General features: G+C 44.2%; 2 protein-coding genes across 2 annotated transcripts; both read right to left on the reverse strand.

The window, feature by feature from the left end:
* Positions 1-24,670: 24,670 nt before the first annotated feature.
* On the reverse strand, positions 24,671-63,395 carry LOC124015803 (zinc finger protein 501-like). The gene is made up of 2 exons (XM_046331284.1): positions 62,801-63,395; positions 24,671-27,432 (listed from the first exon to the last, which is right to left on the reverse strand). Exons 1-2 carry the CDS (start codon positions 63,126-63,128, stop codon positions 26,558-26,560), a joined length of 1,203 nt encoding a protein of 400 aa, XP_046187240.1. The 5' UTR covers positions 63,129-63,395; the 3' UTR covers positions 24,671-26,557.
* A 64,946-nt stretch (positions 63,396-128,341) lies between these two features.
* On the reverse strand, positions 128,342-142,255 carry LOC124015773 (zinc finger protein 501-like). Its single transcript, XM_046331234.1, has 2 exons — positions 141,709-142,255; positions 128,342-131,665 (listed from the first exon to the last, which is right to left on the reverse strand). The coding sequence occupies exons 1-2, from the start codon at positions 142,022-142,024 to the stop codon at positions 130,590-130,592; spliced, it is 1,392 nt and encodes a 463-aa protein (XP_046187190.1). The 5' UTR covers positions 142,025-142,255; the 3' UTR covers positions 128,342-130,589.
* Between the last annotated feature and the right edge of the window lie 1,924 nt (positions 142,256-144,179).

Below are 144,179 nucleotides of genomic sequence, written 5' to 3' on the forward strand. Positions count from 1 at the left end.
TGATATTTAACCCTTTATGCTGAGTCTCCTCCTTACTGGTATTTAACCCTTTATGCTGAATCTCCTCCTTACTGCTATTTAACCCTTCATGCTGAGTCTCCTCCTCACACCTCTGTTGCTAGGCAGAATTTTAGTCACATCAGTTCTTCCTCACTTCATCTGACCTCAGCCTAAATTCCTCCCTACTTCCCACCTCACGGCTGTCCTGTTGACTTGTTCCAGACTGTGGCCCTTCTCCTCATCACCTCATGGCTGTCCTGTTGACTTGTTCCAGACTGTGGCCCTTCTCCTCCCCACCTCACGGCTGTCCCGTTGACTTGTACCGGACTGTGGCCCTTCTCCTTCCCACCTCACGGCTGTCCTGTTGACTTGTTCCAGACTGTAGCCCTTCTCCTCCCCACCTCACGGCAATCCTGTTGACTTGTTCTCCTTCCATAGGATCCCTGACGTCCAACAATAACACATTCTGACAGAATGTGAACGTTCTACATTCCCCTCTCTCAAACAGTGACATGAAAAATGATATTTAATATTTTCAAGTTCAGAAGTCAGAACCCATCACCTGATATGTAAAAGAGAGAAGAATGCACAATGGTCAATGCTATCCGGGTTCCTTGGGACATCCCTACCCTAAACCCTTTTAAATGTCAACCTCAATGGGTTAGGGACGTCCCAAGGATTTCTCTACATGAAAATACATGATCTAAGTGATTGATAGTTAGTATTCAGCAGTCACAAAGCCTTATTTCCTTTAATGAACTACTAAGATAGTGATTTTGTCAGCCAGCAGACAGCAGCTCTACACTTTATTGACTGACTGATCCATTCATCCTTCCATCCCTCCTCAGTGTTCCTCTCCTCTGAAGACCCAGTGAGGGTGGAGCTCAGTCAGAGAGCTGTTGAGGGACTGGTTAGGAAGAACACTTCTACAGCCAGAGAGGTGAGAGGTCACACATGGTTTAGATGGTAAATACGTATGTCCCCTTCGAAGTTCATCGCGTCAGCAAAAGGTAATATATTCCATCTATGTTTATTTACATTAGTGCAAATTTTCCACTGATATTGGTGTAATTTCTCACCCCTTTTGGCTGTATGAACGTTAATTTCCTCTCAGGCACACACATTTGTTCTTTGTTATTATGAAGGTAATTTGTGTAAAATGTACTTTTCAACACTCATTCACCCCATCTCATTACATTGCTTATGCATATTCAGAATTCACATTTAGGTGCCAGGTGTAAGAGGCCATAGATGCTCCATATCCATTACTTTGAATGTTTTCTATAATATGACTGAATGTGTTTATTTCTGTGTTGAAGGGGCAGTCAAGAAATGGAACGGCAAGGCCACAGAACATGACATAATCAGAGCTGTGGGAGACCAACTTAAGCCCCTGGTAGAGCCGGGGGTGGTGTTTACCGCTCAACCACGCCTTCAGCAGGCTGGAAAAGTGGGATCGATCTGGTTGATCCATTTGTTTGTTTCTGTTTTCAGTAGTTGAATCCTTTGACATGGGATTGATACTGATTGTCATACTAAGAAGGACCAAGAGTCTTTCGATTGGTCAGTCATTGGGTTCATATATATATATATATATTTATCTCACTAACTTTAAGCATCAGCTGTCAGAGCAGCTTACAGATCATTGCACCTGTACACAGCCCATCTGTAAATCGGAACACCCAACTACCTCATCCCCGTATTGTTTTTTATTTTTGCTCCTTTGCACCCCAGTATCTCTACTTGCACATTCATCACTCCAGTGTTTAATTGCTGAATTGTAATTATTTTGCCACTAAGGCCTATTTATTGCCTAAACTCCATTTGCAAACACTATATATTGATTTTCTGTTGTGTTACTGACTGTACTTTTGTTTATCTCATGTGTAACTCGGTGTTGTTTTTGTCGCACTGCTTTGCTTTATCTTGGCCAGGTCACAGTTGTAAATTAGAAGTTGTTCTCAACTGACCTACCTGGTTAAATGAAGGTGAAATAAAAATATTTTGTTGTTGGAATCAAATCAAGCTTTATTTATATAGCACATTTCAGGCATGAATGCAACACAATGAAAATAAAAACATATTTAGTACACAACAGAAGAATAAAGAGCACCCTAAGGAAATTCCATTGATTAAAATATTAATCGTATGCAATATCTGTCATGTTTTGTCTTATATTGTCTTGTCATTTTGCTTTTCCTTCTGTTCGTTTTCCCCCTGCTGGTCTTTTTAGGTTCGTTCCCCTTTTTCTCTCTCCCTCTTCTCTCTATCGTTCCGTTCCTGCTCCCAGCTGTTCCTATTCCCCTAATCAATCATTTAGTCTTCCCACACCTGTTCCCTATCTTTTCCCCTGATTAGAGTCCCTATTTCTCCCCTTGTTTTCCGTTTCTGTCCTGTCGGATCCTTGTCTATTGTTCACCGTGCTGTGTCTTTGTATCGCCCTGTCGTGTCGTGTTTCCCTCAGATGCTGCGTGGTGAGCAGGTGTCTGAGTCTGCTACGGTCAAGTGCCTTCCCGAGGCAACCTGCAGTTTATTATCGAGTCTCCAGTCAGTTCTCGTGATTACGAGTGAAATTGTTTTTATGCTTTATTTACCGCTCCGATTTGTCTAGGAGTATTGCTATTTCCTTAAACTGGATTAAAGACTCTGTTTTCGCCAAGTCGCTTTTGGGTCCTCATTCACCTGCATAACAGAAGGATCCGACCAAAGAATGGACCCAGCGACTACAGACGCTCGTAACACTGCCGTCGAGATCCAAGGAGCCATGCTCGGCAGACACGAGCAGGAATTGTCTGCTGCTCGTCATGCCATGGAGAACCTGGCCGCTCAGATTTCCGACCTCTCTGGACAGTTCCAGAGTCTTCGTCTCGTGCCACCTGTTACTTCCTGGTCTGCCGAGCCTCCGGAACCTAGGGTTAATAACCCACCTTGCTACTCCGGGCAGCCCAAGGAGTGCCGCTCCTTTCTCACCCAGTGTGATATTGTGTTCTCTCTCCAACCCAACACATACTCTAGAGAGAGAGCTCGGGTTGCTTACGTCATTTCACTCCTTACTGGCCGGGCTCGAGAGTGGGGCACAGCTATCTGGGAGGCAAGGGCTGATTGTTCAAACAATTACCAGAACTTTAAAGAGGAGATGATTCGGGTTTTTGACCGTTCAGTTTTTGGTAGGGAGGCTTCTAGGGCCCTGGCTTCCCTATGCCAAGGTGATCGATCCATAACGGATTACTCTATAGAGTTTCGCACTCTTGCTGCCTCTAGTGACTGGAACGAGCCGGCGCTGCTCGCTCGTTTTCTGGAGGGACTCCACGCAGTGGTCAAAGATGAGATTCTCTCCCGGGAGGTTCCTTCCAGTGTGGACTCTTTGATTGCTCTCGCCATCCGCATAGAACGACGGGTAGATCTTCGTCACCAAGCTCGTGGAAGAGAGCTCGCGTCAACGGTGTTTCCCTGCTCCGCATCGCAACCATCTCCCTCCTCTGGCTCAGAGACTGAGCCTATGCAGCTGGGAGGTATTCGCATCTCGACTAAGGAGAGGGAACGGAGGATCACCAACCGCCTGTGCCTCTATTGCGGATTTGATGGACATTTTGTCAATTCATGTCCAGTAAAAGCCAGAGCTCATCAGTAAGCGGAGGGCTACTGGTGAGCGCTACTACTCAGGTCTCTCCATCAAGATCCTGTACTACTATGTCGGTCCATCTACGCTGGACCGGTTCGGGTGCTACATGCAGTGCCTTGATAGACTCTGGGGCTGAGGGTTGTTTCATGGACGAAGCATGGGCTCGGAAACATGACATTCCTTTCAGACAGTTAGACAAGCCTACGCCCATGTTCGCCTTAGATGGTAGTCATCTTCCCAGTATCAGATTTGAGACACTACCTTTAACCCTCACAGTATCTGGTAACCACAGTGAGACTATTTCTTTTTTGATTTTTCGTTCACCTTTTACACCTGTTGTTTTGGGTCATCCCTGGCTAGTATGTCATAATCCTTCTATTAATTGGTCTAGTAATTCTATCCTATCCTGGAACGTTTCTTGTCATGTGAAGTGTTTAATGTCTGCCATCCCTCCCATTTCTTCTGTCCCCACTTCTCAGGAGGAACCTGGCGATTTGACAGGAGTGCCGGAGGAATATCATGATCTGCGCACGGTCTTCAGTCGGTCCCGAGCCAACTCCCTTCCTCCTCACCGGTCGTATGATTGTAGTATTGATCTCCTTCCGGGGACCACTCCTCCTCGGGGTAGACTATACTCTCTGTCGGCTCCCGAACGTAAGGCTCTCGAGGATTATTTGTCTGTGTCTCTTGACGCCGGTACCATAGTGCCTTCTTCCTCTCCGGCCGGGGCGGGGTTTTTTTTTTGTTAAGAAAAAGGACGGTACTCTGCGCCCCTGCGTGGATTATCGAGGGCTGAATGACATAACGGTTAAGAATCGTTATCCGCTTCCCCTTATGTCATCAGCCTTCGAGATTCTGCAGGGAGCCAGGTGCTTTACTAAGTTGGACCTTCGTAACGCTTACCATCTCGTGCGCATCAGAGAGGGGGACGAGTGGAAAACGGCGTTTAACACTCCGTTAGGGCATTTTGAGTACCGGGTTCTGCCGTTTGGTCTCGCCAATGCGCCAGCTGTTTTTCAGGCATTAGTTAATGATGTTCTGAGAGACATGCTGAACATCTTTGTTTTTGTCTACCTTGACGATATCCTGATTTTTTCACCGTCACTCGAGATTCATGTTCAGCACGTTCGACGTGTTCTCCAGCGCCTTTTAGAGAATTGTCTCTACGTGAAGGCTGAGAAGTGCTCTTTTCATGTCTCCTCCGTTACTTTTCTCGGTTCCGTTATTTCCGCTGAAGGCATTCAGATGGATTCCGCTAAGGTCCAAGCTGTCAGTGAGTGGCCCATTCCAAGGTCACGTGTCGAGTTGCAGCGCTTTCTAGGTTTCGCTAATTTCTATCGGCGTTTCATTCGTAATTTCGGTCAAGTTGCTGCCCCTCTCACAGCTCTTACTTCTGTCAAGACGTGTTTTAAGTGGTCCGGTTCCGCCCAGGAGCTTTTGATCTTCTAAAAGAACGTTTTACGTCCGCTCCTATCCTCGTTACTCCTGACGTCACTAGACAATTCATTGTCGAGGTTGACGCTTCAGAGGTAGGCGTGGGAGCCATTCTATCCCAGCGCTTCCAGTCTGACGATAAGGTTCATCCTTGCGCTTATTTTTCTCATCGCCTGTCGCCATCTGAACGCAACTATGATGTGGGTAACATGAACTGCTCGCCATCCGCTTAGCCCTAGGCGAATGGCGACAGTGGTTGGAGGGGGCGACCGTTCCTTTTGTCGTTTGGACAGACCATAAGAACCTTGAGTACATCCGTTCTGCCAAACGACTTAATGCTCGTCAAGCTCGTTGGGCGTTATTTTTCGCTCATTTCGAGTTTGTGATTTCTTACCGTCCGGGTAGCAAGAACACCAAGCCTGATGCCTTATCCCGTCTTTTTTAGTTCTTCTGTGGCTTCTACTGATCCCGAGGGATTCTTCCTTATGGGCGTGTTGTCGGGTTGACAGTCTGGGGAATTGAAAGACAGGTTAAGCAAGCACTCACGCACACTGCGTCGCCGTGCGCTTGTCCTAGTAACCTTCTTTTCGTTCCTGTTTCCACTCGTCTGGCTGTTCTTCAGTGGGCTCACTCTGCCAAGTTAGCTGGTCATCCCGGTGTTCGAGGCACTCTTGCTTCTATTCGCCAGCGCTTTTGGTGGCCGACTCAGGAGCGTGACACGCGCCGTTTCGTGGCTGCTTGTTCGGACTGCGCGCAGACTAAGTCAGGTAACTCTCCTCCTGCCGGTCGTCTCAGACCGCTCCCCATTCCTTCTCGACCATGGTCTCACATCGCCCTAGACTTCATTACCGGTCTGCCTTTGTCTGCGGGGAAGACTGTGATTCTTACGGTTGTCGATAGGTTCTCTAAGGCGGCACATTTCATTCCTCTCGCTAAACTTCCTTCCGCTAAGGAGACGGCACAAATCATCATCGAGAATGTGTTCAGAATTCATGGCCTCCCGTTAGACGCCGTTTCAGACAGAGGTCCGCAATTCACGTCACAGTTTTGGTGGGAGGTCTGTCGTTTGATTGGTGCGTCCGTCAGTCTCTCTTCCGGGTTTCATCCCCAGTCTAACGGTCAAGCAGAGAGAGCCAATCAGACGATTGGTCGCATACTACGCAGCCTTTCTTTCAGAAACCCTGCGTCTTGGGCAGAACAGCTCCCCTGGGCAGAATACGCTCACAACTCGCTTCCTTCGTCTGCTACCGGGTTATCTCCGTTTCAGAGTAGTCTGGGTTACCAGCCTCCTCTGTTCTCATCCCAGCTTGCCGAGTCCAGTGTTCCCTCCGCTCAAGCATTTGTCCAACGTTGTGAGCGCACCTGGAGGAGGGTGAGGTCTGCACTTTGCCGTTACAGGGCACAGACTGTGAGAGCCGCAAATAAACGTAGGATTAAGAGTCCTAGGTATTGTTGCGGCCAGAGAGTGTGGCTTTCCACTCGCAACCTTCCTCTTACGACAGCTTCTCGTAAGTTGACTCCGCGGTTCATTGGTCCGTTCCGTGTCTCCCAGGTCGTCAATCCTGTCGCTGTGCGACTGCTTCTTCAGCGACATCTTCGTCGCGTCCATCCTGTCTTCCATGTCTCCTGTGTCAAGCCCTTTATTCGCACCCCCGTTCGTCTTCCCTCCCCCCCCCTCCCGTCCTTGTCGAGAGCGCACCTATTTACAAGGTACGTAGGATCATGGACATGCGTTCTCTGGGACGGGGTCACCAATACTTAGTGGATTGGGAGGGTTACGGTCCGGAGGAGAGGAGTTGGGTTCCGTCTCGGGACGTGCTGGACCGTTCACTGATTGATGATTTCCTCCGTTGCCGCCAGGATTCCACCTCGAGTGCGCCAGGAGGCGCTCGGTGAGTGGGGGGGTACTGTCATGTTTTGTCTTATATTGTCTTGTCATTTTGCTTTTCCTTCTGTTCGTTTTCCCCCTGCTGGTCTTTTTAGGTTCGTTCCCCTTTTTCTCTCTCCCTCTCTCTCTCTCTTCTCTCTATCGTTCCGTTCCTGCTCCCAGCTGTTCCTATTCCCCTAATCAATCATTTAGTCTTCCCACACCTGTTCCCTATCTTTTCCCCTGATTAGAGTCCCTATTTCTCCCCTTGTTTTCCGTTTCTGTCCTGTCGGATCCTTGTCTATTGTTCACCGTGCTGTGTCTTTGTATCGCCCTGTCGTGTCGTGTTTCCCTCAGATGCTGCGTGGTGAGCAGGTGTCTGAGTCTGCTACGGTCAAGTGCCTTCCCCCGAGGCAACCTGCAGTTTATTATCGAGTCTCCAGTCAGTTCTCGTGATTACGAGTGAAATTGTTTTTATGCTTTATTTACCGCTCCGATTTGTCTAGGAGTATTGCTATTTCCTTAAACTGGATTAAAGACTCTGTTTTCGCCAAGTCGCTTTTGGGTCCTCATTCACCTGCATAACAATATCCAACCCAAAATATAAGCTTGTTTTTTGGAGGGGTTCTGAAAGACACTATGAGGGTGTCCACTGAAAATTGACTAGTAACAACAATTGGGACCTAAAAGACACCCACTAAATCGGCCCAGGAACAGGCAAACAAAAGAAAAACTATACTAACAAACTTAAAGACAGGAAGCAAACCAAAAAGGTGGTTAAAATAATTTATTACCATCAATACCATTCATACTATTACAAAATCATAATTCTCATTCATTCTTAATTAATTCTATTTACAAAAATATCAAACAAAAACAAACCTCAGGGGAGCATCGTCCCTCCCCGTCATACCTAACCAATACCTAACCCTTTCCCTATCTCCCCTTCCCTAATCTATCCCCTTACCAAACTCACTCTAACACTCCCAGCCCTAAACCCCCTTTCCACCTCTCCCGTGCCGCATGCTTCCCCCACTTCCTCTCCTCCCTCTTCATCCTCCCCCTCAAATCACCTTCCACCCTTCTCACTATCCCTTCCACCCCCAATCTCTCCCTGTCTTGACTAAATTCTGCCTGGCTTCCCACAGTCCCTTTTTAAAGAGACTCATGAGAAGCCAGAGCAGAAACCTGTCCCTATCTGTTCCCTTTGCTCTCCCTATGCCTCTCTCTAGCCTAGCCCATGTCAAAACAAAATCCCTCCTAACCACACCTAGCATCACCCGTGCCCTAGCCCATACTTGTCCGGCACAGGCACAGTCCCAGAAGGCATGGCGCACAGTCTCCTCCCTGCCACAAGCAGATCTTGGACAGGTGGGGGATCGCACCACACTATACCGGTACAAGATGGAAAGAACCGGCAAGCACTTATGGAGGCCCAACCAATTCAGGTCCTTGAGCCCGTTGTCCAGGCCCCGCGCCTGCACTCCCTCCCAGACCACTGACGAGATGCTCGCTACAGGCGCAGGACTCCCTGCCTGCCTAACCTCTTCGTACAGGTGCCTGTGATCTAAACCTACTCGGGCAACTTCAACCTTGGGGTGCGCACGAAGCCACTTTGCCGCATGGCCAAAGTGCCACGGCAGCTGTTCCGCCCGAGGACCCGCGTTAGACCACACCATTACGCTTCTCGCCTGATACGAGAAAAACACCCGCAGGAGGTAACCGGACGGGTGTATCACTGGCTGAGCAAGCTCCGCTAACAAGAAAGAAACAAAAATTGAGTCCAGCTTGAGGGGGAAATGTGGTACCCCCCTACCTCCCTCCCCGATGGGACAGATCATGCGTGCCCTGGCGACCCACTCGCACCTGCCACTCCACATAAACTGAAACACAAGCCTCACTAGAGGCCTCCTCAGACAAGCCGGCAATGGGTAGATGTACGCCAAATACAAAAGAGACGGCAACACATCCACCTTTAGGACCAGGACTTTGCCCATAAAAGACAAATACCTAGCCTTCCACATTGCTAGCTTCCTCTGTACCACTGCGATACGCATGTTCCAGTTTAGCGTCGCTGAGCCGGAGGTCTCAAAATGAACCCCGAGAATCCTCAGGGCCCCTTCACAGAGAGATAACCCCCCAGGCACATCCGTTCTACCGCGCCATCTTCCGAAAAACTTGACGGAAGACTTTGCAAGGCTCAGAACTGCTCCCGACGCTCGGGTGAAATCCCCAAAGATGGCAAGGGACCTTATCAGGCACGAGTCCTTGCACAACAGCAAGGAAGTGTCGTCGGCGTACTGCGTCATCTTAACACGCAGCCCACCACTTCCAGGGATCAACAAGCCTTCCACCCCTGTGTCTGCCCTAATGGCAGCCCCCAGAGGCTCCATGTACAGAACGAAGAGGAGAGCCGAGAGTGGGCATCCCTGCCTGACCCCAGACGTGAGGTCAAAAACGTCACCTAAGTGACTATTTACACTAACTCGACACCCCGCTCCGACATATAAAGTACGGATCCATCCTATAAACTTCTCCCCAAATCCTAATCTACCTAACACCCTGAATAGAAAAGATATATTCACGCGATCAAAAGCTTTCGCCTGATCTAGCGCTGCTACCATTAAAGGCAGCCCTCTATCTTCAACCCAAGCGATGGAATCCCTGATCAACTGTAGGTTCCATCTTATAGAGCGGCCCTCTACCCCACACGTCTGATCCTCATGAACGACGTAGGGAAGGGCTGTGCGCAACCGGTCTGCTAAAACCTTTGCAAGAATCTTGTAATCTACGCACAGCATGGTCAATGGCCGCCAGTTGCCAAGGTCAGTTGCTTCCCCCTTCTTATAAAGAAGTGACAGCACACCAACAGCCATTGATCCCCCCGGGACCACCGTCTCAAGGATGGCCTTCAAGACTTCGAGAACCACTGGTCCAAGTATACCCCAAAACTTGAGGTATACTTGTAGCTCAGTTGGTAGAGCATGGTAGAGCATGGCACTTGTAACGCCAGGGTAGTGGGTTCGATCCCCGGGACCACCCATATGTAGAATGTATGTACACATGACTGTAAGTCACTTTGGATAAAAGCGTCTGCTAAATGCAAAAAGACAGGCTTTTGAAAAATTAACTATTTTTCATAAAATTGTACAGTTATCTTAGCTAGCTGAATTGCTAGCAGAATTGTTTACTTGTTGCTAAGCAGTTGCTCGGGACTCTTCTGGAAGAAGCTAGCTAGCTTACAAAGAATAACAACAAAAAATATCTAGTTAACAGAAGAAAGGAAGACAAAATAAGGACAAAAGAAGGACAGAAGAAAAAGGAAAAGAAAGAGGACAACATAGTGAAACAGTACTTCTATTGCAACTTGTATTTCGTCGTCCTAACGTAGTCTACACTGCTATCTTCCCAGCAGCTAGCCAGCTAGCATACGTCCACCGTCTACCGAATTGCAGCACTGTAGAAACTATTACACTCAACTGAACGACTTGATTAGTGTAGTGTTAGCTAGCTACATAGTTGTCTTTGCTGTCTTCGTATCCAAGATAATTGTGTAGTTTAGAGCGTGTAGTCTTAGAGTGATTATCTTAATTTACTGAGGTTAGCTAGCCAGCTATTTGTCGTCCTTAACGTAGGAGACACTGCTAGCTAGCCAACAGCTAGCCAACGTCTACTGAATAGAACTTCCGCACTCAACAACCCGGTCGCTTTCCGCTTCGCTCCACAGGTAGTATCACATTTTTCATTTCATTTCATTACAGCACAACGGTTTGATTTGTTTGATCGTAGCTAGCTACATAGCTAGCTACATAGCCGTCTGTGTATCAAAGATAATTGTTGTCGTTCTTTTAACGCAACGTAACGTAATCAACACTGCTAGCTAGCCAGCTAGCCCCCGAATAGCAGCACTGTAGAAACTATTACACTCAACGGAACAACTTGATTAGTGTAGTGTCAACAACGCAGCCACTGCCAGCTAGCCTACAAAGTCAACAACGCAGCCACTGCCAGCTAGCCTACTTCAGCGGTACTGTATCATTTTAATCATTTTAGTCAATAAGATTCTTGCTACGTAAGCTTAACTTTCTGAACATTTGAGACGTGTAGTCCACTTGTCATTCCAATCTCCTTGCATTAGCGTAGCCTCTTCTGTAGCCTGTCAACAATGTGTCTGTCTATCCCTGTTCTCTCCTCTCTGCACAGACCATACAAACGCTCCACACCGCGTGGCCGCTGCCACCCTAATCTGGTGGTCCCAGCGCGCACGACCCACGTGGAGTTCCAGGTCTCCGGTAGCCTCTGGAACTGCCGATCTGCAGCCAACAAGGCAGAGTTCATCTCAGCCTATGCCTCCCTCCAGTCCCTCGACTTCTTGGCACTGACAGAAACATGGATCACCACAGATAACACTGCTACTCCTACTGCTCTCTCTTCGTCCGCCCACGTGTTCTCGCACACCCCGAGAGCTTCTGGTCAGCGGGGTGGTGGCATCGGGATCCTTATCTCTCCCAAGTGGTCATTCTCTCTTTCTCCCCTTACCCATCTGTCTATCGCCTCCTTTGAATTTCATGCTGTCACAGTTACCAGCCCTTTCAAGCTTAACATCCTTATCATTTATCGCCCTCCAGGTCCCCTCGGAGAGTTCATCAATGAGCTTCATGCCTTGATAAGCTCCTTTCCTGAGGATGGCTCACCTCTCACAGTTCTGGGCGACTTTAACCTCCCCACGTCTACCTTTGACTCATTCCTCTCTGCCTCCTTCTTTCCACTCCTCTCCTCTTTTGACCTCACCCTCTCACCTTCCCCCCTACTCACAAGGCAGGCAATACGCTCGACCTCATCTTTACTAGATGCTGTTTTTCCACTAACCTCATTGCAACTCCCTCCAAGTCTCCGACCACTACCTTGTATCCTTTTCCCTCTCGCTCTCATCCAACACTTCCCACACTGCCCCTACTCGGATGGTATCGCGCCGTCCCAACCTTCGCTCTCTCTCCCCCGCTACTCTCTCCTCTTCCATCCTATCATCTCTTCCCTCTGCTCAAACCTTCTCCAACCTATCTCCTGATTCTGCCTCCTCAACCCTCCTCTCCTCCCTTTCTGCATCCTTTGACTCTCTATGTCCCCTATCTTCCAGGCCGGCTCGGTCCTCCCTCCCGCTCCGTGGCTTGACGACTCATTGCGAGCTCACAGAACAGGGCTCCGGGCAGCCGAGCGGAAATGGAGGAAAACTCGCCTCCCTGCGGACCTGGCATCCTTTCACTCCCTCCTCTCTACATTTTCCTCCTCTGTCTCTGCTGCTAAAGCCACTTTCTACCACTCTAAATTCCAAGCATCTGCCTCTAACCCTAGGAAGCTCTTTGCCACCTTCTCCTCCCTCCTGAATCCCCCCTCCTCCTCTCTCTGCAGAGGACTTCGTCAACCATTTTGAAAAGAAGGTCGACGACATCCGATCCTCGTTTGCTAAGTCAAACGACACCGCTGGTTCTGCTCACAGTGCCCTACCCTGTGCTCTGACCTCTTTCTCCCCTCTCTCTCCAGATGAAATCTCGCGTCTTGTGACGGCCGGCCGCCCAACAACCTGCCCGCTTGACCCTATCCCCTCCTCTCTTCTCCAGACCATTTCCGGAGACCTTCTCCCTTACCTCACCTCGCTCATCAACTTATCCCTGACCGCTGGCTACGTCCCTTCCGTCTTCAAGAGAGCGAGAGTTGCACCCCTTCTGAAAAAACCTACACTCAATCCCTCCGATGTCAACAACTACAGACCAGTATCCCTTCTTTCTTTTCTCTCCAAAACTCTTGAACGTGCCGTCCTTGGTCAGCTCTCCCGCTATCTCTCTCAGAATGACCTTCTTGATCCAAATCAGTCAGGTTTCAAGACTAGTCATTCAACTGAGACTGCTCTTCTCTGTATCACGGAGGCGCTCCGCACCGCTAAAGCTAACTCTCTCTCCTCTGCTCTCATCCTTCTAGACCTATCGGCTGCCTTCGATACTGTGAACCATCAGATCCTCCTCTCCACCCTCTCCGAGTTGGGCATCTCCGGCGTGGCCCACGCTTGGATTGCGTCCTACCTGACAGGTCGCTCCTACCAGGTGGCGTGGCGAGAATCTGTCTCCTCACCATGCGCTCTCACCACTGGTGTCCCCCAGGGCTCTGTTCTAGGCCCTCTCCTATTCTCGCTATACACCAAGTCACTTGGCTCTGTCATAACCTCACATGGTCTCTCCTATCATTGCTATGCAGACGACACACAATTAATCTTCTCCTTTCCCCCTTCTGATGACCAGGTGGCGAATCGCATCTCTGGCAGACATATCAGTGTGGATGACGGATCACCACCTCAAGCTGAACTTCGGCAAGACGGAGCTGCTCTTCCTCCCGGGGAATCAAATCAAATCAAATTTTATTTGTCACATACACATGGTTAGCAGATGTTAATGCGAGTGTAGCGAAATGCTTGTGCTTCTAGTTCCGACAATGCAGTGATAACCAACAAGTAATCTAACTAACAATTCCAAAAAAAACTACTGTCTTATACACAGTGTAAGGGGATAAGGAACATGTACATAAGGATATATGAATGAGTGATGGTACAGAGCAGCATACAGTAGATGGTATCGAGTACAGTATATACATATGAGATGAGTGTGTAGACAAAGTAAACAAAGTGGCATAGTTAAAGTGGCTAGTGATACATGTGTTACATAAGGATGCAGTCGATGTTGTAGAGTACAGTATATACATATGCATATGAGATGAATAATGTAGGGTAAGTAACATTATATAAGGTAGCATTGTTTAAAGTGGCTAGTGATATATATATATATATATATATATTTACATCATTTCCATCAATTCCCATTATTAAAATGGCTGGAGTTGGGTCAGTGTCAATGACAGTGTGTTGGCAGCAGCCACTCAATGTTAGTGGTGGCTATTTAACAGTCTGATGGCCTTGAGATAGAAGCTGTTTTTCAGTCTCTCGGTCCCAGCTTTGATGCACCTGTACTGACCTCGCCTTCTGGATGATAGCGGGGTGAACAGGCAGTGGTTCGGGTGGTTGATGTCCTTGATGATCTTTATGGCCTTTCTGTAACAACGGGTGGTGTAGGTGTCCTGGAGGGCAGGTAGTTTGCCCCCGGTGATGCGTTGTGCAGTCCTCACTACCCTCTGGAGAGCCTTACGGTTGAGGGCGGAGCAGTTGCAGGCGGTGATACAGCCCGCCAGGATGCTCTCGATTGTGCATCTGTAGAAGTTTGTGAGTGCTTTTGGTGACAAGCCGAATTTTTTCAGCCTCCTGAGGTTGAATAGGCGCTGCTGCGCGACGCTGTCAGTGTGAGTGGACCAATCAGATTGTCTGTGATGTGTGCAGGAACTCTCCCTCTGCTGTTTCCTGAAGTCCACAATCATCTCCTTAGTTTTGTTGACGTTGAGTGTGAGGTTATTTTCCTGACACCACACTCCAAGGGCCCTCACCTCCTCCCTGTAGGCCGTCTCGTTTGTTGGTAATCAAGCCTCAGAACGCACCCTTGTGGGGCCCCGTGTTGAGGATCAGCGGGGAGGAGATGTTGTTGCCACCCTCACCACCTGGGGCGGCCAGAAGTCCAGTGTTGCTGTGATCTCGAGCTTGATGACGAGCTGGAGGGTACTATGGTGTTGAATGCCAGCATTCTCACATAGGTATTCCTCTTGTCCAGGTGGGTTAGGGCAGTGTGCAGTGTGGTTGAGATTGCATCGCCTTGACTCTCAAAGCACTTCATGATGACGGAAGTGAGTGCTACGGGGCGGTAGTCGTTTAGCCAACAGGAACAATGGTGGCCCTCTTGAAGCATGTGGGAACAGCAGACTGGTATAGGGATTGATTGAATATGTCCGGAACACGAAATGTCTTACTCACCTCGGCTGCAGTGAAGGAGAGACCGCAGGCCGTGTCAGTGGCACTCCTGTCCGTGAAGTAGTCCGTGATTGACTGTAGACCCTGCCACATGCCTCTTGTGTCTGAGCCATTGAATTGAGATTCCACTTTGTTGTTTAATAGCCTTATAGCTGCAGTCATCCTGGTAGCAGTCGTAGTGAACAGGGTACAGGAGGGCTCAGAACGCACCCTTGTGGGGCCCCGTGTTGAGGGGGGCGGCCCGTCAGGACGGTGGACGAGCTTGGACTATGGTGTTGAATGCTTGTCGATGAGCATTCTCACATAGTATTCCTCTTGGGTGGGTTAGGGCAGTGTGCAGTGTGGTTGAGATTGCTGTGGACCTATTTGGGCTTGATATAGTCCTTGAATCTCTCAAAGCACTTCATGATGACGGAGTGAGTGCTACGGGGCGGTAGTCGTTTAGCTCCAGTTACCTTAGTGGTGGGAACTGGTATAGGGATTGATTGAATATGTCCGTAAACATTGACTGGGGATAGCCTTGCGACACCTGCCAGTGAAGGGAGAGACATGCCGTTGCTGTGTGTCTGAGCCAAAAAGTTATTTAGTCTGCCTGGGAGGGCTGAGCCATTGAATTGAGATTCCACTTTGTCTCTGTACTGACGCTTAGCTTGTTTAATAGCCTTACGGAGGAATAGCTGCACTGTTTGTATTCAGTCATGTTGCCAGACACCTTGCCCTGATTAAAAGCAGTGGTTCGCGCTTTTCAGTTTCACGCGAATGCTGCCATCAATCCACGGTTTCTGGTTAGGGAATGTTTTTATCGTTGCTATGGGAACGACATCTTCGACGCACGTTCTAATGAACTCGCACACCGAATCAGCGTATTCGTCAATATTTCCATCTGACGCAATACGAAACATGTCCCAGTCCACGTGATGGAAGCAGTCTTGGAGTGTAGAGTCAGCTTGTTCTGACCAGCGTTGGCGTGGGAGCCTCTTGTTTTAATTTCTGTCTGTAGGCAGGGATCAGCAAAATGGAGTCGTGGTCAGCTTTTCCGAAGGGGCGGGGCAGGGCCTTATATGCGTCGGGAAGTTAGAGTAACAATGATCCAAGGTTTTACCACCCCTGGTTGCGCAATCGATATGCTGATAAAATTTAGGAGTCTTGTTTTCAGATTGGCTTTGTTAAAATCCCCAGCTACAATGAATGCAGCCTCCGGATAAATGGTTTCCAGTTTGCAAAGAGTTAAATAAAGTTCGTCAGAGCCATCGATGTGTCTGCTTGGGGGGATATATACGGCTGTGATTATAATCGAAGAGAATTCTCTTGGAAGATAATGCGGTCTACATTTGATTGTGAGGAATTCTAAATCAGGTGAACAGAAGGATTTGAGTTCCTGTATGTTTTCTTCATCACACCATGTCCCGTTAGTCATGAGGCATACGCCCCCTCCACTCTTCTTACCAGAGAGATGTTCCATGATCTCGCCATCACGGTTGACAACTCCATTGTGTCCTCCTCCCAGAGCGCTAAGAACCTTGGCGTGATCCTGGACAACACCCTGTCGTTCTCAACTAACATCAAGGCGGTGGCCCGTTCCTGTAGGTTCATGCTCTACAACATCCGCAGAGTACCTGCCTCAGGAAGCGGCGCAGGTCCTAATCCAGGCACTCATCATCCCCGTCTGGATTACTGCAACTCGCTGTTGGCTGGGCTCCCTGCCTGTGCCATTAAACCCCTACAACTCATCCAGAACGCCGCAGCCCGTCTAGTGTTCAACCTTCCCAAGTTCTCTCACGTCACCCCGCTCCTCCGCTCTCTCCACTGGCTTCCAGTTGAAGCTCGCATCCGCTACAAGACCATGGTGCTTGCCTACGGAGCTGTGAGGGGAACGGCACCTCAGTACCTCCAGGCTCTGATCAGGCCCTACACCCAAATAAGGGCACTGCGTTCATCCACCTCTGGCCTGCTCGCCTCCCTACCACTGAGGAAGTACAGTTCCCGCTCAGCCCAGTCAAAACTGTTCGCTGCTCTGGCTCCCCAATGGTGGAACAAACTCCCTCACGACGCCAGGACAGCGGAGTCAATCACCACCTTCCGGAGACACCTGAAACCCCACCTCTTTAAGGAATACCTAGGATAGGATAAAGTAATCCTTCTCACCCCCTCCCCCCTTAAAATATGTAGATGCACTATTGTAAAGTGGCTGTTCCACTGGATGTCATAAGGTGAATGCACCAATTTGTAAGTCGCTCTGGATAAGAGCGTCTGCTAAATGACTTAAATGTAAATGTAAATGTAAATGGCATATATATATAGCCGGAAGCACATCCAGCCCAGGCACCTTCCCTTTTCCCATCCTCCTAAGAGCGCTCTCAACCTCTTCTAGTGAGATCTGGGCCTCCATCACGTCTCTAATGTCCTCTGGCAACCGCCGGGACAAGTGTTCTAAAAACACGTTTCCCTGCTCTCCATCTATTTCCCTTTCCTTAAATAAACTTTGGAAATGATCAGTTGTCACCCTGACCATTTCCTCTGGTTTACTTACTATACTACCATTTTCTTCCCTAACTCCATGCATTACCTTCCTACTCTGCCTGGCACTAACCGACTTAAAGAACATAGCGGAACAAGTCGCATTATGTTCTAGAAAGCCACTATGCGCACGCTCCAGGAAAGCTTGAGCCTTCTGCTCCTGCAGCTCCCTGAGCTGCGCCTTTAGGGCTGCGAATCTCTCCCAGTCGATCGACCCGCCGAGGTTGCCTGCCTCGTACTCGAGTTCAATTAACCTTTGGATACGATCCACCTCCCTCCTTTCCTCCCTTTTTTCCTTCTACAATATCCTATTATAAAAGCCCTTATCCTCCCCTTAACTAAATCCCACCACTCTAACACCCCCTCGCACATGGACCGGAGGCCGTCAAGCCTCCGAAAGAAACAAAAAAATGCATCAACGAAAGCCTGCTCCTCCAGTATATCCCGATCTAACTTCCAGTACCCCCTAGCGAAGAGGCAGACTGGCGACCCCACCTGCAGGAACACCCCGTCGTGATCCGTGAAGAAAACAGGCAACAGCCACCCAGACAACTTACCCAAAGACCTGGGTACAAAAATATAGTCGAGCCTCCGCTCAACCCCCCTGGAGTTGCGCCATGTAGGACCGTCCATTTTTGGAGTAGTGTGCAGACCACCATCTACCAGACCATGGCAAGCCATTAGCCCGGCAATGGCGCCTGCACTGCTATCCCCCCCTCTTCCTAAATCTGTATTAAAATCCCCCCTATCACTAATTTCCTATTTGTGACACACAGGGGCGTCAGACAGTCCACCATCTCCCTCCTGTCTGCCACCACCTGTGGCCCATACACCACCACTAATCTAAATTTACAATCCCTTATCATGACATCCACCCCTATAACCCTCCCCTGCATTACCACAAAAGAATCCTCCACTTTTACTTCCCTGTGCCCACACAAAATCCCTACCCCCGATGAGTGCACCCCCCCAACACCCCAAACCGATTCCCCCTTGTCCCACTCCCTCTTAAACCTATTAACATCCCCTCCATCCCTCAGGTGAATCTCCTGTAAAAAACAAAAATCAAACCCCACACCCTCCAAATAACTAAAAACCGCCCTCCTCTTAACACAATCCCTTAAACCCCTTACATTTAAACTAACAAAAGTAAAATTAGACCCCATGAAAAAATAAAAACATGTAATACGCTCAAATTCTAAACCCAGACAGAAAAAAAACAGGAGACTCACCCGATGCTCCCCTGCTCCATATCTACCGGTGAGAACACCATCCGTACTCCCGACATTCCCCCCTCTTCCTCCATCTCACCAACCCAGGATGCAGGATTAGTGTTTGGCTCCGGGGTGCCCTGCACCTTGGACCTACCCCCACAATTCTCCCCCTCCCCAGTGCTGCAGCTGGATTGGAAAAAAATTGGGGAGGCTGAATCCCCAAACAAAAAACTCCCCACCTCCTCCTGTACCCAATCCTGAGTCTTGTTAGATGTGTCCCCACCCAACAGAAGTTGAGGGCCTGGGGAAACCAGCAGCAACCCAGAGGTTTCTCCCACCCCCATCACTCTCTTGGCCTTCCCTTCTCTCTCACTGTCGGCCAATTGCACCCTCCTTTTCATTCTATTCTTTTGTTGATGGCGGTTGTGGAGAGATACCAGCTCCTCCACCATACCCCTCATCTTTTCCACCAGGGCACTTTCCCCCCAGTCCACTTGCTCTTCCACCGTCTCCTTCTCCACCACTCCTCCCTCGCTTTCTTCTCTCTCATGCTCCTCCACTCGGTTGCCTTCTTCCGCCGCTTTTCCTGGTTCTCCTACTCCCGTGCCTTCCGTTTCTTTCTCTCTTCCATCCGCCGCTTCTTGCTCCTCCTCCTTCCTTGTGGCCTTCCCCTCTGGACCTGTACTCTGGTCCTGAGGCGTGCTTCCTTCCCCTCCTCTTCTTCCCCCATCCCACGCCCCTGCTCCCCCCCCCAGCCGCAGATGCATATGACCTCTAACGGGCCGGGCACCCTCGCCACAGGTGTGCTGACGAGCCACACCCATGGCACGTCTTAGGCTTGTCACAATCCCAAAGTGACTGAGCCTATCTGGTGCAAACTAACACAGAGACAGGAACAATCACCCACGAAATACACAGTGAAACACAGGCTACCTAAATACGGTTCCCCATCAGAGACAACAAGAATCACCTGACTCTGATTGAGAACCGCCTCAGGCAGCCAAGCCTATACTAGACACACCCCTAATCAACCACAATCCCAATGCCTACAAAAACCCCAATAAGACAATACAATAACCCCATGTCACACCCTGGCCTGAACAAATAATTAAAGAAAACACAAAAAACTAAGACCAAGGCGTGACAGTGTAGGGTATTAGTATTAGCTTTTGGGTTTGGGTAATTAGTATTAGCTATAAGGTGTAGGGAATAAGTATTAGCTATAGGGTGCAGGGTATTAGTATTAGCTATAAGGTGTAAGGTATTAGTTTTAGTATTTGCTATAGTGTGTAGGGTATTATATATTACTATTCGCTATAGGATGTAGGGTATTAGTGTTAGCTATAGGGTGTAGGGTATTAGTATTAGTATTAGCTATTGGGTGTAGGGTATTAGTATAGTATTATCTATAAGGTGTATGGTATTAGTATTAGCTACAGGGTATTAGTATTAACAATAGGGTGTAGGGTATTAGTATTAGCTATAAGGTGCAGGGTATTAGTATTAGTATTAGCAATAGGGTGTAGGGTATTAGTATTAGCTATAGGGTGTAGGATATTAGTATTAGCTATAGGGTGTAGGGTATACGTATTAGTATTAGCAATATGGTGTAGGGTATTAGTATTAGCTATAGGGTGTAGGGTATTAGTATTAGCTATAGGGTGTAGGGTATTAGTATTAGTTATAGGGTGTAGGGTATTAGTGTTAGGATTAGCTATAGGGTATGGGTATTCGTTTAAGCTATAGGGTGTAGGGTATTAGCTATAGGGTGTAGGGTATTAGTATTAGCTATAGGGTGTAGGGTATAAGTTGATCCAACTTTGATGTAATGTCCTTAAAACAAGTCAAAATGAGGCTCAGTAGTGTGTGTGGCCTCCACGTGCCTGTATGACCTCCCTACAATGCCTGGGCATGCTCCTGATGAGGTGGCGGATGGTCTCCTGAGGGATCTCCTCCCAGATCTGGACTACAGCATCCGCCAACTCCTGGACAGTCTGTGGTGCAACATGGCATTGGTGGATGGAGTGAGACATGATGTCCCAGATGTGCTCAATTGGATTCAGGTCTGGGGAATGGGCGGGCCTGTCCATAGCATCAACGCCTTCCTCTTGCAGGAACTGCTGACACACTCCAGCCACATGAGGTCTAGTATTGTCTTGCATTAGGAGGAACCCAGGGCCAACCGCACCAGCATATAGTCTCACAAGTGGTCTGAGGATCTCATCTCGGTACCTAATGGCAGTCAGGCTACCTCTGGCGGGCACATGGAGGGCTGTGCGGCCCCCCAAAGAAATGCCACCCCACACCACGACTGACTCACCGCCAAACCCGTCATGCTGGAAGATGTTGCAAGCAGCAGAACGTTCTCCACAGCGTCTCCAGACTCTGTCACGTCTGTCACATGTGCTCAGTGTGAACCTGCTTTCATCTGTGAAAAGCACAGGGTGACAGGGGCGAATTTGCCAATCTTGGTGTTCTATGGCAAATGCCAAAAGTCCTGCACGGTGTTGGGCTGTAAGCACAACCCCCACCTGTGGACGTCGGGCCCTCATTTACCACCCTCATGGATTCTGTTTCTGACCGTTTGAGCAGACACATGCACATTTGTGGCCTGCTGGAGGTAATTTTGCAGGGCACTGGCAGTGCTCCTCCTTGCACAAAGGTGGAGGTAGCGGTCCTGCTGCTGGGTTGTTGCCCTCCTACGGCCTCCTCCACGTCTCCTGATGTACTGGCCTGTCTCCTGGTAGCGCCTCCATGTTCTGGACACTACGCTGACAGACACAGCAAACCTTCTTGCCACAGCTCACATTGATGTCCCATCCTGGATGAGCTGCACTACCTGAGCCACTTGTGTGGGTTGTAGACTCCGTCTCATGCTACCACTAGAGTGAAAGCACCGCCAGCATTCAAAAGTGACCAAAACATCAGCCAGGAAGCATAGGAACTGAGAAGTGGTCTGTGGTCACCACCTGCAGAACCACTCCTTTATTGGGGGTGTCTTGCTAATTGCCTATAATTTCCACCTGTTGTCTATTTCATTTGCACAACAGCATGTGCATTTTATTGTCAATCAGTGTTGCTTCCTAAGTAGAGAGTTTGATTTCACAGAAGTGTGATTGACTTGGAGTTAGATTGTGTTGTTTAAGTACATACGACAGAAGTGTGTTTAATATACATCGACTAAAAACACCAAAACAGTGTAAAGAGCCTGAATGTTGTAGCTATGTTTGCTAGAAAGCCCCCGAGGTGTCTGACTAGCTGTTGTTGTTGAAGGAGCGTCCCGCCCACTCGATTATATGTCACACTGGCAGCGTCGCCTGAACCTAAAAGACGCACACCGCCATCTGCTGACGGGAGTGGTCAATGCTGTTGAGGAACCAAACATTTATTTTTCATTTATTTCATAAAAGGTTAATATTAACCTTTCAAAGAGAAGCATGTGTTGATTGTTTTAAATTGTCACTCATTAAACACGAATCAAACTTTACACGCCACTACATATTTTTATTAAACCATACTTCTGACATGGATCATTTTGACCCCAGAGGCATATCTTTTATCATAGCCAAAATGTTGTTAATTCACTTCTTCAAATTTTTCATGTCTTTGTCAATCAACTTGTTCTTAATACATCTAAATCATGATTTAGTGTTTCTGTATCAATATGGACTTTTAACAAATTCAAATTCTTTGGAATAATTTTGACCTCATCCAAAAGCATCTTTGATAAATAGGACGTTTATTTCAAATCAAAATCACATTTTATTGAGGCGGTGACAAACAAAACCAGGCCAGTTTTTTATTTTTTATTTACCTTTATTTTACTAGGCAAGTCAGTTAAGAACACATTCTTATTTTCAATGACAGCCTAGGAACAGTGGGTTAACTGCCTGTTCAGGGGCAGAACAACAGATTTGTACCTTGTCAGTTCGGGGATTCCAACTTGCAACCTTTCGGTTACTAGTCCAACGCTCTAACCACTAGGCTACCCTGCCGCCCCGCCAGTAAATCTAATACTTTTAGTCATACATGTGGTCGTTCAGTGGTTATAAGTTTCATCTCTGGCCATGCAGGCAGGGTCTGAATCAAACCCAATGTCCAGTGGAATTGTTTGTTTCAGTTTTCAGTTGTTGAATCCTTTGACGTATTGATGATTTCAACATTTTTCATTTTCAACAAATGCACTGGGTTGGTTGAAAAGTGATACTAAATGTACACACCATGCACTATTTTGACATGGTGGTTGATATACGGAATTTATACGGTTTTTCATACTAAGATCAGTGTTGCTTTTGCACATATTTGTTCATTGGTTTAGCAAGAGTCTGTTGATTGGTCTGTCATTGGGTTCATTTCTTTTGCAATATGTTCAAATCAAATCAAGCTTTATTTATACAGCACATTTCAGACATGGCTGCAACACAATGTCTTCACAGGAATAAATGTATTAAAAAACAATGAAAATAAACAGAAATATCTACTACACAACAAACATAAGAGGATAAAAAAACAGAAGATTAACAACTGAAAGACTAATGAGCACACTAAGGAAATGTCATTGATTACAATATTAACAATTGGATGCAACACCCAACTCTAACAAGACGGACAAGCCAGCACAGGTGTAACACATTCTGACTAAAGAGGTGATACCAATCGGTTCGCCCTACGTGCTGTGGTGGAAATTCTACCCATAATAAATAATGAGAGGCTAAGTTAATAATCAATCAAGGTTTTACTTTTATTAAAAGACTTGTTATAACAAGGAGGCTTGCTTCTGGGTTATATACTATCTCAGGATAGGTGCAACTTCAGAGATGACGTACAATGGTTCCAAACACCAACCCCACACATCCTGTGCCAGACCTTGGGCCCCAAATACAATCTCCCCCTAGGTGGAGGTGACCGGCGCACAGACACTGTGGAGACAAGTGATTGGTTCCCATTACTCACGCCATCCCTTCACATGGTTTGCAATAAACACACAGTTCACATATGGAAACAATTTTTCCTTCAGATCTCCTTTGCCTTATTCTCTGCTGATATTCTGCCTAGCAAAAGGGACATGTGATCAATACTGATATTCTGCATAGCAAACAGGGACATGTGATCGATGCTGATATTCTGCATAGCAACAGGGATATGTGATCGATAAGCCTGACATCTCCCCTCTCTGGACCCAAAGTGACTGAGGCCCATTTGAGGGGGAGAGTGTAGCTGCCAACACCAGAGTCAGAATGGAGACATTCTAATAACAAGAGGTCAATAGTTCATATCAGCATATTCTGCAGGTAATACATCTTAACTAGCCATGTTACTTAGCTAATTCTGATTTCTCCACCAGAATATTTCCCCAAAAACAGGCTCCAAAACAATAGCTATGTTACTGGTGTGCAGGATATAACCTTTACTCTGTGGAGGATCAAGAGGAACCAGTCAGTTTCTACCATATTCTTGGCTGAGTGTCCGAACATCATGGGTTCATTCTACACACCCAGAACAGTTAGAATCGGATGGGGCCACAGTGTCTCCTGACCCCTCATGTCTCAGCCTCCAGTATTTATACTGCAGTAGTTTGTTTTGGGGGGCTAGGGTCAGTTTGTTATATCTGGAGTATTTATCCTGTCTTATTCGGTGTCCTGTGTGAATTTAAGCATGCTCTCTCTAATTCTCTTTCTTTCGCTCTCTCAGAGGACCTGAGCCCTAGGACCATGCCTCAGGACTACCTGGCATGATGACTCCTTGCTGTCCCCAGTCCACCTGGCCGTGCTGCGGCTCCAGTTTCAACTGTTCTGCCTGTGGCTATGGAACCCTGACCTGTTCACCGGACGTGCTACCTGTTCCAAACCTGCTGTTTTCAACTCTCTAGAGACAGCAGGAGCGGTAGAGATACTCTCAATGATCGGCTATGAAAAGCCAACTGACATTTACTCCTGAGGTGCTGACCTGTTGCACCCTCGACAACTACTGTAATTATTATATTATTATTTGACCATGCTGAACATTTCAACATCTTGGCCATGTTCTGTTATAATCTCCACCCGGCCCAGCCAGAAGAGGACCGGCCACCCTTCATAGCCTGGTTCCTCTCTAGGTTTCTTCCAAGCTTTTGGCCTTTCTAGGGAGTTTTTCCTAGCTACCGTGCTTCTACACCTGTATTGCTTGCCTTTTCGGGTTTTAGGCTGGGTTTCTGTACAACACTTTGCTATGTAAGAAGGGCTACATAAATACAATTTGATTTAGTTAGAACAGGCCTACATCAACACACTTTTCTATGTTATAGGAGTTAGGTTCTTTACCAATCTCAAGCCCAATGCCTCGGCTTAAATAATTATATTTTACTACACAAGCATTAGTAAGGTTTAACAGAAAATTCCCTCACAGTGCTAATGAGCTATACGGGCTAAAGTCCAACCTCAAAACATGAATGGAAAAACCAAAGCCTTCCACCTTAAGACAACAAATATATCCTATATTTTTGTTGGACAAGTTCTCATCACCAACAGAAAACAACTTCCATTTCATATTAATATCAACTAAAATGCTTCACCAATATAAACATGGTGTCTACTGGCTGTCAACAACTAAAAAACAAGAAAAAACATTTCTAAATAATAATATACAATCATATTAGTTCTCTCCTTTTTCTTTCTAGAATCCTAAAACTAATTTTGAAATTATAATCAACCACAATGCTTCACCTTCCACAATATGAACATGATGTCGACTGGCTGTCAACAATTAAAACAAATGTAAAAAAAAATTCCCCCACTAGCTTCTAGAACTCACTAGCTTCTAGAACCAAACAACACTCATCTTCAATCCCGAAAAATGTGCAGTCAAAATAAACTGTGATCCATGGTAACGCACTGGCTAAATGCAAAACACAAAAATTTTGAGTGTCCACCCGTGAGACAATCAGCAAGTTTTCCTTAAAACGAACATGTCTGATTTCAAGAGGAAACTCCGGCAAAATCCGTAGTAATTTTCCACCTCACTGCGGAGCCTCTCTCTCTCCTTTTCAGGGTTCACTTGATAGGCATGTTGCTGGATCGGGGCCCAGTCCCCAATGTCATGCTCTAGTACATTTGAGTTGGCACATCTGAGAATGAACGCTGATATTCTAAAAGCAGGGCAACAATGTCAATATAATTGTACCCAAAAATGGTCAGCTGGTTGCATAAATAATTATGATAGTTAAGATTACTAAATGTTACATGAACTGTAAATATGAAATATCAAAACCAAATGTACATGAATATGTATTGGCAATAATTCACTTAATACAAAAATCTGCAACAATCATATTACTTGAATTTTTTAAACATGCTCCTTATAAACAGCACAAACACCAGAAACGCTGTTGTTTTGACAAGTAGCAATAAATCACTGAAATCGATTAGGGGGTAAAGTAGGTTGTACGTGATGTTGAAAAAAACACATGGAAATGGGAGATATCTTTTACCTCACTGGTTAGAGGACAACCTGCAGAAGACAGTCAGCTACATTTTGGAGTGATGCATTTAAAATGTAGGGGCCGCTTAACAAAGGAACGCAACACTTATTTTTCATCACTCAACGATATGTTGAAATCAATTGCGTGAGAGTGGGGAGATAAGGTTGCACGTCCTGTTAAAACTAACAGCTCAAAAACCACATGGAATCTAGGAGTAATGTGTACATCCCTGGTTAGAGGACAATTTGTATAAAGCAGATCGCTACATTTTGAAGTGTTGCATTTAGATTCTAGTGGGTAAGCAACATGGTAAGTGTTACACAGCTCTTTTTGTGTCAGTCACTTTTTGTTAAATCACATAAATAGTGCTCTTTCAAATCAGAGCCTGGATTTCCCCCCTGAGCCTAATATCCATATCAGGCTGAAATCAATAGAACACGGGGCAAACGATTAGGCATCAAGATTGTGACAATTAAATCACTCCTTCTACAATGTTAAAGCATTCTACATTGTGACATTATTTCATTAATATCATGAAACAACCCCTTCATGTATGTATTTTCTGATGTTTGATCAGAGATCTTTTATCAGAGTATCTCCTGTCACATTGAGCACAGCTATGAGGTTTCTCTCCTGTGTGTGTTCTCTGGTGTACAATAAGACGGCTAGATGTAACAAAACTCTTCTCACATTGATCACAGCTATAAGGTTTCTCTCCTGTGTGTGTTCTCTGGTGTACAATAAGACTGCTAGATGAAGTAAAACTCTTCCCACATTGATCACAGCAATAAGGTTTATCTCCTGTGTGTGTTCTCTGGTGGGATAACAGGGTGCTTGATTGAGTAAAACTCTTCCCACATTGAGTACAGCTATAAGATTTCTCCCCTGTGTGTTTTCTCTGGTGTGATAACAGGTTGCTTGACTGAGTAAAACTCTTCCCACATTGAGAACAGCTGTACGGTTTCTCTCCTGTATGTGTTCTCTGGTGTATAATCAGATAGCTAGATGTAAAACTCTTCCCACATTGATCACAGTTGTAAGGTTTCTCTCCAGTGTGAATTCTCATGTGTACTTTCAGTGATTTTAATCTTAAGTAACTCTTCCCACAATCAAAACAGTGGTGAGATTTCTCTCCAGCGTGAATTCTCAGGTGTACTTTTAGTGAATTTGATCTTGAGAAACTTTTCCCGCAGTCAGAGCAGCAGTATGGTTTCTCTCCTGTGTGTACTCGTTGGTGTATTTTAAGATCTGATGAAGATTTGCAACGTTTCCCACAGTCAGAGCAGCAAATAGATTTCTTCCTAGCAGGTCTCTGCTGGTGTTTCTTGAGATGTTCTGATGTGGAGAGACTCTGCTCTGCCTCGTCAGCATCATGTTGTTGTTGAGGCTCCCCAGAGGATCCATGATAGTCCCATCTCTCTCCTGTGTGAACAACAAGTCAGACAGGTGGTTTAAGGCCCACAACAGCAGAAATCCACCATAAAAGGTGATGCCAACAGCGTAGCCATGATGTTGTACAAACAATTGACGTCTGTAATGAATGTTAAAATTATTTGACAATCAAGTCAGAAACTACAGTAAAATGTTCTCTTGTTTTCACATCAGTAGTAACATCAATTATTGTAGGCTAGAAATAAGTTATTCAAGTTTGTGAAACCCTAAGCAGTGTGCCAGAAGACGTTTGTTCTCCAATATAGGCCCCTTTCTGTGTTTGCTAAAATTGGCACACGAGGGCGATGCACAAACAATTTGGTTGCAGAAACTCCTCCCTGCTAATGAGGAAACCGCTGGTTATGGATGTAGTATATCTGCCTTGTTATACCAATACCATAGACATACAGTAAGACCCATAACTTCACCTAACAACAATAGACCTTGGACTATATATCATTTAATATTTCAGGTGAAACATGGAAACTAAAATGTCTTTGTCATGACATTTCATAACCCGATCACCAGATAATTTTGTCAATAATCCCACTAGGCTACTCTGTAATGTGTTGTCATTCTAAATGTCCTGAATAAAGGAAAATAGCTCTGAGTGTTGTACAATAGCATATCCATCAAGGAACAGTTCTCTACACTAGAGGTCGACCGAATATGATTTTTCAACGCCGATACCGATTATTGGAGGACCCCCAAAAAAGCCGATACCTATTAATTGTACTATATATATATATATATATAATAATGACAATTACAACAATACTGAATGAACACTTATTTTAACTTAAAATAATACATCAATAAAATGAATTTAGTCACAAATAAACAATGAAACATGTTCAATTTAGTTTAAATAATGCAAAAACATAGTGTTGGAGAAGAAAGTAATAGTGCAATATGCGCCATGTAAAAAAGCTAACGTTTCAGTTCCTTGCTCAGAACATATGAAAGCTGGTGGTTCCTTTTAACATGAGTCTTCAATATTCCCAGGTAAGAAGTTTTAGGTTGTAGTTATTATAGGACTATTTCCCTCTATACCATTTGGATTTCATATAGCTTTGACTATTGGATGTTCTAATAGGTACTTTGGTATTGCCAGCCTAATCTTGGGAGTTGATAGGCTTGAAGCCATAAACAACACAATGCTTGAAGAGCTGCCTGCAAACGCAGTAAAGTGCTGTTTGAATGAATGCTTATGAGCCGAATGCTGCCTACCACCGCTCAGTCAGGCTGCTCTATCATTGACTTAATTATAATATAACACACATAAACAAGAGCCTTAGGTCATTAATATGGTCAAATACGGAAACTATAATTTTGAAAACAAGACGTTTATTCTTTCAGTGAAATACGAACCGTTCCGTATTTTATCTAAAGGGTGGCATCCATAAGTCTAAATATTGCACAACCGTCAATATTATGTCATACTTACGTACAATTCTGGCAAATTAGTTCACAACGAGCCAGGCAGCCCAAACTGTTGCATATACCCTGACTCTGCATGCAATGAATGCAAGAGAAGTGACACAATTTCCCTAGTTTAATATTGCTTGGTAACATGAATTTATTTTAACTAAATATTCAGGTTTAAATTTTTTTTCTTCTGTGCATTGATTTTAAGAAAGGCATTGATGTTTATGGTTAGGTACATTCGTGCAACAATTTTTTTTTTCTTCGCAAATGCGCTTTTGTTCAATCATCCCCCGTTTGGCGTTGTTGGCTGTCTTTGTTAGGAAGAAATAGTCTTCACACAGTTCGCAACGAGCCAGCTGGCACAAACTGCTGCATATACCCTGACTCTGTTAAACAGAACGCAAGAGAAGTGACACAATTACCCTAGTTAAAATAAATTCATGTTAGCATGCAATATTAACTAAATATGCAGGATTCAAAATATATACTTGTGTATTGATTTTAAGAAAGGCATTGATGTTTATGGTTAGGTAGGTACACATTGGTCAACAACTGTGCTTTATTTGCAAATGTGCTTGTTAAATCACCCATTTGGCGAAGTAGGCTGTGATTCAATGATAAATTAACAGGCAACGCATTGACTATATGCAGAGCAGGACAAGCTAGATAAACTAGTAATATCATCAACCATGTGTAGTTAACTAGTGATTATGTTCAGATTGATTGTTTTTTATAAGATACGCTTAATGCTAGCACCTTACCATGGCTCCTTGCTGCACTAACATAACAGGTTTTCAGCCTGCCACCAGTCTCCTCATGGAGAGCAAAGTATCTCTGTGTTGAAACAGACTAACGAGACCCGACTGTATATCAAGCATACAATAACACATTATAAACATCAATTTGTTAGGGATGTTGGATCCAACATGGAGCACGGCATAACTGTCTTTACCAGAGTAATGAATGAAGAAGCACTTTGGTTGTTGTTGCATGTCGTGATGTTTGTCATGTGACTGTCATTCAGAAAATGATTTCCTGGATCAGCTGATGATAGTTGAACATGTGACTGTAACTAAACAGCTACAGTAGTAAGAATTTTGTGTAAATATTGAAGAACCGCTTTAAAGACAGTATCCATTTGGGTGTTGTGAATCAACTTAAGGTGACTCTCGGACTTAGAAAACTCTGAAATGATTTAGTATTTGTGTGCTCATGAAAACTGTTTTCCCAGCGTAACACAAGGAGACACTAAATGTTAAGTAGGTAGAGAGCATTTCAGAGATCTGAATACAAAAAAAAAAACTGTCTGACAGCAAGATCCAGTATTTAAGTTTAACATATGACAAGCTTAACGTTATGACTATAACTACTGTACCCCGAAGGAGGGGAACTCGGTACAACATACTATTAAATCCACGCCTCGCTGGAAGCCGGCCTTCCACAGGTGATGAGCGTGAGGCTCAGACTTTACTGAGGAGCATAACGTCAGATTTTAGGAAGGCCAGCAGCAGGTCGGTTGGTTATTTCCTTCTGGTTATATTGATCTCTGGCTTCCTCAAGTCATTTGTGTTAATGATTTAATCAAACGCTTGAAGTATCAGTTCAGTTCAAGATCCGCACAGACAGTTGATTTGATTCAACACATACAGTTGATTTGATTCAACACATACAGTTGATTTGATTAAACACATACAGTTGTTTTGATTAAACACATGGGGTGCGTCTATATGAAAAATCACACGTAATAACATTTCAACCAATTCATTGGTACAAAGAAAATAGTATTTTCGTTATCTGGGACAGTCCTAGAACATACAACATACATGCATTCAGAACCCTTCCCATTTTACACATTGTGTTATGTTACAGCCTTACCCTAAAATGGATTACATTTTTTTAAATGATCAATCTTCAGACAATACCTCATAATGACATCACAATGCCCCAAAAAGTGAGAAAAAAAAGTTTAAATGCTTGTATACCAGTGGTTCTATCACTGTTGGTCATGCCAGTAGGCTACAGTAGGTTGTATCCAAGTGGTTTTATCTCTCTAGGTCATGCCAGTAGGTTACAGTAGATTGAATCTCTCTAGGTCATGCCAGTAGGTTACAGTAGGTTGTATCTCTCTAGGTCATGCCAGTTGGTTACAGTAGGTTGTATCTCTCTAGGTCATGCCAGAAGTCCACAGTAGGTTGTAACTCTCTACGTCATGCCAGTAGGTTACAGTAGGTTGTATAACTCTAGGTCATGCCAGTAGGTTACATCTCTGTCGGTCATGCCAGTACGTTACAGTAGGTTGTATGCAAGTGGTTATATCTCTCTAGGTCATGCCAGTAGGTTACAGTAGGTTGTATCTCTCTAGGTCATGGCAGTATGTTTGAGTAGGTTGTATCGCTCTAGGTCATGCCAGTAGGTTACAGTAGGTTGTATCTCTCTAGGTCATGCCAGTAGGTTACAGTAGGTTGTATCCAAGTGGTTATATCTCTCTAGGTCATGCCAGTAATCCACAGTAGGTTGTAACTCTCTAGTTCATGCCAGTAGGTTACAGTAGGCTGTATCTCTGTCGGTCATGCCAGTAGGTTACAGTAGATTGTATATCTCTAGGTCATGCCAGTAGGTTACAGTAGGTTGTATCCAAGTGGTTTTATCTATCTAGGACATGCCAGTAGGCTACAGTAGGTGTATCTCTCTAGGTCATGCCAGTAGATTACAGTAGGTTGTAAGTTCTAGGTTATGCCAGTTGGTTACAGTAGGTTGTATCCAAGTGGTTGTATCTCTCTAGGTCATGCCAGTAATCCACAGTAGATTGTAACTCTCTAGGTCATGCCAGTAGGTTACAGTAGGTTGTATAACTCTAGGTCATGCCAGTAGGTTACAGTAGATTGTATCTCTCTAGGTCATGCCAGTAGGTTACAGTAGGTTGTATTCAAGTGGTTATATCTCTCTAGGTCATGCCAGTAGGCTACAGTAGGTTGTAACTCTCTAGGACATGCCAGTAGGCTACAGTAGGTGTATCTCTCTAGGTCATTCCAGTAGGTTACAGTAGGTTGTATCTCTCTAGGTCATGGCAGTAGGTTTGAGTAGGTTGTATCGCTCTAGGTAATGCCAGTAGGTTACAGTCGGTTGTATCTCTCTAGGTCATGCCAGTAGACGACAGTAGGTTGTATCCAAGTGGTTATATCTCTCTAGGTCATGCCAGTAGGCTACAGTAGGTTGTAACTCTCTAGGACATGCCAGTAGGCTACAGTAGGTGTATCTCTCTAGGTCATGCCAGTAGGTTACATCTCTCTAGGTCATGGCAGTAGGTTACAGTAGGTTGTATCGCTCTAGGTCATGCCAGTAGGTTACAGTAGGTTGTATCTCTTTAGGTAATGCCAGTAGACGACAGTAGGTTGTATCCAAGTGGTTATATATCTCTAGGTCATGCCAGTAGGCTACAGTAGGTGTATCTCTAGGTCATGCCAGTAGATTACAGTAGGTTGTAAGTTCTAGGTTATGCCAGTTGGTTACAGTAGGTTGTATCCAAGTGGTTGTATCTCTCTAGGTCATGCCAGTAATCCACAGTAGATTGTAACTCTCTAGGTCATGCCAGTAGGTTACAGTAGGTTGTATAACTCTAGGTCATGCCAGTAGGTTACAGTAGATTGTATCTCTCTAGGTCATGCCAGTAGGTTACAGTAGGTTGTATCCAAGTGGCTGTATCTCTCTAGGTCATGCCAGTAGTCCACAGTAGGTTGTATTCAAGTGGTTATATCTCTCTAGGTCATGCCAGTAGGTTACAGTAGGTTGTATCTCTCTAGGTCATGCCAGTATGTTTGAGTAGGTGTATCTCTCTAGGTCATTCCAGTAGGTTACAGTAGGTTGTATCTCTCTAGGTCATGGCAGTAGGTTTGAGTAGGTTGTATCGCTCTAGGTAATGCCAGTAGGTTACAGTAGGTTGTATCTCTCTAGGTCATGCCAGTAGACGACAGTAGGTTGTATCCAGTAGGGTTATATCTCTCTAGGTCATGCCAGTAGGTTACAGTAGGTTGTATACTCTCTAGGTCATGCCAGTAGGTTACAGTAGGTGTATCTGGTTTTATCTATCTAGGTCATGCCAGTAGGTTACATCTCTCTAGGTCATGCCAGTAGGTTACAGTAGGTTGTATCGCTCTAGGTCATGCCAGTAGGTTACAGTAGGTTGTATCTCTTTAGTTGTAATGCCAGTAGGTCATGCCAGTAATCCACAGTAGGTTGTAACTCTCTAGGTCATGCCAGTAGGCTACAGTAGGTGTATCTCTCTAGGTCATGCCAGTAGGTTACAGTAGGTTGTATCTCCCTCGGTCATGCCAGTAGGTTACAGTAGGTTGTATCCAAGTGGTTATATCTCTCTAGGTCATGCCAGTAGGCTACAGTAGGTTGTATTCAATCTCTAGGACATGCCAGTAGGCTACAGTAGGTGTATCTTTCTAGGTCATGCCAGTAGGTTACAGTAGGTTGAATCTCTCTAGGTCATGCCAGTAGGTTACAGTAGGTTGTATCTCTCTAGGTCATGCCAGTTGGTTTGAGTAGGTTGTATAACTCTAGGTCATGCCAGTAGGTTACAGTCTCTGTCGGTCATGCCAGTAGACGACAGTAGGTTGTATCCAAGTGGTTATATCTCTCTAGGTCATGCCAGTAGGTTACAGTAGGTTGTATCTCTCTAGGTCATGCCAGTAGGCTTTGAGTAGGTGTGTATCTCTCTAGGTCATGCCAGTAGGTTACAGTAGGTTGTATTGTATCTCTAGGTCATGCCAGTAGGTTACAGTAGGTTGTATCTGGTTATATCTCTAGGTCATGCCAGTAATCCACAGTAGGTTGTAACTCTCTAGGTCATGCCAGTAGGTTACAGTAGGTGTATCTCTGTAGGTCATGCCAGTAGGTTACAGTAGGTTGTATATCTCTAGGTCATGCCAGTAGGTTACAGTAGGTTGTATCCAAGTGGTTTTATCTATCTAGGTCATGCCAGTAGGCTACAGTAGGTTGTATCTCTCTAGGTCATGCCAGTAGGCTTACAGTAGGTGTATCTTTCTAGGTCATGCCAGTAGGTTACAGTAGGTTGAATCTCTCTAGGTCATGCCAGTAGGTTACAGTAGGTTGTATCTCTCTAGGTCATGCCAGTAATCCACAGTAGGTTGTATCTCTCTAGGTCATGCCAGTAGTTACAGTAGGTTGTATAACTCTAGGTCATGCCAGTAGGTTACAGTAGGTTGTATCTCTCTAGGTCATGCCAGTAGGTTACAGTAGGTTGTATCCAAGTGGTTGTATCTCTCTAGGTCATGCCAGTAGGTCCACAGTAGGTTGTATTCAAGTGGTTTTATCTCTCTAGGTCATGCCAGTAGGCTACAGTAGGTTGTAACTCTCTAGGTCATGCCAGTAGGCTACAGTAGGTTGTATCTCTCTAGGTCATGCCAGTAGGTTACAGGTTGTAGGTTGTATCTCTCTAGGTCATGCCAGTAGGTTTGAGTAGGTTGTATCTCTCTAGGTAATGCCAGTAGGTTACAGTAGGTTGTATCTCTCTAGGTCATGCCAGTAGGTTACAGTAGGTTGTATCCAAGTGGTCATATCCAGTAGGTCACAGTAGGTTGTATCAGTGGTTGTAACTCTCTAGGACATGCCAGTAGGCTACAGTAGGTGTATCTCAGGTCATGCCAGTAGGTTATATCTCTCTAGGTCATGCCAGTAGGTTACAGTAGGTTGTATCTCTCTAGGTCATGCCAGTAGGTTACAGTAGGTTGTATCTCTTTAGGTAATGCAGTAGACCAGTAGGTTGTATCAACGTGGTTATATATCTCTAGGTCATGCCAGTAGGCTACAGTAGGTGTATCTCTCTAGGTCATGCCAGTAGGTTACAGTCGGTTGTATCTCTCTAGGTCATGCCAGTAGACGATAGTAGGTTGTATCCAAGTGGTTATATCTCTCTAGGTCATGCCAGTAGGCTACAGAGTAGGTTGTAACTCTCTAGGACATGCCAGTAGGCTACAGTAGGTGTATCTTTCTAGGTCATGCCAGTAGGTTACAGTAGGTTGAATCTCTCTAGGTCATGCCAGTAGGTTACAGTAGGTTGTATCTCTCTAGGTCATGCCAGAAGTCCACAGTAGGTTGTAACTCTCTACGTCATGCCAGTAGGTTACAGTAGGTTGTATAACTCTAGGTCATGCCAGTAGGTTACATCTCTGTCGGTCATGCCAGTACGTTACAGTAGGTTGTATGCAAGTGGTTGTATCTCTCTAGGTCATGCCAGTAATCCACAGTAGGTTGTAACTCTAGTTCATGCCAGTAGGTTACAGTAGGTTGTATCCAAGTGGTTATATATCTCTAGGTCATGCCAGTAGGCTACAGTAGGTTGTATCTCTCTAGGTCATGCCAGTAGGTTACAGTAGGTTGTATCTCTCTAGGTCATGCCAGTAGGTTACAGTAGGTTGTATCCAAGTGGTTATATATCTCTAGGTCATGCCAGTAATCCACAGTAGGTTGTAACTCTCTAGTTCATGCCAGTAGGTTACAGTAGGTTGTATCTCTCTAGGTCATGCCAGTAGGTTACAGTAGGTTGTATCCAAGTGGTTATATATCTCTAGGTCATGCCAGTAATCCACAGTAGGTTGTAACTCTCTAGTTCATGCCAGTAGGTTACAGTAGGTTGTATCTCTGTCGGTCATGCCAGTAGGTTACAGTAGATTGTATATCTCTAGGTCATGCCAGTAGGTTACAGTAGGTTGTATCCAAGTGGTTTTATCTCTCTAGGTCATGCCAGTAGGCTACAGTAGGTTGTATCTCTCTAGGTCATGCCAGTAGGTTACAGTAGGTTGTATCTATCTAGGACATGCCAGTAGGCTACAGTAGGTGTATCTCTCTAGGTCATGACAGTAGGTTACATCTCTCTAGGTCATGGCAGTAGGTTACAGTAGGTTGTATCGCTCTAGGTCATGCCAGTAGGTTACAGTAGGTTGTATCTCTTTAGGTAATGCCAGTAGACGACAGTAGGTTGTATCCAAGTGGTTATATATCTCTAGGTCATGCCAGTAGGCTACAGTAGGTGTATCTCTCTAGGTCATGCCAGTAGGTTACAGTAGGTTGTATCTCCCTCGGTCATGCCAGTAGGTTACAGTAGGTTGTATCCAAGTGGTTATATCTCTCTAGGTCATGCCAGTAGGCTACAGAGTAGGTTGTAAATCTCTAGGACTTGCCAGTAGGCTACAGTAGGTGTATCTTTCTAGGTCATGCCAGTAGGTTACAGTAGGTTGAATCTCTCTAGGTCATGCCAGTAGGTTACAGTAGGTTGTATCTCTCTAGGTCATGCCAGTTGGTTACAGTAGGTTTTATCTCTCTAGGTCATGCCAGAAGTCCACAGTAGGTTGTAACTCTCTACGTCATGCCAGTAGGTTACAGTAGGTTGTATAACTCTAGGTCATGCCAGTAGGTTACATCTCTGTCGGTCATGCCAGTACGTTACAGTAGGTTGTATGCAAGTGGTTGTATCTCTCTAGGTCATGCCAGTAGGTTACAGTAGGTTGTATCTCTCTAGGTCATGGCAGTATGTTTGAGTAGGTTGTATCGCTCTAGGTCATGCCAGTAGGTTACAGTAGGTTGTATCTCTCTAGGTCATGCCAGTAGGTTACAGTAGGTTGTATCCAAGTGGTTATATATCTCTAGGTCATGCCAGTAATCCACAGTAGGTTGTAACTCTCTAGTTCATGCCAGTAGGTTACAGTAGGTTGTATCTCTGTCGGTCATGCCAGTAGGTTACAGTAGATTGTATATCTCTAGGTCATGCCAGTAGGTTACAGTAGGTTGTATCCAAGTGGTTTTATCTCTCTAGGTCATGCCAGTAGGCTACAGTAGGTTGTATCTCTCTAGGTCATGCCAGTAGGTTACAGTAGGTTGTATCTATCTAGGACATGCCAGTAGGCTACAGTAGGTGTATCTCTCTAGGTCATGCCAGTAGATTACAGTAGGTTGTAAGTTCTAGGTTATGCCAGTTGGTTACAGTAGGTTGTATCCAAGTGGTTGTATCTCTCTAGGTCATGCCAGTAGGTTACAGTAGGTTGTATCTCTCTAGGTCATGCCAGTAGGTTGTATCTCTCTAGGTCATGCCAGTAGGTTGTATATTCTAGGTCATGCCAGTAGGTTACAGTAGGTTGTATCTCTCTTGGTCATGCCAGTAGAATACAGTAGGTTGTATCTCTCTCGGTCATGCCAGTAGGGTACAGTAGGTTGTATCCAAGTGGTTTTATCACTCTAAGTCATGGCAGTAGGTTACAGTAGGTTGCCAGGCTAGGGTAGGTTGTATCTCTCTAGGTCATGCCAGTAGGTTACAGTAGGTTGTATCTCCCTCGGTCATGCCAGTAGGTTACAGTAGGTTGTATCCAAGTGGTTATATCTCTCTTGATCATGCCAGTAGGCTACAGAGTAGGTTGTAAATCTCTAGGACTTGCCAGTAGGCTACAGTAGGTTATAACTCTCTAGGACATGCCAGTAGGCTACAGTAGGTGTATCTCTCTAGGTCATGCCAGTAGGTTACAGTAGGTTGTATCTCCCTCGGTCATGCCAGTAGGTTACAGTAGGTTGTATCCAAGTGGTTATATCTCTCTAGGTCATGCCAGTAGGTTACAGTAGGTTGTATCTCTTTAGGTAATGCCAGTAGACGACAGTAGGTTGTATCTTTATATATCTCTAGGTCATGCCAGTAGGTTACAGTAGGTTGTATCTCTCTAGGTCATGCCAGTAGGTTACAGTAGGTTGTATCTCTCTAGGTCATGCCAGTTGTAGGTTGTATCCAAGTGGTTATATCTCTCTAGGTCATGCCAGTAGGCTACAGAGTAGGTTGTAACTCTCTAGGTCATGCCAGTAGGCTACAGTAGGTTGTATCTTTCTAGGTCATGCCAGTAGGTTACAGTAGGTTGTATCTCTCTAGGTCATGCCAGTAGGTTACAGTCTCTCTAGGTCATGCCAGTAGGTTACAGTAGGTTGTATCTCTCTAGGTCATGCCAGTAGGTTACAGTAGGTTGTATCTCTTTAGGTCATGCCAGTAGACTACATCTAGGTTGTATGCCAGTGGTTATATATCTCTAGGTTGCCAGTAGGCTACAGTAGGTTGTATCTCTCTAGGTCATGCCAGTAGGTTACAGTAGGTTGTATCTCTCTAGGTCATGCCAGTAGGTTACAGTAGGTTGTATCCAAGTGGTTATATCTCTCTAGGTCATGCCAGTAGGCTACAGTAGGTTGTAAATCTCTAGGTCATGCCAGTAGGTTACAGTAGGTTGTATCTTTCTAGGTCATGCCAGTAGGTTACAGTAGGTTGTATCTGGTTATATATCTCTAGGTCATGCCAGTAGGTTACAGTAGGTTGTATCTCTCTAGGTCATGCCAGTAGGTTACAGTAGGTTGTATCTCTCTAGGTCATGCCAGTAGGTTTGAGTAGGTTGTATCCAAGTGGTTATAGGTCATGCCAGTAGGTTACAGTAGGTTGTATCTCTCTAGGTCATGCCAGTAGGTTACAGTAGGTTGTATCTCTCTAGGTCATGCCAGTAGGTTACAGTAGGTTGTATCCAAGTGGTTATATCTCTCTAGGTCATGCCAGTGGCTACAGTAGGTTGTAACTCTCTAGGACATGCCAGTGGCTACAGTAGGTTGTATCTCTCTAGGTCATGGCAGTAGGTTACAGTAGGTTGTATCTCTCTAGGTCATGCCAGTAGGTTACAGTAGGTTGTATCTCTCTAGGTCATGGCAGTAGGTTACAGTAGGTTGTATCTCTCTAGGTCATGCCAGTAGGTTACAGTAGGTTGTATCGCTCTAGGTCATGCCAGTAGGTTACAGTAGGTTGTATCCAAGTGGTTATATCTCTCAGGTCATGCCAGTGGCTAAAGTAGGTTGTATCCAAGTGGTTGTATCTCTCTAGGTCATGCCAGTAGGCTACAGTAGGTTGTATCTCTCTCTAGGTCATGACAGTAGGTTACAGTAGGTGTATCTCTCTAGGTCATGCCAGTAGGTTACAGTAGGTTGTATCTCTCTAGGTCATGCCAGTAGGTTACAGTAGGTTGTATCTCTCTAGGTCATGCCAGTGGTTATATCTCTCTAGGTCATGCTCTAGGTCATGGCTAGGTTACAGTAGGTTGTAACTCTCTAGGTCATGCCAGTAGGCTACAGTAGGTTGTATCTGGTTTTATCTCTCTAGGTCATGCCAGTAGGCTACAGTAGGTGTATCTCTCTAGGTCATGCCAGTAGGTTACAGTAGGTTGTAACTTCTAGGTTATGCCAGTTGTATCCAGTGGTTGTATCTCTCTCGGTCATGCCAGTAGTCCACAGTAGGTTATAACTCTCTAGGTCATGCCAGTAGGTTACAGTAGGTTGTATAACTCTAGGTCATGCCAGTAGGTTACATCTCTGTCAGTCATGCCAGTACGTTACAGTAGATTGTATCTCTCTAGGTCATTCCAGTAGGTTACAATAGGTTGTATCTCTCTAGGTCATGGCAGTAGGTTTGAGTAGGTTGTATCGCTCTAGGTCATGGCAGTAGGTTTGAGTAGGTTGTATCGCTCTAGGTCATGCCAGTAGGTTACAGTAGGTTGAATCTCTCTAGGTCATGCCAGTAGGTTACAGTAGGTTGTATCTATCTAGGTCATGCCAGTAGGTTACAGTAGGTTGTATCTCTGTCGGTCATGCCAGTAGGTTACAGTAGATTGTATATCTCTAGGTCATGCCAGTAGGTTACAGTAGGTTGTATCTCTCTAGGTCATGCCAGTAGGTCACAGTAGGGTGTACCTCTCTAGGTCATGCCAGTAGGTTACAGTAGGTTGTATCTCTAGGTCATGCCAGTAGGTTACAGTAGGTTGTATCTCTAGGTCATGCCAGTAGACTACAGTAGGTTGTATCTCAAGTGGTTTTATCTCTCTAGGTCATGCCAGTAGGCTACAGTAGGTTGTATCTCTAGGTCATGCCAGTAGGTTGAAACTAGGTCATGCCAGTAGGTTACAGTAGGTTGTATCTCTCTAGGTCATGCCAGTAGGTTACAGTAGGTTGTATCTATCTAGGACATGCCAGTAGGCTACAGTAGGTGTATCTCTCTAGGTCATGCCAGTAGGTTACAGTAGGTTGTAATCTCTAGGTTATGCCAGTAGGTTACAGTAGGTTTTATCCAAGTGGTTGTATCTCTCTAGGTCATGCCAGTAGGTCCACAGTAGGTTGTAACTCTCTAGGTCATGCCAGTAGGTTACAGTAGGTTGTATATCTCTAGGTCATGCCAGTAGGTTACAGTAGGTTGTATCTCTCTAGGTCATGCCAGTAGGTAGGTTGTATATCTCTAGGTCATGCCAGTAGGTTACAGTAGGTTGTATCTCTAGGTCATGCCAGTAGGTTACAGTAGGTTGTATCTCTCTAGGTCATGCCAGTAGGTTACAGTAGGTTGTATCTCTCTCGGTCATGCCAGTAGGTTACAGTAGGTTGTATCCAAGTGGTTATATCTCTCTAGGTCATGCCAGTAGGTTACAGTAGGTTGTAACTCTCTAGTTCATGCCAGTAGGTTACAGTAGGTTTATCTCTAGGTCATGCCAGTAGGTTACAGTAGGTTGTAACTCTCTAGGTCATGCCAGTAGGTTACAGTAGGTTGTATCCAAGTGGTTTTATCTCTCTAGGTCATGCCAGTAGGCTACAGTAGGTTGTAACTCTCTAGGTCATGCCAGTAGGTTACAGTAGGTTGTATCTCTCTAGGTCATGCCAGTAGGTTACAGTAGGTTGTATCTATCTAGGACATGCCAGTAGGCTACAGTAGGTGTATCTCTCTAGGTCATGCCAGTAGGTTACAGTAGGTTGTAAATTATAGGTTATCTCCTTGGTCATGCCAGTAGGTTGTACCAGAGTGGTTGTATCTCTCTAGGTCATGCCAGTAGGCCACAGTAGGTTGTAACTCTCTAGGTCATGCCAGTAGGTTACATCTCTCTCAGTCATGCCAGTAGGTTACAGTAGGTTGTATCTCTCTAGGTCATGCCAGTAGGTTACAGTAGGTTGTATCTCTCTAGGTCATGCCAGTAGTTACAGTAGGTTGTATCCAAGTGGTTATATCTCTCTAGGTCATGCCAGTAGTCCACAGTAGGTTGTATCTCTCTAGGTCATGCCAGTAGGTTACAGTAGGTTGTATCTCTCTAGGTCATGCCAGTAGGCTACAGTAGGTTGTATCTCTCTAGGTCATGCCAGTAGGTTACAGTAGGTTGTATCTCTCTAGGTCATGCCAGTAGGTTACAGTAGGTTGTATCTCTCTAGGTCATGCCAGTAGGTTACAGTAGGTTGTATCTCTCTAGGTCATGCCAGTACACTACAGTAGGTTGTATCTCTCTAGGTCATGCCAGTAGGTTACAGTAGGTTGTATCTCTAGATCATACCAGTAGGTTACAGTAGGTTGTATCTCTCTAGGTCATGCCAGTAGGTTACAGTAGGTTGTATCTCTCTAGGTCATGCCAGTAGGTTACAGTAGGTTGTATCCAAGTGATTGTATTTCTCTAGGTCATGCCAGTAGTCCACAGTAGGTTGTAACTCTCTAGGTCATGCCAGTAGGTTACAGTAGGTTTTATCTCTCTAGGTCATGCCAGTAGGTTACAGTAGGTTGTAACTCTCTAGGTCATGCCAGTAGACTACAGTAGGTTGTATCCAAGTGGTTTTATCTCTCTAGGTCATGCCAGTAGGCTACAGTAGGTTGTAACTCTCTAGGTCATGCCAGTAGGTTACAGTAGGTTGTATCTCTCTAGGTCATGCCAGTAGGTTAAAGTAGGTTGTATCTATCTAGGACATGCCAGTAGGCTACAGTAGGTGTATCTCTAGGTCATGCCAGTAGGTTACAGTAGGTTGTAAATTATAGGTTATGCCAGTTGGTTACAGTAGGTTGTATCCAAGTGGTTGTATCTCTCTAGGTCATGCCAGTAGGTTACAGTAGGTTGTAACTCTCTAGGTCATGCCAGTAGGTTACATCTCTGTCAGTCATGCCAGTACCTTACAGTAGGTTGTATCTCTCTAGGTCATGCCAGTAGGTTACAGTTGTAGGTTGTATCTCTCTAGGTCATGCCAGTAGTCCAGTAGGTTGTATCCAGTAGGTTGTATCTCTCTAGGTCATGCCAGTAGGTTACAGTAGGTTGTATCTCTCTAGGTCATGCCAGTAGGTTACAGTAGGTTGTATCTGGTTTATCTAGGTCATGCCAGTAGGCTACAGTAGGTTGTATCTCTCTAGGTCATGCCAGTAGGTTACAGTAGGTTGTATCTATCTAGGACATGCCAGTAGGCTACAGTAGGTGTATCTCTCTAGGTCATGCCAGTAGGTTACAGTAGGTTGTAAATTCTAGGTTATGCCAGTTGGTTACAGTAGGTTGTATCCAAGTGGTTGTATCTCTCTAGGTCATGCCAGTAGGCCACAGTAGGTTGTAACTCTCTAGGTCATGCCAGTAGGTTACATCTCTCTAGGTCATGCCAGTAGGTTGTATCTCTCTAGGTCATGCCAGTAGGTTACAGTAGGTTGTATCTCTCTAGGTCATGCCAGTAGGTTACAGTAGGTTGTATCTCTCTAGGTCATGCCAGTAGGTTACAGTAGGTTGTATCCAAGTGGTTATATCTCTCTAGGTCATGCCAGTAGGCTACAGTAGGTTGTAAATCTCTAGGACTTGCCAGTAGGCTACAGTAGGTGTATCTCTCTAGGTCATGCCAGTAGGTTACAGTAGGTTGTATATCTCTAGGTCATGCCAGTAGGTTACAGTAGGTTGTATCTCTCTAGGTCATGCCAGTAGGTTACAGTAGGTTGTATCCAAGTGGTTATATCTCTCTAGGTCATGCCAGTAGGCTACAGTAGGTTGTAACTCTCTAGGACATGCCAGTAGGCTACAGTAGGTGTATCTCTCTAGGTCATGCCAGTAGGTTACATCTCTCTAGGTCATGGCAGTAGGTTACAGTAGGTTGTATCGCTCTAGGTCATGCCAGTAGGTTACAGTAGGTTGTATCTCTCTAGGTAATGCCAGTAGGTTACAGTAGGTTGTATCCAAGTGGTTATATCTCTCTAGGTCATGCCAGTAGGCTACAGTAGGTTGTAAATCTCTAGGACATGCCAGTAGGCTACAGTAGGTTGTATCTCTCTAGGTCATGCCAGTAGGTTACAGTAGGTTGTATATCTCTAGGTCATGCCAGTACAGGTTACAGTAGGTTGTATCTCTTAGGTCATGCCAGTAGGTTACAGTAGGTTGTATCCAAGTGGTTATATCTCTCTAGGTCATGCCAGTAGGCTACAGTAGGTTGTAACTCTCTAGGACATGCCAGTAGGCTACAGTAGGTGTATCTCTCTAGGTCATGCCAGTAGGTTACATCTCTCTAGGTCATGGCAGTAGGTTATATCCAAGTGGTTATATCTCTCTAGGTCATGCCAGTAGGTTACAGTAGGTTGTAACTCTCTAGGTCATGCCAGTAGGTTACAGTAGGTTGTATCTCTCTAGGTCATGCCAGTAGGTTACATCTCTCTAGGTCATGCCAGTAGGTTACAGTAGGTTGTATCTCTCTAGGTCATGCCAGTAGGTTACAGTAGGTTGTATCTCTCTAGGTCATGCCAGTAGGTTACAGTAGGTTGTATCTCTCTAGGTCATGCCAGTAGGCTACAGTAGGTGTATCGCTCTAGGTCATGCCAGTAGGTTACAGTAGGTTGTATCCAAGTGGTTATATCTCTCTAGGTCATGCCAGTGGCTACAGTAGGTTGTATCTCTCTAGGTCATGCCAGTAGGTTACAGTAGGTTGTATCTCTCTAGGTCATGCCAGTAGGTTACAGTAGGTTGTATCTCTCTAGGTCATGCCAGTAGGTTACAGTATTGTATCTCTCTAGGTCATGCCAGTAGGTTACAGTAGGTTGTATCTCTCTAGGTCATGCCAGTAGGTTACAGTAGGTTGTATCTCTCTAGGTCATGCCAGTAGGTTACAGTAGGTTGTATCTCTAGGTCATGCCAGTAGGTTACAGTAGGTTGTATCTCTCTAGGTCATGCCAGTAGGTTACAGTAGGTTGTATCTCTAGGTCATGCCAGTAGGTTACAGTAGGTTGTATCCAAGTCTCTAGGTCATGCCAGTAGGCTACAGTAGGTTGTATCTCTCTAGGACATGCCAGTAGGCTACAGTAGGTGTATCTCTCTAGGTCATGCCAGTAGGTTACAGTAGGTTGTATCTCTAGGTCATGCCAGTAGGTTACAGTAGGTTGTATCTCTCTAGGTCATGCCAGTAGGTTACAGTAGGTTGTATCTCTCTAGGTCATGCCAGTAGGCCACAGTAGGTTGTATATCTCTAGGTCATGCCAGTAGGTTACAGTAGGTTGTATCTCTAGGTCATGCCAGTAGGTTACAGTAGGTTGTATGCCAGTTGGTTACAGTAGGTTGTATCTCTAGGTCATGCCAGTAGGTTACAGTAGGTTGTATCTCTCTAGGTCATGTAGGTTACAGTAGGTTGTATGCAGTAGGTTGTATCTCTCTAGGTCATGCCAGTAGGTTACAGTAGGTTGTATCTCTCTAGGTCATGCCAGTAGGTTACAGTAGGTTGTATCTCTCTAGGTCATGCCAGTAGGTTACAGTAGGTTGTATCTCTCTAGGTCATGCCAGTAGGTTACAGTAGGTTGTATCCAAGTAGGTTGTATCTCTCTAGGTCATGCCAGTAGGTTACAGTAGGTTGTATCTCTCTAGGTCATGCCAGTAGGTTACAGTAGGTTGTATCTCTCTAGGTCATGCCAGTAGGTTACAGTAGGTTGTATCTCTCTAGGTCATGCCAGTAGGTTACAGTAGGTTGTATCTCTCTAGGTCATGCCAGTAGGTTACAGTAGGTTGTATCTCTCTAGGTCATGCCAGTAGGATACAGTAGGTTGTATCTCTCTAGGTCATGCCAGTAGGTTACAGTAGGTTGTATCTCTCTTGGTCATGCCAGTAGGTTACAGTAGGTTGTATCTCTCTAGGTCATGCCAGTAGGTTACAGTAGGTTGTATCTCTCTAGGTCATGCCAGTAGTCCACAGTAGGTTGTATCTCTCTAGGTCATGCCAGTAGGTTACAGTAGGTTTTATCTCTAGGTCATGCCAGTAGGTTACAGTAGGTTGTAACTCTCTAGGTCATGCCAGTAGACTACAGTAGGTTGTATCAAGTGGTTTTATCTCTAGGTCATGCCAGTAGGCTACAGTAGGTTGTATCTCTCTAGGTCATGCCAGTAGGTTGTAGGTTGTATCTCTAGGTCATGCCAGTAGGTTACAGTAGGTTGTAACTCTCTAGGTCATGCCAGTAGGTTACAGTAGGTTGTATCTCTCTAGGTCATGCCAGTAGGTTACAGTAGGTTGTATCTCTCTAGGTCATGCCAGTAGGTTACAGTAGGTTGTATCTCTCTAGGTCATGCCAGTAGGTTACAGTAGGTTGTATCTCTCTAGGTCATGCCAGTAGGTTACAGTAGGTTGTATCTCTCTAGGTCATGCCAGTAGGTTACAGTAGGTTGTATCTCTCTAGGTCATGCCAGTAGGTTACAGTAGGTTGTATCTCTCTAGGTCATGCCAGTAGGTTACAGAGGTTGTATATCTCTAGGTCATGCCAGTAGGTTACAGTAGGTTGTATCTCTCTAGGTCATGCCAGTAGGTTACAGTAGGTTGTATCTCTCTAGGTCATGCCAGTAGGTTACAGTAGGTTGTATCTCTCTAGGTCATGCCAGTAGGTTCAGTAGGTTGTATCCAAGTGGTTTTATCTCTCTAGGTCATGCCAGTAGGTTACAGTAGGTTGTATCTCTAGGTCATGCCAGTAGGTTACAGTAGGTTGTATCTCTAGGTCATGCCAGTAGGTTACAGTAGGTTGTATCTCTCTAGGTCATGCCAGTAGGTTACAGTAGGTTGTATCCAAGTGGTTTTATCTCTAGGTCATGCCAGTAGGTTACAGTAGGTTGTAACTCTCTAGGTCATGCCAGTAGGTTACAGTAGGTTGTATCTCTCTAGGTCATGCCAGTAGGTTACAGTAGGTTGTATCTATCTCTAGGTCATGCCAGTAGGCTACAGTAGGTTGTATCTCTCTAGGTCATGCCAGTAGGTTACAGTAGGTTGTATCTCTCTAGGTCATGCCAGTAGGTTACAGTAGGTTGTATCTCTCTAGGTCATGCCAGTAGTCCACAGTAGGTTGTAACTCTCTAGGTCATGCCAGTAGGTTACATATCTCTCTAGGTCATGCCAGTAGGTTACAGTAGGTTGTATCTCTCTAGGTCATGCCAGTAGGTTACAGTAGGTTGTATCTCTCTAGGTCATGCCAGTAGGTAGGTTGTATCCAAGTGGTTGTATCTCTCTAGGTCATGCCAGTAGGTCCACAGTAGGTTGTATCTCTCTAGGTCATGCCAGTAGGTTACAGTAGGTTGTATCTCTCTAGGTCATGCCAGTAGGCTACAGTAGGTTGTATCTCTCTAGGTCATGCCAGTAGGTTACAGTAGGTTGTATCTCTCTAGGTCATGCCAGTAGGTTACAGTAGGTTGTAACTCTCTAGGTCATGCCAGTAGGCTACAGTAGGTTGTATCCAAGTGGTTTTATCTCTCTAGGTCATGCCAGTAGGCTACAGTAGGTTGCAACTCTCTAGGTCATGCCAGTAAGTTGAAACTCTCTCGGTCATGCCAGTAGGTTACAGTAGGTTGTATCTCTCTAGGTCATGCCAGTAGGTTACAGTAGGTTGTATCTATCTAGGACATGCCAGTAGGCTACAGTAGGTGTATCTCTCTAGGTCATGCCAGTAGGTTACAGTAGGTTGTAACTTCTAGGTTATGCCAGTTGGTTACAGTAGGTTTTATCCAAGTGGTTGTATCTCTCTAGGTCATGCCAGTAGTCCACAGTAGGTTGTAACTCTCTAGGTCATGCCAGTAGGTTACAGTAGGTTGTATATCTCTAGGTCATGCCAGTAGGTTACAGTAGGTTGTATCTCTCTAGGTCATGCCAGTACACTACAGAGGTTGTATATCTGTAGGTCATGCCAGTAGGTTACAGTAGGTTGTATCTCTAGATCATGCCAGTAGGTTACAGTAGGTTGTATCTCTCTAGGTCATGCCAGTAGGTTACAGTAGGTTGTATCTCTCTAGGTCACGCCAGTAGGTTCAAGTAGGTTGTATCCAAGTGGTTATATCTCTCTAGGTCATGCCAGTAATCCACAGTAGGTTGTAACTCTCTAGTTCATGCCAGTAGGTTACAGTAGGTTTTATCTCTAGGTCATGGCAGTAGGTTACAGTAGGTTGTAACTCTCTAGGTCATGCCAATAGACTACAGTAGGTTGTATCCAAGTGGTTTTATCTCTCTAGGTCATGCCAGTAGGCTACAGTAGGTTGCAACTCTCTAGGTCATGCCAGTAGGTTACAGTAGGTTGTATCTCTCTAGGTCATGCCAGTAGGTTAAAGTAGGTTGTATCTATCTAGGACATGCCAGTAGGCTACAGTAGGTGTATCTCTCTAGGTCATGCCAGTAGGTTACAGTAGGTTGTAAATTATAGGTTATGCCAGTTGGTTACAGTAGGTTGTATCCAAGTGGTTGTATCTCTCTAGGTCATGCCAGTAGTCCAGAGTAGGTTGTAACTCTCTAGGTCATGCCAGTAGGTTACATCTCTGTCAGTCATGCCAGTACCTTACAGTAGATTGTATCTCTCTAGGTCATGCCAGTAGGTTACAGTAGGTTGTATCCAAGTGGCTGTATCTCTCTAGGTCATGCCAGTAGTCCACAGTAGGTTGTATCCAAGTGGTTGTATCTCTCTAGGTCATGCCAGTAGTCCACAGTAGGTTGTATCTCTCTAGGTCATGCCAGTAGGTTACAGTAGGTTGTATCTATCTAGGACATGCCAGTAGGCTACAGTAGGTGTATCTCTCTAGGTCATGCCAGTAGGTTACAGTAGGTTGTATCTATCTAGGACATGCCAGTAGGCTACAGTAGGTGTATCTCTCTAAGTCATGCCAGTAGGTTACAGTAGGTTGTAAATTCTAGGTTATGCCAGTTGGTCACAGTAGGCTGTATCCAAGTGGTTGTATCTCTCTAGGTCATGCCAGTAGTCCACAGTAGGTTGTAACTCTCTAGGTCATGCCAGTAGGTTACATCTCTGTCAGTCATGCCAGTACCTTACAGTAGATTGTATCTCTCTAGGTCATGGCAGTAGGTTACAGTAGGTTGTATCGCTCTAGGTCATGCCAGTAGGTTACAGTAGGTTGTATCTCTCTAGGTAATGCCAGTAGACGACAGTAGGTTGTATCCAAGTGGTTATATCTCTCTAGGTCATGCCAGTAGGCTACAGTAGGTTGTAAATCTCTAAGACTTGCCAGTAGGCTACAGTAGGTGTATCTTTCTAGGTCATGCCAGTAGGTTACAGTAGGTTGTATATCTCTAGGTCATGCCAGTAGGTTACAGTAGGTTGTATCTCTCTAGGTAATGCCAGTAGACGACAGTAGGTTGTATCCAAGTGGTTATATCTCTCTAGGTCATGCCAGTAGGCTACAGTAGGTTGTAACTCTCTAGGACATGCCAGTAGGCTACAGTAGGTGTATCTCTCTAGGTCATGCCAGTAGGTTACATCTCTCTAGGTCATGGCAGTAGGTTACAGTAGGTTGTATCGCTCTAGGTCATGCCGGTAGGTTACAGTAGGTTGTATCTCTCTAGGTAATGCCAGTAGACGACAGTAGGTTGTATCCAAGTGGTTATATCTCTCTAGGTCATGCCAGTAGGCTACAGTAGGTTGTAAATCTCTAGGACTTGCCAGTAGGCTACAGTAGGTGTATCTCTCTAGGTCATGCCAGTAGGTTACAGTAGGTTGTATATCTCTAGGTCATGCCAGTAGGTTACAGTAGGATGTATCTCTTTAGGTCATGCCAGTAGGTTACAGTAGGTTGTATCCAAGTGGTTATATCTCTCTAGGTCATGCCAGTAGGCTACAGTAGGTTGTAACTCTCTAGGACATGCCAGTAGGCTACAGTAGGTGTATCTCTCTAGGTCATGCCAGTAAGTTACATCTCTCTAGGTCATGGCAGTAGGTTACAGTAGGTTGTATCTCTCTAGGTAATGCCAGTAGAAGACAGTAGGTTGTATCCAAGTGGTTATATCTCTCTAGGTCATGCCAGTAGGCTACAGTAGGTGTATCTCTCTAGGTCATGCCAGTAGGTTACAGTAAGTTGTATCCACGTGGTTATATCTCTCTAGGTCATGCCAGTAGGCTACAGTAGGTTGTAAATCTCTAGGACTTGCCAGTAGGCTACAGTAGGTGTATATCTCTAGGTCATGCCAGTAGGTTACAGTAGGTTGTATAGCTCTAGGTCATGCCAGTAGGTTACAGTAGGTTGTATCTCTCTAGGTCATGCCAGTACACTATAGTAGGTTGTATCTCTCTAGGTCATGCCAGTACACTACAGTAGGTTGTATATCTCTAGGTCATGCCAGTAGGTTACATCTCTAGATCATGCCAGTAGGTTACAGTAGGTTGTATCTCTCTAGGTCATGCCAGTAGAATACAGTAGGTTGTATCTCTAACGGTCATGCCAGTAGGGTACAGTAGGTTGTATCTCTCTAGGTCATGCCAGTAGGTTACAGTAGGTTGTATCTCTCTAGGTCATGCCAGTAGGTTGTATATTCTAGGTCATGCCAGTAGGTTACAGTAGGTTGTATCTCTCTTGGTCATGCCAGTAGAATACAGTAGGTTGTATCTCTCTCGGCCATGCCAGTAGACTACAGTAGGTTGTATCCAAGTGGTTTTATCTCTCTAGGTCATGAAGGTAGGCTACAGTAGGTTGCAACTCTCTAGGTCATGCCAGTAAGTTGAAACTCTCTCGGTCATGCCAGTAGGTTACAGTAGGTTGTATCTCTCTAGGTCATGCCAGTAGTCCACAGTAGGTTGTAACTCTCTACGTCATGCCAGTAGGTTACAGTAGGTTGTAGGTTGTAGGTTACTCTCTGGGTCATGCCAGTACGTTACAGTAGGTTGTATCCAAGTGATTGTATCTCTCTAGGTCATGCCAGTAGGTTACAGTAGGTTGTATCTCTCTAGGACATGCCAGTAGGCGTATCTCTCTAGGTCATGGCAGTAGGTTACAGTAGGTTGCATCTCTCTAGGTCATGGCAGTAGGTTACAGTAGGTTGTATCTCTCTAGGTCATGCCAGTAGGTTACAGTAGGTTGTATCTCTCTAGGTCATGCCAGTAGGTTCAAGTAGGTTGTATCCAAGTGGTTATATCTCTCTAGGTCATGCCAGTAATCCACAGTAGGTTGTAACTCTCTAGTTCATGCCAGTAGGTTACAGTAGGTTGTATCTCTGTCGGTCATGCCAGTAGGTTACAGTAGATTGTATATCTCTAGGTCATGCCAGTAGGTTACAGTAGGTTGTATCCAAGTGGTTGTATCTCTCTAGGTCATGCCAGTAGTCCACAGTAGGGTGTACCTCTCTAGGTCATGCCAGTAGGTTACAGTAGGTTTTATCTCTAGGTCATGGCAGTAGGTTACAGTAGGTTGTAACTCTCTAGGTCATGCCAGTAGGTTACAGTAGGTTGTATCTCTGTCGGTCATGCCAGTAGATTACAGTAGATTGTATATCTCTAGGTCATGCCAGTAGGTTACAGTAGGTTGTATCCAAGTGGTTGTATCTCTCTAGGTCATGCCAGTAGTCCACAGTAGGGTGTACCTCTCTAGGTCATGGCAGTAGGTTACAGTAGGTTTTATCTCTAGGTCATGCCAGTAGGTTGTATCTCTCTCGGTCATGCCAGTAGGTTACAGTTGGTTGTATATCTCTAGGTCATGCCAGTAGGCTAGGGTAGGTTGTAACTCTTCTAGGTCATGCCAGTAGGTTACAGTAGGTTGTAACTCTCTTGGTCATGCCAGTAGGTTACAGTAGGTTGTATCTCTCTAGGTCATGCCAGTACACTACAGTAGGTTGTATCTCTCTAGGTCATGCCAGTAGGTTACAGTAGGTTGTAACTTTCTAGGTCATGCCAGTAGGTTACAGTAGGTTTTATCTCTAGATCATGCCAGTAGGTTACAGTAGGTTGTATATCTCTGGGTCATGCCAGTATGTGACAGTAGGTTGTATCTCTCTAGGTCATGCCAGTAGGTTGTATATTCTAGGTCATGCCAGTAGGGTACAGTAGGTTGTAACTCTCTAGGTCATGCCAGTAGACTACAGTAGGTTGTAACTCTCTAGGTCATGCCAGTAGACTACAGTAGGTTGCCAGGCTAGGGTAGGTTGTATCTCTCTAGGTCATGCCAGTAGGTTACAGTAGGTTGTATCTCTCTAGGTCATGCCAGTAGGCTACAGTAGGTTGTCACTCTCGAGGCCATGCCAGCAGGCTAGGGTAGGTTTTATCTCTCTAGGTCATGCCAGTAGGTTACAGTAGGTTGTATCTCTCTAGGCCATGCCAGTAGCCTACAGTAGGTTGCATCTCTCTCTGCCATGCCAGTAGGCTAGGGTAGGGTGTATCTCTCTAGGTGATGCCAGTAGGTTACAGTAGGTTGTATCTCTCTAGGTCATGCCAGTATGTGACAGTAGGTTGTATCTCTCTAGGTCATGCCAGTAGGTTACAGTAGGTTGTATCTCTCTAGGTTATGCCAGTTGGTTACAGTAGGTTTTATCCAAGTGGTTGTATCTCTCTAGGTCATGCCAGTAGTCCACAGTAGGTTGTAACTCTCTAGGTCATGCCAGTAGCCTACAGTAGGTTGCATCTCTCTAGGCCATGCCAGTAGGCTAGGGTAGGGTGTATCTCTCTAGGTGATGCCAGTAGGTTACAGTAGGTTGTATCTATCTAGGACATGCCAGTAGGCTACAGTAGATGTATCTCTCTAGGTCATGCCAGTAGGTTACAGTAGGTTGTAACTTCTAGGTTATGCCAGTTGGTTACAGTAGGTTTTATCCAAGTGGTTGTATCTCTCTAGGTCATGCCAGTAGGTTACAGTAGGTTGTATCTCTCTACGTCATGCCAGTAGGTTACAGTAGGTTGTATCTCTCTAGGTCATGCCAGTAGACGACAGTAGGTTGTATCCAAGTGGTTGTATCTCTCTAGGTCATGCCAGTAGTCCACAGTAGGTTGTAACTCTCTAGGTCATGCCAGTAGGTTGCATCTCTGTCAGTCATGCCAGTACCTTACAGTAGATTGTATCTCTCTAGGTCATGCCAGTAGGTTACAGTAGGTTGTATCCAAGTGGCTGTATCTCTCTAGGTCATGCCAGTAGTCCACAGTAGGTTGTATTCAAGTGGTTATATCTCTCTAGGTCATGCCAGTAGGCTACAGTAGGTTGTAACTCTCTAGGACATGCCAGTAGGCTACAGTAGGTTGTATCTCTCTAGGTCATGGCAGTAGGTTACAGTAGGTTGTAAATTCTAGGTTATGCCAGTTGGTTACAGTAGGTTGTATCCAAGTGGTTGTATCTCTCTAGGTCATGCCAGTAGTCCACAGTAGGTTGTAACTCTCTAGGTCATGCCAGTAGGTTACAGTAGGTTGTATCTCTCTAGGTCATGCCAGTAGGTTACAGTAGGTTGTATCTATCTAGGACATGCCAGTAGGCTACAGTAGGTGTATCTCTCTAAGTCATGCCAGTAGGTTACAGTAGGTTGTATCTATCTAGGACATGCCAGTAGTCCACAGTAGGTTGTAACTCTCTAGGTCATGCCAGTAGGTTACAGTAGGTTGTATCTCTCTAGGTCATGCCAGTAGGTTACAGTAGGTTGTATCTATCTAGGACATGCCAGTAGTCCACAGTAGGTTGTAACTCTAGGTCATGGCAGTAGGTTACAGTAGGTTGTATATCTCTAGGTAATGCCAGTAGACGACAGTAGGTTGTATCCAAGTGGTTATATCTCTCTAGGTCATGCCAGTAGGCTACAGTAGGTTGTAAATCTCTAAGACTTGCCAGTAGGCTACAGTAGGTGTATCTTTCTAGGTCATGCCAGTAGGTTACAGTAGGTTGTATATCTCTAGGTCATGCCAGTAGGTTACAGTAGGTTGTATCTCTCTAGGTCATGCCAGTAGACGACAGTAGGTTGTATCCAAGTGGTTATATCTCTCTAGGTCGTGCCAGTAGGCTACAGTAGGTTGTAACTCTCTAGGACATGCCAGTAGGCTACAGTAGGTGTATCTCTCTAGGTCATGGCAGTAGGTTACAGTAGGTTGTATCGCTCTAGGTCATGCCAGTAGGTTACAGTAGGTTGTATCTCTCTAGGTAATGCCAGTAGACGACAGTAGGTTGTATCCAAGTGGTTATATCTCTCTAGGTCATGCCAGTAGGTTACAGTAGGTTGTATATCTCTAGGTCATGCCAGTAGGTTACAGTAGGATGTATCTCTTTAGGTCATGCCAGTAGGTTACAGTAGGTTGTATCCAAGTGTTATATCTCTCTAGGTCATGCCAGTAGGCTACAGTAGGTTGTAAATCTCTAGGACTTGCCAGTAGGCTACAGTAGGTGTATCTCTCTAGGTCATGCCAGTAGGTTACAGTAGGTTGTATATCTCTAGGTCATGCCAGTAGGTTACAGTAGGTTGTATCTCTCTAGGTCATGCCAGTACACTACAGTAGGTTGTATCTCTCTAGGTCATGCCAGTAGGTTACAGTAGGTTGTATCTCTAGATCATGCCAGTAGGTTACAGTAGGTTGTATCTCTCTAGGTCATGCCAGTAGAATACAGTAGGTTGTATCTCTAACGGTCATGCCAGTAGGGTACAGTAGGTTGTATCTCTCTAGGTCATGCCAGTAGGTTACAGTAGGTTGTATCTCTCTAGGTCATGCCAGTAGGTTGTATATTCTAGGTCATGCCAGTAGGTTACAGTAGGTCGTATATCTCTCGGTCATGCCAGTAGGGTACAGTAGGTTGTATCCAAGTGGTTATATCTCTCTAGGTCATGCCAGTCGACTACAGTAGGTTGTATCCAAGTGGTTGTATCTCTCTAGGTCATGCCAGTAGACGACAGTAGGTTGTATCTCTCTAGGTCAGGGGTGTCAAACATACGGCCCGCGGGCCGGAACCGGCCCCCAAGGAGGTTCGATCAGGCCCGCAGGATAATTTGAAAGTGGAAAAAATGCATAAAAGACATGGAATTAATATTTTTAATTCGCTGCAATTCATGGATTATCCGCTAAGGGGCGCACTCTTTCCATCAGAGTAGAAGACAAGCCGCATCACTGAGACAGACTGAAAACAGCAGACGGTATCAATGCGCCATCTGCTGCTTGTTACGACGTTGTTAATACCTTGGTCTCTACCTCTCCGCTACACCATCATTAGCCAAAATGTCGTTATCCAAACGGAGAAAAGTAGATAAGGAGTGTAGAATTTTCAAAGAAAAATGGACCACGTCCTATTTATTTACAGAGATGCACGGAAAACCTTTGTGCTTGGTGTGTTTGCAACAAGTTTCGGTATTGAAGGAATATAATATTCGACGCCACTACGAGACTCATCACAGCGAAAAATATGACGGCTTGCAAGGACAACTGAGAAGAGATAAGATTAACGAATTGCTGGCGGGTCTGAGGAAACAGCAGTCAACTTTCATCCAGAGCCGAGAAGTCAGTGAAGCAGCGGTAAAAGCCAGCTACCTAATTGCTAGCGAAATAGCATTAGCATCGAAGCCGTATTCCGACGGTGACTTTGTTAAACGATGCATGATGAAGGCGGCTGAACTTGTATGTCCCGAGAAGCGACAAGCTTTTGCCAATATTAGCCTGACGAGGAATACTATAGCAGAGAGGATTTGGAACTATCGGCAGATTTAGACAGTCAATTGAAACAGAGAGTCAAGTCATTTATTGCATTTTCCGTGGCAATTGACGAGAGCACTGACATCACAGACGTGGCCCAACTGGCCATATTTATTCGAGGAGTTGATGAGACATTGACTGTTACTGAAGAGTTTTTTGAGTTGGTGCCAATGATGGACACCACAACAGCCGAGGACATTTTCGGCTCTGTCGTTGCTGCATTGGACAGAGTTGGAGTGGACTGGTCCCGCGCTGTCAGCCTGGCTACAGACGGCGCGCCATCCATGGTCGGAAAGAAAGCAGGTGCCGCGACAAAGTTCAAAGACAAAGTACAAGCCCTTAATGGAGGAGATCGTTTCTGGACATTTCACTGTATTTTGCACCAGGAGGCATTGTGTTGCAAGTCGCTGAAAATGGACCACGTCATGGAGGTGGTTGTTCGCACTGTAAATTTAATCCGGTCCAGAGGTCTGAACCATCGTCAGTTTGATAAACTTCTCAGCGACAGCAACATTACCCACAGCCTGCCATACCACACTGAAGTGAGATGGTTAAGCCGAGGCGCTGTGCTGAGGCATTTCTTTGATCTACGAGAGGAAATCGGACAGTTTATGGAGAAAAAAGGAAAACCGGTGTTGGAATTACAATCTCAGGAATGGCTACGGGACCTTGCATTCTTGGTTGATATTACTGAACACTTGAACAATCTGAACAAAATGTTGCAAGGCCGCAAAAAAGTTGTCACACAGTTTTCTGACAACATACATGCATTTAAGTTGAAGCTGACTTTGTGGGAGATGCAACTGGCAAATGGCAACCCTGCTCATTTCCCCTGTCTGAGAGATGTGTGTGTGACCAGACCTGATGCGGACATGAAACGGTACAAAGACAAAATTGCAGGACTACTGCGGGAGTTTGAGAAACGTTTTCAGGTATTTGGTGAACTTGAGACAGAATTTTCAGTTTTTCGCTCACCTTTCACAGTTAAAGCTTCTGATCTGCCGGTCGAAATTCAGCTAGAGATAATTGATTTGCAGTGTGATGCAGATTTGAAGGGCAAATTTGCCTCTGTAGGTCTGGACAGATTTTATCAGTATCTACTACCAGGTTACTCCAAATTAACAGCCCTGGCTGCTAAAATTTTGTGCATGTTTGGGACAACCTACCTTTGTGAACAAATTTTCTCAGTGATGAATATCAATAAAACAAAAATGCGTTCAAGGCTCACAAACAAGCACTTAAATGACATTCTGAAAGTGACAGCTAGTCAGGACATGACACCTGGTGTTGATGCACTTGTACAGGCCAAAAGATGCCAAGTTTCAGGTACAAATACAAGTCCAGACTAGACTAACACCTTTAAAATGCTGCCTTAGATACTGTTTGCATTGAAAGAATACAGCTCTGTGAAGATGAATCCTTACTGTGGTGATTTAAAAAATGTGCACTTTAATGTTAGTCAGCAGCTTCAAAACAAAAGTTGTGTGATGGAATTCTACTGTTCATACAACTCCATAAATTTTCAGTATGTATTGTATGTGTATGTATGTTTCATGTATGAAGTTTACAGATTTACAGGACAGGCGAACACTTTCTTCATTACACATTTAAAATCACTCTCCTTAGTTTGTAAGGTGTACGCAGGGATTACATTTAGATTTTATATGCGTATGTGTAAGTGGTTTAAAAATTCCTTTCTTTAAAAGTCTCATTTAATCTTAAAGTGCATTACTATATTTTTCAGTACCAATTAAAGTTTTGTGCCTTTGTACAATCAGTGGGATCAGTTGCAATGCATATTTGTGAATGATAAAAGTAAATTGCACATTTGTCTAAGGAAATATGAGGTGTTTCATGAAATGTTTTGTAAAAGGATAGTTCATTAAATTTCAATATTTTCCTAATGTTCTTGTGCTTCTTTACACCAAAACAAAGGAAAGACATGTTATTTTGGTTATTTATAGCAGAGTATGGTATAATTTTAATGGTCCGGCCCACTTGACATCTCCCTAGGCCGTATGTGGCCCACGATGCGAAATGAGTTTGACACCCCTGCTCTAGGTCATGGCAGTATGTTTGAGTAGGTTATATCTCTCTAGGTCATGCCAGTAATCCACAGTAGGTTGTAACACTCTAGTTCATGCCAGTAGGTTACAGTAGGTTGTATCTCTAGGTCATGGCAGTAGGTTACAGTAGGTTGTAACTCTCTAAGTCATGACAGTAGATTACAGTAGATTGTATATCTCTAGGTCATGCCAGTAGGTTACAGTAGGTTGTATCCAAGTGGTTGTATCTCTCTAGGTCATGCCAGTAGTCCACAGTAGGGTGTACCTCTCTAGGTCATGGCAGTAGGTTACAGTAAGTTTTATCTCTAGGTCATGCCAGTAGACTACAGTAGGTTGTATCCAAGTGGTTTTATCTCTCTAGGTCATGCCAGTAGGCTACAGTAGGTTGCAACTCTCTCGGTCATGCCCGTAGGTTACAGTAGGTTGTATCCAAGTGGTTGTATCTCTCTAGGTCATGCCAGTAGGTTACAGTTGGTTGTATATCTCTAGGTCATGCCAGTAGGTTGTATCTCTCTCGGTCATGCCAGTAGGTTACAGTTGGTTGTATATCTCTAGGTCATGCCAGTAGGCTAGGGTAGGTTGTAACTCTCTAGGTCATGCCAGTACACTACAGTAGGTTGTATCTCTCTAGGTCATGCCAGTAGGTTACAGTAGGTTGTAACTCTCTAGGTCATGCCAGTAGGTTACAGTAGGTTTTATCTCTAGATCATGCCAGTAGGTTACAGTAGGTTGTATATCTCTAGGTCATGCCAGTATGTGACAGTAGGTTGTATCTCTCTAGGTCATGCCAGTAGGTTGTATATTCTAGGTCATGCCAGTAGGGTACAGTAGGTTGTAACTCTAGGTCATGCCAGTAGACTACAGTAGGTTGTAACTCTCTAGGTCATGCCAGTAGACTACAGTAGGTTGCCAGGCTAGGGTAGGTTGTATCTCTCTAGGTCATGCCAGTAGGTTACAGTAGGTTGTCACTCTCTAGGCCATGCCAGTAGGCTAGGGTATGTTTTATCTCTCTAGGCCATGCCAGTAGGCTAGGGTAGGTTGTATCTCTCTAGGCCATGCCAGTAGGCTAGGGTAGGTTTTATCTCTCTAGGCCATGCCAGTAGGCTAGGGTAGGTTTTATCTCTCTAGGTCATGCCAGTAGGTTACAGTAGGTTGTATCTCTCTAGGTCATGCCAGTAGCCTACAGTAGCTTGCATCTCTCTAGGCCATGCCAGTAGGCTAGGGTAGGGTGTATCTCTCTAGGTGATGCCAGTAGGTTACAGTAGGTTGTATCTCTCTAGGTCATGCCAGTAGGTTACAGTTGGTTGTATATCTCTAGGTCATGCCAGTAGTTTGTATCTCTCTCAGTCATGCCAGTAGGTTACAGTTGGTTGTATATCTCTAGGTCATGCCAGTACGTTACAGTAGGTTGTATCTCTCTAGGTCATGCCAGTACGTTACAGTAGGTTGTATCTCTCTAGGTCATGCCAGTAGGTTGCATCTCTCTAGGTCATGCCAGTAGGTTGTATATTCTAGGTCATGCCAGTAGGTTACAGTAGGTTGTGTCTCTCTTGGTCATGCCAGTAGGGTACAGTAGGTTGTAACTCTCTAGGTCATGCCAGTAGACTACAGTAGGTTGTAACTCTCTAGATCATGCCAGTAGACTACGGTAGGTTGCCAGGCTAGGGTAGGTTGTATCTCTCTAGGTCATGCCAGTAGGTTACAGTAGGTTGTCACTCTCTAGGCCATGCCAGTAGGCTAGGGTATGTTTTATCTCTCTAGGTCATGCCAGTAGGTTACAGTAGGTTGTATCTCTCTAGGTCATGCCAGTAGCCTACAGTAGGTTGTATCTCTCTAGGCCATGCCAGTAGGCTAGGGTAGGGTGTATCTCTCTAGGTGATGCCAGTAGTTTACAGTAGGTTGTATCTCTCTAGGTCATGCCAGTAGGTTACAGTAGGTTGCAACTCTAGGTCTTGCCAGTAGGTTACAGTAGGTTGTATCTATCTAGCTCATGCCAGTAGACTACAGTAGGTTGTATCCAAGTGGTTTTATCTCTCTAGGTCATGCCATTAGGCTACAGTAGGTTGTAACTCTTCTAAGTCATGCCAGTAGGTTACAGTAGGTTGTAACTCTCTTGGTCATGCCAGTAGGTTACAGTAGATTTTTATCTCTAGATCATGCCAGTAGGTTACAGTAGGTTGTATCTCTCTAGGTCATGCCAGTACGTTACAGTAGGTTGTATCTCTCTAGGTCATGCCAGTAGGTTGTCTCTCTCTAGGTCATGCCAGTAGGTTGTATCTTCTATGTCATGCCAGTAGGTTGTATCTCTCTAGGTCATGCCAGTAGGTTGTATATTCTAGGTCATGCCAGTAGGTTACAGTAGGTTGTATCTCTCTAGGTCATGCCAGTAGGTTGTATCTCTCTAGGTCATGCCAGTAGGTTGTATCTCTCTAGGTCATGCCAGTAGGTTGTATATTCTAGGTCATGCCAGTAGGTTACAGTAGGTTGTATCTCTCTAGGTCATGCCAGTAGGTTGTATCTCTCTAGGTCATGCCAGTAGGTTGTATCTATCTAGCTCATGCCAGTAGGTTAAAGTAGGTTGTATCTCTAGGTCATGCCAGTAGACTACAGTAGGTTGTATCCAAGTGGTTTTATCTCTCTAGGTCATGCCATTAGGCTACAGTAGGTTGTAACTCTCTAGGTCATGCCAGTAGGTTGCAGTTGGTTGTATATCTCTAGGTCATGCCAGTAGGTTGTATCTCTCTCGGTCATGCCAGTAGGTTACAGTAGGTTTTATCTCTCTAGGTCATGCCAGTAGGTTACAGTAGGTTGTATCCAAGTGGTTGTATCTCTCTAGGTCATGCCAGTAGGTTACAGTTGGTTGTATATCTCTAGGTCATGCCAGTAGGTTACAGTAGGTTGTAACTCTCTTGGTCATGCCAGTAGGCTACAGTAGGTTGTAACTCTTCTAGGTCATGCCAGTAGGTTACAGTAGGTTGTAACTCTCTTGGTCATGCCAGTAGGCTACAGTAGGTTGTAACTCTCTAGGCCATGCCAGTAGGCTAGGGTATGTTTTATCTCTCTAGGCCATGCCAGTAGGCTAGGGTAGGTTGTATCTCTCTAGGCCATGCCAGTAGGCTAGGGTAGGTTTTATCTCTCTAGGCCATGCCAGTAGGCTAGGGTAGGTTTTATCTCTCTAGGTCATGCCAGTAGGTTACAGTAGGTTGTATCTCTCTAGGTCATGCCAGTAGCCTACAGTAGGTTGCATCTCTCTAGGCCATGCCAGTAGGCTAGGGTAGGGTGTATCACTCTAGGTGATGCCAGTAGGTTACAGTAGGTTGTATCTCTCTAGGTCATGCCAGTAGGTTACAGTAGGTTGTATCTCTCTAGGTCATGCCAGTAGGTTACAGTTGGTTGTATATCTCTAGGTCATGCCAGTAGTTTGTATCTCTCTCAGTCATGCCAGTAGGTTACAGTTGGTTGTATATCTCTAGGTCATGCCAGTACGTTACAGTAGGTTGTATCTCTCTAGGTCATGCCAGTACGTTACAGTAGGTTGTATCTCTCTAGGTCATGCCAGTAGGTTGCATCTCTCTAGGTCATGCCAGTAGGTTGTATATTCTAGGTCATGCCAGTAGGTTACAGTAGGTTGTGTCTCTCTTGGTCATGCCAGTAGGGTACAGTAGGTTGTAACTCTCTAGGTCATGCCAGTAGACTACAGTAGGTTGTAACTCTCTAGATCATGCCAGTAGACTACGGTAGGTTGCCAGGCTAGGGTAGGTTGTATCTCTCTAGGTCATGCCAGTAGGTTACAGTAGGTTGTCACTCTCTAGGCCATGCCAGTAGGCTAGGGTATGTTTTATCTCTCTAGGTCATGCCAGTAGGTTGTATCTCTCTAGGTCATGCCAGTAGGTTGTATCTTCTAGGTCATGCCAGTAGGTTACAGTAGGTTGTAACTCTTCTAGGTCATTCCAGTAGGTTACAGTAGGTTGTAACTCTCTAGGTCATGCAAGTAGGTTACAGTAGGTTGTATCTCTCTAGGTCATGCAAGTAGGCTACGGGAGATTGTAACTCTCTAGGTCATGCCAGTAGGTTACAGTAGGTTGTAACTCTTCTAGGTCATGCCAGTAGGTTACAGTAGGTTGTATCTCTCTAGGTCATGCCAGTAGGTTGTATCTCTCTAGGTCATGCCAGTAGGTTGTATCTTCTAGGTCATGCCAGTAGGTTACAGTAGGTTGTAACTCTTCTAGGTCATTCCAGTAGGTTACAGTAGGTTGTAACTCTCTAGGTCATGCAAGTAGGTTACAGTAGGTTGTATCTCTCTAGGTCATGCAAGTACGTTACAGTAGGTTGTAACTCTTCTAGGTCATGCCAGTAGGTTACAGTAGGTTGTATCTCTCTAGGTCATGCCAGTAGGTTGTATCTTCTATGTCATGCCAGTAGGTTGTATCTCTCTAGGTCATGCCAGTAGGTTGTATCTCTCTAGGTCATGCCAGTAGGTTGTATATTCTAGGTCATGCCAGTGGATTACAGTAGGTTGTATCTCTCTCGGTCATGCCAGTAGGTTACAGTAGGTTGTAACTCTATAGATCATGCCAGTAGACTACAGTAGGTTGCCAGGCTAGGGTAGGTTGTATCTCTCTAGGTCATGCCAGTAGGTTACAGTAGGTTGTATCTCTCTAGGTCATGCCAGTAGGTTACAGTAGGTTGCAACTCTCTAGGTCATGCCAGTAAGTTGTAACTCTCTCAGTCATGCCAGTAGGTTACAGTAGGTTGTATCCATCTAGCTCATGCCAGTAGGTTACAGTAGGTTGTATCTCTAGGTCATGCCAGTAGACTACAGTAGGTTGTATCCAAGTGGTTGTATCTCTCTAGGTCATGCCAGTAGGCTACAGTAGGTTGTAACTCTCTAGGTCATGCCAGTAGGTTACAGTAGGTTGTATCTCTCTAGGTCATGCCAGTAGGTTACAGTTGGTTGTATCTCTCTAGGTCATGCCAGTAGGTTACAGTTGGTTGTATCTATCTAGGTCATGCCAGTAGGTTAGAGTAGGTTGTATCTCTCTAGGTCATGTCAGTGGGTTACAGTAGGTTGTATCTCTCTTGGTCATGTCAGTGGGTTACAGTAGGTTGTATCTCTCTAGGTCATGCCAGTAGACTACAGTAGGTTGTATCCAAGTGGTTGTATCTCTCTAGGTCATGCCAGTAGGCTACAGTAGGTTGTATCTCTCTAGGTCATGCCAGTAGGCTACAGTAGGTTGTAACTCTCTAGGTCATGCCAGTAGGTTACAGTAGGTTGTATCTCTCTAGGTCATGCCAGTAGGTTACAGTTGGTTGTATCTATCTAGGTCATGCCAGTAGGTTACAGTTGGTTGTATCTCTCTAGGTCATACCAGTAGGTTACAGTTGGTTGCATCTCTCTAGGTCATGTTAGCAGACTAAGGTAGGTTTTAACTCTCTAGGTCATGCCAGTAGGTTACAGTAGGTTGTATCCAAGTGGAAACGATTATCAACCCAATGTGTAAAGTGTCGAATTTGGTCAACAACAAAATGAATGTCTTACTTGCTACGTTAAGTTTACTTGATCCAACAGAAGTTTCGTAATGATTAAGTTATGTGGACACGTAACATACTGACAACTTTGATAAAAACACAATAGAACTTGTCTCCAGATCGATATGCATATTTATGCTAGTAGCTTAGCATCTCTCTCCATTGAATACAGGCGTATAGAATATAAACAATAGATTACAATAATAAGAAGTATCCACCAATCCAAAGAAAGTATATGCGGGAGCGATACAACCCGCAATGCCACTTTGTGGATAACGACTCCCGTTGTTTGGGCAAAGAGACATCTTGTCAGTATATACATAATTTTTGGTGTAGCCAACCCAACTCTCACATGGCACTATTGGGGGGGTACGGTGTTAAGTAAATCATCACTACATGAAAATCACTACATGCCGTGCCCCCCAGTCTACGGTCAGCAGATAGACCCTTCTCAAATATATATGTTAAGTTACTTTTTGGAAACGGAACGGAGAAAACAAGGGGTAGCTTGTTCTCTACGTCGTCTGATTCTAGACATATCAGTCATCATCCAAGGGCCCTCTGTTGAAGAGGTATTGAATATCCAAAGTTAAAAACCAATTTAAGGCGGTACTTACTGGTGTTAATCATATCTCCTTTCTCCTCCTCTTCGACTTCATCTTTCAATGTGACAGTCATCTCCCCCTCATCTTTCACTCCAAAACATGCATCCTCTTTCTCCTCTTCTTTTACTGTAACATCCTCCTCTTTCACTCTGAACGCGTCTTCCTCTTCTTTCACTGAAACTTCTTTCTCTTCTTCTTTCACTGTAACAGACTCAATCTCTACTTCTTGTTTTACTGTCACATCCTCCTCTTTCATGACAATGTTCAGCCCCAGAGCTTCTTCCTCCGTCCAGCAGACCCCCTCTTCTTTAACAGGAGGAGAGTAGTTTAGTGAGCTCATGTTCGGGAATGTTAGCTAGCTAGCATTAGCAACTAGGCTAGTGCTAACTTAACCAGCCAGCTACTATAGCTGACTAATACAAAATAATGTAATATTAAATTAAATAGGTTAACAAGTAGATACGAACGAAGTGTGTCTAAAACACAGTAGCTAATATACACCGAAAGCGAATAAATATCTTGGATCTTTCGGCTATGTTGACTAGCAAGCTACAGAGGTGGTTGACGAGCTGTTTCTGAAGAACCGTCCACTAGATTATACGTCACGCCTGAAAGACGCACATCGTCGTCTGCTGACTGGAGGGGAAACGCAGTTGAGGATCATATTTTATTTTCAGACAAAGATGATTTTAAATGGATTGAATTAAATAATATTATACTGAGACATACAAAGACCTGAATGTGTTTATTGATTAGTGCAAATAAAAAAATGTTTTACTACAGAACATGTAAGGCAGTTTCATTTAAGTCATACTAAATCTAAATAAGTAGCTCGCTAATGTTGGTCTATTCTGCTCCAACATGGTGTAACAATACATCATGTAGATGTAAATAATGAACAGACTAAGTCTATACTGCTCCTACATGGTGTAACAATACATCATGTAGATGTATATAATGAACAGATTTGGTCTATACTACTCCTCCTCCTGACTAGTATCCCAGTCCCTGCCGCTGAAAAACATCCCCACAGCATGATGCTGCCACCACCATGCTTCACCGTAGGGAGGGTGCCAGATTTCGCCAGACGTGACACTTCACCTTCAGGTCAAAGAGTTCAATCATGGTTTAATAAGACCAGAGAATCTTGTTTCTCATGATCTGAGAGTCCTTTAGGTACCTTTTGGCAAACTCCAAGCGGGCTGTCATGTGCCTTTTACTGAAGAGTGTGGCCTCTCTACCATAAAGGCCTGATTGGTGGAGTGCTGCAGGATGGTTGTCCTTCTGGAAGGTTATCCCATCTCCACAGAGGAACTATTGAGCTCTGTCAGAGTGACCATCAGGTTTTTGGTCACCTCCCTGACCAAGACCCTTCTCCCCCGATTGCTCAGTTTGGCCGGGTGACCAGCTCTAGGAAGAGTATTCCATTTAAAAATGATGGAGGCCACTGTGTTCTTGGGGACCTTCAATGCTGCACAATTATTGTTTTTGGTACCCTTCCCCAGATCTGTGTTTTACTCTGACATGCACTGTCAACTCTGGGACCTTATATAGACAGGTGTGTGCCTTCCAATTCATGTCCAATCAATTGAATTTACCCCAGGTGTACTCCAAACAAGTTGTAGATACATCTCAAGGATGATTAATGGAAGCAAGATGCACCTGAAAGCAATTTTGAGTCTCATAGCAAAGGGGCCTGAATTCTTATGTAAATAAGGTATTTATGTTATTTACCTATTTTCACTTTTTCATTATTGTGTAGATTAATGAGGATTCTATTTTTTTAAATCAATTTTAAGATAAAGCTGTAACGTAACAAAATGTAGAAAAAGGGAAGGGGTCTGAACTTTCTGAATGAATTATGTTTTATTTAATTTTTAAAACGTAACCTTTTATTTAATTCACAAGACAGGAGGGATCAGGAGACACTGTGGCCCCATCCGATGATACCCCCGGACAGGGCCAAACAGGAGGGATATAACCCCACCCACTTTGCCAAAGCACAGCGTCCACACCACCAACTTACCATCCTGAGACAAGGCCGAGTATAGTCCACAAAGATCTACGCCACGCCACAACCCAAGGGGGGGCGCCAACCCAGATAGGAAGATCACGTCAGTGACTCAACCCACTCAAGTGACGCACCCCTCCTAGGGACAGCATGAAAGAGTATCAGTAAGCCAGTGACTCAGCCCCTGTAATAGGGTTAGAGGCAGAGAATCCCAGTGGAGATTCAGCCCTAGCAGAGCCCAAGTCCTATGGGGACGTCCTCGAGGGTGTGGATGTTCTCCCCATCAAAGGCCAGCGGGATTTCACTCTCATGGTGAAATGGACTTCTGCCAATTGTTCAGTGAAGAGTGTTGAAATCTAGGTCAACAAAAGTAAGAAGAAAAAAATGAACATAAAATATGTTCAGCTGTAGTTTTATATAAGCATGCACACCTATGTTATGAAGAAACAGATGATTTGTGCATAGGCACACCTTGTCATGTACATAAAGGCCACTCAGGCTGTCTTTTTTTAAACTAGGGAGTTCAATTAAGAACAAATTCTTATTTTCAATGACGGCCTAGGGACAGTGGGTTAACTGCCTGTTCAGGGGCCGAATGACAGATTTCTACCTTGTCAACTCGGGATTTGAACTTGCAACCTTTCAGTTACTATTCCAACGCTCTAACCACTTGGCTACCCTGCCACCCCAAGGTACAGAAGTAGGGCAAGAGCAGAATCACTGCTGTGGTCTCCAGTCCTAGTAATGTCCTAGTCTTGCCAATTTTATTACAAAATACATTAGAGAAAGGGAAGGAATAAGAGCAAATACCTCTCCTGTATTGTCCTTCAGGGACTGTCAAAATAGCAGGATGATGTCCTCACCCCTGCCTCGCCTCTCTACCTCTGATAGTCCTTGAATTATCTTTGTATCTAAGAGAGTAATAGGATACGGCATGTGTCAAAATGATTGATTGGTGACAGGTGTCAAAAATGATTGATTGCTGACCTTATGACCTGCTGACGTGTACTGAATATGTGCCCCCGCCCCGCCCCCCTGTTCGTGTGGTCATGTGTTAGAGGGTGTGTGTTATTTTGGGGCCCATGCCCCCCTCCACCCCCCAGTTTTATCTCCCTTATGGTTGTTATCTATGAAGCAGGAATGTCTGGGGCTATAGATAGCGCTGGGGCATAGGCATTATAAATGTCCAGAACAAGCCATCTTTAAGACCTGTGTGTGTGCGTGCGTGTGTGCGTGTGCGTGTGTGTGTGTGTGTGTGTGTGTGTGTGTGTGTGTGTGTGTGTGTGTGTGTGTGTGTGTGTGTGTGTGTTTTAGAAACAAGGAATGTGTGTGTGTGTGTGTGTTTTAGAAACAAGGAATGTGTGTGTGTGTGTGTGTGTGTGTGTGTGTGTGTGTGTGTGTGTGTGTGTGTGTGTGTGTGTGTTAGAAACAAGGAATGTGTGTGTGTGTGTGTGTGTGTGTGTGTGTGTGTGTGTGTGTGTGTGTGTGTGTGTGTGTGTGTGTGTGTGTGTGTGTGTGTGTGTGTGTGTGTGTGTGTGTGTGTGTGTTAGAAACAAGGTCCCTTGGAATTGTGTCCATTTCAGGCTTTAAACAACAATTAAACAGACCTCTAAATAATGTTTCTCAGCCTAGTTTCCTATTTAGTTCTCTTTATATGTACAGGCACAGAGCTTCCAGATGGCTCCAGCCTAAGGATTTTCAGGGCATGTACACACAGGGAGATTAGAACCCCAAAGAAAAGATCCTAAAGGTACTTTCAGATTCAGGTTTATCATGACAGCCGCTTTATGAAAGGCCTTTACTTATGGCTAAACAGCTTCTACACAGTTTATTAATTAATGCTGTGGGATGAAATTAGGTGTTTCTAGGAGGTCTTAAACAGATCTACAGTGAAACAAACATGTACACTTTCCACACATATTTATTGACTTATAAAAAGACCACAGTAACATGACAGAATTTGTGCAAAGGCAACGAAATCTGCTAGGGGATATTAGATGTACAACAGTAGTATTCTGTAACAAGCAATACGTGTTAAACATGAGGCACATGCAATCATGACAGCCTCTTTATGAAAGGCCTTTAATTAGGTGTTTCTAGGAGGGCTTAAACAAATATACAGTGAAACAAACATGTACACTTTACACACATTTTTATTGACTTTTAAAAAGACCACAGTAACATGACAGAATTTGTGCAAAGGCAACGAAATCTGCTAGGGGGATATTAGATGTACAACAGTAGTATTCTGTAAAAAGCAATACGTGTTAAACATGAGGCACATGCAATCATGACAGCTGCTTTATGAAAGGCCATTAATTATGGCTAAACAGCTTCTACACAGCTTATTAATTAATGCTGTGGGATGAAATTAGGTGTTTCTAGGAGGTCTTAAACAGATCTACAGTGAAACTGTTATGCTGATGAATGAGGACCCAAAAGCGACTTAACGAAAACAGAGTCTTTATTCCAGTATATGACAAAAGTAATAATCCTGGATATATCAAGGAGAAAACAAAACAGGAAAAACTGAAATCCACTCGTCAGTAGCGAGGACTGACTGGAGATTCGACCATAGACTGCAGGTTGCTTCGGGAAGGCACCGACCGTAGCGGACTAAGACACCTGCTCACACGCAGCATCTGAAGAAGGTAAAACACGACAGGGCGAGACAAGGACACAGAACAGCGAACATCATACAAGGATCCGACAAGGACAGAAGCGGAAAACAGAGGGAGAAATAGTGGCTCTAATCAGAGGGCAAAATAGGGGACAGGTGTGAAAAGAGTAAATGAGGTAGTAGGAGAATGAGGAACAGCTGGGAGCAGGAACGGAACGATAGGGAGAGAGAGCGAGAGAGGGAGAGAGGGAGGGGAAGAGAGAGGGATAGAAAGAGGGAAAGAACCTAATAAGACCAGCAGGGGGAAATGAACAGAAGGGAAAGCAGAAGGACAAGACATGACAATATAAGACAAAACATGACAGTACCCCCCCACTCACCGAGCGCCTCCTGGCGCACTCGAGGAGGAACCCTGGCGGCAACGGAGGAAATCATAGCTCAACAAACGGTCCAGCACGTCCCGAGAAAGAACCCAACTCCTCTCCTCAGGACCGTAACGGAAGACGATGAAGAGGGAATCTAGGGCTACTACTCTTATAAAAATGAGACACGGGTAGAGGACTGTAAGCGTTAGAGCAATCAGGACCAAACAGGCCAGGAGAGTAACAACTAGGGACAGACTGAGACACAGCAAGGCTAAGACCAGGAACAGGAGAGAGGCGGTGGCTGTGGACAGACTGAGACCCAGCAAGACCAGGAGCAGAAAAAAAGTTACCAGACTTATTCTGCGCGCAGTCCGAACAAGCAGCCACGAAACGGCGCGTGTCACGCTCCTGAGTAGGCCACCAAAACCGCTGGCGAATAGAAGCAAGCGTAACCCCGAACGCCGGGGTGGCCAGCTAACTTGGCAGAGTGAGCCCACTGAAGAACAGCCAGACGAGTAGAGACAGGAACGAAAAGAAGGTTACTAGGACAAGCGCGCGGCGACGGAGTGTGAGTGAGTGCTTGCTTGACCTGTCTCTCAATTCCCCAGACATTCAACCCGACAACACGCCCCTCAGGGAGAATCCCCTCGGGATCGGTAGACGCTACAGAAGAACTGAAGAGACGGGATAAAGCATGAGGCTTGGTGTTCTTAGTACCCGGGCAATAAGAAATAACGAACTCGAAACGAGCGAAAAACAACGCCCAACGAGCATGACGCGCATTGAGTCGTTTGGCAGAACGGATGTACTCAAGGTTCTTTTGGTCAGTCCAAACGACAAAAGGAACGGTCGCCCCCTCCAACCACTGTCGCCATTCGCCTAGGGCTAAACGGATGGCGAGCAGTTCGCGGTTAGCCACATCATAGTTACGTTCCGACGGCGACAGGCGATGAGAAAAATACGCGCAAGGGTGGACCCCATCGTCAGTATCGGAGCGCTGGGACAGAATGGCTCCCACGCCCACACCCGACGCGTCTACCTCGACAATGAACTGTTTAGTGACGTCAGGTGCAACAAGGATAGGAGCGGATGCAAAACGCTTCTTGAGGAGATCAGAACAACAATCATACGACCGGTGAGGAGGAAGGGAGTTGGTTCTGGACCGACTGAAGACCGTGCGCAGATCATGATATTCCTCCGGCACTCCTGTCAAATCACCAGGTTCCTCCTGTGAAGAGGGAGCAGAAGAAACAGGAGGAATAGCAGACATTAAACATTTCACATGACAAGAAACGTTCCAGGAAAGGATAGAATTACTAGACCAATCAAAAGAAGGATTATGACACACTAGCCAGGGATGACCCAAAACAACAGGTGTAAAAGGTGAACAAAAAATCTAAAAGAAATGGTCTCACTATGGTTACCAGATACTGTGAGGGTTAAAGGTAGTGTTTCACATAATATACTGGGGAGAGGACTACCATCCAAGGCGAACATGACCGTGGGCTCCCCTAACTGTCTGAGAGGAATGTCATGTTCCCGAGCCCAGGCTTCGTCCATAAAACAGCCCTCCGCCCCAGAGTCTATTAATGCACTGCAGAAGCTGCCGATCCGGTCCAGCGTAGATGGACCGGCAAGGTAGTACAGGTACTTGACGGAGAGGACAGTCTAGTAGCGCTTATCAGTCGCCCTCCGCTTACTGATGAGCTCTGGCCTTTAACTGGACATGAAATGACAAAATGACCAGCGGAACCGCAATAGAGACAGAGGCGGTTGGTGATTCTCCGTTCCCTCTCCTTAGTCGAGATGCGAATACCCCCCAGCTGCATGGGCTCGACACCTGAGTCAGTGGGGAAAGATGGTAGTGTCGGGGAGAGGGGGGACACAGTTAACGCGAGCTCTCTTCTATGAGCTCGGTGACGAAGATCTACCCGTCGTTCAATGCGAATAGCGAGCTCAATCAAAGAATCCACGCTGGATGGAACCTCCCGGGAGAGAATCTCATCCTTAACCTTAGCGTGGAGTCCCTCCAGAAAACGAGCGAGCAACGCCTGCTCGTTCCAGTTACTGGAGGCAGCAAGAGTGCGAAACTCTATAGAGTAATCCGTTATGGATCGATTACCTTGACATAGGGAAGACAGGGACCAGGAAGCTTCTTTCCCAAAAACAGAACGATCAAAAACCCGTATCATCTCCTCTTTAAAGTTCAGATAATCGTTAGTACACTGAGCCCTTGCCTCCCAGATAGCTGTGCCCCACTCCCGAGCCCGACCAGTAAGGAGTGATATGACGTAGGCAATCCGAGCTCTCTCTCTTGAGTATGTGTTGGGCTGGAGAGAGAACACAATATCACACTGGGTGAGAAAGGAGCGGCACTCAGTGGGCTGCCCAGAGTAACATGGTGGGTTATTAACCCTAGGTTCCGGAGACTCGGAAGACCAGGAAGTAGCTGGTGGCACGAGACGAAGACTCTGAAACTGTCCTGAGAGGTCGGAGACCTGAGCGGCCAGGGTCTCAACGGCATGACGAGCAGCAGACAATTCCTGCTCGTGTCTGCCGAGCATCGCTCCCTGGAACTCGACAGTAGAGTAGAGAGAATCCGTAGTCGCTGGGTCCATTCTTGGTCGGATCCTTCTGTTATGCTGATGAATGAGGACCCAAAAGCGACTTAACGAAAACAGAGTCTTTATTCCAGTATATGACAAAAGTAATAATCCTGGATATATCAAGGAGAAAACAAAACAGGAAAAACTGAAATCCACTCGTCAGTAGCGAGGACTGACTGGAGACTCGACCATAGACTGCAGGTTGCTTCGGGAAGGCACCGACCGTAGCAGACTAAGACACCTGCTCACACGCAGCATCTGAAGAAGGTAAAACATGACAGGGCGAGACAAGGACACAGAACAGCGAACATCATACAAGGATCCGACAAGGACAGAAGCGGAAAACAGAGGGAGAAATAGTGGCTCTAATCAGAGGGCAAAATAGGGGACAGGTGTGAAAAGAGTAAATGAGGTAGTAGGAGAATGAGGAACAGCTGGGAGCAGGAACAGAACGATAGGGAGAGAGAGCGAGAGAGGGAGAGGGAGGGGAAGAGAGAGGGATAGAAAGAGGGAAAGAACCTAATAAGACCAGCAGTGGGAAACGAACAGAAGGGAAAGCACAAGGACAAGACATGACAATATAAGACAAAACATGACAGAAACAAACATGTACACGCTACACACATATTTATTGACTTTTAAAAAGACCACAGTAACATGACAGAATTTGTGCAAAGGCAACGAAATCTGCTAGGGGATATTAGATGTACAACAGTAGTATTCTGTAACAAGCAATACGTGTTAAACATGAGGCACATGCAATCAGGACAGCCTCTTTATGAAAGGCCTTTAACTATGGATAAACAGTTTTTCTACACATCTTATTCATTAATGATGTGGGCATACCCAGGATTTACAGGCAGGACGTTTGATCTACACAGGGAGGGAAAACTTACGGCGTTATGATGGAGAGGGCAAGCGTCTTTGAGTTGGTGAATTCGAAACGGATAAGGGTCTTGTAGCTCCCTTCAGTAACCACGAGCACAACCGTTCCTTGATTTTAACTGGACGGCTTTATTCTGTAGTTTCAGTGAGAATTATCCCCTTCCGTGAGAACTATAAAGTAAATGAAAAATACAGTTAAGCACACTCTTACAACCTTATCTTACGAGTGACTTGTTAGCTTGGCATAACTCTGAAGTGCTTACATACATAACAGTTTAACAGGTGTTATAACGGGTTCAGATTAAACACATGAATAAAGGAAAAAATACCTCATTGGCTGCTTATTACAGAAGGGAGGAAATCAAACTTCACACTTATTATTCCTTGCATGAATTCACACTTCATCCTAACATACACTCTTCAACCTTTATGAACTACGCCGGATGACATGAAAACTTAGTTAACGCAGCGCAGGGTTGCCTTCCATCCAAAAGTGTGTTGCTACAATAAGGATCCCCGTTACAACAGTATTAGCTACATAGTTCCGCTTGTATTATCATTTCCCCCGCACAGCGGACACATAAACAATTCAAACAAAAGACAACAACATAACCTGTAAGTCTAACTGTCAGTTACAGGTCGGGGCTAACAGGACCCTTTATCTGTAAGAAATAGTAAACATTTTGGAATGTGTTAAAATGTAGGTACTAAATCTTTTGAATTAAATCACTGGTTTTAAAAATGTATCTCACGCTTTATAGATAGGGGCAGAGCTAATTTCATATATCGGTTTAGGGGGGGTTATTAACTTTATGTAAAACAATATTCACTCAAACAACACCGCTTAGAGCAGCTTGGAGATTATTAGACATGTAAGTGGAGAGCAAAAGAGCGGATTTAACCAACACTGTACAAACCCCGACAAGGGGTATGATAACTCTGACGCGTACGTCTAATGATTATTGTAGATGTTTACAACTGAGGGAGTTGACAGTAGGTCAATGAGATGTATAAAGGCAAATTGACATAACGGACCTCAAAAGACCAACAGCCTACTTAATAATATAGAATGCAGAGGTGTGTAATGAACATGTAACCATTATAAAACAAAAAAAATGTCTCGAAACAACCCCCTAGTTAGGGACAGAACGTGGAGCATATACTTTAATACAGTTACCACAGCTTTAGCGCAAACCCACAGCCCCGAATATTTAGCTGCCAGGACAGATTAAAAAAGAGCTGTGAATAAGTGAATCCCTCCTAATAGATATTTCTGAAGGCTACTGGACATAGGGGGTTGGGAAGCGACTGTTAGACGTAGATTCTCAGAAGCAATTTATAGTCTTTCCTACAATGGTATGTTATAAAGTTTGTAATAATGTACAACTGTAGGTCTCCAATGTTTTTACATTAAAAACACTAATGATGCATGTTTAAATAGTAGTACAATTTGGTAATTAATTCGAACATAGCAGTGATCTAGCTAACACACACACACACACACACACACACACACACACACACACACACACACACACACACACACACACACACACACACACACACACACACACACACACACATTCCTTGTTTCTAAAACACACACACACCTTGTTTCTAAAACACACACACACACACACACACACACACACACACACACACACACACACACACACACACACACACATTCCTTGTTTCTAAAACACACACACACACACACACACACACACACACACACACACACACACACACACACACACACACACACACACACACACACACACACACACATATTCAGGTCTTAAAGATGGCTTGTTCTGGACATTTATAATGCCTATGCCCCAGCGCTATCTATAGCCCCAGACATTCCTTCTTCATAGATAACAACCATAAGGGAGATAAAAACTGGGGGGTGGAGGGGGGCATGGGCCCCAAAATAACACACACCCTCTAACACATGACCACACGAACAGGGGGCGGGGCGGGGGCACATATTCAGTACACGTCAGCAGGTCATAAGGTCAGCAATCAATCATTTTTGACACCTGTCACCAATCAATCATTTTGACACATTCCGTATCCTATTACTCTCTTATCTATATCCATTCCATGGACTTGATTCATTTCTGAGAAGATCTGAAAAGATAATTTGCACACATATGTATGTTGCTAGATTTCAGTTTGTATTGACTGCTATGTAGGTTTAATTTGCACACATTTGTATGTTGCTAGATTTCAGTTTGTATTGACTGCTATGTAGGTTTAATGTACACTTCAAATGGAGCTGTCCTACAACTGTACCTTCTTCTTGATCCCAATTGCATTGTGTCCATGTCCTGCCCTATAAGAATTTCAAAGGAAGAGAAAATGTGTCAAAGAACAGTCTTGCAAGCATTAATATATATATATATATATTGAAAGATAAATGGCATCGACATACAATGTAATGTAAAATAGAAGAACATATTGGAGAAAGCACCAGCCAATACAGTACTGTCATACAGTAACAGTAATGCCATACAGGCCTAATATCACATTTCAAGATATCTTTGTATACAAATTGTTCAATATTATATCAGGCTGACTTAAGATTATACGCAACATTTTGCTGCGTGGCAATACTGTGTTTGGATTTCACTGTATTAATACCATTATGCATTTGAATCCCATCTCCAGCTACCAGCTACCATCTAAGATATTAATTTCCTTCCACCAGGGGGCGGAGATGTAACGTTTCCAAAATGGGATAGTATTGTACATGTAACGTTATGCCCCCTTGTGAGTTAATAGTATTACATGCTGTAGTATGCTATATAAAGAGGAATACCTCCACTGACGATTCAGTTCGTTGTAACATCTCGTCTGGACAGGTCACCGTCCTTAGTTAGTTAGTCAACGTTAGCTAGTTCATTCTCACAAAGTGAGAATTGCTCTAGATTTGAAATTTACGTTAGTTAGTGTAAAGCCATGTTGGCTTTATGGAAACGATATACAATATATGGGAAAGAATATAGTTGAGGGAAATAATCCAAACCTAGTTGTGCCTAGTTAGGACATAACGTTATTTAGATAGATAACGGTACTGTACTGTAGCTCATACAATGCCGAAGGTCAAACCCGGCTTTCTAATATTTATGGTAATTAACTATAGTAACGTTATGGAAGATATTCACGGAAAGGCATCATTGTCTTCGTTATTCATTATTAGTATGTTATATTATTATTCTAAATTATTTCGAGACATATTCAGAGCCAAACATCAACCCAACCTCTTATGGCTAGTGGTTCCGCTATAAATTGTTGTTTTGTTCCATAATATCCATTACTAGTGTCCAATTAGCTACTTTTGCTTGCAGGTTTAGCTCACATGTCCAAAAGTTGGCGCTGGTCCAGACGAACTCGGACGAAAACTTCAAAAAGTTATATTCCAGGTTGAATAAATCAAATCATCAAATCAAATCAAATTGTATTTGTCACATACACATGGTTAGCAGATGTTAGTGCGAGTGTAGCGAAATGCTTGTGCTTCTAGTTCCGACAATGCAGTAATAACCAACAAGTGATCTAGCTAACAATTCCAAAACTACTACCTTATAGACACAAGTGTAAGGGGATAAAGAATATGTACATAAAGATATATGAATGAGTGATGGTACAGAGCGGCATAGGCAAGATACAGTAGATGGTATTGAGTGCAGTATATAGATATGAGATGTGTATGTAAACAAAGTGGCATAGTTAAAGTGGCTAGTGATACATGTATTACATAAGGATGCAGTAGATGATATAGAGTATAGTATATACATATGAGATTAATAATGTAGGGTATGTAAACATTATATTAGGTAGCATTGTTTAAAGTGGCTAGTGATATATTTTACATAATTTCCCATCAATTCCCATTATTAAAGTGGCTGGAGTTGAGTCAGTGTGTTGGCAGCAGCCACTCAATGTTAGTGGTACTGGTCAAACGAAGTAGAGAATCTATCTTTAGGATGTTATTATCATATATATCCAGTAACGTTCCAACCGGAGTTTTCGTTTTTGTCTACAGAGTAATGGAACGCAGGCGATATCATGACTACATCTGCATAACCAGGAAATGGCATTCTGCCAGACCAGTGACTCAAATAGCTGCCATCCGGTCCCACATCACACTAGAGCACATATGTCAGAGTCAAGGCCCGCGGGCCACATCCGGCCCGCGAGAAGGTTTTTTACGGCCCCTGGGATGATCTTGATTTATTATTAGAACCGGCCCGCAGACCGCAGCAAGCCGGCAGCCCGCAGATCTTTTACACGCACCAATACTACATTTCCCACAATGCAACGGTGACGCACCGAGCAGTAGGCTGCTTCATTTCAATATTTATTGGCACAGCAGTTGTCAGCATCACAGTAAAATTAACTTTCAGATACCCATCAAAAATGGCAAAACGGAAGGTGGACACTGAGAACCGGGGTTTCAAACAAGGTGGGAGTCGGAGTATTTGTTCACGGAGGTAGCTGGAAAACCTGTGTGTCTTCTGTGTGGAGAAAGTGTGGCGGTACTGAAAGAGTATAATCTGAGACGACATTATGAAACGAAACACGCGGACAAAAACAAGAATATGGACATGGAACAAAGGCTACAAAAGGCAGAGGAATTAAAACGAGGCCTCAAATCTCGACAGGCTCTGTTCAAAAAAGCCAAATCACAAGGCCAGGCTGCTGTCAAGGCCAGTTTTATTTTGGCAGAAGAGATCGCTAAATCAGCCCGGCCATTTACGGAGGGGGATTTCATCAAAAACTGCATGATTAAAGTTTGTGACGAAGTTTGCCCAGAAAAAAGGCAACTCTTTTTAAATGTGAGTCTGAGCAGAAACACCATTGCCGAGAGAGTAGACCAGTTGTCCATCAATCTAAAAGAGCAGCTTGTGAAAAAGGGAAAAGATTTCATTGCATATTCCTTGGCTGTGGATGAGAGCACCGACATTTCTGACATTGCCCAGTTGTCAATTTTCATCCGCGGAGTGGACTCCAGCCTAAGCGTGACAGAGGAGTTTTTGGCTTTACGTCCTATGCATGGCACAACTACGGGGCATGATTTGTATGAAGAGGTGTCAAGATGTGTAAATGAGATGGAGCTGCCTTGGGAAAAACTCGTGGGTTTGATAACCGACGGAGCACCTGCGATGTGTGGACACAGGAGCGGACTGGTGACGAAGATACGGGAAAAGATGCAAGAGGAAAACGCGACAGGTGAGCTGACAGCTTATCATTGTATCATACACCAGGAAGCGTTGTGCGGTAAAGCCTTGAAAATGGAGCATGTAATGAGCATCATCACGCGCACAGTTAACTTTATCAGAGCCAAAGGTTTGAATCACCACCAGTTCAAGGCATTTCTGACGGAGTTAGAAACGGAGCATGGTGATTTGCCTTATCACACAGAGGTGCGATGGCTAAGCCAGGGAAAGGTGCTTCAAAGATGTTTCGAGCTTCGTGAGGAGATTTGTCTGTTCTTGGACAGCAAAGGGAAAGACACAACACAACTCCGAGACGAAATGTTTCTGTGTGAAATGGCTTTTCTGTGTGACATTATGAGTCATCTGAATGCAATGAACTTGCAGCTGCAGGGTCGGGATCGTGTCATCTCTGATATGTACAGTACAGTGAAGGCATTTAAAACCAAACTGACTCTGTGGGAGACGCAGATGCGGAAAGAAAATTTGAGCCACTTTCCCAGCTGCCAGACCATGAAAGAGAAGCTCTCTACCAGTGCGTTCCCGAGCGCACAGTTGGCTGATAAAATAGGTATGCTTGCCGCTGACTTTCGACGCCGATTTGCTGACTTTGAAGCACAAAAAAGCAGGTTGGAACTGCTCGGTAACCCATTTGCTGTTGACGTGGAAAGCTCACCACCAAACCTCCAAATGGAGTTGATTGACCTCCAATGCAATGATGCACTGAGGGCAAAATATGCGGCAGTGGGTGCTGCGGAGTTCGCCCGTTTCCTCCCCGACACAATGCCCCAGCTGCGCATCCAGGCTGCTCAAACGTTGTCTATGTTTGGCAGCACATACCTGTGTGAACAACTGTTTTCTTTGATGAACTTGAACAAAACATCACACAGAAGTCGACTTACTGCTGAACACCTCCACTCAATTCTGAGGATTTCCTCAGCTCAGAGCCTTACCCCGAACATTGATGAACTTGTGGAAAAGATGGGACACCACCAAGTATCACCCTCAACCTCAAACAAGTGAACATTACTGTGCAATCACATATTTAGAGTTTTTACTCAGTTCAAGTTTAAAAGTTAAAGTTTAATATTTGTTTTCACTGCATGTTACTTCTCCTTAAACAAAGTGTTGTTTTTGATTAATAGATTTTTTTCACTTTATTTTATTGTATTTCAATCCAATTATATTTTAAAAATATTTCAGTTGAGTGGATGATAGAAAATTGCTATTATTGTTTTTTTCTTTGAAGTAAATTTAGCCCACTTTTGCTAAAATAGAAAATATAGGCTACTGATGGTGCCTTGAATACCGGTTTCTTTCATTTAATGTTCATGTTATGGGGATTTTTATATAAAGGAAATTTGTCTTTTGTGTCTGTTGAAAATTAAAGATTACTGACAGAGCCATAAGAAAATATTGCTTTATTTATCTGATCATATTGGAATATATTTGTTAGGTTTTCAGTAGGTTCAATTAGGTTCACTAGACTATATGCGTCATTTAAAAAAATTTCAATGAACATTCGAACAGTCCGGCCCTCGGCTTGTAGCTAAATTTTTTATTTGGCCCTCCGTCCATTTGACTTTGACACCCCTGCACTAGAGGCTTCATTCCGCGTTCTACTGACTGTTAACATCTAGTGGAAGGCGTAGGAAGTGCGACCAGATCTATATCTTAATTGGATGTGAATAAGCGATGAGTTGAAAACCAACCAGCCCCAGAATGTACACTTCCTGTTTGGAAGTTTGCCTGCCCTATGACTTCTGTTATACTCACAGACATAATTCAAACAGTTTTAGAAACTTCAGTGTTTTCTATCCAATAGTAATATTAATATGCATATATTAGCATATGAGACAGAGAAGGAGGCAGTTCACTATGGGCACGCAATTCATCCAAAGTGAAAATGCTGCCCCCTATCCCTAACAACCTCCCTAACAGGTTAACATTTTTAACTTGTCGGATCCAAACTTGTCACCATCGTTTTCAGTTGAACCCTTCATTTTTAAAGTTGTCGTCGGCTCTATTTACTCTGATTCAAAACATGCCGATTAGCATCAACGATCAAGTCAGCTGCTGCTGCTCCAATACAGTATGAGGTGAGACGGTGTACTGGGTGTTTTATATGACTAAAAGTGTTTCTGTCTTACAGAGGCAGTCAAGAAATTGAACAGCAAAGCCATAGAACATAACATAAGCAGAGATGTGGGAGACCACCTCAAGCCCATGTTAGAGCCGGCGGTGGTGTTTACCACTCCTTCAGCAGGCTGGAAAAGTGGGATTGATACTGTTTTGATACTGTTGTTCATACTAAGCGGGACCAAGAGTCTGTTGATTGGTCAATCACTGGGTTAATTTGTTTTGCAATATGTTCAAATCAAATCAAGCTTTATTTTTACAGCACATTTCAGACATGGATGCAACACAATGGTTTCACAGGAAAAAAACAATGAAAATAAAGTATATTTCGTATAAAAAAACAACAACAACTTAAAGACTAATGAGCATCCTAAAGAAATGCCATTGATTCAAATGTTAAAATAACCAACCCAAAATATAACTTGTTTTTTAGGAGGTTCTGAAAGACACTATGGGGGCATCGATTGAAAATTGACTGGTAACAACAACTGGGACCTAAAAGACACCCACCGTGAGACCCACTAAAACTCCCCAAGAAGAGGAAAACAAAAGAAATACCCACACCAAACGTACAGACAGGAAGCAAACCAAAAAGGTGGTTAAAATAATTTATTTACAATCACACTTTACAAAATCATATCTCTCATTCATTCTTAATTACTTATATTTACAAAACCAAAGCACCAAACACCAATTACCCAAACTCACTCTAACACTCCCAGCCCTAAACCCCCTTTCCACCTCTCCCGTGCCGCATGCTTCCCCCACTTCCTCTCCTCCCTCTTCATCCTCCCCCTCAAATCACCTTCCACCCTTCTCACTATCCCTTCCACCCCCCAATCTCTCGCTGTCTTAACTAAATTCTTCCTGGCTTCCCACAGTCCCTTTTTTAAAGAGACTCATGAGAAGCCAGAGCAGAAACCTGTCCCTATCCGTTCCCTTTGCTCTCCCTACGCCTCTCTCTAGCCTAGCCCATGTCAAAACAAAATCACTCCTAACCACACCTAGCATCACCCGTGCCCTAGCCCAGACTAGTCCGGCAAAGGCACAGTCCCAGAAGGCATGGCGCACCGTCTCCTCCCTGCCACAAGAGGATCTTGGACAGGTGGGGGACCGCACCAAATTATACCGGTACAAGATGGAAAGTACCGGCAAACGCTTATGAAGGCTCAACCAATTCAGGTCCTTGAGCCCGTTGTCCATGCCCCTCGCCTGCACTCCCTCCCAGACCACTGACGAGATGCCCGCTACGGGCGCAGGACTCCCTGCCTGCCTGACCTCCTCGTACAGGTGCCTGTGGTCTAAACCTACTCGGGCAACTTCAACCTCGGGGTGAGCACGCAGCCACTTGGCCGCATGACCAAAGTGCCACGGCAGCTGTTCCGCCCGAGGACCCGCGTTAGACCACACCATTACGCTTCTCGCCTGATACGAGAAGAACACCCGCAGGAGGTAACCGGATGGGTGTATCACTGGCTGAGCAAGCTCCGCTAACAAGAAAGAAACAAAAATTGAGTCCAGCTTGAGGGGGAAATGTGGTACCCCCCTACCTCCCTCCCCGATGGGACAGATCATGCGTGCCCTGGCGACCCACTCGCACCTGCCACTCCACATAAACTGAAACACAAGCCTCACTAGAGGCCTCCTCAGACAAGCCGGCAATGGGTAGATGTACGCCAAATACTAAAGAGACGGCAACACATCCACCTTTAGGACCAGGACTTTGCCCATAAAAGACAAATACCTAGCCTTCCACATTGCTAGCTTCCTCTGTGCCACTGCGATACGCATGTTCCAGTTTAGCGTCGCTGAGCCGGAGGTCTCAAAATGAACCCCGAGAATCCTCAGGGCCCCTTCACAGAGAGATAACCCCCCAGGCACATCCGTTCTACCGCGCCATCTTCCGAAAAACTTGACGGAAGACTTTGCATGGTTCAGAACTGCTCCCGACGCTCGGGTGAAATCACCAAAGATGGCAAGGGACCTTGTCAGGCACGAGTCCTTGCACAACAGCAAGGAAGTGTCGTCGGCGTACTGCGTCATCTTAACACGCAGCCCACCACTTCCAGGGATCAACAAGCCTTCCACCCCTGTGTCTGCCCTAATGGCAGCCCCCAGAGGCTCCATGTACAGAACGAAGAGGAGAGCCGAGAGTGGGCATCCCTGCCTGACCCCAGACGAGAGGTCAAAAACGTCACCTAATTGACTATTTACACTAACTCGACACCCCGCTCAGACATATAAAGTACGGATCCATCCTATAAACTTCTCCCCAAATCCTAATCTACCTAACACCCTGAATAGAAAAGATCTATTCACGCGATCAAAAGCTTTCGCCTGATCTAGCGCTGCTACCATTAAAGGCAGCCCTCTATCTTCAACCCAAGCGATGGAATCCCTGATCAACTGTAGGTTCCATCTTATAGAGCGGCCCTCTACCCCGCACGTCTGATACTCGTGGACGACGTGGGGAAGGGCTGTGCGCAACCGGTCTGCTAAAACCTTTGCAAGAATCTTGTAATCTACGCACAGCATGGTCAATGGCCGCCAGTTGCCAAGGTCAGTTGCTTCCCCCTTCTTATAAAGAAGTGACAGCACACCAACAGCCATTGATCCCCCCGGGACCCCCCGTCTCAAGGATGGCCTTCAAGACTTCGAGAACCACTGGTCCAAGTATACCCCAAAACCTGAGGTAAAACTCAGCCGGCAGCCCATCCATCCCAGGCACCTTCCCTTTTCCCATCCTCCTAAGAGCGCTCTCAACCTCTTCTAGTGAGATCTGGGCCTCCATCACATCTCTAATGTCCTCTGGCAACCGCCGGGACAAGTGTTCTAAAAACACGTTTCCCTGCTCTCCATCTATTTCCCTTTCCTTAAATAAACCTTGGAAATGATCAGTTCTCACCATGACCATTTCCTCTGGTTTACTTACTATACTACCATTTTCTTCCCTAACTCCATGCATTACCTTCCTACTCTGCCTGGCCCTAACCGACTTAAAGAACATAGCGGAACAAGTCTCATTATGTTCTAGAAAGCCACTATGCGCACGCTCCAGGAAAGCTCGAGCCTTCTGCTCCTGCAGCTCCCTGAGCTGCGCCTTTAGGGCTGCGAATCTCTCCCAGTCGATCGACCCGCCGAGGTTGCCTGCCTCGTACTCGAGTTCAATTAACCTTTGGATACGATCCACCTCCCTCCTTTCCTCCCTTTCTTTCCTTCTACAATATCCTATTATAAAAGCCCTTATCCTCCCCTTAACTAAATCCCACCACTCTAACACCCCCTCGCACATGGACCGGAGGCCGTCAAGCCTCCGAAAGAAACAAAAAATGCATCAACGAAAGCCCGCTCCTCCAGTATATCCCGATCTAACTTCCAGTACCCCCTACCGAAGAGGCAGACTGGCGACCCCACCTGCAGGAACACCCCGTCGTGATCCGTGAAGAAAACAGGCAACAGCCGCCCAGACAACTGACCCAAAGACCTGGATACAAAAATGTAGTCGAGCCTCCGCACAACCCCCCCTGGAGTTGCGCCATGTAGGACCGACCATTGCCAGAGTAGTGTGCAGGCCACCATCAACCAGACCATGGCAAGCCATTAGCCCAGAGATGGCACCTGCACTGCTATCACCGCCTACCCCTAAATCTATATTAAAGTCTCCTCCTATCACCAAGTGCCTGTTTGTAACACACAGGGGCGCCAGACAGTCCACCATCTCCCTCCTGTCTGCCGCCACCTGTGGCCCATACACCCCAATTAACCTATATCTAGCTTCTCTAAACTTAACATCTATCCCCAAAACTCTACCCTGCATTATTACAAAAGTGTTCTCTATTTTAACCTCTCTATGCCCACATAAAATCCCTACTCCTGTTGAGTGCACCCCTCCTATGCCCCAAAAAAGATTCCCCCTTATCCCACTCTCTCTTAAATCTACACACATCCCCACCATCCCTCAGGTGAACCTCCTGTAAAAAAACAGAAATCAAACCCCACACCCTCTAAATAACAAAAAACCACCCTCCTTTTAACATTATTCCTTAACCCCCTAACATTTAGACTAAAAAAAAGAAAGAGAACTATTCATTTAATTATTAACAACAAATAAAACCCCAAAAAAACAAAGAAAATACAGGAGACTCACCCGATGCTCCCCTGGTCCATCTCCACCGGCGGGGACATCCTCTCCTCTCCTGACACCCCCCGTCCTCCATCCCAACCCATGACCCAGGCAGTGTGTTGGGTCCTCCCTCCCTCCCCACCCACCATCCCCCCTCCCTGTTTGCCTCGGGGCTGCATGTAGGGGACCCCATCTCCTCAAACAGGAGTTGGGATCCCTCTAGCAAACAGCCCACCGACCCCTCACTGGAGTCATCCACTAAAATGCAAGGGGCTGAGGCAAACCGGGAGGACAAATCACCCCCCCCCCCCGCCACTCTCTTATCCCCCCCACCCCACCCCCCCCTCTCACTTCCTGCCAAGCTCCCCCTCTTCATCCTTTCTTCTTTGGTGAAGGAGGTAGCGGGGAGACACAACGTCCCATCCCCGCTAAATCCTCCACCAAATCCCTCATTTCGACCTCGAGGAAGCCTGGCAGGCTGTCCCCCCACTCCTTCCCCCATACCCCCCCCCACCCCCTCCCCTCCCACCTCCACTCCTCCCTCCTTCTCCGTCACTGTCCCTGTTCCCTCTTCCACTTCTTCTCGTACCACTGTCCCCTTCTCCCTCTTCTCTGCTCCTCCACGTTCTTCCACCTTCTTTTTAATCTCTCCTTCTTTTTCCTTCTTTCCATCTTCTCTCCTTTTCTCCTCTTCCTTCTTCCCTTCTTCGTCCTTCTCCGTCCTTTCCCCCTGTGCCATTCGTACAATCCGCGTGCGTCCTCTCTTTCCTCCCCCCATCCCCCGCCCCCCCCCCCAGCTGCAGACGCGTATAACCTGTGACGAGACGGGCAATCACGCCACAGGTGTGCTCTTGAGCCACACCCGTGGCAAGCCTTGGGCTCGTCACATTCCTTGGCCTCGTGCTCTTCCGACCCACAAAATCGGCACCTCTTGGCGCTGCACGAGGCCGCTGCACAACGCCTGCAGAACGGGGGCTGACGTGCATAGTATAGGGTTCCCCTGTCAGCCCCCAGGGAGAACATCGCCGGAGGATGGAGGTAGCCATCCACACTCTTCGGGGACTCCCTGAGTAACGCCTGGAAATCTCTCTTTCCGTTCCAGAAACCCAGGGAGTCCCTGAGGTACCTCGTTGAGGAGACATTGTCCATATATCTCCCCAGAAAGGCCCTCACCTCTTCATCTTTCACATGCGGATTGTACATGGTTACGGTGACCACCCTGACGTTGTTCTACGCCAGGCTGGACACCGCATAATGGCACAGGGGTCCCGTTTTCTCCGCATCCTTTGCAGTCTTCATTAATCTCATGTTTTTCTTCTTTGTAAATATAGGTTACATCAAAGCCTTCTCATTCGGGTTCCCTGAAGGCAGAGCACTTCCTTCACCTCTATCCTGAGGCATCCCATCAAAATGGTCCTTCCAAATGTCTCTCTACTCCACGGCTCCATCTCCTTTTCAGTCCAGGCAAATCGTGAGGTATTTGCCATACCAATCCCCGGAAACGATCTTGTTAGCTTGTATTGATTCATTTAAAAAAATAAGCTCTCTTCAGAAAGAAGCTTCAACCTGAAATGAAAAACATCTTTAATAGGAAACGGTGGAGCAACTAAAGGTGTTGACTCTCCACATCTATTAAGACAACTGGAGCACTGGGCCAGACACTCTTAAATAGAACCTGGACCAGCTCAGGTGAAACACCTTCCCACTAACAAGATGGACAAGCCAGCACAGGTGTAACACATACTGACTAACGAGGTGACACCACTCAGTGCATCCTACGTGCTGACGAGCGAAACGTGCTAAAGTCCAACCTCAAAACAAAAATTGAAAATCAAATACTAACACCCTAAGACAACAAATATATCCAATATTTCTGTTGGACAAGTTTGCTCACCGCCAACAGAAAACGTATATTTTACATTCCATTTTACATTATAATCAACTACAACGCTTCAACTTCACCAATATAAACATAGTGCCTACTGGCAATTAAAAACAATTAAAAACAAGAAAAAACATTTCTAAATAATAATTTTCAATATCTTTTCTCATCTTCCATTCTATAGAATCCTACAACTCACTATCTTCTCGAACTCTCGTACCATCGGAACGAGCCCAAACAAAACTCATCTCCAAAACAGAAAAACATGCAGTCCAAAATAAATTGTGATTCATGGCAACTCACTGACTAAACGCAAAACATTTTGACTGCCAACCCTTGAGACAATCAGCAACCAGGTTGTCCTCACCATGGACATGTCTGATTTCAAGAGGAAACTCCTGCAATATCTGTAGTAACTTTCCAACTCACTGCGGAAACTTCTCTCTCTTTTCAGTGTTCACTCGATAGGCATGTTGTTGGATCTGGGCTCAGTCCCCAATGTCATGCTCTAATACATTTGGGTTGGCACATCTGAGAATGAACCCTGATATTTTAAAAGCAGAGCAAAAATGTCAATATAATTGTACCCAAAATTGTCAGCTGATTGCATAAATAATTATTACTAAATGTTACATGAATTGTAAATATGAAATATCAAAACCAAATGTACACCCCTTTGTTAATATGTATTGGCAATAATAACTGAATGGTGAGGCATGGAATAATAAAACATGTATCTTTTGTCAGGCTGAATGTTTGAAATATGAGGTGATTTGAGACATACTTCTTCAGTAGTGGAATAAAGACAATTAGCATTTGAATGTTCCAAAGAAATGCTGGAGTGATGTAGGATTGTTAATAAAAATTGATTATAGACCAATTCATGATACTGTGTCCATGATTTTCAACATCTTTTCAATTACAATTTTCCTAAATGGGAATAGCCCAATGTCAAAACACAGTTTTAACATGTCCAAATTAATAACCAATATGTAGAAACAGTTTGGGATCAATTGAAAACATAAACATTGAAGAGTAAGTGTAACACAACACTTTTTTTTGTTAGTCACTTTTTGTTGAATCTCATCATCTTCCAAATCAGAGCCTGGATTTCCATATAATGTTGAAATCAATGGAACAGGGGACAAAACAATTAGGGATCTCCATTGTGATATCATTAGAATACTCCTACTACAATGTTAAAACATTCTACATTGTGACATTATTTCATTGATATCATGAAACAACTCCTTCATGTATTTTATGTTTAATCAGAGTATCTCTTCCCCTGTGTGTTTCCGCTGGTGTATAGTCAGGCTGTGTGACCGAAAAAACTCTTCCCACATTGATCACAACTATAAGGTTTCTCTCCTGTGTGTGTTCTCTGGTGTGTAGTTAGATAGCTAGAAGTAGAAAAACTCTTCCTACATTGATTACCGCTATATGGTTTCTCTCCTGTGTGTGTTCTCTGGTGTTCAGTCAGATGGCAAGGATAAACAAAACTTCTCCCACATTGAGCACAGCCATATGGTTTCTCTCTTGTGTGATGTCTTTGATGTATTTTAAGTTCTACTGAATAGTTGAATCTTTTACCACAGTCAGAGCAGCAGTGGTAATATTTCCTCCATGTGGGTTTCTGCTGGTGTCTCTTGAGGAGTTCTGATCTGGAGAGACATGTCTCTGCCACTTCAGCATCATGTTGTTGTTGAGGCTCCCCAGAGGATCCACGATAGTCACATCTCTCTCCTGTGTGAACAACAAAGACAGATGGTTAAAGGCCCACAACAGCAGAAATCCACTGTTTATTTGAGGTAAAAGGTGATGCCCAGAGCGTACCCATGAAGTTGTACAACAATTGACGTCTGTTAAAATATTTTACAATTGTCTTAAGACAGTCAAGCAGTGTGTCAGAGTCACTTTTGGTCTCCAAAAAACCCCTTTATGTGTTTGCTCAAATTGCGGCACGAGGGCAATGCACACACAATTTGATTGCAGAAACACCTCCCTGATTACATTTACATTTAAGTCATTTAGCAGACGCTCTTATCCAGAGCGACTTACAAATTGGTGCATTCACCTTTCTGACATCCAGTGGAACAGTCACTTTACAATAGTGCATCTAAATCTTAAGGGGGGTGAGAGGGATTACTTATCCTATCCTAGGTATTCCTTAAAGAGGTGGGGTTTCAGGTGTCTCACGGAAGGTGGTGATTGACTCCGCTGTCCTGGCGTCGTGAGGAGTTTGTTCCACCATTGGGGGGCCAAAGTCTTACAAATAGTTTTGACTGGGCTGATTAGAGCTGTTTCCAGCTTCCTCAGTGGTAGGGAGGCGAGCAGGCCAGAGGTGGATGAACGCAGTGCCCTTGTTTGGGTGTAGGGCCTGATCAGAGCCTGGAGGTACTGAGGTGCTTCGTTCCCCTCACAGCTCCGTCAAGCACCATGGTCTTGTCCCAATGCGACTCAACTGGAAGCCAGTGGAGAGAACGGAGGAGCGGGGTGACGTGAGAGAACTTGGGAAGGTTGAACACCAGACGGGCTGCGGTTCTGGATGAGTTGAAGGGGTTTAATGGCACAGGCAGGGAGCCCAGCCAACAGCAAGTTGCAGTAATCCAGACGGGAGATGACAAGTGCCTGGGTTAGGACCTGCGCCGCTTCCTGTGTGAGGCAGGGTCTATTTTTACGGATGTTGTAGAGCATGAACCTTATATAAATCTAAATAATGTTTGATGTTGGTTGAGAACTGACAGGGTGTTGTCCAGGATCACGCCAAGGTTCTTGGCGCTCTGGGAGAGGACACAATGGAGTTGTCAACCGTGATGGCTAGATCATGGAAAATTTGCAGTCCTTCCCCGGGAGGAAGAGCAGCTCCGTCTTGCCGAGGTTCAGCTTGAGGTGGTGATCCGTCATCCACACTGATATGTCTGCCAGACATGCAGAGATGCGATAACTGGCCACCTGGTCATCAGAAGGGGGAAAGGAGAAGATTAATTGTGTGTCGTCTGCATAGCAATGATAAGAGAGACCATGTGAGGTTATGACAGAGCCAAGTGACTTGGTGTATAGCAAGAATAGGAGAGGGCCAAGAACAGAGCCCTGAGGGACACCAGTGGTGAGAGCGCGTGGTGAGGAGACAGATTCTCGCCCGCCACCTGGTAGGAGCGACCTTCAGGTAGGACTCAATCCATTTAGTAAATGCCCAACTCGGAGAGGGTGGAGAGGAGGATCTGATGGTTCACAGTATTTGAAGGCAGCTGATAGATCTAGAAGGATGAGAGCAGAGGAGAGAGAGTTAGCTTTAAGTGCGGATTCCAGTTACGTAATACAGAGGAGAGCAGTCTCAGTTGAATGACTAGTCTTGAAACCTGACTGATTTGGATCAAGAAGGTCATTCAGAGAGAGATAGCGGGAGAGCTGGCCAAGGAAGGCACGTTCAAGAGTTTTGGAGAGAAAAGAAAGAAGGGATACTGGTCTGTAATTGTTGACATCGGAGGGATCGAGTGTAGGTTTTTTTAGAAGGGGTGCAACTCTCGCTCTCTTGAAGACGGAAGGGACGTATTTTTTACAGCGGTCAGGGATGAGTTGATGAGCGAATACACCTGTAAGGGAGAAGGTCTCCGGAAATGGTCTGGAGAAAAGAGGATGGGATAGGGTCAAGCGGGCAGGTTGTTGGGCGGCCAGGACGTCAAAGACGCGAGATTTCATCTGGAGAGAGACAGAAAGAGGTCAGAGCACAGGGTAGGGCAGTGTGAGCAGAACCAGCGGTGTCATTTGACTTAGCAAACGAGGATCGGATGTCAAACGACCTTCTTTTCAAAATGGTTGACAATCATCTGCAGAGAGGGAGGAGGGGGAGGATTCAGGAGGGAGGAGAAGGTGGCAAAGAGCTTCCTAGGGTTAGAGGCAGATGCTTGGAATTTAGCGTGGTAGAAAGTGGCTTTAGCAGTAGAGACAGAGGAGGAAAATGTAGAGAGGAGGGAGTGAAAGGATGCCAGGTCCGCAGGGAGGTGAGTTTTCCTCCATTTCCGCTCGGCTGCCCGGAGCCCTGTTCTGTGAGCTCGCAATGAGTCATCGAGCCACGGAGCGGGAGGGGAGGACCGAGCCGGCCTGGAGGATAGGGGACATAGAGAGTCAAGGGATGCAGAGAGGGAGGAGAGGAGGGTTGAGGAGGCAGAATCAGGAGATAGGTGGGAGAAGGTTTGAAGGGAAGAGATGATAGGATGGAAGAGGAGAGAACCGGGGGAGAGAAGCGAAGGTTGGGACGGCGCGAACCATCCGATAGGGGCAGTGTGGGAGGTGTTGGATGAGAGCGAGAGGGAAAAGGATACAAGGTAGTGGTCGGAGACTTGGAGGGGAGTTGCAATGAGGTTAGTGGAAGAACAGCATCTAGTAAAGATGGGGGGGAGGTGAGAGGGTGAGGTCAAAAGAGGAGAGGAGTGGAAAGAAGGAGGCAGAGAGGAAAGAGTCAAAGGTAGACGTGGGGAGGTTAAAGTCGCCCAGAACTGTGAGAGGTGAGCCGTCCCCCTGATAATGAGGAAACCGCTAGTTATGGAGGTAGTATATCTGGTAATGAGGAAACCACTAGTTATGGATGTAGTGTATCTGGTAATGAGGCAACTACTAGTTATGGATGTAGTATATCTGCCTGGAACAAAAATGGTGAGCTAAGATTTAAAGGGAAAAACTCAGCATTAAAAGGGAGAAACATAATGCACTGATCCAGTGGAAATTTCATAAAATACCTGATTACTTCTTATCCATTGCACAAATAGCCGACAGCTGTGTCTGTCTCAAACTCACTGGAGCGGGAAACTGAGGGCCCAGAATATTTTATACAATGTTGCAAGTTTCGGAGGACCCAGTTGATAGAATGTTTCAAGTTCGTTGTAGACAGGCCATGTGCAGCCAATGTGATTTATAGGATATTTATTTTTATCAGGATATTTTCTACCTGCAGGCTGCAATGTTTCTATTTGTTGGCTTTACACAGACAATTTTTTACATAGTTGGCAATACAAGTTACTTTTAGATTTGTATAAATTACATTTATATAGAATGTAGATTAATCACAGACAATGATTGAGATACTATTATCAATGAAATTAAACTGTTCCATGAAAATGTGCATATGAAAAACAAACTGTCACGCAGATCAGTATAAATGGTAAGATAAATTTGCACTCCAAATGTAGGTTGCCTACTGCTTGTGTAGCCTATTACCAGCAATGTCAGAATTTATGAAGGCCAGCAGGAGGTGGTGGTCTTGTCTTCTGTTTAGGCATATTGATGTTATGGCATGAAAATAAATGGCTGAATATTATAGTGTGACTTATCAACAGCTCTAACAATTTGACTTGTCCCACAGGAAATCTTTACATGGGTCAATATAGAATATACTATATAGCCTAGACACCTGGTTAAACTATCATTATGACATCATGGATGGCCAGTCCTTGTATTCATTTTTGAATTCAGGAGCTGGACTCGATCCTGGGTCCACTGACTGTCAAGCCAACACCTTATAACTGTGACGCCAAGATGTCTGAACTTTTGACGAGTTCCCAAGGTTTTGTGTTAAGGTTGATACAATAGCTTTCTCTATGAATTTGAGAATGGTTACATTTCTCCAGCCCCCATCCCTCAGCTGTTTACCAAACCAAGTCTCTGGGCAGCCATTTTGTTGCTGTTTAAATACTAGGTTGTCCCTTTAAAAAAAACCACACAACAATCAATCAACCAATCTGCAGTTTAAAATATTGGTAATGTTATTTGGTAATAAGATGATGGATGGGGCTGGAGAAATGTAACTGGTCAAATTCATTGACAGACCTATGGATGCAAGGACTGACCATCCATGATATCAATATTATAGTTTTAACCATGTTGAGGCTATACAGTGTTGATTTATATTGTTTCTAAACATTGGAGTAAAAAAAAGGCTTATTTGGGGTTCTGATGGGGTAAACAGTTGAACTAAGCTCATGAAACATATGTTAAATTCTTCAAGAATCAATGGCTATAAATAAATAATTTACAAGTCCAAATATGGATATAGCAATTGAATATTTCCCCATTAACACCACACATCAGATCAACAACTGCAGAGTTTGTGCTTCTGTTTTTAAGACAGTACTTACTAGTGTTAATCAGGGAACGGTTTCTCAAAACCATCTTATGGCTAAATTCATTGTTAGAACCATTGGATGCCTTAAGATGGCTTTGGGAAACCGGGCCCAGATATCCAGTTTCCTCCTCCTTTTCGATGTAACAGTCATCTCCCCCTCCTCCTCTTTCACTCTGAAAGCATCTTCCTCTTCTTTTACTGTAACATCCGCCTCCTCTTTCACTCTGAACGCGTCTTCCTCTTCTTTCACTGAAACGTCTTTCTCTTCTTCTTTCATGGTAACAGCCTCAACCTCTACTTCTTTTTTTACTGTAACATCCTCCTCCTCCTTTTTCACTCTGAACGAGTCTTCCTCTTCTATCACTGAAACGTCTTTCTCTTCTTCTTTCACGATAACAGCCTCACCCTCTACTGCAACAGCCTCCTCTTCTTTAGCAGGAGAGTATCTTAGTGACCGCATGGTTAGGCTAATGCTAACTTAACCAGCCCGCTAGCTGACTAATAACAACACCCTAAATATTAAAATAAATCTGATAACTAACTAGACGACAGAAATGGGTTGAAAACACGGTGGTTAATAAACACAAACGCGTCTAAAGAGCTTTATTGGTTTGGCTATTTTGTCTAGCAAGCTACGGAGGTGTCTAACTGTTGCTGATGTTGATGTTGAAAGAAGCGTTCCGTCCACTAGAAAATTCGTCACACTAGCAGCATTGCCTTAAAGTCGCACACCGCCCTCTGTTGACTGGAGTGGGTAACGCAGTTGAGTAAAATGTATATTTTATCTTCAGACAACAAGTTAAGGAAGCATGCGTTTTTACTCACTAGTGTAACAATACCGTGTGGTTAAAGACTTAGTAAGCTAGTTGTAGTCACTTTATGGTTACCTAGAAGAACAAACAGTTATGTTTTTGCATATGTATGAACTTATTTAGGAAATCTTAACTACCCACAATGCACTATTCCCCAACGTCATATGTATGATCAACTCTGTGCTATCGAGTTTGGATGCCAGTGTAACGACAGTTTCTAGTTCGATATTCGACAGATATTCGCGCTTTCAAACCATTTGAGCCACAGACTCCAAATATTGCGCACAACATTGCACAGTTCTTATTTTCACGATTTGGATATTACTTCGCTTTCCAAAGCTAAAACATGTGGAAATGTGATTAGCATTTTGTATTCCTAGTTGACTTAGTTAGGGAGCGTAAACAAAGTACAAACTTTTTTTACATTCAAAATTCAATAGCTCCTTGGTCATGTGATCTACTGACTTCAAACAAGGTTCAGAATGTCCACTGACTACCCTTCTATATTGCACACCATTTAGTTTGTCCAGTTTCATCTCACACGTTTTTACATGAATTGCTCTAAATGTAAAATTTCAATAGCTCCTTGGTCATGTGACGACCTGTCCACTGACTACCCTTCTGTATTGCACACTCTTGTTTGTGTGGTGTAAAATCACAAGGTGTAACATACATTTTTCATAGTTTCAAATGTGCCTTTCCTTGGTCATGTCAATTACACACCTAAGAAGCATGCAGTGGATATACACCCATATTGCATAACCTCTAGTCATGTCTCTTCTATACTGTTGTACATTATTATTAGTTTGACAATTAGGGGGTTCAGTCCAGTGTAGTGTTTACCCATTTCTTTAGTATTTATCTACAATAATTGGTAGTTGTAAGTACTTATTTTCCCTGTTTTTTTATTTTTCCAAATTATTTATTAACACGTAGGAGAAAGACAGATATCTCATTTCGTCGTTAATATCAACCATAAAGGAAAAGGGCAAAGTACGAGAGTCATGTTATTAATTGTCCAAAGCAGGGACAATGGGTTTGCTGGTCAATACAACTACTGAACATGTAACCACACTAATGGTGGCCAGAAAATCAATGAATAGAAATGTTACATTGACAAATTTAACAGAAATTGTAGACCTTTAATCTTTTCCAACATGTCAACAGACACTAAACTTCAAATAAGTATAAAACATTTCAGTGTTAACGTTCTCATTATCCCTGGTTGATGTACATTTCAGAGCCTCTTCAGTGTGGATGGGGTAGAGCATTCATTTTCAACAACAAAGACTGCACTTCCAGTTTGTGTTCTTTACTCTGTTGAACTCTTTTGTCTTCATTCCTAGGCACAGCACATGGAACCTCAGTTGGCATCAATCAAAACAAAACCAAGTGTAACACGTTATAAATAATATTAAATATCAATGCAGTATGACAAATGACGAATTAGCCATCTATTGTGTTATATCATAAATTGTCTTACATGCCGTCACTGTTGTCAAAAGATTAAAAACATGTTAAATAAAGTTACTAACCCTGTCAGTCTTTGGGCCACATCCAGGTTCTTCATCAGTGGCACACATGACGCAGTTGTTGGCTTTGTTGAACTCTGAAATCATAGGCAGGAACTGAACATATGGCTGTCCCACAAAACTACATAACAATAAAGAATTTACATTTCCTTTTAATTAAACGGCATTACATACCAGACATTTTTAGTATATCCTCAGCCATTTCTTTCCACAGTTGCTCCATGTGGTTTTGAAGGTCCCATATAAATTTGGGAGGGGATGTTGGGGAAGTTCTGTGCAACTTCCTTGGCCATCTACACCAAAAAATAAAATAGAGTTTTTGACCTAATTGTCACATAACAGCGAACCATTCATTATTGAAAATATAACTACAAACCTGCATTACAACTATGCCGCAGCTGAAGGTGTCCTGCTGCATGGTGGGAGTTATTTCCCCTCCTTTACGATTTATGTCCACACAGTCATCTTTTCCATGGAAGGATCTTCTAGTTTTGAAATATTCATTTTTTAATGTAAACATAATGGAATTCTGATGAGTTATAGGCAAATGAATACACAAGCCAAATTTGTATGCCGTTTTCCTTATCACTATACTTTAGTAGTAATTTAGTAATAGAGGTAATTTCCTTTATGCCCCATTCTACACACACAGCCTAAATTATAGGCACTGAACCATTTACAGGACAATAATAAAAGTAGCATATAGGATCCAACCTGCTTAAAGAAAGTCTATCACATATGACAGTGCCCACCAAATCTATGACAAAAGAGAATGAATTGTAAACACCAAAGTGTGTTTGTCAGAATAATATCTGAAAATGTCAGTTTTTGAACATAATACTTCTATTTGCAATAGCAATTTATGGTCTATGCAGTTGATATATATTCATGTACCAACACTACATGTAGGACGGACATAAGACATTCCCACAGACTATTTTTGAAATTTATTTTTTACTTTTTATTTCACCAAGATAAAGCAAAGCAGTGTGACATAAACAACAACAGAGTTACACATGGAATAAACAGTCAATAACACAATAGAAAAGTCTATATACAGTGTGTGCAAATGAAGTAAGATTTAGGGAGGTAAGACAATAAGTAGGCCGTTGTGGCGAAATAATTACAATTTCGCAAATATACACTGGAGTGATAGATGTGCAGAAGATGAATGTGCAAGTAGAGATACTGGGGTGCAAAGGAGCAAAAATAAATAAATAAATAACAATATGGGGATGAGGTAGTTTGATGGGCTATTTACAGATGGGCTATGTACATGTGCAATGATCTGTAAGTTGCTCTAACAGCTTGTACTTAATTAAAGTTAGTGAGGGAGATATGAGTCTCCAGCTTCAGTGATTTTTGCAATTCGTTCCAGTCATTGGAAGCAGAGAACTGGAAGGAAAGGCGGCCAAACGAGATATTGGTTTTGGGGGTGACCAAAGGGTGTGCAATGTGTAGGCCCACTGAGTGGACATTCTGAACCTTGCTTGAAGTCACCATGTCACATGACCAATGAGCTATTGAAATTCAAAAATGTATAGTCTGAGATGTAAATCCACAAAAAAAAGTGTGCAATTTGTGTGTATGCCATCGGGTATAAACTGGCTAGAACCAGATTTGAAAGTTTTAGGTTTAATGTTTAAAGAGATATTGAAATTTGAACTGCTGTTGTTGACGTAAAAAACTACAGGCGAATATCCAACCTGAAACTGTCTCTTTGGCTCTAAATATGTCTCAAAATTATTTATATAGTAATATAACATACTAATGAATAACAAAGACAATGATGGTTTTCTGTGAATAGCTTCCACAAAGTTACTAGAGTTAATTACCGTAAATATTAAAAAGCCGGGTTTGACCGTTGGCGGTGTACGAGCCCGTTATCTATCTAAATAACGTTATGTCCTAACTAGGCACAACTAGGTTTGGATTATTTCCCCCAACTATATTATTTCCCATATATTGTATATCGTTTCCATAGAGCCAACATGGCTTTACATTCATTAACGTAAGTTTCCAATCTAGAGCAGTTCTCTTTTGTGAGAATTAACTAGCTAACGTTAACTAACTAACTTAGGACGGTGATCTGTCCAGACGAGATGTTACAACGAACTGAATCGTCAATGGAGGTCTTCCTCTTTATATAGCCTGCTACAGCATGCAATACTATTAACTCACAAGGGGGCATAACGTTACATGTACAATACTATCCCATTTTGGAAACATTACATGGACAATACTATCCCAATTTGGAAACGTTACATGTACAATACTATCCCATTTTGGAGACATTACATGGACAATACAATCCCATTTTGGAAACGTTACATGTACAATACCATCCCATTTTGGAAACGTTACATGTACAATACCATCCCATTTTGGAAACGTTACATGTACAATACCATCCCACTTTGGAAACATTACATGGACAATTTCTATCCCATTTTGGAAACGTTACATGTACAATACTATCCCATTTTGGAAACGTTACATGTACAATACTGTCCCATTTTGGAAACATTACATGTACAACACTTTCCCATTTTGGAAACGTTACATTTACAATACTATCCCATTTTGGAAACGTTACATTTACAATACTGTCCCATTTTGGAAACGTTACATGTACAATACTATCCCTTTTTGGAAACGTTACATTTACAATACTATCCCATTTTGGAAACGTTACATCATGTACGCATACATTCTACTTGTGGAGGGAAATTAATATCTTAGATGGAAGCTGTAGATGGGATTCAAATCCATAATGGTATTAATACAGTGTCTAGACTACCTCTTTTGTATAAATGCCCTTCAGAATCCAAACACAGTATTGCCACGCAGCAAAATGTTGCGTGTAATCTTTCAAGTCAGCCTGATAAAATATTGAACAATTTGTGTACAAAGATATCTTGAAATGTGATATTAGGCCTGTATGGCAGTGTTTTTTTGGATAGTGCTTTCTCCAATATGTCTATTTTACATTCAATTGTATGTCGATGCTATTTATCTTTCAATATTTATTTTATATATATATATTAATGCTTGCAAGACTGTTCTTTGACACATTTTCTCTTCCTTTGAAATTATTATAGGACAGGAAATGGACACAATGCAATTGGGATCAAGAAGGTACACATACATTTAACCTACATAGCAGTCAATACAAAAATCTAGCAGCATACAAATGTGTGCAAACTATATTTTCAAATCTTCTCAGAAATTAATCAAGTCCATGGAATGGATATAGATACAAAGATAATTCAAGGACTATCAGAGGTAGAGAGGCGAGGCAGGGGTGAGGACATCATCCTGCTATTTTAACAGTCCCTGAAGGACAATACAGGAGAGGTATTTGCTCTTATTCCTTCCCTTTCTCTAATGTATTTTGTAATAAAATTAGCAAGATCATTGCTTTACTTTACTAGGACTGGAGACCACAGCAGTGATTCTGCTCTTGCCCAACCTCTGTACCTTGGGGTGGCAGGGTAGCCAAGTGGTTAGAGCGTTGGAACAGTAACTGCAAGTTCAAATCCCTGAGTTGACATGGTCGTTCGGCCCCTGTCGTTCGGCCCCTGAACAGGCAGTTAACCCACTGTTCCTAATCCGTCATTAAAAATAAGAATTTGTTAACTTTTTTTTAAAGACGACCCAAGTGGCCTTTATGTCCAGTATTCCTATGCACAAATCAAATCATCTTTCTTCATAAATATAGGTGTGCATGCTTATATAAAACTATAGCTCAACATTAAAAAAAAAAAATTGTATTAATCTTTTCTTACTTTTGTTGACATAGATTTCAACGCTCTTCACTGCACATCGGCGGAAGCCCATTTCACCATGAGAATGAAATCCCGCTGGCCTTTGATGGAGAGAACATCCACGCCCTCGAGGACGTCCCCATAGGACTTGGGGCTCTGCTAGGGCTGAATCTCCACTGGGATTCTCTGCCTCTAACCCTATTACAGGGGCTGAGTCACTGGCTTGCTGGTGCTCTTTTATGCCATCCCTAGGAGGGGTGCGTCACTTGAGTGGGTTGAGTCACTGACGTGATCTTCCTGTCTGGGTTGGCGCCCCCCCTTGGGTTGTGCCGTGGCGTAGATCTTTGTGGGCTATTCTCGGCCTTGTCTCAGGATGGTAAGTTGGTGGTTGAAGCTTTCCCTCTAGTGGTGTGGGGGCTGTGCTTTGTGGCTGGGGTTATATCCTTCCTGTTTGGCCCTGTCTGGGGGTATCATCGGATGAGGCCACAGTGTCTCCTGACCCCGCCTGTGTCAGCCTCCAGTTTTTATGCTGCAGTAGTTTGTGTCGGGGGGCTAGTGTCAGTTTGTTATATCTGGAGTACTTCTCCTGTCTTATCCGGCGTCCAGTGTGAATTGAAGTATGCTCTCTCTAATTCTCTCTTTCTCTCTCACGGGGGACCTGAGCCCTAGGACCATGCCTCAGGACTACCTGGCATGATGACTCCTTGCTGTCCCCTGGCCGTGCTGCTGCTCCAGTTTCAACTGTTCTACCTGCGGCTATGGAAACCTGACCTGTTCACCGGACGTGCTACCTGTCCCAGACCCGCTGTTTTCAACTCTCTAGAGACAGCAGGAGTGGTAGAGATACTCTCAATGATCGGCTATGAAAACCAACTGACATTTACTCCTGAGGTGCTGACTTGCTGCACCCGCGACAACTGTGATTATTATTATTTGACCATGCTGGTCATTTATGAAGATCTTGGCCATGTTCTGTTATAATCTCCACCCGGCACAGCCAGAAGAGGACTGGTCCCTCCTCATAGCCTGGTTCCTCTCTAGGTTTCTTCCTAGGTTTTGGACTTTCTAGGGAGTTTTTCCTAGCCACCGTGCTCTACACCTGCTTTGCTTGCTGATTGGGGTTTTAGTCTGGTTTTCTGTACAGGACTTTGAGACATCAGCTGATGTAAGAAGGGCTATATAATTAACCTGTCCAAAAAAAAGGATATATTTGTTGACTTAAGGGGTAAGGTGTTACTGGCTTTGGTTTTTCCATTTATGTTTTGAGGTTGGACTTTAGCCCGTATAGCTCGTTAGCACTGTGACGGAATTTTCTGTTAAACCTTACTAATGCTTGTGTAGTAAAATATAATTCTTTAAGCCGAGGCATTGGGCTTGAGATTGGTAAAGAACCTAACTCCTATAACATAGAAAAGTGTGTTGATAGAGGCCTGTTCTAACTGTTCTGGGTGTGTAGAATGAACCCATGATGTTCGGACACTCAGCCAAGAATATGGCAGAAACTGACTGGTTCCTCTTGATCCTCCACAGAGTAAAGGTTATATCCTGCACACCAGTAACAGAGCTATTGTTTTGGAGCCTGTTTCTGGGGAAATAATGTGGTGGAGAAATCAGAATTAGCTAAGTAATATAGATAATTAAGATGTCTTATCTGCAGAATATGCTGATATGAAATATTGACCTCTTGCTATTAGGATGTATTTTTTCCTACTCTGGTGTTAGCAGCTGCACTTCCTCCCTCAAATGGGCCTCTGTCACTTTGGGTCCAGAGAGAAGAGAAGTCAGGCTTATCGATCACATGTCCCTGTTGCTAGGCAGAATATCAGCATCTATCACGTGTCCCTGTTGCTATGCAGAATATCAGCATTGATCACATGTCCCTGTTGCTATGCAACATATCAGCATCTATCACATGTCCCTGTTGCTATGCAGAATATCAGCATCGATCACATGTCCTTGTTGCTAGGCAGAAAATCAGCAGGGAGTAAGGCAAAGGAGTTCAGAAGGAAACATTGTTTCCATTTGTGAACTGTGTGTTTATTGCAAACCATGTGAAGGGATGGCGTGAGTAATGGGAACCAATCACTTGTCTCCACAGTGTCTGTGTCAGTCACCTCCTCCTAGGGGGAGATTGTATTTGGGGCCCAAGGTCTGGCACAGCATGTGTGGGGTTGGTGTTTGGAACCATTGTACGTCGTCACTGAAGTTGCACCTATCCTGAGATAGTATATAACCCAGAAGCAAGCCTCCTTGTTATAACAAGTATTTTAATAAAAGTAAAAAACTTGATAGATTATTAATTTTGCCTCTCCTTATTATTGATTATGGGTAGAATTTCCACCAAAGCACGCAGGGCGAACCGATTGATATCACCTCGTTAGTCAGAATGTGTTACACGTGTGCTGGCTGGTCCATCTTGTTGCATCCAATTGTTAATATTGCAATCAATGACATTAGTCTTTCAGTTGTTATTCTTCTATTTTTGATCCTCTTATGTTTGTTGTATAGTAAATATTTCTCTTTATTTTCATTTTTTAATACATTTTTTCCTGTGAAGCCATTGTGTTGCATCCATGTCTGAAATGTGCTGTATAAATAAAGCTTGATTTGATTTGAACATATTGCAAAAGAAATTAACCCAATGACAGACCAATCAACTGACTCTTGGTAAACCAATGAACAAATATGTGCAAACGCAACATGTATCTTGGTCAATCTTAGTATGAAAAACAGTATAAAATCAGTATTTCTCTCACTATGTCAAAATAGTGCATGCTATGTACGTTTAGTATCACTTTTCAACCAACCAATGCATTTGTTGAAAATGAAAAATGTTGAAATCAACAATATGTCAAATGATTCAACTACAGAAAACTGAAAACTGAAACAAACAAATTGGATCAAATAGATCAATTCCACTGGACATTGGGTTTGATTCAGACCCGGCCAGCCTGGCCAGAGATGTAACTTATAACCACAGAACCAACACAGACCTTTCATGTATGACTAAAAACACCTAAGTATTAGATTGACTGCCATGGTCTAGTATGTAACCAATTCAGACACCATTCACAATGCTGGCTGAGGTACGAGTAAAACATGACATATTATTTCCTAACCATTCACAATGCTGGCTGAAGTACGAGTAAAACAGGACATATTCATTCCTAACCATTCACAATGCTGGCTGAGGTACGAGTAAAATATGACATATTATTTCCTAACCAGTCACAATGCTGGCTGAAGTACGAGTAAAACATGACATATTATTTCCTAACCATTCACAATGCTGGCTAAGGTACGAGTAAAATATTACATATGATTTCCTAACCATTCACAATGCTGGCTGAGGTACGAGTAAAACATGACATATTATTTCCTAACCATTCACAATGCTGGCTAAGGTACGAGTAAAATATTACATATTATTTCCTAACCATTCACAATGCTGGCTGAGGTACGAGTAAAACATGACATATTATTTCCTAATTGTAAAAAAAATCCCCTCTCCTTTATTTATTTATCTGTTATTTTACCAGGTAAGTTGACTGAGAACACGTTCTCATTTGCAGCAACGACCTGGGGAATAGTTACATGGGAGAGGAGGGGGATGAATGAGCCAATTGTAAACTGGGGATTATTAGTGAAGGTTTGAGGGCCAGATTGGGAATTTAGCCACCAACTTTATCAACTAGTCTCCCACTGTTTAACCAGAATAACATGAGTTGTGCCCTTCTAACTGTTAGACTGTTAGCCCAAAATAATATTCAGCTACTTAGATGTCATCTATTGTCATGTTATGCTCACTATAAGAAATCCTGAATGTATTGAAATGCCTGGAGGGGATGTGTTAATTCATAACCCATCATTTATACCTGTTAATTCATAACCCATCATTTATACCTGTTAATTCATAACCCATTATTTTTACCTGTTAATTCATAACCCATCATTTATACCTGTTAATTCATAAACCATCATTTATACCTTTTGCTTGAAAGGGGCAGTTCAGGCAGACTGGCACGCTCCCTGACCTTACTTCTTACTCGGCAGGAACTAATGGGGATCCATAATAAACCCCAGGAAGAGTAGCTGCTGCATTGGCAGGAACTCATGGGGATCCATAATAAACCCCAGGAAGAGTAGCTGCTGCCTTGGCAGGAACTCATGGGGATCCATAATAAACCCCAGGAAGAGTAGCTGCTGCCTTGGCAGGAACTCATGGGGATCCATAATAACTCCAGGAAGAGTAGCTGCTGCCTTGGCAGGAACTCATTGGGGATCCATAATAAACCCCAGGAAGAGTAGCTGCTGCCTTGGCAGGAACTAATGGGGATCCATAATAAACCCCAGGAAGAGAAGCTGCTGCCTTGTCAGGAACTAATGGGGATCCATAATAAACCCCAGGAAGAGTAGCTGCTGCCTTGTCAGGAACAAATGGGGATCCATAATAAACCCCAGGAAGAGTAACTGCTGCCTTGGCAGGATCAAATGGGGATCCATAATAAACGCCAGGAAGAGAAGCTGCTGCCTTGGCAGGAACTAATGGGGATCCATAATAAACCCCAGGAAGAGTAGCTGCTGCCTTGTCAGGAACTAATGGGGATCCATAATAAACCCCAGGAAGAGTAGTTGCTGCCTTGGCAGGATCTAATGGGGATCCATAATAAATACAAATACTTTATAAATATTTTTGTGTCTCTTTTACTCTCGGGTTCTAAAATGCTAATTAGCATCAAAGTAGACGACATGCAAGACTACAAATCCCTGCAAGCTCCTGCATGTCATCTCTAGCCGACACCTTTCACAGAACAATTCTCTGAATTGTCGATTGAAATATAGTTTGACAATTTAATCATTGCTACATTAAGATTTGATTGGTGGAGTGCTGCAGAGTTGGTTGTCCTTCTGGAAGGTCATCTCCACAGAGGAACTCTGGAGCTCTGTCAGAGTGAACATCGGGTTCTTGTTCACCTTCCTGACCAAAGCCCTTCTCCACCAATTCTCAGTTTGGCCAGGCGGCCAGACCTAGGAAGAATCTTGGTGGTTCCAAACTTCTTCCTTTTAAGAATTATGGAGGCCACTGTGTTCTTGGGGACCTTCAATGCTGAAGACATTTTTTGGTACCTTTCCTCAGATCTGTGCCTCGACACCATCCTGTCTCGGAGCTCTATGGACAATTGCTTTGACCTCATATGGCTTGGTTTTTGCTCTGACTGTCATGTATTGTCATGTCTTGTCCCTGTGCTTTCTCTTCTCTTCGTTTCCCCCTGCTGGTCGTATTAGGTTACTTTCTCTCTCTCTTTCTCTCTCTCTCTCTCTCTATCGTTCCGTTCCTGCCCCCAGCTGTTCCTCATTCTCATAACGACCTCGTTTACTCTCTCACACCTGTTCCCTCTTTTGCCCTCTGATTAAGTCTCTATTTCTCTCTCTGTTTCTGCTTCTGTCCTTGTCGGATTCTTGTTTGCTTTGCCCTTGTTCCGTCCTGTCGTTGTCTGCCTCTTCATCAGATGCTGCGTGTGAGCAGGTGTCTCTGTCCTCTACGGCCCACGCCTACCCGAAGGGACCTGCAGTCTGTTGCCGCTAGCCCTGCAATTCTCCTCTACTACCAAGAAGGGGGACACTCCTGTAAAGATAGAGGATTTATGTTTTCCCTGTTTGGACATCTCCTGTAAAGATTGAGGATTTATGTTTTCCCTGTTTGGACATTAATAAACTCTGTTTCTGTTAAGTCGCTTTTGGGTCCTCACTCACCTGCATAACACTGACGTGCACTGTAAACTGTGGGACCTTATATAGACAGGTGTGTGCCTTTCCAACTCATGTCTAATCAATTGAATTTACCAAAAGTGGACTCCAATGAAGTTGTAGAAACATCTCAAGGATGATCAATGGAATCAGGATGCATCTGAGCTCAATTTCGAGTCTCATAGCAAAGGGTCTGAATAATTAAGTAAAAATATTCAATTTTAGAATAAGGCTGTAACATAACAAAATGTGGAAAAAGTGAAGGGGTCTGAATACTTAACGAATGCACTGTATACCACTGGCAGAGTCTTCTACCATTGGCAGTTTTGTACACAGTCACATGATACATGGTATAGAAAAGTCCTATTTTAGGAGAATACGTGGGAGGCACTGTACTGTGTGTCTGCAGGTGTCTGTCTGGTTAAATCCACTGATACATGTGCCCCTCCACCCTCTGGTGGGATGGATCATGTCAACAGAGAAACCTAGATTCAAATACTTAGATTTGTGTGTATTGTGAATATCATGTGAAATTGTTAATATAATATTAAACTTAATATATTAAAAATAAACTTTTGGTTCCTCAACTGCGTTGCCCACTCCAGTCAGCAGATGGTGATGTGCGTATTTTAGGTTCCGGCGACGCTGCCAGTGTGACGTATAATCTTGTGGACGGGACGCTCCTTCAACAACAACAGCTAGTCAGACACCTCGGTAGCTTTCTAGCAAACATAGCTACAACATTCACGCTATTTACACTGTTTTGGTGTATATTAGTCGCTATGTATTAAACACACTTCTGTCGTGTGTACTTGTTGGCCCATTTAATTATATATTTACGTTGTTTGTCAGCTAACTGGTTTGCTAAATTAGCTTAGAACTAGGCTAGTCGCTAATGCGTCCCCGACCATGAGTTCACTAAACTACTCTCTTCTCCTGATAAAGAAGAGGCGGTCTGCTGGACGGAGAAAGAAGCTCTTGTGAAAGAAGAGGAGGATGTTACAATACAAAAACAAGTAGAGGGTGAGGCTGTTACAGTGAAAGAAGAAGAAAAAGACATTTCAGTGAAAGAAGAGGAGGATGTTACAGTAAAAGAAGAGGAGGCAGAGAAAGAGGATGCAGTTTTTGTAGTGAAAGAGAAGGAGGGGGAGATGACTGTCACATTGGAGGAAGAAGAGGACGTTGGAGATATGTTTAACACCAGTAAGTACCGTCTCTGCAGTCGTTGAACCAATATGCAGTAAAGGGGTTATACGCTTTAATGTTGTTCTGTAGGAATGGCTGAAGCTACACTGTAACGCGTAGAACGTCAAGAGTGGACTGTCAACAAAACGTTAACAATTGATCAAATGCATCCAATGACAATGCCTGAAACAATGTAGTCCTCAATATCTCCTATTAGATTAGCCCAAGATGTACTCTCTAAGGGGCAATCAGCAGTTGTTACATCCATTTTGGAACTTATACAATACCACGAGGAATGCGCGTGATCAGAAAATGGCTGACTGCCAGACACCTGAAACATTCTGCTCTCATTCAATCCCACAACACAGTAGAAGTCTCATTCAAATTTCCATAGACGGTTGACATCTAGTGGAAGCCCTAGCAAGTGCAACATCATTAATATTTCAAGGGGATTTCAATGGGAACTGTGGTGAATACATACCAAGCTCAGATTTCTCACTTCCTGTTTTGATTTCTCCTCAGGATTTTGCCTGCCATATGAGTCCTGTTATACTCACAGACATCATTCAAAGTTTTTTCTATCCAATACTAATAATAATATAATAATATGCATATTTTAGCAACTGAGACTGAGGAGCAGGCCATTTACTTTGGACAACTTATTCATCCAAGCTACTCAATACTGCCCCCCAGCAATAATAAGTTAATGATATGTACCCATTGTTTCTTTAAGAATTCACTTATAAATGCCTCATGAGCTTAGTTCAACTGTCGTACCCCATAGAACCCAAATATAAGCTTGTTTTACTCAAATGTTTGTCAGTAAATATAAACAAACACTGTATATCCTCAAAACATGGTTAAAACTATAATGTTGATATCATGGATGGTTACATTTCTCCAGCACCATCCCTCAGCTTTTTACCAAAACGGGCAGGGAGTTCGCTTTGTTATTGTGTCTACTGCTGATTGTTATTTTCAGAGGTAGGCTGGCTCAGGCAGCTAAAATAGTCAAATATTCCATCTAAATGTGAATCAATACTCAATTGCGATACATTTTCTAGAAACATAAATCGCTGTACTTTCATATCACTTCAACATAATTTCACACAATACTTTCATATCATATCAACAAATTTCACACAACACTTATATATCACATCAAAATCATTTCTAAAACTTTCATTTCACATCAAAATTATTTCAAATTCTTCCACATCAAAATGATTTCAACAATACTTTCATATATGTTTTATGTGGTTTTAAAGCTTCTGAACCTGGTGGCTGGTAAATGCTGCCATGGGATGGCAATGTTTAAAATAGACATAGCTTGTGTATCACTTTCACTTGCCATCACCAGAAATATTTTAAGAAATTAGGATATTGGAAACTCCTTTAGATTCGTATTAACAGCTTAAAGAAAAGAACATTGGCATGAATTACCCTCCGTGAACAAGAAGCACAACATTACAAATATTTTCAGAGATGTGAGAATGAATTTGTTCTCTGTGATATCGTATAGCTTTGTAATCGTAACATTACGTACTTTCAAGGAAAATAGGCATGTTTCTCCACTCATACCCTGACTTTAAAAAGAGATTTTAGTGAGAAATAGCTCAGGAACTGCGTGTCACAGCATGACAATGTGAACACGATTGGTCGACAGGCTCTTGGACGGGCGTCATATACGCTTTGACATTTTCTGGAATAGTTTTTATTTTAAAACATTTTTGTTTACTTGCCTGCCTGTTGAATTTGGAATGCACTGTACTGTTCATCTCTGAAACTCACTGAGATAATTCCTTTGATACAGCAGTAGCAATACAGGGCATAACATCTACAGAAAAGACAGGAATGCTTATGGGGAAGTGTTGCTGTATACAGTGCATTCGGAAAGTATTCAGACCCCTTGACTTTTTCCACATTTTGTTACGTTAAAGCCTTATTCTAAAATTGATTAAAACATTTTTTTCCACCCTTTCATTTATCAAATTTATTTGGCACACCTGCATTTGGGGAGTTTCTCCCATCCTTCTCTGTAGATCCTCTCTAGCTCTGTCAGGTTGGATGGGTAACATCACTGCACAGCTATTTTCAGGTCTCTCCAGAGATGTTAGATCGGGCTCAAGTCCGGGTTCTGGCTAGGCCACTCAAGGACATTCAGAGACTTGTCCCGAAGCCACTCATGCGTTGCCTTGGTTGTGAGCTTAAGGTCGTTGTCCTGTTGGATAGTGAACCTTCGCCCCCAGTCTGAGGTCCTGAGCACTCTGGAGCAGGACTTTCATCAAGAATCTCTCTGCCCTTTCCTCCGTTAATATCCAATCCTGACTAGTCTCCCAGTCCCTGCTAGTGAAAAACATCCCCACAGCATGATGATGCCACCACCATGCTTCACCATAGGGATGGTGCCAGGTTTCCTCCAGACGTGACTCTTGGCATTCAGGCCAAAGAGTTCAATCTTGGTTTCATCAAGCCAGAGAATCTTGTTTCTCATGGTCTGAGAGTCCTTGAGGTGCCTTTTGGCAACTCTGAGCAGGCTGTCATGTGTCTTTTACTGAGGAGTGGTTTCCATCTGGCCACTCTACTATAAAGGTCTGATTGGTGGAGTGCTGCAAAGATGGTTGTCCTTCTGGAAGGTTCTCCCATCTCCACAGAGGAGCTCTGGAGCTCTGTCAGAGTGACCGTCAGGTTTTTGGTCACCTACCTGACCAAGGCCCTTCTCCCCCAATAGCTCAGTTTAGCTGGGTGACCAGCTCTAAGAAGATTATTCCATTTAAGAATGATGAACCTTCAATGCTGCAGATTTGTTTTGGTAACCTTACCCAGATCTGTGCATCGACACAATCCTGTCTAGGAGTTCTAGGGACAGTTCCTTCGACCTCATGGCTTGGTTTTAGCACTGTCATGCACTGTCATTTGTGGGGGCATATATAGACAGGTGTGTGCTCCAAATCATATCCAGTCAATTGAATTTATCACAGGTGGACGCCGAACAAGTTGTAGATACATCTCAAGGATGATTAATGGAAACAAGAGGCACCTGAAAGCAATTTTGAGTCTCTGTTTATTTATTTTTATTACCTGCTTTCACTTTGTCATTATGGGCTATTGATGACACCCCTCTAAAACCAGATAGCCTAACCATCAGAAAAAAAACTCTTCCTTAGACTACTCCTCCCGCTGCTGCTGGCCTTTGTAAATTCTGATGTTATGCTCCTATAGTTTCTGGTATTGTGCTACACCAGCAGTCGTTATGCTCATATAGTTTCTGCTAATAGGCTTCACCAGCAGTCGTTATGCTACTATAGTTTCTGGTAATAGGCTACACCAGCAGTCGTTATGCTCCTATAGTTTCTGGTAATAGGCGACACCAGCAGTCGTTATGCTCCTATAGTTTCTCGTAATAGGCTACACCAGGAGTCGTTATGCTCCTATCGTGTTTTGTAATAGACAACACCAGCAGTCGTTATGCTCCTATAGTTTCTGGTAATAGACTACACCAGCAGTCGTTATGCTCCTATAGTTTCTGGTAATAGGCTACACCAGCAGTCAGCAACCTTTTCCATTTGGTGCCAAGTTATCTGACCATTTCTACTGATCTGGTGCCAGTTAGGATTTTCATATTCACATTTTATTGGAACAGCTTCATTTAATGTATAATAGTAATCATAATTATTATAGTCTTTATCTCAACATCATTCTCTGTGGTTAATCTACATTCTATTTAAATGAAAATAATAAAGAAACATTTTTATTGTTATTGCCGTTGCTAAGTATTTTTAAATAACCTACATAAAGCTAAAAAATGCTAACATTGCAGCCTGCATGTATAAAATATCCTGATAAATAAATATCATATAAATCTCATTGGCTACACATGGCCTGTCTGCAATGAACTGGAAACATTGGATCAACTATCAACTGAGTCGGCCCAAAACTCGAGATTGCAAGTTTTTAGTATCCGTTTAGGTCGGCATGGGGAATGATTGTATTTTCAAATAGTATGTTTTACCGAAGTTGACAGACTGAAAGGGAGTGTAACTTTATGACTGAATTCGGGCTAAACTTTGAACATTGAGATATTAAAGACATGATAGATCAGATGCAGAGTATATAAAGGAGTGAGATCTGTAGAAAGACAGAGTGTCTGTGGAATATACTGGGTGGACGGGAGGAGATCACAGGATTGCTATAAGGGAAGCAGATGGACATCTGCGGATTAAGTAGAAGGAGGGGTTGAGGTTAGGTCAGATTCCCTGAAGGGAGTACTAAGGGTTTAGTATCCTGTTACCCTCTTCCTGTCGATACAGAATATGTAAGGATTGGAGAGAAGGAGTTGTGTCCAAAGTGGGGTAAATATACTTGTGATGGTGAGAACATGTTTTTGTCTGATCTACAGCTGTACCGACCCTTTGGAAAGATTTGAACTTGGTTAAGATTCTCTAGTGTCCGTGAGTTATTTACTCTGAAAAATTAGAACCTAACACTATAATTACTGTTCCCTGATGGAGGGAAACGAGGTACAACACCTGTTTGGACCCGCTCCTTCTTGGGTCGGTGAAGAGCGGTATTAAATTTAAGAAATTAACCCGAGCCTCACGCTCATCACCTGTGGAAGGCGGGGCTTCCAGCGAGGTGTGAATTTAATAGTATGTTTTACCTAGTTTCCCTCCTTCAGGGAACAGTAGTTATAGTCATAACCTTACATTTGTCATATGATGAACTTCAACTTCAATAAGGGATCTTACTGTAGCACAGTTTTTTTTGTATTCTGAAATGCACTCGAACTACGTATCATTTAGTGGCTCCTTATGGTATGCTGGGAAAACAGTTTTCATGGGCACAGAAATACTAAATAATTTCAGAGTTTGCTATATCCAATGTTTTTTAACTGAGTCATCTTGCAATCCAAGATGGTGTAGCAGTATGACGTGTTTGCTGTTGTAAATGGGGGGGGAGTTTCCGTCCGGCAACCCGCCTCACCCAATGTGATACGGATTTGCTATTTTTTAGACCTTATAGCTAGAACCTCCATCAGCAGCTAGCCATCAGAAGCTAACTAGCTAATTAGCTACTAGCAATTTAGTCATTGTTAACCACTGCTAGTGGCCTTTACCTTTTTAGCCTCGAAGCTAGCCTTGAGCCAGGCCCATCTCCCAGCCTGCTCAGTGGACCCTATGATCACTCGGTTACACAGCTGATGCCTCCCAGACTCTTCACTAAGAAGACTAGAAGTCACTACATCACCGGATCACTGCCGTAAGCTCTGGATCTTTGCACCGGCGTGGCTATAGTGGCTATTATTATTATTATTATTATTATTAACGCCCTTGTCCCAAAGCTAGCACCAATTAGCCTCGAGCCAGGTGCATATCCCGGCTAGCAAACAAAATTACTCCAGCTACAATACCTCTTTTGCCAATTGGCCTGGACCCTTTGTCAACACGGAGCCCCACCGATCCATCACGACTGGTTTGCCGACGCAATTCCGTTGGATGTGCCCTCAACCGGCCTTTACAGGACGTCGGTGACGCCCTTGTCCCGAAGCTAGCACCAGTTAGCCTCGAGCCAGGCACATCTCCCGGCTAGCGTAGTAATGAATACCTAACGGCTTCCCTGGTTCATATATTGCTGTTCACTGGACCCTATGATCACTTGACTGCATAGCTGATTCCTGCTGGATTGTTCATTAATCACGGGTCTCCATTTTGTTTATTTTGTTTATCTGTCGGCCACAGTCTCGAAATCAGGCCCTGTGTGTAGTTAACTGACCCTCTCTGCCCATTCATTGCCATTTTACCTGTTGTGTTAGCTGATTAACTGTTGTTGTCTTACCCATTGTTGTCTTAGCTAGCTCTCCCAATCAACACATGTGCCTGCTTTATGCCTCTCTTTATGTCTCTCTAATATCAACATGCCTTGTATACTGTTTAGGGTAGTTATCATTGATTTATTTTACTGCGGAGACCCTAGTCCCACTAAACATGGCTCAGAGAGCTCTTTTGTCCCACCTCCCACACATGCGGTGATCTCACCTAGCATAACTAGTTCCTCCAGAGATGCAACCTCTTTTATCGTCACTCAATGCCTAGGTTTACCTCCACTGTACCCGCACCCTACCATACCCCAGTCTGTACATTATGCCTTGAATCTATCCTACCACGCCCAGAAATCTGCTCCTTTTATTCTCTGTTCCCAACACACTAGACGGCCAGTTCTGAAAGCCTTTAGCCGTACCCTCATCCTCTGTTCCTCGGGTGATGTAGAGGTTAACCCAGGCCCTGTGTGTCCCCAGGCACTCTCAATTGTTCACTTCTGTATGCATGTTAACATCAGAAGCCTCCTGCCTAAGATTGTTTTACTCACTGCTTGAGCACACTCCGCCAACCTTAATGTCCTTGCCATGTCTGAATCCTGGTTTGGAGGGCAACCAAACATTCTGAAATGTCCATCCCCAACCACAACATTTTCCGTCAAGATAGAACTGTCAAAAAGAGAGGAGTTGCAATCTACTGCAGAGATGGCCTGCAAAGTTCTGTCATACATTCCAGGTCCATGCCCAAACAGTTCGAGCTTCTAATTAAAACAATTAATCTCTCCAAAAATAAGTCTCTCACTGTTGCCACCTGTTATAGACCCCCTTCAGCTCCCAGCTGTGCCTTGCACACCATATGTGAATTGATTGCCCCCTGTCTATCTTCAGAGTTTGTTCTATGAAGTGACCTAACCTGGGATATGATTAACACCCCAAACTAGATTCCCTCAATCTCACACAAATTATCAAGGAACCCACCAGGTACAACCCTAAATCCGTAAACATGGGCACCCTCATAGATATTATCCTGACCAACTTGCCCTCCAAATACACCTCTGCTGTTTACAATCAGGATCTCAGTGATCGTTGCCCGCATCCGTTATGGGTCCGCGGTCAATCGACCACCCCTCATCACTGTCAAACGCTCCCCAAAACACTTCTGCAAGCAGGTCTTTCTAATCGACCTGGCCCGGGTATGCTGGAAGGATTTTGACCTCATCCCGTCAGTAGAGGATGCCTGGTTGTTCTTTAATAAGCATGCCCCTTTCAAAAAATGTAGAACTAAGAACAGATATAGCCCTTGCTTCACTCCAGAACTGACTGCCCTCGACCAGCACAAAAACATCCTGTGGCGTACTGCACTAGCATCGAATAGTCCCCGCGATATACATATTTTCAGAGAAGTCAGGAACTAATACACACAGTCGGTTAGGAAAGCAAAGGTTAGCTTTTTTAAACAGAAATGTGCATCCTGTAGCGCTAACTCCAAAAAGTTCTGGGACACTGTAAAGTCCATGGAGAATAAGAGCACCTCATAGCAGCTGCCCACTGCACTGAGGCTAGAAAACACTGTCACCACCGATAGCTCCACGATAATCGAGAATTTCAAGAAGCATTTCTTTACAGCTGGCCAGACACTCTTAAATAGAACCTGGACCAGCTGGCTACCCCAACCCCGGGCAACAGCTCCGCACCCCCCGCATCTACTTTCCCAAGCCTCCCCAGCTTCTCCTTCACCAAATCCAGATAGCTGATGTTCTTCAAAACCTGGACCCATACAAATTAGCTGGGCTCGAAAATCTGGACCCTCTCTTTCTAAAATGATCTGCCACCATTGTGGCAACCCCTATTACTAGTCTGTTCAACCTCTCTTTCATATCGTCTTAGATTCCTAAAGATTGGAAAGCTGCCGTGGTCATCCCCCTCTTCAAAAGGGGTGACACTCTAGACCCAAACTGTTACAGACCTATATACATCCTGCCCTGCCTTTCTAAAGTCTTTCAAAGCCAAGTTAACAAACAGATCACTGACCATTTCGAACCCCTTCTCCGCTGTGCCATCTGGTTTACGAGCTGGCCACGGGTGCACCTCAGCCACATTCAAGGTACTAAACGATATCATAACCGCCATCGATAAAAGACAGTACTGTGCAGCCATCTTCATTGACCTGGCCAAGGCTTTCGACTTTGTCAATTTCCGTATTCTTATCGGCAGACCCAATAGCCGATAATAACAACCAATCAACAACCGATCACTGCCCACACCCGCCCGACTAGCATCACTACTCTGGACGGTTCGGACTTAGAATATGTGGACAACTACAAACCTAGGTGTCTGGTTAGACTATAAACTCTCCTTCCAGCTCACTGGAAACCATAGCAACACCCACCCATAGCACGCGCTTCAGGAGGTATATCTTACTGGTCATCCCCAAAGCCAACACCTCCTTTGGCCGCCTTTCCTTCCAGTTCTCTGCTGCCAATGACAGTAACAAATTGCAAAAATCGCAGAGGTTGGAGACTTATATCTCCCTCACAAACTTTAAGCATCAGCTATCTGAGCAGCTTACCAATCGCTGCAGCTGTAGACAGCCCATCTGTAAATAGCCCATCCAACTTCCTACCTCATCACCATGTTTTTATTTAATTTTTTTGCTATTTTGCACACCAGTATTTCTACTTGTACATCATCATCTGCACATCTATCTCTCCGGGGTTAATTTGCTAAATTGTAATTACTTCGCTACTATGGCCTATTGTTTGCCTTACCTCCGTACTCCATTTGCACACACTATATACAGTGCTTTGCGAAAGTATTCGGCCCCCTTGAACTTTGCGACCTTTTGCCACATTTCAGGCTTCAAAAATAAAGATATAAAACTGTATTTTTTTGTGAAGAATCAACAACAAGTGGGACACAATCATGAAGTGGAACGACATTTATTGGATATTTCAAACTTTTTTAACAAATCAAAAAAAAAAAATTGGGAGTGCAAAATTATTCAGCCCCTTTACTTTCAGTGCAACAAACTCTCTCCAGAAGTTCAGTGAGGATCTCTGAATGATACAATGTTGACCTAAATGACTAAGGATGATAAATACAATCCACCTGTGTGTAATCAAGTCTCCGTATAAATGCACCTGCACTGTGATAGTCTCAGAGGTCCGTTAAAAGCACAGAGAGCATCATGAAGAACAAGGAACACACCAGGCAGGTCCGAGATACTGTTGTGAAGAAGTATAAAGCCGGATTTGGATACAAAAACATTTCCCAAGCTTTAAACATCCCAAGGAGCACTGTGCAAGCGATAATATTGAAATGGAAGGAGTATCAGACCACTGCAAATCTACCAAGACCTGGCCGTCCCTCTAAACTTTCAGCTCATACAAGGAGAAGACTGGTAAGAGATGCAGCCAAGAGGCCCGTGATCACTCTGGATGAACTGCAGAGATCTACAGCTGAGGTGTGAGACTCTGTCCATAGGACAACAATCAGTCGTACATTGCACAAATCTGGCCTTTATGGAAGAGTGGCAAGAAGAAAGCCATTTCTTAAAGATATCCATAAAAATTGTTGTTTAAAGTTTGCCACAAGCCACCTGGGAGACACACCAAACATGTGGAAGAAGGTGCTCTGGTCAGATGAAACCAAAATTGAACTTTTTGGCAACAATGCAAAACGTTATGTTTGGCGTAAAAGCAACACAGCTCATCACCCTGAACACAACATCCCCACTGTCAAACATGGTGGTGGCAGCATCATGGTTTGGGCCTGCTTTTCTTCAGCAGGGACAGGGAAGATGGTTAAAATTGATGGGAAGATGGATGTAGCCAAATACAGGACCATTCTGGAAGAAAACCTGATGGAGTCTGCAAATGACCTGAGACTGGGACGGAGATTTTTCTTCCAACAAGACAATGATCCAAAACATAAAGCAATCTGTGGAAAGAACTGAAAACTGCTGTTCACAAATGCTCTCCATCCAACCTCACTGAGCTCGAGCTGTTTTGCAAGAAGGAATGGGAAAAAAATTCAGTCTATCGATGTGCAAAACTGATAGAGACATACCCCAAGCGACTTACAGCTGTAATCGCAGCAAAAGGTGGTGCTACAAAGTATTAACTTAAAGGGGCTGAATAATTTTGCACGCCCAATTTTTCAGTTTTTGATTTGTTAAAAAAGTTCCACTTCATGATTGTGTCCCACTTGTTGTTGATTCTTCACAAAAAAAATACAGTTTTATATCTTTATGTTTGAAGCCTGAAATGTGGCAAAAGGTCGCAAAGTTCAAGGGGGCCGAATACTTTCGCAAGGCACTGGAGATGTTTCTATTGTGTTATTGACTGTTCGTTTGTTTATCCCACATGTAACTCTGTGTTGTTTTTGTGGCACTGCTTTGCTTTATCTTGGCCAGGTCGCATTTGTAAATGAGAACTTGTTCTCAACTTGCCTACCTGGTTAAATAAAGGTGCAAAAAATATCCTAACTTTATTTTAGTCACATGTTCAACTATCATCAGCTGATCCAGGGAATCATTTTATGAATGACAGTCGCATGACAAACATCACAACATGCAACAACAACCAAAGTGCTTCTTCATTCATTACTCTGGTAAAGACAGCTATGCCGTGCTCCATGTTGGATCCAACATCCCTACTTTGGTCATAATGTGTAGAGAACTGTTCCTTGATGGATAGGCTGTTGTACAACACGCATAACTATTTTCCTTTATTTGTTGTTAGGTAAAGTTATGGGCCAATTTGGCAAACCATGTACAATCCCTCATTGTCAGGCTGATGTTAACGCTACCCAAAGAGCATTTTACTGGTTGAAGCGGTTGATTTGTTGAAGCGGTTGTTGATGCGGTTGATTTGCGATGATGACACAAACATTATATTATAAGCAGGACATTCAAACGAGCCTTACAATTATACTCCAAAGTCGTGTGAAATGCATTTATAAGCAACCTGGAAATGGAGGTTACTCCCCTGAGTTTTCCCCCATTCACATTCAAAACACATTGTGAAAAACTAAAATCTTTGCTCACCATTTTTGCTCCAGGCAGATATACTACATCCATAACTATCGGTTTCCTCATTAGCAGGGAGGTGTTTCTGCAATAAAAATTGTGTGTTTATCGCCCTCATGCCGCAATTTTAGCAAACACAGAAAGGGGCCTATATTGGAGACCAAAAGTCGTCTGGCACAGTGCTTAGAGTTTCAACAACATGAATAACGTATTTCTAGTCTACAATCTTAGATGTTACTACTAATGTGAAAACAAGACAATATGACTATTCTTGCTCATTTTAAGACAAATGTCAAATAATCATAACATTCATTACAGGCGTCAATTGTTGTACAACATCATGGCTATGCTGTTGGCATCACCTTTACAGTGGATTTATGCTGTTGTGGGCCTACAACGATCTGTCTGACTTTGTTGTTCACACAGGAGAGAGACAGAACTACCGTGGATCCTCTGGGGAGTCTCAACAACATCATGATGCTGACAAGGCAGAGAAGAGTATCTCCGGATCAGAACACCTCAATAAACACCTGCGGAGATCCACAAGAAAGAGATATCACTGCTGATGTGATTGTAGGAAATGTTTAAAATCTTCATCAGAACTTAAAATACACCTGAGAAATCACACGGGAGAGAAATCTTACTGATGCTCTTACTGTGGGAAGAGTTTTACTCTGTCAACCCGCCTGATATCACACCAGAGAACACACACAGGAGAAAAATCTTATAGCTGTGATGAATGTGGAAAGATTTGTACTAGTTCTAACACACACTGGAGAGAAACCTTATAACTGTGATCACTGTGGGAAGAGTTTTGTTACATCTGGCTGCCTGACAGCACACCAGAGAACACACACAGGAGAGAAACCTTATAGCTGTGCTCAATGTGGGAAGAGTTTTATGACATCCAGCTATCTAACTATACACCAGAGAACACACACAGGAGAGAAACCTCATAGCTGTAATCAATGTAGGAAGAGATACTCTGATAAAATATCTCTGACTAAACATCAGAAAATTCATGGAGTTGTTTCATGATATCAATGAATTAATGTCACAATGTAGAATATTAACACATTGTAGTAAGAGTATTTTAATGATGTCACAATGTAGAATGTTTTAACATTGTAGTGGGAGTAATAATATAATAAATAATATATGCCATTTAGCAGACGCTTTTATCCAAAGCAGAACCCTAAACATTTGCCCCCTTATCAATTGATTTCAGCATGATATGGATATTAGCCTCAGGGGAAAAATCCAGGCTCTGAATTGAGAGAGTACTATTTATGAGATTTAACAAAAAGTGACTCACAAAAAAAAGAGTTGTGTTACACTTACCACGTTGGTGACGCTCTTGAATCAAAATGCAACACTTCAAAATGTCACGATTTGTTTTCTACAAATTCTCCTCTAACCAGGGATGTACACATTATTCCCAGATTCCGTGTGGTTTTTGAGATGTTAGTTTTAACAGGATGTGCAACCTCATCTCCCTCCTCGGCACATTTGATTTCAACATGATATTGTTGAGTGATTTACATTTACATTTAAGTCATTTAGCAGACGCTCTTATCCAGAGCGACTTACAAATTGGTGCATTCACCTTATGACATCCAGTGGAACAGTCACTTTACAATAGTGCATCTAAATCTTAAAGGGGGGTGAGAGGGAATACTTATCCTATCCTAGGTATTCCTTAAAGAGGTGGGGTTTCAGGTGTCTCCGGAAGGTGGTGATTGACTCCGCTGTCCTGGCGTCGTGAGGGAGTTTGTTCCACCATTGGGGGGCCAGAGCAGTGAACAGTTTTGACTGGGCTGAGCGGGAGCTGTACTTCCTCAGTGGTAGGGAGGCGAGCAGGCCAGAGGTGGATGAACGCAGTGCCCTTGTTTGGGTGTAGGGCCTGATCAGAGCCTGGAGGTACTGAGGTGCTGTTCCCCTCACAGCTCCGTAGGCAAGCACCATGGTCTTGTAGCGGATGCGAGCTTCAACTGGAAGCCAGTGGAGAGAACGGAGGAGCGGGTTGACGTGAGAGAACTTGGGAAGGTTGAACACCAGACGGGCTGCGGCGTTCTGGATGAGTTGACGGGGTTTAATGGCACAGGCAGGAAGCCCAGCCAACAGCGAGTTGCAGTAGTCCAGACGGGAGATGACAAGTGCCTGGATTAGGACCTGCGCCGCTTCCTGTGTGAGGCAGGGTCGTACTCTGCGGATGTTGTAGAGCATGAACCTACAGGAACGGGCCACCGCCTTGATGTTGGTTGAGAATGACAGGGTGTTGTCCAGGATCGCACCAAGGTTCTTAGCGCTCTGGGAGGAGGACACAATGGAGTTGTCAACCGTGATGGCGAGATCATGGAACGGGCAGTCCTTCCCCAGGAGGAAGAGCAGCTCTGTCTTGCCGAGGTTCAGCTTGAGGTGGTGATCCGTCATCCACACTGATATGTCTGCCAGACATGCAGAGATGCGATTCGCCACCTGGTCATCAGAAGGGGGAAAGGAGAAGATTCATTGTGTGTCGTCTGCATAGCAATGATAGGAGAGACCATGTGAGGTTATGACAGAGCCAAGTGACTTGGTGTATAGCGAGAATAGGAGAGGGCCTAGAACAGAGCCCTGGGGGACACCAGTGGTGAGAGCGCGTGGTGAGGAGACAGATTCTCGCCACGCCACCTGGTAGGAGCGACCTGTCAGGTAGGACGCAATCCAAGTGTGGGCCGCGCCGGAGATGCCCAACTCGGAGAGGGTGGAGAGGAGGATCTGATGGTTCACAGTATCGAAGGCAGCCGATAGATCTAGAAGGATGAGAGCAGAGGAGAGAGAGTTAGCTTTAGCAGTGCGGAGCGCCTCCGTGATACAGAGGAGAGCAGTCTCAGTTGAATGACTAGTCTTGAAACCTGACTGATTTGGATCAAGAAGGTCATTCAGAGAGAGATAGCGGGAGAGCTGGCCAAGGACGGCACGTTCAAGAGTTTTGGAGAGAAAAGAAAGAAGGGATACTGGTCTGTAATTGTTGACATCGGAGGGATCGAGTGTAGGTTTTTTCAGAAGGGGTGCAACTCTCGCTCTCTTGAAGACGGAAGGGACGTAGCCAGCGGTCAGGGATGAGTTGATGAGCGAGGTGAGGTAAGGGAGAAGGTCTCCGGAAATGGTCTGGAGAAGAGAGGAGGGGATAGGGTCAAGCGGGCAGGTTGTTGGGCGGCCGGCCGTCACAAGACGCGAGATTTCATCTGGAGAGAGAGGGGAGAAAGAGGTCAGAGCACAGGGTAGGGCAGTGTGAGCAGAACCAGCGGTGTCGTTTGACTTAGCAAACGAGGATCGGATGTCGTCGACCTTCTTTTCAAAATGGTTGACGAAGTCGTCTGCAGAGAGGGAGGAGGGGGGGAGGATTCAGGAGGGAGGAGAACGTGGCAAAGAGCTTCCTAGGGTTAGAGGCAGATGCTTGGAATTTAGCGTGGTAGAAAGTGGCTTTAGCAGCAGAGACAGAGGAGGAAAATGTAGAGAGGAGGGAGTGAAAGGATGCCAGGTCCGCAGGGAGGCGAGTTTTCCTCCATTTCCGCTCGGCTGCCCGGAGCCCTGTTCTGTGAGCTCGCAATGAGTCATCGAGCCACGGAGCGGGAGGGGAGGACCGAGCCGGCCTGGAGGATAGGGGACATAGAGAGTCAAAGGATGCAGAGAGGGTGGAGAGGAGGGTTGAGGAGGCAGAATCAGGAGATAGGTTGGAGAAGGTTTGAGCGGAGGGAAGAGATGATAGGATGGAAGAGGAGAGAGTAGCGGGGGAGAGAGAGCGAAGGTTGGGACGGCGCGATACCATCCGAGTAGGGGCAGTGTGGGAGGTGTTGGATGAGAGCGAGAGGGAAAAGGATACAAGGTAGTGGTCGGGGACTTGGAGGGGAGTTACAATGAGGTTAGTGGAAGAACAGCATCTTGTAAAGATGAGGTCGAGCGTATTGCCTGCCTTGTGAGTAGGGGGGGAAGGTGAGAGGGTGAGGTCAAAAGAGGAGAGGAGTGGAAAAAAGGAGGCAGAGAGGAATGAGTCAAAGGTAGACGTGGGGAGGTTAAAGTCGCCCAGAACTGTGAGAGGTGAGCCGTCCTCAGGAAAGGAGCTTATCAAGGCATCAAGCTCATTGATGAACTCTCCGAGGGAACCTGGAGGGCGATAAATGATAAGGATGTTAAGCTTGAAAGGGCTGGTAACTGTGACAGCATGGAATTCAAAGGAGGCGATAGACAGATGGGTAAGGGGAGAAAGAGAGAATGACCACTTGGGAGAGATGAGGATCCCGGTGCCACCACCCCACTGACCAGAAGCTCTCGGGTGTGCGAGAACACGTGGGCGGACGAAGAGAGAGCAGTAGGAGTAGCAGTGTTGTCTGTGGTGATCCATGTTTCCGTTAGTGCCAAGAAGTCGAGGGACTGGAGGGAGGCATAGGCTGAGATGAACTCTGCCTTGTTGACCGCAGATCGGCAGTTCCAGAGGCTACCGGAGACCTGGAACTCCACGTGGGTCGTGCGCGCTGGGACCACCAGATTAGGGTGGCCGCGGCCACGCGGTGTGGAGCGTTTGTATGGTATGTGCAGAGAGGAGAGAACAGGGATAAACAGACACATAGTTGACAGGCTACAGAAGAGGCTATGCTAATGCAAAGGAGATTGGAATGACAAGTGGACTACACGTCTCGAATGTTCAGAAAGTTAAGCTACGTAGCAAGAATCTTATTGACTAAAATGATTAAAAATGATACAGTACTGCTGAAGTAGGCTAGCTGGCAGTGGGTGCATTGTTGACACTACACTAATCAAGTCGTTCCGTTGAGTGTAATAGTTTCTACAGTGCTGCTATTCGGGGGCTAGCTGGCTAGCTAGTAGTGTTGTTTACGTTACGTTGCGTTAAAAGAATGACAATAGCTGGCTAGCTAACCTAGAAAATCGCTCTAGACTACACAATTATCTTTGATACAAAGACGGCTATGTAGCTAGCTATGTAGCTAGCTACGATCAAACAAATCAAACCGTTGTACTGTAATGAAATGAAAATGTGATACTACCTGTGAATGCGACCGGGTTGTTGAGTTCTATTCGGAAGACGTTGGCTAGCTAGCAGAGTCTCCTACGTTAAGGACGACAAATAGCTGGCTAGCTAACCTCGGTAAATTAAGATAATCACTCTAAGACTACACACTCTAAACCTAAACAACACAATTATCTTGGATACGAAGATACGAAGACAGCAAAGACAGCTATGTAGCTAGCTAACACTACACTAATCAAGTCGTTCAGTTGAGTGTAATAGTTTTCCAGTGCAGCTAATCAGTGGGCGTTAGCTAGCTGGCTAGTGAAGACTACGTTAGGACGGCGAAATACGATAATTACGCAATTATCTTTGATACAAAGACGGCTATGTAGCTAGCTGAGAAGAAATTGCTAAGTGATGACAAATACGTGTTGTGTTCCTTTGTTTAGTGACCCCTACATTTAAATACATCACTCCCAAATGTAGCTAACTGTCTTCTGCATGTTGTCCTCTAACCAGTTAGGTGAAAGATATCTCCCATTTCCATGTGTTTTTTTAGTTGTGTCAGTTTCAACATCACGTACAACCTGATTTCGCCCCTAATTGATATCAGTGATTTATTGCTACTTGTCAAAACAACAGCGTTTTTGGTGCTTGTGCAGTTTATAAGGTGTTTGTATTAGTAAATACAAGTAATATGATTATTGTGGCAGATGCTTGTGTAGATAGTACATTTTATGTTTGGATTTCAATTCATCACAAATACTTTTTCTGCATTTGGACTATTGATTTAGACACGTTAAAACTGTGACATTTGGGCTATCACACCTGAGCAAAATGTAGTTGAAAACATACAATTTAAGTTTGGTTTTAGTTGAAAGGGAAAGCTGAAAAGAAAACAATTTAATTTCAATGTACTTGCAGCCTGTACACATGGTCGCAGGCAGTATAATAAATTGATCTATAATCAATTTTATGAACAATCCTACATCACTCCAGGATTTATTTACAACATTCGAGTGCTAAATGACTTTATTCCAATACTGAAGAAGCATGACTCAAGTCACCTACTCATATTTCAAACATTCAGCCTGACAAAATATACATGTTTTATTATTCAATGACTGACCATTTAGTGAATTATTGCTAATACATATTAGCAAAAGGGTGTACATTTGGTTTTGATATTTCACATTTACATTTCATGTAACATTTAGTAATCATAATTATTTATGTGACCAACTGACAATTTTGGGTACAATTACAGTGGGGCAAAAAAGTATTTAGTCAGCCACCAATTGTGCATGTTCTCCCACTTAAAAAGACAAGAGAGGTCTGTAATTTTCATCATAGGTACACTTCAACTATGACAGACAAAATGAGAAAAGAAATCCAGAAAATCACATTGTAGGATTTTGAATGAATTTATTTGCAAATTATGGTGGAAAATAAGTATTTGGTCATCTACAAACAAGCAAGATTTCTGGCTCTTACAGACCTGTAACTTCTTATTTAAGAGGCTCCTCTGTCCTCCACTCGTTACCTGCATTAATGGCACCTGTTTTAACTTATCAGTCCACAACCTCAAACAGTCACACTCCAAACTCCACTATGGCCAAGACCAGAGAGCTGTCAAAGGACACCAGAAACAAAATTGTAGACCTGCACCAGGCTGGGAAGACTGAATCTGCAATAGGTAAGCAGCTTGGTTTGAAGAAATCAACTGTGGGAGCAATTATTAGGAAATGGAAGACATACAAGACCACTGATAATCTCCCTCGATCTGGGGCTCCACGCAAGATCTCACCCCGTGGGGTCAAAATTACACAAGAACGGTGAGCAAAAATCCCAGAACCACACAAGGGGACCTAGTGAATGACCTGCAGAGAGCTGTAGATTCAGACTGAACTGTGTGATGGATTAGGGAGTTGTAGTTTACAACAGGTCAATATTCTATTTAGTTTAGCGCATAAAACATTGTAATTAACTTCAATGACCACAATCCACTGCTCACTTGTCTTGTCTGTGTTTCTTTTACACCTGTTAAGTTCTAAATAAAGAGTAAAAACTCAGACAATAAGAAAAGCTCAAACCACGTTTATTCACCCACTGAGTCACAGCTGCATAAGACCAAGACATATTCACACTCGCGCTGATATTTAACCCTTTATGCTGAGTCTCCTCCTTACTGGTATTTAACCCTTTATGCTGAGTCTCCTCCTTACTGGTATTTAACCCTTTATGCTGAGTCTCCTCCTTACTGGTATTTAACCCTTTATGCTGAATCTCCTCCTTACTGCTATTTAACCCTTCATGCTGAGTCTCCTCCTCACACCTCTGTTGCTAGGCAGAATTTTAGTAATAATAATAGTCACATCAGTTCTTCCTCACTTCATCTGACCTCAGCCTAAATTCCTCCCTACTTCCCACCTCACGGCTGTCCTGTTGACTTGTACCAGACTGTGGCCCTTCTCCTCACCACCTCATGGCTGTCCTGTTGACGTGTTCCAGACTGTGGCCCTTCTCCTCCCCACCTCACGGCTGTCCCGTTGACTTGTTACAGACTGTGGCCCTTCTCCTCCCCACCTCACGGCAATCCTGTTGACTTGTTCTCCTTCCATAGGATCCCTGACGTCCAACAATAACACATTCTGACAGAATGTGAACGTTCTACATTCCCCTCACTCAAACAGTGACATGAAAAATGATATTTAATATTTTCAAGTTCAGAAGTCAGAAACCATTACCTGATATGTAAAAGAGAGAAGAATGCACAATGGTCAATGCTATCCGGGTTCCTTGGGACATCCCTACCCTAAACCCTTTTAAATGTCAACCTCAATGGGTTAGGGACGTCCCAAGGATTTCTCTACATGAAAATACATGATCTAAGTGATTGATAGTTAGTATTCAGCAGTCATAAAGCCTTATTTCCTTTAATGAACTACTAAGATAGTGATTTTGTCAGCCAGCATAGACAGCAGCTCTACACTTTATTGACTGACTGATCCATTCAACCTTCCATCCCTCCTCAGTGTTCCTCTCCTCTGAAGACCCAGTGAGGGTGGAGCTCAGTCAGAGAGCTGTTGAGGGACTGGTTAGGAAGAACACTTCTACAGTCAGAGAGGTGTGAGGTCACACATGGTTTAGATGGTAAACACGTATGTCCCCTTCGAAGTTCATCGCGTCAGCAAAAGGTAATATATTCCATCTATGTTTATTTACATTAGTGCAAATTTTCCACTGATATTGGTGTAATTTCTCACCCCTTTTGGCTGTATGAACGTTAATTTCCTCTCAGGCACACACATTTGTTCTTTGTTATTATGAAGGTAATTTGTGTAAAATGTACTTTTCAACACTCATTCACCCCATCTTTTACATTGCTTATGCATATTCAGAATTCACATTTAGGTGCCAGGTGTAAGAGGCCATACATGCTCCATATCCATTACTTTGAATGTTTTCTATAATATGACTGAATGTGTTTATTTCTGTGTTGAAGGGGCAGTCAAGAAATGGAACGGCAAGGCCACAGAACATGACATAATCAGAGCTGTGGGAGACCAACTCAAGCCCCTGGTAGAGCCGGGGGTGGTGTTTACCGCTCAACCACGCCTTCAGCAGGCTGGAAAAGTGGGATTGATCTGGTTGATCCGTTTGTTTGTTTCTGTTTTCAGTAGTTGAATCCTTTGACATGGGATTGATACTGATTGTCATACTAAGAAGGACCAAGAGTCTTTCGATTGGTCAGTCATTGGGTTCATATATATATATATATTTTATCTCACTAACTTTAAGCATCAGCTGTCAGAGCAACTTACAGATCATTGCACCTGTACACAGCCCATCTGTAAATCGGCACACCCAACTACCTCATCCCCGTATTGTTATTTATTTTTGCTCCTTTGCACCCCAGTATCTCTACTTGCACATTCATCACTCCAGTGTTTAATTGCTGAATTGTAATTATTTTGCCACTAAGGCCTATTTATTGCCTAAACTCCATTTGCAAACACTATATATTGATTTTCTGTTGTGTTACTGACTGTACTTTTGTTTATCTCATGTGTAACTCTGTTGTTTTTGTCGCACTGCTTTGCTTTATCTTGGCCAGGTCACAGTTGTAAATTAGAAGTTGTTCTCAACTGACCTACCTGGTTAAATGAAGGTGAAATAAAAATATTTTGTTGTTGGAATCAAATCAAGCTTTATTTATATAGCACATTTCAGGCATGAATGCAACACAATGAAAATAAAAACATATTTAGTACACAACAGAAGAATAAAGAGCACCCTAAGGAAATTCCATTGATTAAAATATTAATCGTATGCAATATCCAACCCAAAATATAAGCTTGTTTTTTGGAGGGGTTCTGAAAGACACTATGAGGGTGTCCACTGAAAATTGACTAGTAACAACAATTGGGACCTAAAAGACACCCACAATGAGACCCACTAAATCGGCCCAGGAACAGGCAAACAAAAGAAAAACTATACTAACAAACTTAAAGACAGGAAGCAAACCAAAAAGGTGGTTAAAATAATTTATTACCATCAATACCATTCATACTATTACAAAATCATAATTCTCATTCATTCTTAATTAATTCTATTTACAAAAATATCAAACAAAAACAAACCTCAGGGGAGCATCGTCCCTCCCCGTCATACCTAACCAATACCTAACCCTTTCCCTATCTCCCCTTCCCTAATCTATCCCCTTACCAAACTCACTCTAACACTCCCAGCCCTAAACCCCCTTTCCAGCTCTCCCGTGCCGCATGCTTCCCCCACTTCCTCTCCTCCCTCTTCATCCTCCCCCCTCAAATCACCTTCCACCCTTCTCACTATCCCTTCCACCCCCCCAATCTCTCCCTGTCTTGACTAAACTCTGCCTGGCTTCCCACAGTCCCTTTTTAAAGAGACTCATGAGAAGCCAGAGCAGAAACCTGTCCCTATCCGTTCCCTTTGCTCTCCCTATGCCTCTCTCTAGCCTAGCCCATGTCAAAACAAAATCCCTCCTAACCACACCTAGCATCACCCGTTGCCCTAGCCCATACTAGTCCAGCACAGGCACAGTCCCAGAAGGCATGGCGCACAGTCTCCTCCCTGCCACAAGCAGATCTTGGACAGGTGGGGGATCGCACCACACTATACCGGTACAAGATGGAAAGTACCGGCAAGCACTTATGGAGGCCCAACCAATTCAGGTCCTTGAGCCCGTTGTCCAGGCCCCGCGCCTGCACTCCCTCCCAGACCACTGACGAGATGCTCGCTACAGGCGCAGGACTCCCTGCCTGCCTGACCTCTTCGTACAGGTGCCTGTGATCTAAACCTACTCGGGCAACTTCAACCTCGGGGTGCGCACGAAGCCATTTTGCCGCATGGCCAAAGTGCCACGGCAGCTGTTCCGCCCGAGGACCCGCGTTAGACCACACCATTACGCTTCTCGCCTGATACGAGAAAAACACCCGCAGGAGGTAACCGGACGGGTGTATCACTGGCTGAGCAAGCTCCGCTAACAAGAAAGAAACAAAAATTGAGTCCAGCTTGAGGGGGAAATGTGGTACCCCCCTACCTCCCTCCCCGATGGGACAGATCATGCGTGCCCTGGCGACCCACTCGCACCTGCCACTCCACATAAACTGAAACACAAGCCTCACTAGAGGCCTCCTCAGACAAGCCGGCAATGGGTAGATGTACGCCAAATACAAAAGAGACGGCAACACATCCACCTTTAGGACCAGGACTTTGCCCATAAAAGACAAATACCTAGCCTTCCACATTGCTAGCTTCCTCTGTACCACTGCGATACGCATGTTCCAGTTTAGCGTCGCTGAGCCGGAGGTCTCAAAATGAACCCCGAGAATCCTCAGGGCCCCTTCACAGAGAGATAACCCCCCAGGCACATCTGTTCTACCGCGCCATCTTCCGAAAAACTTGACGGAAGACTTTGCATGGTTCAGAACTGCTCCCGACGCTCGGGTGAAATCCCCAAAGATGGCAAGGGACCTTATCAGGCACGAGTCCTTGCACAACAGCAAGGAAGTGTCGTCGGCGTACTGCGTCATCTTAACACGCAGCCCACCACTTCCAGGGATCATCAAGCCTTCCACCCCTGTGTCTGCCCTAATGGCAGCCCCCAGAGGCTCCATGTACAGAACGAAGAGGAGAGCCGAGAGTGGGCATCCCTGCCTGACCCCAGACGAGAGGTCAAAAACGTCACCTAAGTGACTATTTACACTAACTCGACACCCCGCTCCGACATATAAAGTACGGATCCATCCTATAAACTTCTCCCCAAATCCTAATCTACCTAACACCCTGAATAGAAAAGATCTATTCACGCGATCAAAAGCTTTCGCCTGATCTAGCGCTGCTACCATTAAAGGCAGCCCTCTATCTTCAACCCAAGCGATGGAATCCCTGATCAACTGTAGGTTCCATCTTATAGAGCGGCCCTCTACCCCACACGTCTGATCCTCATGAACGACGTAGGGAAGGGCTGTGCGCAACCGGTCTGCTAAAACCTTTGCAAGAATCTTGTAATCTACGCACAGCATGGTCAATGGCCGCCAGTTGCCAAGGTCAGTTGCTTCCCCCTTCTTATAAAGAAGTGACAGCACACCAACAGCCATTGATCCCCCCGGGACCCCCTTCTCAAGGATGGCCTTCAAGACTTCGAGAACCACTGGTCCAAGTATACCCCAAAACTTGAGGTAAAACTCAGCCGGCAGCCCATCCATCCCAGGCACCTTCCCTTTTCCCATCCTCCTAAGAGCGCTCTCAACCTCTTCTAGTGAGATCTGGGCCTCCATCACGTCTCTAATGTCCTCTGGCAACCGCCGGGACAAGTGTTCTAAAAACACGTTTCCCTGCTCTCCATCTATTTCCCTTTCCTTAAATAAACCTTGGAAATGATCAGTTGTCACCCTGACCATTTCCTCTGGTTTACTTACTATACTACCATTTTCTTCCCTAACTCCATGCATTACCTTCCTACTCTGCCTGGCACTAACCGACTTAAAGAACATAGCGGAACAAGTCGCATTATGTTCTAGAAAGGCACTATGCGCACGCTCCAGGAAAGCTCGAGCCTTCTGCTCCTGCAGCTCCCTGAGCTGCGCCTTTAGGGCTGCGAATCTCTCCCAGTCGATCGACCCGCCGAGGTTGCCTGCCTCGTACTCGAGTTCAATTAACCTTTGGATACGATCCACCTCCCTCCTTTCCTCCCTTTTTTTCCTTCTAAAATATCCTATTATAAAAGCCCTTATCCTCCCCTTAACTAAATCCCACCACTCTAACACCCCCTCGCACATGGACTGGAGGCCGCCAAGCCTCCGAAAGAAACAAAAAAATGCATCAACGAAAGCCTGCTCCTCCAGCATATCGCGATCTAACTTCCAGTACCCCCTAGCGAAGAGGCAGACTGGCAACCCCACCTGCAGGAACACCCCGTCGTGATCCGTGAAGAAAACAGGCAACAGCCTCCCAGACAACTGACCCAAAGACAAAAATGTAGTCGAGCCTCCGCGCAACCCCCCTAGAGTTGCGCCATGTAGGACCGACCATTGCCGGAGTAGTGTGCAGGCCACCATCAACCAGACCATGGCAAGCCATTAGCCCAGAGATGGCACCTGCACTGCTATCACCGCCTACCCCTAAATCTATATTAAAGTCTCCTCCTATCACCAAGTGCCTGTTTGTAACACACAGGGGCGCCAGACAGTCCACCATCTCCCTCCTGTCTGCCGCCACCTGTGGCCCATACACCCCAATTAACCTATATCTAGCTTCTCTAAACTTAACATCTATCCCCAAAACTCTACCCTGCATTATCACAAAAGTGTTCTCTATTTTAACCTCTCTATGCCCACACAAAATCCCTACTCCTGTTGAGTGCACCCCTCCTATGCCCCAAAAAGATTCCCCCTTATCCCACTCCCTCTTAAATCTACACACATCCCCACCATCCCTCAGGTGAACCTCCTGTAAAAAAACAGAAATCAAACCCCACACCCTCTAAATAACAAAAAACCGCCCTCCTTTTAACATTATTCCTTAACCCCCTAACATTTAGACTAAAAAAAGAAACATAACTATTAATTTAATTATTAACAACAAATAAAACCCCCAAAAACCAAAGAAAAAACAGGAGACTCACCCGATGCTCCCCTGGTCCATCTCCACCGGCGGGGACGTCCTCTCCTCTCCTGACGCCCCCCCCGTCCTCCATCCCAACCCATGACCCAGGCAGTGTGTTGGGTCCTCCCTCCCCACCCACCATCCCCCCCTCCCTGTTTGCCTCGGGGCTGCATGTAGGGGACCCCATCTCCTCAAACAGGAGTTGGGATCCCTCTAGCAAACAGCCCACCGACCCCTCACTGGAGTCATCTACTAAAATGCAAGGGGCTGAGGCAAACCGGGAGGACAAATTACCCCCCCCTCCCGCCACTCTCTTAGCCCCCTCCACACCCCCCTCACTACCTGCCAAACTTCCCCTCTTCTTCCCTTTCTTCTTTGGTGAAGGAGGTAGCGGGGAGAGACAACGTCCCATCCCCGCTAACCACCTCCACCAATTCCCTTGTCTCGTCCTCAAAGAAACTTGGCAGGCTGTCACCCCACTCCTTCCCCACCCCTCCCCTCCCATCTTCACACCTCCCTCCGTCACTGTCACCGCTCCTTCTCGCACCACTGTCCCACTCTCCCTCTTCTCCGCTCCTTCCCGTTCTTCCGCCTTCTTTTTCTTCTCCCCTTCTTTTTCCTTCTTTCCATCTTCACTCCTCTTTCTTCTCGCCTCTTCCTTCTTACCGCATCCTCCTTCTCCTCACGGTATTTATCAGACCAATCCCAGGTACCCCTATGTGGGGATTTTTCTGTGCCATCTTCACAAAAAAAGCTCTCTTTAACACAGAAGCCAATAGAGACAAAAAATGAAAAATCTGATAAAAATCAGATTTTTTAAATGGAAAAACTCTCCCTCCTATCCTACCTTCAAACTGAAATGAAAACATCTTTAATAGGAAACGGTGGAGCAACTGAAGGTGTTGACTCTCCACATCTATCAAGACAACTGAAGCACTGGGCCAGACACTCTTAAATAGAACTTGGACCAGCTCAGGTGAAACACCTTCCCACTAACGAGATGGACAAGCCAGCACAGGTGTAACACATACTGACTAACAAGGTGATACCAATCAGTTCGTGCTTCGTGCTAACGAGCTTTTCGGGCTCACGAGCTAAAGTCCAACATCAAAACATAAATGGAAAAACCAAAGCCTGTAACACCTTCCCCTTTATTAAGACAACAAAAATATCCTATGTTTTTGTTGGACAAGTTTGCTCACCACCAACAGAAAACAACTTGCATTTCATATTATAAATCAACTACAATGCTTTACCTTCACCAATATAAACATGGTGTCCACTGACTGTCAACAATTAAAAACAGGAAAAAACACATTTCTAAATATATATATTTGTCTACAATCTTAATTTTCTGAAAAAGTCTGTTTCCAGAACTCTCATCTTCCTAAAACCCACTAGCTTCTAGAACTCTCGTCCCCTCGGAACGAGCCCAAACAAAAATCATCTCCAAATACGGAAAAACGTGCAGTCAAAATACATTGTAATCCATGGCAACTCCCTGGCTAAACGCAAAACTTTTGACTGCCCACCCTTGAGACAATCAGAAACCAAGTTGTCCTTACGACAGACATGTGGGAAACTCCTGCATTATCCGTGGTAACTTTCCACCTCATTGCGGAGCTTCTCTCTTTTTTCAGGGTTCACTCGATAGGCATGTTGTTGGTTCGGGGCCCAGTCCCCAATGTCATGCTCTAGTACATTTGGGTTGGCACATGTGAGAAATAACCCTGATATTCTAAAAGCAGGGCAACAATGTCAATATAATTGTACCCAAAAAACTGTCAGTTGTTTGCATGAATAAATATCACTACTAAATGTTACATGAAATGTAAAAATGAAATATTTGGTTGCATAGTCATATTTTCAATGACATTTTGCTAGATGGGAGAGGCCACTGTCAAAACACAGTTTTAACGAGTCCAAATCAATAACCAATATGCAGAAACAGTTTGGGATACATTGAAAACCTAAACATAACATGTGCTATTTACACAAACATCTGCCACAATAATCATATTTCTTGTATTTATTTAAACAAGCTCCTTAACTGCACAAGCACCAAAAACGCTGTTGTATTGACAAGTAGCAATAAATCACTTATCAATTAGGGGGGAAATCAGGTTGTATGTGCTGTTGAAAGTAACACAACAAAGAAAAACATGGAAATGGGAAATATATTTTACCTCACTGGTTAGAGGACAATCTGCAGAAGACAGTCAGCTACATTTTGGAGTGATTCATTTAAATGTAGGGGTCGCTAAACAAAGGAGCACAACACTTATTTGTCATAACTCATCAATATCATGTTGAAATCAATTGTGCCAGAGGAGAGAGAGGAGGTTGCACGTCCTGTTAAAACTAACAGCTCAAAAACCACACGGAATCTGGGAATGATGTGTACATCACTGGTTAGAGGACAATTTGTAGAAAACATCTAGCTACATTTTGAAGTGTTGCATTTTGATTCCAGTGGGTCACCAACGTGGTAAGTGTAACACAGTTCTTTTTTTGTTCGTCAATTTTTGTTAAATCATATAAATAGTACTCCTTCAATTCAGAGCCTAGAATTATCCCCTGGGACTAATATCCATATCATGCTGAAATCAATAGAACAGGGGGCAAACGTTTAGGGTTCTACATTGTGACATCATTAAAATACTCCTTCTACAATGTAAAAAACATTATAAATTGTGACATTAATTCATTGAAATCATGAAACAACTCCTTCATGTATGTATTTTCTAATATTTGATCAGAGATCTTTAATCAGATTATCTCTGGTCACAGCTATAACCTTTAACTCCTGTGTGTGTTCTCTGGTGTATAGTCAGATTGCTAGATGTAGTAAAACTCTTCCCACATTGATCACAGCTATAAGGTTTCTCTCCCGTGTGTGTTCTCTGGTGTAAAGTCAGCTGGCCAGAAGTAACAAAACTCTTCCCACATTGATCACAGCTATATGGTTTCTCTCCTGTGTGTGTTCTCTGGTGTATCTTCAGATGGCTAGATGTAAAAAAAAACTTCCCACATTGATCACAGCTATACGGTTTCTCTCCAGTGTGTGTTCTCTGGTGTCGTGTCAGGTTGCTTGGCTGAGTAAAACTCTTCCCACATTGATCACAGCTATAAGATTTATCTCCCGTGTGTGTTCTCTGGTGTGATATCAGGTTGCTTAGCTGAGTAAAACTCTTCCCACATTGATCACAGCTGTAAGGTTTCTCTCCCGTGTGTGTTCTTTGGTGTACAACGAGATGGCCAGATGTATTAAAACTCTTCTCACATTGATTACAGCTATAAGGTTTCTCTCCTGTGTGTGTTCTCTGGTGTAATGTCAGCAGACCAGATCCAACAAAACTCTTGGCACATTGATCACAGCTATAAGGTTTCTGTCCTGTATGTATTCTCTGGTGCACTGTCAGATCGCCAGATTGACCAAAACTCTTCCCACATTGACCACAGCTATAAGGCTTCTCTCCTGTGTGTATTCTCTGGTGTTGAGTGAGACTGCTAGATGAGGAAAAACTCTTCCCACATTGACCACAGCTATAAGGTTTCTCTCCTGTGTGTGTTCTCTGGTGTAGAGTCAGATGGCCAGATGTTGTAAAACTCTTCCCACATTGAGTACAGGTAAAAGGTTTCTCTCCTGTGTGGATTCTCTGATGAATTTTAATGCCTGCTGAGGAGGTGAATCTCTTCCCACAGTCAGAGCAGCAGTGAGATTTATTCCCTGTGGATCTCTGCTCGTGTTTCTTGAGGTGTTCTGATGTGGAGAGACTCTTCTCTGCCTTGTCAGCATCATGAGGTTGTTGAGGCTCATCAGAGGACCCATGGTAGTCAGTTCTATCTCCTGTGTGAACAACAAAGTCAGACAGATGATTAAAGGCCCACAACAGCGGAAATCCATTGTAAAAGGTATGGCCAATAGTGTAGCCAGTCTGTAATGAATGTAAAAAGTATTTGACAATTGTCTTAAAATGAGCAAGAAGTCAAATGTGGTCTTGTTTTCACATTAGTAGTGACATCGATGATTGTAGGCTAGAAATAAGTTATTCATGTTGTTGAAACTTGAAGCAGTGTGCCAGAGGTAAACCCAGGCCCTGCATGTCCCCAGGCACCCTCATTTGTTGACTTCTGTGATCGAAAAAGCCTTGGTTTCATGCATGTCAACATCAGAAGCCTCATCCCTAAGTTTGTTTTACTCACTGCTTGAGCACACTCTGCCAACCCTGATGTCCTTGCCGTGTCTGAATCCGGGCTTTGGAAGGCCACCAAAAAATCAGAGATTTCCATACCCAACTATAACATTTTCCATCAAGATAGAACTGCCAAAGGGGGAGGAGTTGCAGTCTACTGCAGAGATAGCCTGCAAAGTAATGTCATACTTTCCAGGTCCATACCCAAACAGTTCGAACTACTAATTCTGAAAATTACTCTCTCCAGACATAAGTCTCTCACTGTTGCTGCCTGCTACCGACCCCCCTCAGCTCCCAGCTGTGCCCTGGACACCATTTGTGAATTGATCGCCCCCCCATCTAGCTTCAGAGTTTGTTCTGTTAGGTGACCTAAACTGGGATATGCTTAACACCCCGGCAATCCTACAATCTCAGCTAGATGCCCTCAATCTCACACAAATCGTCAAGGTACCCACCAGGTACAACCCTAAATCTGTAAACAAGGGCACCCACATAGACGTTATCCTGACCAACTGGCCCTCCAAATACACCTCCGCTGTCTTCAACCAGGATCTCGGCGATCACTGCCTCATTGCCTGTATCCGTTACGGGTCCGCAGTCAAACGACCACCCCTCATCACTGTCAAACGCTCCCTAAAACACTTCTGCGAGCAGGCCTTTCTAATTGACCTGGCCCGGGTATCCTGGAAGGATATTGACCTCATCCCGTCAGTTGAGAATGCCTGGTCATTAAAGTAACTTCCTCACCATCTTAGATAAGCATGCTCTGTTCAAAAAATGCAGAACTAAGAACAGATATAGCCCTTGGTTCACTCCAGACCTGACTGCCCTCGACCAGCACAAAAACATCCTGTGGCAGACTGCAATAGCATCGAATAGTCGCCGTGATATGCAACTGTTCAGGGAAGTCAGGAACCAATACACGCAGTCAGTCAGGATAGCAAAGGCCAGCTTTTTCAAGCAGAAATTTACATCCTGTAGCTTTAACTCCAAGAAGTTTTGGGACACTGTAAAGTCCATGGAGAACAAGAGCACCTGCTCACAGCTACCCACTGCACTGAGGCTAGGTAACACGGTCACCACTGATAAATCCATGATAATCGAAAACTTCAACAAGCATTTCTCAACGGCTGGCCATGCCTTCCTCCTGGCTACTCCAACCTCGGCCAACAGCTCCACCCCCCCGCAGCTACTCGCCCAAGCCTACCCAGCTTCTCCTTTACCCAAATCCAGATAGCAGATGCAAAACCTGGACCTGTACCAATCAGCTGGTCTTGACAATCTGGACCCTCTATTTCTGAAACTATCCGCCGCCATTGTTGCAACCCGTATTACCAGCCTGTTCAACCTCTCTTTCATATCGTCTGAGATCCCCAAGGATTGGAAAGCTGCCGCAGTCATCCCCCTCTTCAAAGGGGGAGATACCCTGGACCCAAACTGTTACAGGCAGGGCAGGATGGATATAGGTCTATCTAAGGTCTTCGAAAGCCTAGTCAACAAACAGATCATTGACCATCTCGAATCCCACCGTACCTTCTCCGCTGTGCAATCTGTTTTCCGAGCCGGTCACAGGTGCACCTCAGCCACGCTCAAGGTACTAAACGATATAATAACCACCATCGATAAAAGACAGTACTCTGCAGCAGTCTTCATCGACCTGGCCAAGGCTTTCGACTCTGCCAATCACCATATTCTTATCGGCAGACTAAGTAGCCTCGGATTTTGTAATGACTGCCTTGCCTGGTTTACCAACTACTTTGCAGACAGAGTTCAGTGCATCAAATCAGAGGGCATGTTGTCCGGTCCTCTAGCAGTCTCTCTGGGGGTGCCACAGGGTTCAATTCTCGGGCCGACTCTTTTCTCTGTATATATCAATGATGTTGCTCTTGCTGCGGGCGATTCCCTGATCCACCTCTACGCAGACGACACCGTTCTGTATACTTCTTAGCCCTTCCTTGGACACTGTGCTATCTAACCTCCAAACGAGCTTCAATGCCATACAACACTCCTTCTGTGGCCTCCAACTGCTCTTAAACACTAGTAAAACCAAATGCATGATTTTCAAACGTTCGCTGCCTGCACCCGCACGCCCGACTAGCATCACCACCCTGGATGGTTCCGACCTAGAATATGTGGACATCTATAAGTACCTAGGTGTCTGGCTAGACTGTAAACTCTCCTTCTAGACACATATCAAACATCTCCAAGCAACAAAGCCTCCTTCACTCACACCGCCAAACTTACCCTAGTAAAACTGACTATCCTACCGATCCTCGACTTAGGCGATGTCATCTACAAAATAGCTTCCACTACTCTACTCCGCAAACTGGATGCAGTTTATCACAGTGCCGTCCGTTTTGTTACTAAAGCACCTTTTACCACCCACCACTGCGACCTGTATGCTCTAGTCGGCTGGCCCTCGCTACATATTCGTCGCCAGACCCACTGGCTCTAGGTCATCTACAAGTCCATGCTAGGTAAAGCTCCGCCTTATCTCAGTTCACTGGTCACGATGGCAACACCCACCCATAGCACGCGCTCCAGCAGGTGTATCACACTGATCATCACCCTTTCCTTCCAGTTCTCTGCTGCCTGTGACTGGAACGAATTGCAAAAATCGTTGAAGTTGGAGACTTTTATCTCCCTCACCAACTTTAAACATCTGCTGAGCAGCTAACCAATCGCTGCAGCTGTACATAGTCCATCAGTAAATAGCCCACACAATTTACCTAGCTCATCCCCATACTGTTTTTATTTATTTACTTTTCTGCTCTTTTGCACACCAGTATCTCTACCTGCACATGACCATCTGCTCATTTATCCCTCCAGTGTTAATCTGCAAAATTGTAATTATTCGCCTACCTCCTCATGCCTTTTGCACACAATGTATATAGACTCTTTTTTTCTACTTGTTTACTCCATGTGTAACTCTGTGTTGTCTGTTCACACTGCTATGCTTTATCTTGGCCAGGTCGCAGTTGTAAATGAGAAGTGTTTGCCAAATTGGCTCATAACTTCACCTAACAACAACATAGACCTACTGTAGGACCCATAACTTCACCTAACAAAAACATAGACCTACTGTTGGGTCCATAACTTCACCTAACAACAACATAGACCTACTGTTGGGCCCATAACTTCACCTAACAACAACATAGACCTACTGTAGGACCCATAACTTCCCATAACTTGGGCCTGGCTCAAGGCTAGATGGTGGCAGCTGTCTGAGCTGTTTGACTTTTTAGCCCCCACATCCTCTGGGGTGAGATACATTTGGATTTGAAAGGCATGTGTGTTAATGAATCAAAAGCGGCCATTTTAAGAGACGCACACCCAATTCTAAAACAGCCTCACACACCTTTTTGGTTTCAAATGACCCATGCAGAGACACACACCCCCACACCTTTGTTTTTGAAACACACACATCTCCTGGCCCGGCACACCCGCGCATGCACACGTCTTTTCAGAAATTAGTTTTCTCAGAGACATGCATGATGATAGAGCCCCTTTGTTAAAGGTGAGATACCTCTTTAAAACCATTTATTTAATTCAAAATATTTAGTACAGACCTTTTAAAACACGCTATAATTAACCAATTTCACTGCCCAATATTGAAACATGCAATAATGTTTTTATGTTTAAACATTGTTGTACAACAGTTATACATCATTACCAGACACATTACTACACTTTTAATAACCTTTAAATGTTTATAACTATCTGTTGTAGGAAAGCCTGTATTCGTATAAAATAAGACATTGTTTTGAAACGCACATGCCCCATTTCCCAGAATAGCCTTTCTCCGCGACAGACCGGGGAGAGAGAGAAAACGAGAGATTCCCGTTCGTTAAAGGGTGAGATACAATTTTAAAACAATAGTACAGACCTTTTAAACATGTTATAATTAAACAGTTTTACTATTCCTTTCTTACAGATCAGGGGTGGCAGGGTAGCCTAGTGGTTAGAGCGTTGGACTAGTAACCGAAAGGTTGCAAGTTCAAATCCCCGAGCCGACAAGGTACAAATCTGGCGTTCTGCCCCTGAACAGGCACTTAACCCACTGTTCCTAGGCCGTCATTGAAAATAAGAATTTGTTCTTAACTGACTTGCCTAGTAAAATAAAGGTCAAATAAAATAAAATAAAAAATAAAAAGGGCCTGGTTTTGACCCAAGCCCCAGCTCCGTAAGTTTTCCAGGCATAAAGTCGTTCACATCCAGACAGGCTTTGGAAAATACATTCGAACAAACAGATTTTTTGTAGCATCTCTACTATATCGGTCATGTTACTGTGGTCGTTTTTAAAGTCAATAAACATGTGTGTAAAGTGTACACTTTTGTTTCACAGTATATTTGTTTAAGCCCACCAAGAAACACCTGATTTATCCCACAGCATTAATTAAGAAGAAGGTAGAAAATTAATAAGTAAAGGCCTTTCAAAAAGAGGTTGTCATGATTGACTGTGACACATATTTAACACGTATTGCTTGTTACAGAAGACTACTGTTGTACATTGAATATCCATTCATCCCTGTTACACCTTGATGTGTTGGCTCTCTATGTCTGTACATCGTGTGAAATGCGGTTTTCCTAAAGTTATTACCCCCTAAACCTGAATCTGAAATTAACTTTGTGATCTTTTCTTAACCCTATTACTATGGGGTTCTAATCTACCTCTTTCAAAATCCCCCCGGTGTACATGCACCAAACATCCATAGGCTGGGGCCACCTGGAAGCTCGGTGCATGTACAAATAAAGATAACTAAATAGGAAACTCAACAGTGTGTTAGGCCGAGAAACATTATTTAGATGTTTTTTTTATTGTTGTTGAAAGCTTGAAATGTACACAATGAGAAGGGACCTTGTTTCTAACACCCCTGTAGACACACACACACACACACACACACACACACACACACACACACACACACACACACACACACACACACACACACACACACACCCCTCCCAGACATTCCTGCTTCATAGACAACAACCATAAGGGCAATAAAATAGGGTGGGTCCATACTCTTTGAAATGTTCAAATGCATCCCCCCCAGTTCAATGAGGTCCCTAGACATCAATCAAGATGACATCTTCAAATGAATAGATGCATTATATACATAAATTAACACTCACTCTAAGGTGTGAGAACAGGATGTCCTGACAGGATGTCCATTTATGGGCATAACCAAGTGATAACTTCCCACCAGGATGTCCTGACCGGATGCCCAAATATGGGCATGCACACGCCATCCGGACATAGGGTCATAAATCAAATGTTTGACGTGTGCCATCTACTTTATTCTCTCTAGTGCATGTCAGAGCAAAAACCAAGCAATGAGGATGAAGGAATTGTCCTTAGAGCTCCGAGACAGGATTGTGTCGAGGCACAGATCTGGGGAAGGGTACCAAAAATATTCTGCAGCATTGAAGGTCCCTAAGAACACAGTGGCCTCCATCATTCTTAAATGGAATACTCTTCCTAGAGCTGGTCACCCGGCCAAACTGAGCGACTGGGGGAGAAGGGCCTTGGTCACTCTGACAGAGCTCCAAAGTTCCTCTGTGGAGATGGTTGTCCTTCTGGAAAGTTCTCCCATCTCTGCATCAATCCACCAATCAGACCTTTACGGTAGAGTGGCCAGATGGAAGCCACTCCTCAGTAAAAGGCACATGAAAGCCTGCTGGAGTTTTACAAAAAGCACCTCAAGGACTCTAAAACCATGAGAAACAAGATTCTCTGGCTTGATGAAACCAAGATTGAACTCATTGGTCTGAATCCCAAGAGTCACGTCTGGAGGAAACCTGGCACCATCCCTACGGTGAAGCATGGTGGTGGCAGCATCATGCTGTGGGGATGTTTTTCAGCAGCAGGGACTGGGAGACTAGTCAGGATCGAGGGAAATATTAACGCAGCAAATTACAGAGAGATCCTTGATGAAATACCTGCTCCAGAGCGCTAAGGATCTCAGACTGGGGCAAAGGTTCACTGTCAAACAGGACAACGACCTTAAGCACACAACCAAGAAAACACAGGAGTGGCTTCGGGACAAGTCTCTGAATGTCCTTGAGTGGCCAAGCCAGAGCCCGGACTTGAGCCCAATCTAACATCTTTGGAGAGACGTGAAAATAGCTGTGCAGTGATGTTCCCCATCCAACCTGACAGAGCTAGAGAGGATCTGCAGAGAAGGATGGGAGAAACTCCCCAAATGCAGGTGTGCCAAATAAATTAGCCAAATGAAAGGGTGGAAAAAAGATTATAATCAATTTTAGAATAAGGCTTTAAACAAAATGTGGAAAAAAATCTATGGGTCTGAATACTTTCCTAATGCACTGTATACAGTAACACCTCCCCCATAAGCATTCCTGCCTTTTCTGTAGATGTTATATCCCTGTATTGCTACTGCTGTATCAAAGGAATTATCTCAGTGAGTTTCAGAGATGAACAGTACAGTTCATTCCAAATTCAATAGGCAGGCAAGTAAACAAAAATGTTTTCAAATAACATCTATTCCAGAAAAATGTCAAAGCGTATATAACGCCCGTCCAAGAGACTGTCAACCAATCACGTTCACATTGCCATGCTGTGACACGCAGTTCCTAAGCTAATTCTCACCAAAATCCCTTTTTAAAGTCAGGGGATGAGTCGAGAAATGCCTATTTTCCTTTAACGTGCGTAATGTTACGATTGCAAAGCTATACGATATTATAGAGAACAAGTTAATTATCTCACATCTCTGAAAATATTTGTAATGTTGTGCTTCTTGTTCACAGAGGGTAATTCATGCCAACGTTATTTTCTTTAAGCTGTTAATACAAATAGAAAGGAGTTTTCAATATCCTAATTTCTTAAAGTATTTCTGGTGATGGCAAGTGATAGTGATACACATGCTAAATCTATTTTAAACATTGCCATCCCATGGCAGCACTTACCAGCCACCAGGTTCAGAAGCTTTAAAACCACATCAAAAGATATTTAAAACACAATTATATTTTTGATAAGATATCAATTATTCAAACTGAACATAATTCATGCTGGTTATTATTTTAGGCTATTTTAGTTTTGGAGTCAAAGATAGTTTCAAACAGGTTTGTTATTTTATTTCAGTTTACTAAATAGTTTCCCCTAATTATTTTTTCTATAACATGCATGGAGGTTTCCCCTATCAACGAGTCATAAGTATTGGCGACAAAGCGCCTCGCAACCTAGCCGGGAATGGGACAGACTGAACCCTTCTGTGGTAACAGACAGGGGCAATTTGTAATCAAATCTAATTCCCAGGAATGGGGTTCATATGAACCACAGAGACTGTGTGTGGGATAATAACATGGCCGTGTCCAACCCTGCTTGTTCCCTCAACTCCGCTACCAACCACCAATCTCCAACAGGGCCCTTAACCTGTATCACTAGACGCCTCATAGTTAGCTACAGGTAGGAATCAGCAATGAATCCCAATAATGAGACACCTCTGGGGAGGGGTGTCAGAAACAAAAAAAACAAAATATATATATAGGGTTTTATGACAAACCGTTTTTTACAAATCCGTCAAGACAACAACTTAGACTTTACCAAGAAATGCTTTAATTACAAGCCCTTAACCAACAGTGCAGTTCAAGAAGAAGAAAACGTTTACCAAGTAGACTAAAATAAAAAGTAATAATAAAAAGTAACATAATGAGAATAACGAGGCTATATACAGGGAGCACCGGTACCGCGTCAGTGTGCGGGGGTACAGGCTAGTTGAGGTAATCTGTACATGAATGTGGGGGCGTAGTGATTATGCATAGGTAACAACCTGCAAGTAGCAGCTGTGCACAAAAGGGTGGGGAGGTCAATGTAAATTGTCCGGTGGTGATTTTAGGAAGCTTTTGGTCCTAGACTTGGCGCTCCGGTACCACTTGCCGTGCAGTAACAGAGAAAACAGTCTATGACTGGGTGACTGGAGTCTCTGACAATTTTGTGGGCTTTCCTCTGACACCGCCTATTAAATAGGTCCTGGATGGCAGGAAGCTTGGCCACAGTGATGTACTGGGCCATTCGCACTACCCTCTGTAGCGCCTTATGGTCAGATGCCGAGCAGTTGCCATTCCAGGCGATGAGGCAACCGGTCAGGATGCTCTCAATGGTGCAGCTGTATTACCCTTTGAGGATCTGAGTACCCATGCCAAATCAAGTCTCCTGAGTGGGAAAAGGTTTTGTTGTGCCCTCTTCATGCCTGTCTTGGTATATACCCATGTGGGTGATTGAAAGATGAACTGAGGTCCATACTCCAGTCCAGTTGATGGTGGTAATGCACCTTAAAGTTGGTTGCCAACTGCCATATAAAGTCCAAAGAAGAAAAAGAAGCCTGAAGGAAGGAGAAATGACAAGAATCCAATTTGGTTTACCATCGTGACTGGTTACCTATTTTGATATGATATGAAAGTATTGTGTGAACTTATGTTGATGTGATATGAAAGTACAGCTATTTATGTTTCTAGAAACGTATCGCAATTGAGAATCGATTCACATTTAGATGGAATATAGAGCCAGTCTACCTCTGAAAATAACATACAGTCCTTGGACCTGGAGGAGTAACGGGGGCAGCAAATCAGCAGTAGAAACAATAACAAAGCCTACTACCTGCCTGTTTTGGTAAAAAGCTGAGGGATGGAGCTGGAGAAAAACAACCATCCATGATATCAACATGATAGTTTTAACCATGTTTTGAGGATATTGTTTGTTTATATTTACTGACAAACATTGGAGTAAAAGAAAAGCTTATATTTTGAGTTCTGATGGGGTACGACAGTTGAACTAAGCTCATAAGTCATTTACATGGGATTCTTCAAAAGAACAATGGGTACATATCATTAATGTATACATTTTTTTCCCCCGCCTTTATTTAACCAGTTAGGCTAGTTGAGAACAAGTTCTCATTTGCAACTGCGACCTGGCCAAGATAAAGCATAGCAGTGTGAACAGACAACACAGAGTTACACATGGAGTAAACAATTAACAAGTCAATAACACAGTAGAAAAAAAGGGGAGTCTATATACAATGTGTGCAAAAGGCATGAGGAGGTAGGCGAATAATTACAATTTTGCAGATTAACACTGGAGTGATAAATGAGCAGATGGTGATGTGCAGGTAGAGATACTGTTGTGCAAAAGAGCAGAAAAGTAAATAAATAAAAACAGTATGGGGCTGAGGTAGGTGAAAATGGGTGGGCTATTTACCAATAGACTATGTACAGCTGCAGCGATCGGTTAGCTGCTCAGATAGCTGATGTTTGAAGTTGGTGAGGGAGATAAAAGTCCCAAAATGGATGTAACAACTGCTGATTGCCCCTTTAAGACTACATATTGGACTAATATAGTAAGATATGGTCCTTCTGTAGCTCAGTTGGTAGAGCATGGCGCTTGTAACGCCAGGGTAGTGGGTTCAATCCCCGGGACCACCCATACGTAGAATGTATGCACACATGACTAAGTCGCTTTGGATAAAAGCGTCTGCTAAATGGCATATATATATATATATTGAGGACTTCAGTATTTCAGGCATTGTCATATGATACATTTGATCAATCGTTTTGTTGATGGTCCACTCTTGATGTTCTACACGTTACAGTGTAGCTTCAGCCATTCCTACAGAACAACATTAAAGTGTAGAACCCCTTTACTGCATATTGGTTCAAAGACTGTAGAGACGGTACTTACTGGTGTTAAACAGATCTCCAACCTCCTTTTCTTCCTCCAATGTGACAGTCATCTCCCCCTCCTCCTCTTTCACTCCAAAAACGGAATCCTCCTCTTTCTCTTCTTTTAATGTATCATCCTCTTCCTCTTTCACTCTGAACGCGTCTTCCTCTTCTTTCACTGAAACGTCTTTCTCTTCTTCTTTCACGGCAACAGCCTCACCCTCTACTTGTTTTTGTATTGTAACAGCCTCCTCTTCGTCCTCCTCTTTGACGAGGGTTTCTTTCTCCGTCCAGCAGACTTCTTCTTTATCAGGAGAGTAGCTTAGTGAACTCATGGTCGGGGGTGTTAGCTAGTTAGCATTAGCGACTAGCCTATTTTAAGCTAACTTAGCAAACCAGCTAGCTGACAAACAACGTAAATATATAATTCAATGGCCCAACAAGTACATACAACAGAAGTGTGATTAATACACAGCGACTAATATATAACAAAACAGTGTAAAGAGCGTGAATGTGTTAGCTATGTTTGCTAGAACGCTACCGAGGTGTCTGACTAGCTTTTGTTGTTGAAGGAATGTCCCGTCCATTAGATATTACGTCACACTGGCACCTTCGCCTGAACCTAAAAGACGCACATCGCCATCTGCTGACTGGAGTGGGCAACGCAGTTGAGGAACCAAACGTTTATTTTTCATTTATTTCATAAACACTTAATATTATATTAAGTCGTTCAAAGAGAAGCATGTGTTGATTGATTCGTGTTTAATGAGTGATAATTTAAAATAAACTTTACACACCACTCCATATTTGCATTGAACCACACTTCTGACATGGATCATTTTGACCCCAAAGGCATATCTTTTATCATAGCCAAAATGTGGTTAATTTAATTCTTCCAATTTTTCATGACTTTGTCAATCAAGTTGTTCTTAATAAATCTGAATCATGGTTTAGTGTTTCTGTGTCAAAATGGACTTTTAACAAATTATTATTATTATTATTATTATTAAAATCCTTTGGGGTCATTTAGGACACTTATTTCTAATCAAAATCGTATCACATTTTATTGGTCACATACACATGTTTAGCAGATATTATTGGGGGTGTAGCGAAATGCTTGTAGTTCTAGCTCCGACTGTGCAGTAATATCTAACAAGTAATATTTAACAATTTCACAACATATACCCAACACACACAAATCTATGTATTTGAATCTAGGCTTCTCTGTAGACATGATCCATCCCACCAGAGGGTGGAGGGGCTCCTGAAATAGTGGTTTTGACCAGATAGACTCCTGCGGACACACAATATAGTATATCCAATGTACTCTCCTAAGATTGGATTGTTCTTTACCACGTATCACATGACCGTGTACAAAACTGCCAAAGGTAAAAAAGTCTGCCAGTGGTTGAAAAGTCTAGTGCATTAGTACTAGCTATAGGGTGTAGGATATTGGTATTAGTATTAGCTATAGGGTGAAGGGTATTAGTATGAGCTAAAGGGTGAAGGGTATTAGTATAAGCTATAGGGTGTAGGGTATTAGCTATAGGGTGTAGGGTATTAGTATTAGCTTTACAGTGCAGGGTATTAGTATTAGTATTAGCTATATGGTGTAGGGTCTTAGTATTATCTATAGGGTGTATGTAACGGCGTTCTTCGTTTGTAGAAAGAGAGTCGGACCGAAATGCAGCGTGGTGGTTACTCATGACTTTAATGAAAAAGGTGACACATGAAATAACAATACAAATACGAAAACAACAAACGGAACGTGAAACCTAATTACAGCCTATCTGGTGAAACTACACAGAGACAGGAACAATCACCCACGAAATACACAGTGAAACCCAGGCTACCTAAATACGGTTCCCCATCAGAGACAACAAGAATCACCTGACTCTGATTGAGAACCGCCTCAGGCAGCCAAGCCTATACTAGACACACCCCTAATCAACCACAATCCCAATGCCTACAAAAACCCCAATAAGACAAATAAATAACCCCATGTCACACCCTGGCCTGAACAAATAATTAAAGAAAACACAAAATACTAAGACCAAGGCGTGACAGAACCCCCCCCCCCCCCCCCCCCCCCCTAAGGTGCGGACTCCCGGACGCACCTCAGAACCATAGGGAGGGTCCGGGTGGGCGTCTGTCCATGGTGGCGGTTCCGGCTCGGGACGTGGACCCCACTCCATTAATGTCCTAGTTCCTCCCCTTCGCGTCCTGGGATAATGCACCCTCGCCGCCGACCATGGCCTAATAGTCCTCACCCAGAACCCCACTGAACTGAGGAGCAGCTCGTGACTGAGGGGCAGCTCGGGACTGAGGGGTAGCTCGGGACTGAGGGGCAGCTCGGGACTGAGGGGCTGAGTCATCTTAACACGCAGCCCACCACTTCCAGGGATCAGCAAACCTTCCACCCCTGTGTCTGCCCTAATGGCAGCCCCCAGAGGCTCCATGTACAGAACGAAGAGGAGAGCCGAGAGTGGG

The sequence above is a fragment of the Oncorhynchus gorbuscha genome, linkage group LG26 (genome assembly GCF_021184085.1).
Source record: "Oncorhynchus gorbuscha isolate QuinsamMale2020 ecotype Even-year linkage group LG26, OgorEven_v1.0, whole genome shotgun sequence".
NCBI lineage: Eukaryota > Metazoa > Chordata > Actinopteri > Salmoniformes > Salmonidae > Oncorhynchus > Oncorhynchus gorbuscha.

Bases quoted from the DNA above. Each gene is read 5' to 3' on its own strand.
- LOC124015803 (XM_046331284.1), bottom strand. From the start codon at position 63,128: ATGAGCTCACTAAACTACTCTCCTCCTGTTAAAGAAGAGGGGGTCTGC. The intron at 27,433-62,800 runs GTAAGTACCGCC...TTGTTCACACAG, and splicing joins AGGAGATATGATTAACACCA to GAGAGAGATGGGACTATCAT.
- LOC124015773 (XM_046331234.1), bottom strand. From the start codon at position 142,024: ATGAGTTCACTAAGCTACTCTCCTGATAAAGAAGAAGTCTGCTGGACG. The intron at 131,666-141,708 runs GTAAGTACCGTC...TTGTTCACACAG, and splicing joins TGGAGATCTGTTTAACACCA to GAGATAGAACTGACTACCAT.